Below are 144,179 nucleotides of genomic sequence, written 5' to 3' on the forward strand. Positions count from 1 at the left end.
CCAGGAGATTCCTAGAGAGGCCCCACAGAGGCTTCTTCCTGCCTTTTATGGCTGTTTCCTCCCAGGAGATGCCTAGAGAGGCCCCACGGAGGCTTCTCCCTGCCTTTTCTGGCCCTGTTTCCTCCCAGGAGATGCCTAGAGAGGCCCCACAGAGGCTTCTTCCTGCCTTTTCTGGCTGTTTCCTCCCAGGAGATGTCTAGAGAGGCCCCACGGAGGCTTCTCCCTGCCTTTTCTGGCCCTGTTTCCTCCCAGAAGATGCCTAGAGAGGCCCCACGGAGGCTTCTCCCTGCCTTTTCCGGCCCTGTTTCCTCCCAGGAGATGCCTAGAGAGGCCCCATGGAGGCTTCTCCCTGCCTTTTCTGGTTACAATTTTCAGAGGCTCGGGTGTGTAAGTGGAAAATGGTTCTTGAGAAGAGGCAAAAAAATCTTGAACACCTGGTTCTTATCTAGAAAAGTTCATAAGTAGAGGCATTCTTAAGTAGAGGTACCACTATGTAAAATAAGGTTCTTTCCTATTTATTTTGTTTGTGTGCATTCTTCTATTTTGTGTCATCATGGTACATTTATTTCAATACTCCACCATTCTTAATTGCTTTTTGGTTTAATAGACATGTTTTGCTCTTCCTTGAAACCCTCCCATAAAATCCCATAGTGGAATTCTTTCTCTGCCAAGTGATATTGTTGCATCACTTACATTTTTTTCTTATAAAGATGCTATCCTCAAAGCTGCAAGGTTGCAATTTTTTCTGCTCCAGTAATCACAGGTGACAATTTACGACTGGGGCTGTGCCAGAATGGCTGTTAATGCTAAGCCCTCATGGTTCATTGGTTAAAGTCTGAGCCTTGCACAAGAGCAAAAATAACACAAGGTGGGGTTGAGTGGCACACATCCCTAAAGGAAGGAGCCGTATTTGCTTTCAAATCAGTACTGGGACTGTTTTTTCAACCTGCTGTGTTTAAAAAAAAATCCTTTAGGCAGTGCTTGTTTTTACTGTAATTCCTGCTTACTGCATTCTTCTTTAACTACTTCAATATTTATATGCAGGGAGAATGTTTTCTCAAAACGCCTTTCAACCTTTGGTGATAAGATTGTACACTTTGACCCAATGTTGTACAGGCTGGACTCAGTCTGGCTTTGCTTCAAGATACACTCTAGTGCCAAGTGAATTGTTAACACCAGATGCAATTAGGCAAAAATGCAAAACTATAAATGCTTAAGGAAACAGTCCTTCTCCTGTAAAGTTAAGGCGTTTTCCTAGTTTATCCAAACCTGAAGGAGATGAAATAGACCTTGACACTGTCAAGAATGACATTTTTCTTTCCTAGCCTGTCTTACGTGGACAACTCTGGACTATGTACTTACCAGTTTTATTACAGCAACGTTTCCCTTAAAAAATTCAAAGAATGACAACTGGGCAGCAGTGCTGGAAATTCTGCTAGAGAGCTGTGGAACAGGAGATTTGCACAATCAACTTATTAAGTTATTAACTAACAATCACATAAAAAGGAAGTAACACCAGTGACAGGTCGATTTTTTTTTACTGTTCCTTGATAACAAATGAGTCTGCTGGGGATGGGTAGCCAGGAAACACCCAAGGTAGAGAGCAGACTTTGCTCTAATTATCCAGGTGGCAGAAGGGCAAAGGCCTCTGGGAAGGGAAGAGTTTTGAAGGCAAGCAGACTTCCTATTATTTGCAACATTTGTGGTTACATGCAGTAAGAGACAGAATTTTAGCAGGTTCAATTTGTCCTGCAGGCATGAAGGAAAGGGTTCAATTAAAAGGCTTATCTCTATCCTTTTGTTAAACCTGCAAGAACCCTGTGATTTCCTCCACAGCAGCTCACTTTCAGAGTTAATCAGCTCAAAGCAGGATTTCCCAATCTTGGCAATTTTAAGATGTCGTAGACATCAGCTCTCAGAATTCACCTTGCTGCCTGGGGAATTCTGGGAATTGAAGTCCATGTGTATTAAAATGGCCAAGATTGGGAAACCCTCTCCAAAGGATCACTTGAAACCCACCCAGAGGTATTCTCTCTCATTCCCTTGGATTTAACTTTGCACATGTCTTTACAGATTTATTTTAATTTATTTATTTATTTTGTCCAAAACATAATACACATTGAAGAGAATAGATATGTAATAATATAAATAAAGAAAAGAATAGAAGAAAAGATGTAAAAGGTGAACATATTTGAAAGGAAGAAAATATAAATGAGATAAGGAGAGACAATTGGACAGGGGATGGAAGGCACACTGGTGCACTTATGCACGCCCCTTACTGACCTCTAAGGAACCTGGAGAGGTCATTCGTGGATAGTCTAAGGGAAAAATGTTGGGGGTTAGGGGTTGACACTACTGAGTCGGGTAATGAGTTCCACGCTTCGACAACTCAGTTGCTGAAGTCATATTTTCCACAGTCAAGTTTGGAGTGGTTAATATTAAGTTTGAATCTGTTGCGTGCTCTTGTGTTGTTGCGATAGAAGCTGAAGTAGTCATTGACAGGTAGAACGTTGCAGCATATGATCTTGTGGGCAATACTTAGATCATGTTTTAGGCGACGTAGTTCTAAGCTTTCTAGACCTAGGATTGATAGTCTGCTTTCGTAGGGTATTCTGTTTCGAGTGGAGGAGTGAAGGGCTCTCTGGTGAAGTATCTTTGGATATTTTCAAGGGTGTTGATGTCCGAGATGTGGTATGGGTTCCAGACCGATGAACTGTATTCAAGGATGGGTCTGGCAAAAGTTTTGTAGTAGTGTGAGATTGCCAGAGCAGAAGCTACGTAGGATCAGGTTAACAACTCTAGAAGCCTTTTTGGCGATATTGTTGCAGTGGGCTTTGACACTTAGATCATTTGATATTAGTATTCCAAGGTCTCTTACTGAGTGGGAGTTGAAAGAGACCTTGTAGTCATTTAGTCCAACCCCCTGCCCAAGCAAGAGACCCAACAACTGCCTCTCCCTAGGATCAAACTCACAACCTCTTGATTATGAAGGAAGAGCTCCACCTCTAGACCACAGCAGCTGGGCTTCTCCTATGATGCTTCGCCTATGATGGTTCAGGCTTTCCTATAGCACAAAGAAGTAAGGCCTTCCTCCAACAAAGATTAAGATACAGTACTGTACTTTGTGGTTTTTAGATTTTGATTCAAGGACATCTTATTTTTTCAGATCACAACTGCACTTCAAATTAGTCATGTTTATCTTAAACCATAAAACAGATTGCCAAACCAAAACCAAATAAACCACATTATTATTATGACATTATGCAAACTTGGCCATTGTTGTGAGTGGTCAGCCACGGATTTTGAGGACCAAGAGGCGAATGAGTACTGGCATCGCAGGCCAGTGTTCTTGTCATCTGAGTCTGAGAGTGAGGTAGTGTTAGGGACTAATGATCAATGACAGACTGTAGAACCCTCTTATGGAACTGAGAGTCAGAGAATGATGGGGACTTTGAGGATCAGAACCCTGTTAGATGCAAGGATAAGGAGAATAAGATCTAGGCATGAATATTTCACAAGTTAAATAGATATATAGAACATTTGGCCACACCTTGGCAGTATATAAGGACAGGCTGATGGGGAATGGGATGTGGCAAATGTTTCCATCATGGAGGAAGGTGCCTCGGAGCTAAGATGACTTTTGCTTCTACAGATTTGGATTCCTGAATGTGGCATGAGCTGTATTATTCCCTGGACTGAGTGAGCATAGTTTAAAACCAGAGACATTTCATTAGTGGAGATTTGTGACTCTATCTGGCTAGCTTCCCAGATTATCGTTATCTCCTGCTAATTGGAGAAACATTGCCAGCATGCTGTCAACGCCCCAAATAGCATCTGAGAAATAAATCAGGTTCCACTCCAATTCTCTCTCTCAAGGTTCGATTTATTAGCAGAGCGATGTGGCTCATGTAACCACCATTCCAATACTAACTTCTTTCCAGAACTCCACCCAGGTTAAGGTTCATCTCAGATCCACAAGTTCATCACAAAGATCAGTCCGAGTGGAGGGATTCCACCGACTTCCTCTTTTGTTCAGTTGATGCAGAACAAAAGATGACCTTGGACTCTAAGAAAGGAATTTGTTGTGGCTAATAACTTTTCTCTCATTCAACTACCCCTCACAATTTCCCTTATACTGTGCTACTGTGGCAGGCCAAAACCTCTAACTCCACATGATGGCTTTCGGCCTGACACATGCATTCCTTGCATTAACCCTTGTATTGCAGAAATAGTGTTACCAATAGACTTTTGCCTATGAGTGCTTTTGAACTAACGTGTATGTGAGGATCTTTATTTCTGATAATTGATCCAGCCGGACAGAACAGCCATCCCATTAGTGGATGTTAGGATTTGGTTGGGTGAACACAGCCAGGGGTAACGTGTTATGTAGCTGTATCCGGCACATAAAAGGTTGAAACTCTGTCTTGAGGATTACACAACGGTCCACCTTTTTCCTAGATTTAGATTCGAGCAACCAGTTTCATGGCCAAGGCAACACATCCCAAACTGCTCTGATGGAGAATTGGCAGGCCTGCTAGAAAAAGCAAACGTTTGTCTCTTTAAAAAGCCAGCCTCAGTGAAAGAAGTAGGTTAGACAATTAGCCATAGCTTTATCTAGCTGCTCAACATGTTAAACTCTAATCATTACAACGATCATGTTGGATTATTATGTCTAATCTCTTGAAGAAGATAGTGGGAGAGAAATTAGTCCAATTTTCAAACTTTGGTCTCAATCATCCTGCCTGAAATTGAACACATTGGTACCAAAAAGATACAACCATGAGCACTGCAGTCCAAGCTGGAAAGTAAATGTTTTCCCAGGATGATATCCATGCCTCCTCCTAGTATTCAATTACTAAAGCATCACATAATAAACACTCTACTCTCCCCTGACCTCCACATAATTCAAATGTCATTGATTTTCCTGTAGGTAGTTTATTTGTTTAGCACCATTGCCTGCTGGGAGAAAGACTTCACAATTATTTTACTCATATAGACTTCCCCCCCCCCCCTGCTCACTGGACACGTGTCTGCTTATAGAAGCTCATTCATTAGACTGACTTTGTGGGAGGAGGTTTCTTCTGGCATGCTTGGCATTTCACAGGTGGAGCTTAGGCATTTAGTGAATGTGCCACTTTAAAGAAGCAAATACTTAACAGAGCAAGAGATCGGCTATCAAAAATAATAGAAACATAGAAGATTATCGGCAGAAAAAAGAACTCATGGTCCATCTAGTCTGCCCTTATACTATTTCCTGTATTTTATGTTAGGATGGATATACGTTTATCCCAGGCATGTTTAAATTCAGTTACTGTGGATTTACCAACTACATCTGCTGGAAGTTTGTTCCAAGCATCTACTACTCTTTCAGTAAAATAATATTTTCTCAGGTTGCTTCTGATCTTTCCCCCAACTAACCTCAGATTGTGCCCCCTTGTTCTTGTGTTCACTTTCCTATTAAAAACAGTTCCCTCCTGAACCTTATTTAACCCTTTAACATATTTAAATGTTTTGATCATGTTTCCTTTCTGATTGACTTTGATTTTTCCCCCACAGATAATGAGACAAACTCACGTTTTTAATGTTTTAACACCAATTCTGTTGGAAGTGCCAATAAAATAAATATATCTTTAATTTTATCGACCATTTACATTTTCATTCATATGAGTAGTTGTCATATAGGACTTATTTAACCCTTTAACATATTTAAATGTTTCCATCATGTCCCCCCTTTTTCTTCTGTCCTCCAGGCTATACAGATTGAGTTCATTAAGTCTTTCCTGATACGTTTTATGCTTAAGACCTTCCACCATTCTTGTAGCCCGTCTTTGGACCCGTTCAATTTTATCAATGTCTTTTTGTAGGTGAGGTCTCCAGAACTGAACACAGTATTCCAAATGTGGTCTCAACAGCACTCTATACAGCGGGATCACAATCTCCTTCTCCTTGCTTGTTATAACTCTAGCCATGCAGCCAAGCATTCTACTTGCTTTCCCTACCGCCTGACCGCACTGTTCACCCATTTTGAGACTGTCCAAAATCACTACCCCTAAATCCTTCTCTTCTGAAGTAATGTCATTTCTTTGAGATGAATGGTGCCCAGTATACAGACCTGCTTTCTCTACTGGGTTAATTTTCCAAGCTATGCTCACCTTGTTTGGTAGCTAAAAATCACAGAGCAAAATGTTCTATGTCCAGAATGCATGGCTAGCTTTGCAGGCAACTGCAGGCAGATCCCAGCCCAATTGAAGCGGGAGAGAATGGGAACTATAGGAATTAAAAAGAAACGCCCCATTAACAATGCTGTTGTTGTACTAGGGGCTTTAGCTGATAAGATTGAGTGTTGCATAGTGGAAATCAGATTAGAAACATAGAAACATAGAAGTCTGACGGCAGAAAAAGACCTCCTGGTCCATCTAGTCTGCCCTTATACTATTTTCTGTATTTTATCTTAGGATGGATATATGTTTATCCCAGGCATGTTTAAATTCAGTTACTGTGGATTTATCTACCACGTCTGCTGGAAGTTTGTTCCAAGGATCTACTACTCTTTCAGTGAAATAATATTTTCTCATGTTGCTTTTGATCTTTCCCCCAACTAACTTCAGGTTGTGTCCCCTTGTTCTTGTGTTCACTTTCCTATTAAAAACACTTCCCTCCTGGACCTTATTTAACCCTTTAATATATTTAAATGTTTCGATCATGTCCCCCCTTTTCCTTCTGTCCTCCAGACTATACAGATTGAGTTCATGAAGTCTTTCCTGATACGTTTTATGCTTAAGACCTTCCACCATTCTTGTAGCCCGTCTTTGGACCCGTTCAATTTTGTCAATATCTTTTTGTAGGTGAGGTCTCCAGAACTGAACACAGTATTCCAAATGTGATCTCACCAGCATTCTATATAGCGGGATCATAATCTCCCTCTTCCTGCTTGTTATACCTCTAGCTATGCAGCCAAGCATCCTACTTGCTTTCCCTACCGCCTGACTGCACTGTTCACCCATTTTGAGACTGTCAGAAATCACTACCCCTAAATCCTTTTCTTCTGAATTATTTGCTAACACAGAACTGCCATTACAATACTCAGATTGAGGATTCCTTTTCCCCAAGTGCATTATTTTACATTTGGAAACATTAAACTGCAGTTTCCATTGCTTTGACCATTTATCTAGTAAAGCTAAATCATTTACCATATTGCAGACGCCTCCAGGAATATCAACCCTATTGCACACTTTAGAGTCATCGGCAAATAGGCAAACCTTCCCTACCAAACCTTCCCCTATGTCACTCACAAACATATTAAAAAAAATAGGACCCAGAACAGACCCTTGTGGCACACCGCTTGTAACCTGACTCTGCTCAGAATACTTGCCGTTAACAATAACTCTCTGATGTCTACGCTTCAGCCAGCTGCAAATCCATTGAACTATCCAGGGATTAAGTCCAATCTTCACTAATTTATCTATCAGCTCTTTTTGTGGAACCGTATCAAAGGCTTTGCTGAAGTCCAGGTAGGCAATATCCACGGCACCACCTTCATCCAACACCTTTGTGACATAGTCAAAGAAATCAATGAGATTAGTCTGACATGATTTGCCTTCAGTAAAGCCATGCTGATTTGGGTCCAATAAGTTATTGTTTTTTAGGTGCTGATGTATCCTCTTTTTGGGTAGAGTCTCCATCATTTTAACTACCACTGATGTCAAGCTAACTGGCCTGTAGTTACCAGCTTCTTCTCTACTGCCCTTCTTGTGGATAGGCACAACACTGGCCATTCTCCAATCCTCAGGAACTTCTCCTGTTAACAAGGATTGGTTAAACAAATCAGTCAGATTGCTGATGAAATATATGCAGGTGGCCAGACATAGCCAACAACTGGGAAGCAACACCCCCCCTCCCCCCCCAAAAACACCCACCCCATTTTAAACTGCCCACTTGGAATGTTCGAACTGGTTCCTAGGTCAAACATAGTGAAATGATAATTCGTGAGTTATTTCAGTATGGAATTTCAATTTTGGCACTATCAAAATGCCATCTTACAGGATCTGTCTTTTGTATTGCTGTGGAGACAAGAAACACCCAAAGCATATTGGCTTCATTTTGGTAGCATCTGAAAGTATTGCAAGCTTCATCAGCTTCGACTCAATTAGCAGAACTGTCACTTTTAGGAACAATGAGAATGTGCTTAATTATGCTTCCCAGAATGAGGTAAAAGATTTATTCCATACACAATTATAAACAACTGTGGACTCATTGCACAGAGGTAATAAATCCTGAGCATTGGTGACTTTAATGCTCATGTGGGCAAATTTGGTATCGGAAAGATAATTGACAATGGCCTGTGCTTTTTACCATTTGTAGAAGTAAACGAGCTAATGATTGGAAACATCCAATCAGCACCAATTAAAACCTCAGTTAAAATGGCCTTCACCCAGTATAAATGATACATCAGTACTCAACTATTTCTAAATCAGCAGCCATTTCCAAACATCATTCCTGGACATCTGGTTAACAAGAGGCATTCGGTTTCTACCACCTTCCATTGTAGTCCTATTATTTTGATTAATATAAATTGCTCATGATGTAGCTACACCAACTGTTACAGAAGAGTAAAGTTACAAGAATTTACTTCCACCTAATTTTTGTCACCGTTTTTTCCATGCGGATGATGAAAATGATTGAGGCACAATTGTCAGATATAATTAACAAGCATGCCAACATTAAAATCTATCCCATTGGAAGACACTGAATCCAACCATAGTTTTTGGATGAATGAAAAACTCTGCAAGGTCAGAAGATTTAACTCTGTATTGATAACTTAATTAGCAAGTTGACACCTGTTTCAAAACAAAAGGGACTGTCTATTTGAATAGTATTGTAAATGAACTTGAAGAACATCACAACCTCTGCACTTATTATGTTGCCTCTGCAGTAAATTTCAACATGAATGATGCCAGAAAAGCAGAGATTTGTGAGCTCCAGAATTGAATGAATCATTTATACAGTACTTCCAGATCCTTTACAACTGCCCTGTTCTGAAAGACATTCCAGTAGAGCCACCAACTCTTGACAGCTCAGATGGAACAACTGAATAATGTAACTGCAGAATCTCTGAAGCTGCCATCCATCAGTTAAAGAGGGAAAGCTAGTGACACAGATAAAGTCACTGCAGAAGCAATAAACACTGCTTGTGGTACACTAATTTGTCAGCGCCATTTATTCCTCCAAATTATTTGAGAGTCTGAGAACTCTCTCTCTCTCTCTTTATTTGTGGAAACAGGCAAAATTTCCTTTTTTGAAGAAAGGCAATCAGGAGTACAAGAATTGATGTGGGATTAGCTTGTTGTCAGCATGGTCAAGGTATTTATCAAAGGCTTCAGAAAAGAGGGTAACAAATAGCCCAAGAACAGCGGACTAATTTTTGGCTTGGAAGAGGATGCCGTGACCAAATATTTGTATTATGACAACTGCTTGATGAATGCATCAACTCTGGAAAGAGGCTTCTTGCTGTTTATTGATTTTTCAGTGGTGTCTATCAGGCAGTGTATGGAAGGCTAAGGTGAATCTGCTAAAATATTACAGCAGATATATGAGGAATCATGAAGTTTTGTGTGGAGAAAACATCCAGAGTTTTCCCAGCATGTAATAGCAAAAGTACTTTACTGTCCTCTCTAAGGCGTTTACAGAGTCAGCATATTTTCCCCAAGAACCTGGGTAATTTTATGGAGGGATGGAAGGCTGAGTCAACCTTGAGCCGATGAGAATTAAACTGCTGGCAGTCAGCAGAATTAGCCTACAGTATTGCATCCTAACCATTGCACGACTCCTAACAGTATATTTCCCTTTCTTCAGTGCTGTAATTGTGGCAGTCATAAAGAGGGTATTTGCTAGCATTTTGTCATATCCAGAGGTGAATTAATCACAGATCTAATGTTTGCTAATAAGCATGTGATTTTTGTTTCTGGTGGTTTTCATTACGGCTGGGTAGGAATTTTAATTTGGACCGCATATGGGCATCCGATTCTTGTCGGGAAATCTTTAAATCCGTGTTTCTTCCTGGTGCTCATGTGCACCCCCAGGAAAAGATGTTTGATTTACTGCCAACTGGTGCAACATACTGGCTCCAAATCACCTTTTCCTCTTGGAATCCAAGTTGCAGCACAGATCTAATTTTCATATCTTTCCTATTGATAAGTGCCTATTGTAATACTTACCCTAGGACTCTTTATCTCCTTCAGTCAGCCTTACTATCTCTGTATTTTGTACTTCATCCCTGATATTTTGTGCTTCAAATAAGTAATTGGATTAAGATTTATAAGAGGAAAAAAAACCTAAATTCAAATATGCTGACATATCCATTGAGGGAGAAGTAGTGCCAGATTATAATATTGTATGGAGTCACAAAAGTAGAGAGTGACATTTCTGAAGTACAGTATTTGACACCTGGGTGATTTTTTAAAAAATATCCCCCTTCCTGTACCATATCGAGCACCAGTCAATCAGCATGCCAGCAATAGAAACTTGACTCCACAATCACCGTCAACCCTCCTTATAGCTTCTGCATCCTTAGGTCACTAGACAATGCACCCTTTGACTGCACCCAGGGCAGACAGCCCAATCAAAACATCTCCGCCAGCTCATTGAAACTATTTATCTAGTGGCTAGGATGCCCTCTTCTATCAGTGACACCACACATCAGGCGAGAACCCAATATTCAACAGAACCCTTCATTTAACAGGATGAGGATCAATGACGCGGAACACTAAAAGTGCTAATAGACATAGTGTAGAAATGTTCTTTAGTTCAACAAAGTGCACTGCAAATAGATGGTGATCTGAAGTTTATGAGTTTATTGCAGTTCAGTGGGACAGTCTCAGGCACTTTAATTTCACCAAAGGCAATCTTATTCAAATAGATAAAAGTAAAATTCTGTACAAATCACAGGGAGACTGATACCCAATTTAAGTATCTCCTTAGAGCAAGCGTTTCCTTTCCATAATTTCTTTCCCCATTTATAGGCTTTGTAACCCACAAGATCTGAAGTAAATTATGCTATATGTAGCTCCAGAAAATTATGTCTTCAGACTCATTATAAGCTTTCAAATAAAAATGAGAAAATCCATCACCAAACTTCCCTATAAATTTATACTCCAAAGGCTTTTAAAGTTGTATTTTAAGTTGTATTTCCTCTTGTGCATTAGTTAATACAACTTTAAAAGCCTACTTTTTATCCCTCAGTTCCCAATAATTAGACTTTCCTAAAATCTTACAAATAGGTTTATACATATGGTTAAAATCTATATCTCAAATTCATATAAGCCAGTCCTTTTGAAATTAAATGCAAGCAAATCATTTCTAGAATATACAGAGGTAGGAAAAATATACGCAATAACCAGTGAGAGTTTTAGGGGAGTTCCAGGGAGGGAGGAAATAAAAGAAAGCAATAAACATGAAAGCTAATGGAATCACCCTTGATACAATGACCCTTTTGGGAGAACTTCTGCACTATCCTTAGCAGCCTGGAATTTCTGCTGTGACATCAACATCCATACATTCTAAAAAGAATCCCAGCTCTATGGGAAGTCAAAACATGGCTTTGGCAATCCTGATAGAAGGCTTCGGAATTTGCATGGATATTGATTTGCATTTACAGTCATGAGATACTTTCAGGGTGCAAGATGGCCAAGGCAGAGAAACCTGAGCTTTATATAGACTTTTAAAAGCAAAAAATAAACTGTGTCAGCCAACTGATTGGTTCTTGAAAAACGAGGAGGTTGTAAAAGGGGGTTTCAATGATCGTAGGGTCACAGTCCTTAGTGGTGGCTTTATTAACAAGATTCATGGAGAACAGTTACGGCTGGAGAGTCCATTTACTGCAGATACTTTTCTTTACAGGCTAGTGAAATGTTCTTTCCGAAAGCCCTTCTGTAAAACATAAAAAAGACTGTCATAAGCACACATCAGGTCAGTGATGATCTAGCAAATGCTAACATATCTAAGCCCTATAGACCCCAAGGGTATTGTCTATGGGCTCAATACTAGAGACCTAGGTGCTATGAGCTCACTTTGGAAGAGAGAATAGAGAGAGAGAAAAAAAATACGAACCGCTTTATAGTCCCGATGAAGCTTGCTGTACTGCCACATGTTAGACAAGAGGCTGGAAGCAGCTCTGGAGGCCTTCTCATTGTCCAAGCTAGAGAAAGAAGAAAAATGTGCAACATATTACTGGTATACACTGGGACTCAAACATACCCATTCTTTCTCCATGAATTACTAATGACTGTTAAATCAAGATATTCACATTCATCTGTGGCTAGACTCTTATCCCCCCATTACCTGGATTATGTCCCTTTGTTCTCCAATATTTATTCAGCAGCGTCCCTATAGGAACAGATCTATACGCCTGCAAAGGCAAGGAAACTGCTGCTAATTTTAAGAGGATTTGAGGCTGAAGGAGGGACAGAGGCAGCCAAACATTTCTGTGTCCTTGTAATGCAATACTGTGTGGCACTAGCTGCACAGACGTCAGACATGCCAACCATTCTTCTTCTAGAATGGCCAGTCTACATAGGCACTTTGGTCCTCTGTAAGCAGCTGGGCAGCATGGAGTGGGGCGGCATACAAATCCAATAAAAAATAAAATAAAATAAAATAAAATAAAATAAAATAATAAAATAAAATAATAAAATAAAATAATAAAATAATAAAATAATAAATAAATAAAATAAATAAAATAAATAAAATAAATAAAATAAATAAAATAAATAAAATAAATAAAATAAATAAAATAAATAAAATAAATAAAATAAATAAAATAAATAAAATAAATAAAATAAATAAAATAAATAAAATAAAATAAAATAAAATAAATAAAATAAATAAAATAAATAAAATAAAATAAATAAAATAAATAAAATAAATAAAATAAATAAAATAAATAAAATAAATAAAATAAATAAAATAAATAAAATAAATAAAATAAATAAAATAAATAAAATAAATAAAATAAATAAAATAAATAAAATAAATAAAATAAATAAAATAAATAAAATAAATAAAATAAATAAAATAAATAAAATAAATAAAATAAATAAAATAAATAAAATAAATAAAATAAATAAAATAAATAAAATAAACAAGCAAGCAAGCAAGCAAGCAAGCAAACAAACAAACAAACAAACAAACAAACAAACAAACAAGAGAACTTTGGAGAGGGCTGTATGAGTGTATCAGACTTTTCATCCACCAGGCTCTTAAGGCCTGTGAGATAAATGCCATGGATCGGTCTCGATGCCAAACTAGGAAACTAAGGAGCTAACGAAATCAGATTAGGGTGGGAAAAAACACTTGAGTGTTGGAAATAGATCATTTAGAGGGAGCAATTCATAAAAGCCAAGTGAAAATCTTTGAGGTCTGACAGGCTTGCTTTTTTTGGCCATTTTCTTCCTTACTCCAGCCCTTGATATATGCACGGGAACTTGCCTTTTCTTTTTGAAAGGGACCGTACCTTTTGAGAATTGTGTGTATGTGCTTTCGAGTGAGTGTTGACACTGCACAAGTCCCTGCAGTGTTCCCCCCCCCCCCCAAGATTGCAATTTTTAGGTTTCCCATTGCCTGCTTCCTAGGGCTGAGAGAGAATGACTGGCCCAAGGTCACCAGGTTGCCTTTGTACCTAAAGAAGGACCAGAACTCTTGGTGCCTTAACTCCCATACCAAACTGCTTCTATTTCTGAATATTAGGTGAACCTAGTAAACATCGCACTCCGTGATGCTGAAACAATGGGCATAAGGAAGTTTTCTGAAGCTGGAGCAGAGTCCAGAAATTAAATAGTGTAAAATGCTGTTCTAAGGGTGAAATCCGTATGGAGTACGGATGGAAACTGGTGGCCACATACCTGTCCCTTTTCTTCTTGATGTAGAAGAGTTTGCGCAGGCCATCAAAGTAGACAATGTCTCGTGCAGCAACGGGGCTCTCCACAACCAAGTTGTTCAGCACTGCAATGATGTTGACTATTACCTCTACTGGGGGGCACTTATCTCCAGAGCTTCCAGGAAGTTTCTCAATCAAATGGCTCACCACTTTGGTTGCTGCCAACGTGAAACGAAAGTGGTTAGCAAATGGTACACGGAGAAAATGTACTTTGTCTAAAACCTCACTGTGGATGGTATAGGTGAAGCATTTGAATTGCACGAAGGGGACCCTTTTGTCAAGGCTCTGCTGCGTTTTCCTATAGGGATAACTTACACATTTCATCCTTGTTGCGTGCGTTCCGGGACAGGTTGCGAATCAATCCTGTCAGAGAGCGAAGCTGGTGATGGTCAGCTGTGCGGACTCTGTCCAGTACAGGGTTCAGGATCCTCTCTTGCTCCAAAGCCACCCTACTGAGGACACCTGCCCACTACAATGGATGGTAGAGAAGAAAGAGCAAGCAAATGATGATTCACCTGCCGAGGCAGTAACTGTTCTAGGCACACCGGAGAAATAATATTCCGATTCTTCTACTATATGCTGATATAGCAAGAATATAAAACTTTCATATACCTATACCAAAAAATATCTGATTGTTGCAACAGATGACTCAATTTACTTTTTACCTTTCCTTTACTGCCAGTGTTTTCTGACCATTGATAACTGCCTTAGTCATGTTTGGCTTTAGGCAGACAATGGAAGCCTTGTCACAGCTTTTCCTTCCTGCAATCAACTTTATTGGTTTTCCCCTTTGCTTACCCTCCATAACAAGATGGGCAAGTTTTCAATGCAATCACCTTTCTAGCTCAAGCAACCGCAAAGTAGGCAGAGCGAGCATTCTTCATAGATCTCTTCTCTATATGTTGCTTTAAAAACTCTAGAGCAGTGTCCTGACAGTTAGAACAATTAATCAGTGGAACAGCTTGCCTCCAGAAGTTGTGAATGCTCCAACACTGGATATTTTTAAGAAGATGTTGGATAACCATTTGTCTCAAGTAGTGTAGTGTCAACCCCCTAAGGAGGGGGTTGGATTAGAAGACCTCCAAGGTCCCTTCCAACTATGTTGTTGTTGTTGTTGTTGTTATTTATTATTATTATTATTATTATTATTATTATTATTATTATTATTATTATTAGTGTTGATAAGTATCATTGGCTGAACCACAGGGAAAAACTCAGAGCCCCTTCCCTTCAGGGCACAAGGAAAAAATGGGGAAAAGTTGTTGGTAGATTTGGCAACAAATGTGCTCCATTGTTTGAGCAGGCCTGCTTCATTTTGCTACACTGCTCATTGAATGTAACCATCATAAGGGAACCATCAGAGAGTTAATCTTCCATATCTAACTCAAGTTTCCTACAAAATGTCAAGTTCCCGTCTTAACTTCCTCCTCTCCTTAATATGCATTGCTTTGTTTTAAAATCTTCAGAGGACTCAGGCGGGTATTTCTGGAGTCAGCCTTACCCTCCGGTCTCCTGCTGTGATATTCTGAAGCGCTCCAGAGGCTGCCTCCGTGGTATGCTTATTCAGTTCACATCGCTGCAGCAGCCTGTTGTACACCCCTATAATCTGAGGGTTCCAGAGCCACTCCAACCCTTTAGGATCCTTAGAAACCTCTGCGAAAGTCACAATATCAGAGTTCATGTGGAGCTAAGGGGAAGAGTAAGAGAGTATTTAATGACCATTCTTTGAGGCTATACAAACTTTTGTTCTATCTACAATCTTTTTTAAAAAAATATATTTTTATTGGTTTTGCAGATAAGGTTACATAAAGCAAACATAAAACAGTGCATAGTGCATGTGCCCATCACCCAACTGACAATAACCATCACCACCACCACCAATTGCGGGGGGTTCAAATATTTACTAGTTTATATATGTGTATATATATATATATTTCCTTAGCTCTACTTTGCATTTGTTATTATTGAAAGAGTGATTGGAGTTTATTTTTCACATTTGCGTCACAGATTCTACTCAGCATATAACCTTTCACCTTATTCCATCGGGCCATCAGCTTCTCCAATTTATTTTCGTCAAAGTTGTTTAATCTTATTTCCATGATTTCAAAATGAATATGATCCACCATGTACCAGTACCAGTTCTGTAGTGTCCATTTTATAGACGCTTTCCAACCCAATACCACTACCGCTTGAGCACTTTCCAGTGCTGCAGTTTTTATTTCTTTAAAATCTCTTAGTTCTCTTTGTTTAATTAATATTGCTATTTCTTTTGTAATTATCCAATTAATATTTAGCATTTTATTTATTTCGTTCTGCACTTCCTTCCAAAATTTCTGAATTTCAACACACTCCCAGAACATATGCATGAAAATTCCTTTCTTTTGGCAACCATGCCAACAATTACCTTTCTCTTTCCCCTGGAAGTGTGCAAGTTGTGCTGGTGTGTAATACCATTTATGTAAAATTTTTCTTCTCATCTCTTTAACTCTTGTGTTCTTAATCTTATATATATTTTCTACTATTTCTTTCATTTCACTTTCATCTATTTGTAAATCATTTTGCCAGCATCTTGTCAAGCCTTTTATTACTTCCTCTTCTGGTTCTATCTACAATCTACAATCTTGTCGTCTCCTTTACAGCTTGCCCCTGTGATGGCGAAACCTATGGCACATGCGCTGGAAGTGGCCTGCCAACCGTTGCTCTTTCAGGTTCTGGTGTGAACATGTGGGCCGGCTAGCTGGTCTTTGAGTGCACATGCATGCCAGAAACCAGAAGACCAGATGATCAGTGCGCATGTGCTTGCTGGAAATTGAAAGCTCAGCTTCCCAGCACATGCATGCATACCAAGGAGCTGCTCTTCTGGTTTCTAGCACTCCCACATGTGCACACTGAGAAGCTGCTCTTCTGTTTTTTGGTATTCCCCCACATGTGCGCGCACACATTTTAGTACTCGGTGCTGAAAAGGTTCACCAGCACTGGCTTACCCAGCTCAAAAAGGCTTTATTATAGCTCAATCCATTCCCAAGGAGCCTGTCCTCCCACATCTTATTTCTAATCATGTTGACCCAGTTACTGGTCTTTGGGGATATTATTTGTCCCAGAACAACTGAATGCCTTTCTTATGCTTTAGTATTAATTCCCTCCAATTGAGGCATATTACTCAGAGGAACTGACAACCTTCTAGCTATCACAACTACCAAAGATAATTTCTATTCCAGAAGAATTTTTGGGGTTTCAGTGTCTAGAATATCCCCCCCACTCCATCGATGTCGGGGATTCACTACTGTTTAGCTAAAGAGAACATTTATTTTGCCCAGAGCAATATGAAAGTGAAGACTGTAGACATGGGACTGAGGGCATAGGGCAGTGATGTCGAACCTATGGCACGCCTGCCACAGGTAGCACCCAGAGCCATATCTAAGGGCACATGAGGTGTTGCCCTATGTCAGCTCCCGCTATTTATGGCCTTCTTTTCAGCCATTTTTGCTCTCCCCAGGCTTCAGGAAAGCCTCCTGAAGCCTGGGATGGCAAAAAATGGCCCAATGGGCCAACTGGAAATTTGGAAATGAACCTCTAGTTGGGTCATTGGGCCATTTTTTCACTGTCCCTAGGGTTCAGGAAAGCTTCCTGAAGCCTGGGGATGGTGAAAAATGGCCCAACAGGCCTGCCCGAAGCTTCAGTGAGGCCTTTGCACATGTGCGGGGGGGGGGGCTTGGGGAGGTTTGTGCGCATCATGGGAGTGATGCACATGCGCATGTGCGGGGGTATTGCACTACGGATTATAAGATAGCGTGCATGTGTGCCCTTATGGCACCCGAGCCATCACTGGCGTAGGGGCTTGGATTGAATCCTGATGTGCTCAGAGTCTAGATTTCTTACTCAAGCTTAGTCAAGCAGGGGCTTCTTTCTTTCCTTTCTTTCTCAGTTACTTTTCATCCCACGAAATCAGAGCTGCCCAGAACAGGTTCCGTTCCCTCCCATAATGTCATTTTTCACTCTCACCTCTCGGGCCCTCCTGCTTTGTGGGCTGAAGCAGCCTACTAATTCACTTGTCATGTTAGCTCCATCACTCCTCTTATATCCTTCGAGCCTCTGGAGTGAGGAAGGAGGAATTTCATCATAAAGTCGGTAGGAGAGATTGCGCAGGACACAGACCGCATTCTCAACACTCTGGGAGGAGAAAACCCAAAACAACATTTTTTATTGATTGATTGATATTTTTCTATTATTTTCTTAATTTTTAATAGTAACTGGTATAGACTAAATTGGGTTAAATTGATGTTCAGATGTTAATAGTGTGTTTTATATATTCTGATTTCTATTTGATTCTTGCTAGAGGATCCCTTAGGCAATAATATAAAAAGCAACCAAACAGAGAGGTTTTTACAATATTTTTGTATCAAACATACATATTTGTTTAATGATGCATCATTTGCCTTTCAAATGTTTGCTTGAGGCATTTATAACAAGTATCTTCATCAGCTTTTGATAGATTGAGGTTGTTTTGGTGTCAGGAGCCACCCATTTTTGCCAAGAACCTGTTAGGCTGAAGAATAAGTTCCCAGACAGCTCTATTCCAAGTGGCAATCAAGCACTGAACTTTACTCGAAGAAACAGATCTTTAGTCGATTTGACAATTCATATTACGATATATTTTAAATTATCACACTGATATCCATCTTTGCACAGGATGGAAGTATATTTCACTGGCTGTACTCATACAACATACTCAAAAAGCAGCTACACTAAGCTAAACTTGATTCACTTTAATTCTGGTTAATTCTGACTCTCTCAGAATATTGTGTGAACAAAGGCCAGCTGAGATTATCCTTTAACATACCTTGCAAACCAAGAAAATAACCAGGAACAAAGTTAATTGTGTTTTACAAACACAGCCACTGGCTCTCTTAATTCATTATTTTATTATCACAAATCGTTTTGTAAAATAGGGCAGTCAGAGAATTATTGACAGGATAAGATTACCTAGTGAATTTCATGACTGTAGATGAATTCAAACCCACATCTCCTTAGCCTTGCTATAATATTCTAACTGCTATACTTGCAGTAATATAAAGTACTTAATTTTTTTAAATTACTGTGATACCTCAATCTTACAAACGCCTCGTCATACAAACTTTTTGAGATACAAACCCGGGGTTTAAGATTTTTTTGCCTCTTCTTACAAACTATTTTCACCTTACAAACCCACTGCCACCTCTGGGATGCGCTGCTGGGATTCCTCTGAGGCTCCCCTCCATGGGAAACCCCACCTCCGGACTTCCGTTGCCAGCGAAGCACTCGTTTTTGTGATGCTGGGATTCCCCTGCACCATCGCAAAAACACAGAAGTCTGGAGGTGGGGTTTCCCATGGAGGGGAGCCTCAGGGGAATCCCAGCAGCGCAAAAACGGGCGCTTTGGCTGGCAAAAGGGGTGAATTTTGGGCTTGCACGCATTAATTGCTTTTCCATTTATTCCTATGGGAAACATTGTTTCATCTTACAAACTTTTCACCTTAAGAACCTCGTCCCGGAACCAATTAGAAACATAGAAACATAGAAGTCTGACGGCAGAAAAAGACCTCATGGTCCATCTAGTCTGCCCTTATACTATTTTCTGTATTTTATCTTAGGATGGATATATGTTTATCCCAGGCATGTTTAAATTCAGTTACTGTGGATTTATCTACCACGTCTGCTGGAAGTTTGTTCCAAGGATCTACTACTCTTTCAGTAAAATAATATTTTCTCATGTTGCTTTTGATCTTTCCCCCAACTAACTTCAGATTGTGTCCCCTTGTTCTTGTGTTCACTTTCCTATTAAAAACACCTCCCTCCTGAACCTTATTTAACCCTTTAATATATTTAAATGTTTCGATCATGTCCCCCCTTTTCCTTCTGTCCTCCAGACTATACAGATTGAGTTCATTAAGTCTTTCCTGATACGTTTTATGCTTAAGACCTTCCACCATTCTTGTGGCCCGTCTTTGGACCCGTTCAATTTTGTCAATATCTTTTTGTAGGTGAGGTCTCCAGAACTGAACATAGTATTCCAAATGTGGTCTCACCAGCATTCTATATAGCGGGATCATAATCTCCCTCTTCCTGCTTGTTATACCTCTAGCTATGCAGCCAAGCATCCTACTTGCTTTCCCTACCACCTGACTGCACTGTTCACCCATTTTGAGACTGTCAGAAATCATTACCCCTAAATCCTTTTCTTTTGAAGTATTTGCTAACACAGAACTGCCAATACAATACTCAGACTGAGGATTCCTTTTCCCCAAGTGCATTATTTTACATTTGGAAACATTAAACTGCAGTTTCCATTGCTTTGACCATTTATCTAGTAAAGCTAAATCATTTACCATATTACAGACCCCTCCAGGAATATCAACCTTATTGCACACTTTAGAGTCATCGGCAAATAGGCAAACTTTCCCTACCAAACCTTCCCCTATGTCACTCACAAGCATATTAAAAAGAATAGGACCCAGAACAGACCCTTGTGGCACACCGCTTGTAACCTGACTCTGCTCAGAATACTCGCCATTAACAATAACTCTCTGATGTCTATGCTTCAGCCAGCTGCAATTAAGTTTGTAAGACAAGGTATCACTGTATATCTAAAGAGGAAAGTGTAAATGGAAGAGTTATTTTTTACAGAGATGCATCTGGCAGGTGTCCACGTTAACCAAAATCTTTATCTTAATGTTAAATATATGAAATGTTGGTGTCATTGTGCATTATGTATAACACTTACTGTCACACCTTTGTTTTCTTTTCAATGCTTGCCTTAAAGATGTATGTCTAGAAAGTATCAGTCTTCTACAATGCCTCTTTACTGAACTAGTAGCCCATAAATAGTAAATGTTTCATTCAGCAATTTATTTCGGTAAACAATGAAATGACAGGTTAAACCTAAATAAAATATATATTGGATGGATTGTGAAGGACAATTCAATTAAATATTTACAGTAATGGAGAACTATATATGAAAGAATAATCACAAGATACTGTCAGCAAATTTTGTCTTGGAAAAAGTGCATTTCCCCACTTGACTCAAGCCAAATTTAGAATAAAACAAAAGATCTCACCTTATCCTCTGATTTTCCCACTTCCAGTGAACTATTGATGTAGCTGACCATGGAATCTACCAATCCATGGCATTCACGCATTTTTTGCCGAGTGTGCTGGCTAGCAGAGCTAAGATTCCTACAAGAGAAATAGGAAGATGTATCATTATAAGAATATTCCTTCAATGCACTCTCTTCAAACTCAAGTCTTTGCCCTCTTATTCTTAGAAAATAAATACAATATCGCAGCGAACATTTTTCAGACAATTTGCCCTCCTCCACCAAACAGTAAAATACGGATCCTGAATATTATCTGAACCAGGAATCAGCAACTTGTTACAGAATTCCCATTTTCACTGACTCTACCAAGCAATTATAGGCATTCAAACCAGCAAAAATTAGGCCATATAATTCAGCCACAATCTTGACAGCCAAATGGCGGCAAAATTTTATTTATATTTGGGGGTGGGGGAGGTTCACAGTAAGAATTGCACTTTTGTAGTATCTTGCTTTACAATCCAATAAAATGTTCCAGCAACTATATATAGATATTTATCATAAATGAATTACTCTCCACTTCAAGTACCGATTCAATTTGATCCTCTTTTGTCAGAAACATAATACGCTGATTGCGTTGCCATCATTTGGATTCTAATCTTTGCTATGTATCAAATCGGTGACACTGACTAAGATAGCATAAATGAGGAATGCCGTGGATGAATAACTCTCCCATATATATTAAGTGAAAGCATACCATACAGAGAGACAAATATTCTCAACACAGAGCATAGAGAAACTTGTGAAAGTAATGGTGTTCGCTACTTCTACATTAGATTAGATTAGATTAGATTTACTGGATTTATATGCCGCCCCTCTCCGCAGACTTAGTTGTGAACTAGTTTTGCTGAATGAAATTCAGTAATGCTTGCATTTCTCTTTTTATCCCTGCTAATCTTACTAAAAATTATAACAACAATGACTACTATTATCGATTAGGATTTCCCTACTTCTCTCAGATGCTATAATTCTCCTATTGTTAAAGTACCTGAGGAAGCCAGTGGCATTGTAGAAGATTTCTGACTCAGAGGCATTTTGCTGGATAACAGCTGCATTCCTTGAGGTGGAGAGAGGGGTCAAGATCAGGTTTGTGAGCTGCTCCAAAGTGTCCCGGGCCAGGCGGTCCTTGAGGTTATCACTTGAAGACAGATTCCAGAAAATGCCTGCAAAGCAATCAGCCAGGAGACAGAGGAATGAGACAATATCTTTGCAGAAGGCACTATTCAGCAAGATTGGAATGCCCGCCTTATATATACCAGACCTTTGGGATTTAAGTAATCAGCTTTTTATAACAATATTTATTGCTTATGATATCAAAAGGAGAAAAAAAGCTAAAACTAAAACAGATCAGAAAATAAATAGGGACGGGGAAAAAGGGAAGTTGAATTGCACCCATAGTAACGCACACATCCATAAAACTGGTAACTTTTTAAACAGCAGTTTAAACTTTGACCATACAGAAGAGGTCAGCCAGATTTTCCTCTGTGTCAATACAAAACAAAGACACAAGTAGAGAATGAACAGATTTCATCAACTTGATATTTAAAATCACATGTAACATCCCCCCCCCCATGGAAATAAACATGGTTTTTAGGCTACTGTTCATGCAAACACATCCAGAATAAGGTAAAAGTTGCAGTATATAAGGTAAAAGTTGCAGGGAAGTGTTTTTAATAGGAAAGTGAACACAAGAACAAGGGGACACAATCTGAAGTTGGTTGGGGAAAAGATCAAAAGCAACGTGAGAAAATATTATTTTACTGAAAGAGTAGTAGATCCTTGGAACAAACTTCCAGCAGACGTGGTTGGTAAATCCACAGTAACTGAATTTAAACATGCCTGGGATAAACATATATCCATCCTAAGATAAAATACAGGAAATAGTATAAGGGCAGACTAGATGGACCATGAGGTCTTTTTCTGCCGTCAGTCTTCTATGTTTCTATATTATTTTATTGATTGATTTGATTGATTTATTGATTGTATTTATATGCCGCTCATTCCAAAATGGCCTCAGAGTGGCTAACAACGGTCATAAATACAATAGTAAAAAGCATTAAAAAATACAACAATTAAATCAGCAGTACTGTATAGTAAAAACAGTGATATCGTTAAAAAAAAAACCCCATACATACTTGGAGTCAAATTCCCTGTGTTGCTATCAAGTTATAATTAACATCATCACTGTTAACTTTTAGAGAGCAGAGTGTTTCACAATCTTTATCTCATTAATCTTTACCACAACTAGATTTAGGTCCCATATTTACTTTTACAAGTAGGCAGCTAAAACTAAACTCAGAGGAAGATTTTTAACTACAAAGCAAAATTGCAGAGGGCAGACACCACTCTAATGATGCTCTGACCTGTCTTGAAGCTACTTTTGAACTATCCCAAATTCAGAAAGTGCCTTGAAACTTACATACAAAGAATTTACCAGTTGGGAAGATGTTAACCTGTCCCATTTGCTTTCCTATGTTATCTGACATAGAATGACTTTCCTAAGGCCACCTGAGTCTATTGTTGAGCAGGGCCATTGAGCACTATTACTACCCTCAGACCAATGCTGGATCCCACACCAACTCTGAATAATGCAAGACCTGTTATTTGCTGAATCCTGGAGTACAACCAAGGTTACTGATTCATTTGATTTCAGTATTAAATGTACATGCAAGCCATTTCATGTCTTCTCAAATTTTTTAAATTAACTATTGTTCCAATGAACCAGCAAGATCCCTTACTTAAACTACAGTTGAAATAAACTGGAAACTCAATGTTAAAAAAGCAGTTATCAATCAACCTGGTACAATTTTTTTCGTGGAAACTGCATTAAGCAATTTGTTTCTTTTTAAAATGGATAAATAAAATGAAGATCTAAGACTATTCTGCCCCTTTTGAAATAAATTCTAATCAGATTCAGAACTGTACCAATACTTCTGCCATTCCATAGTTAAATGGCAAATTTCTTTTAAACAAACAGAGATTCGGAAGAAATCTCAACAATTAACCTGAGGTTATAGACTACCCCAGTGATGGTGAACCTTTTATTCCTTGGGTGCCAAAAAAGCATGTGGGTGTTTTATTGTGCATGTGTGAGCACCCACGCCCATAATTCAATGTCTGGGGAGGGCGAAAACAGCTTCCCCCACCCCCCGGAGGTCCTCTGGAGGCTGGAAATGGCCCAGTAGGCTCATGTTTTATTCTCCCCAGGCTCCAAAGGCTTCCCTGGAGCTGGGGGAGGGTAAAAACACCTTCCCCCATCCCCCCAGAGGCTCTCTGGAAGCCAAAAATGCCTTCTCAGAGTCTGTGTGGGCCAAAAATCAGCTGGCCAGCACACACATGCACACTGGAGCTGGCGTGGGCAACGGCTCGTGTGCCAGCAGATATGACTCTGTGTGCCACCTGTGGCACCCGTGCCATAGATTCGCCATTACTGGCCTATCCTATGCCTTCCTTGCAATGAATCGGGCATCTAAAGATTTCATAATTCAGGCTGGGCTGGGTTAAACATCTAGATTATTTCTGACAAGAATTTGGTTTCACATAGGATGCAACAGATAAGGTGCCCATTGTGAGGAAAGAACCAACTAGGCCAACATGTATACTGCGGATCTATTGTGTAGAAAAGCCTATTGTTGCAAAAATTCTGATGGTTTTAGTGAAGCCTGGACTGCTATCTGTTAGTTATCTAATCAATTTGGGTAATGAATAGAGCCAAAACAGCAGAAACAGATCAGGTTCCTGAGAAAATTATTTTTGGACAGCAAAAATATGAAGCAGACAGGTTCTGGTTAGATGATGGCTGTGTATAAACTTGCACAAATCAAATGCTGTGATGCTTTCAACATTATTAGAATATTTCACTGCAAAGAACACAATGGCTGAATCATATCAACTTGTTGCAGCAAGACAACCTTGTAGGCCCAGCCAACCACCATGCCTTCCAGCAACCTATCTCTTTTCCCCCCCTGTATAGATCCTCACAGCTGAGATCTCCACAAGATTAGAGGACCTAATTTTGTTTAGTTTTCATATTTGTCAGGTTACTTTGCTCTTCCTTTTCAGTAAGGATAGAAAACACTGTTGTCCCAGATACTGCTTGAACATCAACCTCAACAACATAACTGACGATAAATGACAATGGGAATCTCAATTTGATCTCTACAAGGTTTACCAGTGAATGTAGATGAGCAAATGTTAGTAAACAAAAATTTAGGTTGTTCTTTTAGCAGCCAACAGTACATTTGTTTATGAAATGAAGAGGTTTGTTGCAACTCTGCATGTTTGGGCAGCTGAAGGGCAATTAAACCATACATGGAGAGAAAATACTGTGTTTCTGGAAGATCAGATTACATATATACAGAATTATTGGAATGAAAAAGACTGGGTGAGAAAATGATAAAGTGAGACTTCAAAAAGTCAGAATTCCCTTAACAGAGAAGCAACATAAAGCAAGATGAGATGGTATTTCCTCCTATGAGACTAAGATAGCGATGCAGATTTATCTGCTTGCATATTGTTAAAGAGGCATAAGAGGTTTATGAGAGAATTAACAGATGAAAATTAAAGGAGGGTCCTGGTTTGTCCAGTTTATAAAGTGGATCTTGCACAAGATTGTAATTAACCTCAGGCTACCAGGAAAAATAATACAATTATCAGTAAACATATTAATGCAATATTTATTTTGGAATGTTGGGCTTGATGATTGTATATAAAGAGCTTTAGTACACAAGAGAGCTGAGAAAACGTTCTCATAATAAACTTTTACATTTTTGCCATGTAGTTGGCAAAAGATGGCAGATTTCTCTCTCTCTGAATAAACTCATCCTTACTTGAAGGCAGCAAGTTTTTCTGTTTTTTATACATTTCCAAACTTTTTTACAAATATAATTACAGTTACAAATACAATTATAAACTTTGCCTTTACTCTCTTCTTTCTATCCTCTATCCCTGTGATGGCAAACCTATGTCACGCTGCCACAAGTGGCACATAGAGCCAAATCAGTGGGCATACAAGCTCAGGTCTGACACATGACAACTGATTTTCAGGCCTTCTGGGCCCACTGGGAGTTGGGAAACAGCCTGTTTCCAGCCTCTGAAGAGGATGGGGAAGGTCCATTTTTGCTTTCCCCAAGCTCCAGAGCCTTTCTAGGAGACTGGGGAGGGTGAAAATGGCCTTCTCCCCTTGGAAGCCCTAGCTAAGGCCAGAAAAGGCCCATTTCAAATTGGGAAATGGGCCATTTCTGGCCTCTGGAGGGTTTCCGGGGAGTGGTGGAGAAGGCCGTTTTCTCCAGGCTCCTAGAAAGGCTCTGAAGCCTGGGGAGAGCAAAAAACTGGGCCTTCCAATTTAATTAATTTAATAGTCCTCCAGACTATACAGATTGACTTAATGAATTCAATCTGTATAGTCGTGAGGACAGAAGGAAAAGGGGGGACATGATCGAAACATTTAAATATGTTAAAGGGTTAAATAAGGTCCAGGAGGGAAGTGTTTTTAATAGGAAAGTGAACACAAGAACAAGGGGACACAATCTAAAGTTAGTTGGGGGATAGATCAAAAGCAACATGAGAAAATATTATTTTACTGAAAGAGTAGTAGATCCTTGGAACAAATTTCCAGCAGACATGGTTGGTAAATCCACAGTAACTGAATTTAAACATGCCAGCGATAAACACATATCCATGCTAAGATAAAACACAGGAAATAGTATAAGGGCAGACTAGATGGACCATGAGGTCTTTTTCTGCTGTCAATCTTCGATGTTTCTAATCAGAAGTTGGCAAACAGAAGATTTCTGGCCTTTGGAGGAGAGGTGGGGAAAGCCATTTTTGCCCTCCCCAGGCTCCTAGAGTCTCTGAAGCCTGGGGAGAGCAAAAAATGGGTATGCCATTATGTTCCGGGAGCAGGGGGTGGGCGGTCATTCACACATGTGGGGCCGCATGGAATTATGGGTGTGGGCATATGCACACCTGACCCCCCCACTTCCCTTTTGGCACACAAACCAACAAAGGTTCACCATTACTGCTCTATCTTGCCAAATCACCCAAACCATAAATTCGTGATAATTCAATAAATTCATGAGAAGTGTTTTCCAGTCAGCAATAAATGTAGATATTGTCTTTCCTCTGATCAAAGAAGTAAATGTATCCATCTCAGTAAATTCCATCATCTTCACCAGCCATTCCTCTATTGTAGCTAATGCTGAATCTTTCCAACTTTGTGCACTCCAAAACAGTTTGTGTATTTGAGTCTAAAATTTTCTAGCTTTTTTACATGTCCACCAAATATGATAATATGGTCCTTCATCTTGTTCACATTTCCAACAGGTGAACATTCCAGCCAATTTCTCTGGTGACATATACAAACAGCGCATCATTTTATAAGGGATCTATCTTCTCCAACCATCAACCTCTCCCAACATAATAGCACCTTATTAAGATCATCTGGTTCCCTAGACCATGGGTCCTCAAAATATGGCCCGCAGGCTGCATGTGGCCTGTTGAAGCCATTAATCTGGCCCACATAGGACGAGGCTGCCCTGCCCACTGCTCCGCCCAAAGTACATGGCCACTTAGCCATGCCCACCATTCTGGTCTGGCACCCCAACAGTCTGAGGGACTGTGAATTGGCCCCCTGTTTAAAAAGTTTGAGGACCTCTGCCCTAGACCAGGGGTAGGCAAAGTTGGCTCTTCTATGACATGTGGACTTCAACTCTCAGAATTCCTGAGCTGGCATGATTGGCTCAGGAATTCTGGGAGTTGAAGTCCACAAGTCATAGAAGAGCCAACTTTACCTACCCCTGCCCTAGACTATGACATCAGGGGATTACTCTCCAACTTCAATTGAATTCCATTAACATTTCACAATAGTTCCAGCATGCTAGAAATATGCATGAAAGCTCAATCTGCCAAAGCTTTGGCCCTATGTTTCTTATTGGTCTTGGTATTAAACAATCAGAGCTTGTTGGACAAGAAGAACAACTTTTTTTTATAACAGAAGGTAAATATAATCTCTTCCCTCTGGCAGATCCCTTTATTTCTATTCCCAGTTCTTCCTAGGGAAGGTTATTTACCAGCAACTGCAACATATAGCCACACTGTGCTCCTTGCTCCCCCAGCCTCCTTCTCTTTATCTCTTTACCTGATGTTAAACAGAACAAACACTTAATTTATAGGAATTTTACATCCCTTTCCCCGGCCCCTCCTAATACCCTTTTCTTAGCTAGGATTTATTGAGGCACATTGAAGTTGAGCTTGTTAATGGACAGACATTCCAATCTCTACCCAAGAGGATGTTCAAGGAAGGAGAATAACCAGCAATTGCTAGTATTTCACTGATTCCGTTCATTCATTTACCCCTCCTCAATGTAGCTTTACTGTTTGTGAATTAAGAAATAAACTAGTATTTTAGGAACATTAAAGGTTGCTAATTATGAAGGGAATTTAGAACAGAAGAGAGGCAAATGCTCTGAACAAGAATGTATCTTATTGCAACAAACAAAATGTACAAATAACTTAAATATATCCCTGGTTTCATATATAAACTAAACTTAGCATTTTTAGTTTAGTGTGATGTGCAAACTCAACCTGACATTGTGTATCACTCAGTACATTATAGCTTACTCAGCAAAATCGTGGTTAAACATTTTGGTTTTCCATTAACTGTTGCAAATCCTTTGGGACTGTGATTGTCTATAAATGTGAGTACTAGTTGTATAAATGCAATTCAGCTGTACACTAGAGGCTTCTTTCCAGATGAAAATAGAAGTCAAAATTGTTTTCTTCAGAAAAAGGCAAATACAATTAATATCTTGCCTGCATTTAATCTTAGTGTTAAGGCAGGCAGCAATTTCAATTCTGGCATAAAACCTGCTGTACATTATTTCTTGCTAACCTTTCTCTCTGGGTACATTCAGGTTTTCAAATTCTATCACATTTCAATTTAATCATATTGCCACCTTATATTATCAATTTAATCATATTGCCACCCTATATAATATTTCTACAACCATAAGACTTTTTTTTATTAGTTACAGTATATGCAATTTCTGAAACTTGCTTGTAAATTATAGGAATTATTATATGGCAAAAGTTGATGGGGTGTGAAATTCCATCCTTGAGATTTATTTTATATCTTAAAATTTGTGACTGAATTACTTACTCTAGTTATTTATTTCCATTTTGGTTTAAGATTCTTCCTGGCTTAAATAATAATAAAAAGGCAATAAGATGGCCATAGTTTATTTCCTGCCCCCTGCCAATCTGGTTTCTTATTATTGTTATTATTATTATTACTCCTTCCCTACCCAAAGTAATGTTCAATTACTTTGTTTATACAGTATATAATTTCATGGACTCACATTTAATGTGAATATGCAACAGACACCTCTCCAAAGTAACAATCAAGTCCATTACATCTAAAGTAGCCTGATGAAACATTACATTTACCTTAACTTTGCAACATCTGTAATTGAGTTTTGCATGATTATGACATTAAACAAATTATGTTATGTATGCCATTTATGAAATTATGAAATTATAATAAGTACGTAAAATTGTTAAAATAATATAACAGGCCATGATGACATGCCTTCATATTTAATAGACATTTTGAAATAACTGATGTCACCTCCTCACAAAGCTTCATCAAAACTTGATTTCACTTTATAATGGAATCTTAGGCCTAGTAATACCAGTGGGAGGAAGTGTCTGATGATTCTTTCTCTATTTTTCTCTATTGTTTATATTTTATTATAATTTATCTGGTAGTTATTTGGTTGAACAGTAGAAAAAATATTAGCATTGCTTTATAAAGGCTGAATAACTTTTAGCCAGTTAATGCAGTGGTATTTTTTAATTAAAAATAATAATTTAATTTTAAAAGCCAGAACTGTTTTAATTTCCCATTAAGAACAATTTCTCTAAGATAATAATTGCTTCCCCCTCTTGTAACATTTGGCTATTAATCACAAGGAACAGTCTCATTATACTAGGATTTCTCCTCTTCGGACCCTTGTATTAAGATATAGTGGAAATTAAATGTTATAGTAGGCCAAAGGATGGGTGGTGACTTATCCTATTTCTTTTTAATTTTCCTATTTCTTGGGTGGGATACAGATCCATGCTCCCAATCCTCCACCTGCAATTTGTCTACACCAATGTTCACTCACCAGTAACATTCTTGCGTAATTCATCATCCTGCTCCCGCAAAGTGCGCATCAGCTCATAGATTCCATTTTCTTCCACCAATCCCAGCTTGTTCTCAGCGTTGTCATAAATAAGATTGCGCATGGCACCAGTGGCATGGCGCTGCACTTCTTGGTTGGAACTGTTGAAGAGCTTCACCAGCTTGGATATGGCTTGGAGACTGCGAGCCTATGAAAGGAGGGAAAGTGGCACACATCTTAAGCAAGAAGAGGGGAGATGTGAACCTATCTCATCCTGTCACATCCCACCCATGTGCACCCATCTCAAGCTGTCTCTAAACAAGCTGCCTTTTTCTCAGGCAAATAATCTTCCCTCTCAACATGCAGGAACCCCTCTTACCAGACCCATTTTAACAAAACATGACTCCTCTTAAAGGAGAGTAATCACTGAGTAAACTTGCAAACTACATTAGATAGATAGAATAGATAGAATTCTTTATCAGCCAAGTGTGATTGAACATACAAGGAATTTATCTTTGGTGCATATGCTCTCACTGTACATAAAAGAAAAGATACATTTGTCAAGAATCATGGGGTACAACACTTAATGATTGTCATAGGGTACAAATAAGCAATCAGGAAACAATATTAATATAAACTGTATGGATGCAAGCAACAAGTTACAGTCATACAGTCATAAGCAGGAGGAGATAGGTGATAGGAATATTGGGACCTTAGTCATCCCTTCAGCTATCAATTCACCCATTATAGCCTCACCTGTTTCTTGGCATCGCTATCACTGTAGCACTTATGCTGGATATAAGCAGCCCCAAGCACCTGGAGGTTGGGGTCATTGGCCATCAGATATTTCACCGCAGAGGGAAGATCGATGCCATCAAATCTGAAACCAAAGTTAAACCAGAGAGGACATGATGCAATTTCAAATCACGTGATCATCTTTTGCAAGCTTCTGACAAACAAAGCCAACGGGGATGCCAGATTCACTTAACAACCATGTTACTAATTTAACAACTGCAGCAATTCACTTAACAAATGTGGCAAGAAAAGTCATAAAAGCGGACAAGACTCACTTTTCTCGGTCAGCAATATAAAGTTTGAGCTCAATTGCGGGCATAAATCTAGGATCATCTGTAATTCACTCCAGAATTATACTCATAAATTGTTGGAGTTATTAAGCCGGTCACCACTTGACTATTCCTGATTTTTTTAGATGGTCATTAAGTAAACATACCACAGTTGTTAAGTCAATCTATTTTATCCAGTGGCCTTTTTTTGGTCATAAACTAGAAGTATATGCTGGAATCCAGCAAAAAATGTGATTATGTACTGTAGGACACTGCAAATGGTGATAAATGTGTGGCCAGTTGCCCAAAACACAATCATATGACTGCACAGGGTTGCCGCTATTGGAACTTAAAAATTGGGTTGTAAGTTAAGTGTGGAGTGGGTGTCTGTTGTAACCCTGAATGGACATTAAGTGACTAGTTGTAAGTTGAGGGCTAGCTATATTAACTAAAGAAAACTACATATACAGTATACATATAGATACATATAGTATACATATAGATACATAATTGCCCTGCTAGCTGATCTGAAACATACAAGAAATTTGAATTTCTTGCCATAACATAAAGATCTTGCTTTAAAAAGAGGATGGGGAAGAGGAGGGAAGACAACTTAATAAGGAAAGAGCCTGGTAAAATAGGGTTACAGGGCCGGGATAATCAGACCATGCTGTACATCAAGTTTCTAAATAATTACTTTGTTTTTGTAATCCAATATTCCCTTACATAAATTTTTTCAACTGTTTTATTTTTTCAAACACAAATGTAACTTCTCAGAATGCAAAACTCAGGGAAAAAATCCCAGATTTTATGTTGTGATAAAAAATTAAGATTCTGTGCCATCAGCTGCTTGCACAATGCAGTTCAAAGATGAGAGAGAGAGAGAGAGAGAGAGAGAGAGAGAGAGAGAGACGGACGGGGGGAGGAAGAGAGGGAGAGAAAGGTGAGGGGAGAGAGATAAAAATTAATCCATGCATTCCCAATGGTTTCAGTCCTAAGCTTCTTTCTTTCAGTTTTCTCAATTAACCAAAACCCATTGTCTCTCACCCTATTGCTTTAAAAAAATGAGGTATGTTTCCAAACTGGCTATTTCTAGCCTGGGAACCAATGACTCTTATCTTGTCAATCTCAGCTGTTACGCCTACAGTCAGTCAACAAGGAATACCATATACCTACGCCATGAATGTTTAAGTAGGACTGACAGGACTGATATAAATGTCAATGCCTGCCTAGGTACAGAATAACCTCATTTACAACTCCCGTACATGAAAATCAGTGAGCGCAAAGAACATAGCTTGTATTATTTTCCTGTGCTGTTTATTTTAGATGGCTTTCTGCTTTTTGTTGCCCTTTTTGTGCCACCTGAGTCCTTTAGGCGTAACAAATCAGGTACCCTAACTTCCAGATTCACCAATAGAGAGCACCTAGGCAAAGAAACAATATGTCAAAATTACATACTCCATGCCCCAGTGGCTACGTTTCTCAGTCTAGGACTATATATTTTGTGTGCCTGAACTGCAGTCATGTCATCCGCACCTTCCGCTGTCAATAGAAATTGATTTGGTAGGAATTCAGGGCAGCCAAGTTGCTGGAAGCCATCTTTTTGCTCAGCTCAGTTAGGACCAGAGAATAGAATAGAATAGAATTTTATTGGCCAAGTGTGATTGGACACACAAGGAATTTGTCTTGGTGCATATGCTCTCAGCGTACATAAAATAAAATATACATTTGTCAAGAATCATGTGGTACAACACTTAATGATTGTCATAGGGGTCAAATAAGCAATGAAGAAGCAATATTAATAAAAATCTTAGGATATAAGCAACAAGTTACAGTCATACAGTCAACATGGGAGGAAATGGGTGATAGGAATGATGAGAAAAACTAGTAGAATAGAAGTCCAGATTTAGTAGAAAGCCTGACAGTGTTGAGGGAATTATTTTTTTAGTAGAAATTCACGGCACACTTACCCGCCAGAGTTGAACTGCTGCGACATCAGTGTATTTTGACCATCAAACATGTCCATGCCACGCAGGTCTTGCAAGTGGTGGTTGGATTCAGCCAAACTGTGTACAGAAGGGGCACGGGAAGTACGCTCCACTGAAGCGTAAGTGTTCCCGGCCCCACCTTGAAAGGCCTGGGTGCCACTGAAAGAGCCCGTACTAAACCGGGAGCGGTTGTTGCCCTGGAAACGTTGCAAAGTGCGCATGGCTGGTGCACGGATGACGGGCCTGTTTTGTGGCACCACCATACCATCCATCCAATCAAGAGGCTGCTTTGCGCAAGCGTTAGAGCCAGCGCTCATCTGCCTCTCAAAGGTGTAGGATCTCCGGAAGCCACCACCGCCCTGGTTTTTATAGAGGGTTGCTTGGGTCAGTGGATCCATCTCAGACATTATACTGTAGTGGTCATCCCCAGCTGCAGGGCCACAGAGCCCATCTGTCAGGCGCAGAGAGTGCAAGGACATAGTGTCATAGTTCTGACAGTTCTGGTAGTTCTTGTCATTGAAAGACCTGGGCCGGGTGGTGGAGCTGTAATTCGTACCATACAGTGGGCTTTTGGGGCCAGTGCCATTGCTGATGGTGGCTATTCTAGCATTGGGCCTGAGATCCACTGCTGAGCGGGAGGACCAGCCAGCAGCCTTCACAGAATTATAGCCATTATTGCCAACTGAATGGTTCAACTGCAGGGGGCAGGAAAGAAGGAAACAAAAAGGAAGGGAAAGTTAATACTTATTTTCGGTATAAGATTTTATATTTTTCTCCACCATGAAATAAAACAATATATACCCTGTTTCCCCGATAGTAAGACACCCCCGATTGTAAGACGTATCGGGGGTTTCAGGGGGGTCGGCTAATATAAGCCGTACCCCGAAAGTAAGACATATGTCTTACTTTCGGGGAAACACGGGGGTATTGCCGCCTCCCTCTCATCTAGCTGCGCGCCGCCTCCTGCCCACGTCCGCACCGTCCCCCTCTCCATACATCACCGCGCCGTCCCCTGCACTTGTCACTGCCACCTCCTGCTTAAAATACGGTAATGCACACAGTATTAATCATACATCAGTAAAACATACACACTGGCATACTGGGGTATCATCTGCTGTTTTGTGGTGAATACAATACTGTTCAGGTTGTAAATGAATGTTAATTTTATGGTTAAAACAAAAAAATTGACAATTTTTTCCCCAATATAAGACATACCCCGAAAGTAAGACATAGTGGGGCTTTTGGGGATAAAAAGAAAGTAAGACACTGTCTTACTTTCGGGGAAACAATGCTTAAAATCAATCATATACAAACTTTTCTTTCCTTATTACTCGCTCAATGGAGGGTCTTATCCCTATATAAAATTTTCTGTTAATTTTATACATTATTAGCAATTCTTAAAATTCTTAATTAAAATTTTTCCCTCACCGTCTTACTACAAAAGGTGACAACAATGTAAAGAATAATAAAATCTCTTTTATCTAAATTTAATCTTATATCATATAGCTAATTAAAAATTCTCTCTATATATTTGTATCTTTAGTAAAAGAAACCATAATATGTCACCTACATCATAAAATAAAGTTCTATATGTTTAAATCTAAACAATAAGTAAATTTTTTGTTATATCATTATATAGTGCTACTAGTACACCATTTCTCATCTTAATACTTATTTTCAAATGCAGACAAATTCTGCCTCACACACACACATACATGCACATTTCCTTCATGCCAGTTATTAGATCAGCTGAGATATTTTGAAATAATGTAATCTATATACTAATGAGCACCTATTACAGGGATTCTGGGGGCTACCAGCTGCCCTCAGTAACATCTACACTGTTTCTGACTTATGAATAGGCCTTGCTTGCCCTGACACTATTACTAGGATAAACCAGAGTATAATTTGGCATCATCCCTTAAAGGCTGCAGTGCTGGAAGTCGGTGACAGGAAGGACAAATATGCATATAAGCTATCCACCCAAATCAGATTTCTTCGACACTGAAAAATAAATAACCGTGGGAATAAAGTGCAGTTAAATATTAATAGAAACAGGCAACAGAAATAGCTGTACTCACCAAACCTTTGTGATCTGTGCCATTGGCTTGGGATCTGGAACTAAACGATTGCGGTAGAGTTCTAAACTGACCATTGGAGAAGATTTCACCTGCAGTAGGATAGAGAGAGATATTACAGTATGTATAGAAAGTGGAAAAAGAAATAGAAGTAAGGCAGCAATTGATTGAAGCTGGTTACATTTTAAGGAGACATGTTATCTGCATGAGAAAAATCAGAATTTTCCCTCAAATTTAGGATAGTTCCCAACTCAGTGATGGGAACTGATCCCCTGCATACTGAATCCTATCCCTCCCAGCCAGCATTCTCAGCCAATCTGGCTGAAAATGATGGGAGATACTGTCTGGCATCCCTGGAGGAGATCATATTCTTCTTATAGCATGGATTCTGGTTTTGGTGTAGCTGGTTTTTGTGATCCTCTAATTAACAGCCAAAGTTCTGCTTTCAATTATTCCCAGCTTGTATTTTTGAAATAGCACAGGTTTATAATCTCATATTACTGAATGGCCAATCCAGTTCAATATCATGTCTTCAAGCTGGCAAGGGTCCTCTAAAATCTTGGTGACAAGATTCCTACCCGGTTTTGCCCTTCCTCCTATAATTGGTAATGACTAGCAGAGTTAAATACCTGCAATACTGTCTCTGGAGATACTACACTAGGGATGGCAGATTCTATTTCATTGGGGGCCACATCAGAGTTGTGTTTGATCTCAGAGGGCCGGGGTGGGGGCGTGGCCATGGTGGGTGTGACAGGAGACTTGTGTCAAGGGCGCTTGTGGTGGCCAAGTGTTAATGCAGGACTTTACTGAGATCCTCCCTCACTCTCATTATAATCTCCTTCCTTCCTTCCTTCCTTCCTTCCTTCCTTCCTTCCTTCCTTCCTCCCTCCCTCCCTCCCTCCCTCCCCTCCCTTCCTCCTTTCTCATTCTCCTTTCTTCTTCCTTCCCCTCTTTCCTTGGTTTTCCTTCCTTTTTTCCTTTCCTCTTTTCCTTTCTCCTTTCCTGTCCCTTCTTACAAGCTCAAATGCAAAAGGGGAAACATTTCTTCTTTATATTTTAGTTTCTTTTAATGGCCTTTTGCCAGCAAAAACAGCGCACAGCCCCCCCCCAACCCCATTTTAGCTAGCAGAGGCACTGCGGCCGGTCCTTTGCTGGTTCCAGGCTGGCCCCCTGGGCTAGATCTAAGCACCCCGTGGACCACATCCAGCCCCTGGACCTTGAGTTTGACACCTCTGTGCTAGACAGTCCAATAATTTAACATACAACTTCCTTTACTATAAAATTGAAGTCCCAGGAGGCTAGATTGGTATACAGCCATCTTGCTAGATCATATTCTATTCCTAAATGTTCACTTCTATTCTTTCTCTAATATATTTTACTCGAGTATAACCTCTGTAACCTTCATTGTGTATTGTTGTGTATTGGACAAAATAAATAAATAAAAATAAATAAATACATTATGCTATTTCTGTATGGATTGTTCACAACAGTCCAGTTGGGCAGTTAGGAAGAGTGAATAGCTTCTCCACCTGTTTTGGGAAAACTGGAGCAATTGTAAGCTGTTGGAAGACAGAATGGTGTGTACAATAACTAGATCTTCTGTTTTCTGAGCTAGCCTGCTGTCCTCAGGGGCTGTGAAAGATGTTGTCCCTGATGCTGAAATAAAATACCACTTCCAATCTACTGTTAAAAGGTGCACCATATTTGTTTCAGGCAGTAAAAATACCTTGGACCAGCGTTGGTGACCAACTAATTGCTTCATTACCTTGTCTGTCCACACATTGTCCTGCCAAATATATGTATACAGTATTTCATAATAGGGGCTTCAATTTACTCCTCACAGCTTTCTTCAGTATATATTTAGAATAGATCCCACAGCCCATGTGACAAAATGATATGTTCCACTGTTTCTAAAGCAAAATATGAGCCCATAGATATTGTCATATAATAGAAACATAGAAGACTGACAGCAGAAAAAGACCTCATGATCCATCTAGTCTGCCCTTATACTATTTTCTGTATTTTATCTTAGAATGGATATATGTTTATCCCAGGCATGTTTAAATTCAGTTACTGTGGATTTATCTACCACGTCTGCTGGAAGTTTGTTCCAAGCATCTACTACTCTTTCAGTAAAATAATATTTTCTCATGTTGCTTTTGATCTTTCCCCCAACTAACTTCAGATTGTGTCTCCTTGTTCTTGTGTTCACTTTCCTATTAAAAACACTTCCCTCCTGGACCTTATTTAGCCCTTTACCATATTTAAATGTTTCGATCATGTCCCCCCTTTTCCTTCTGTCCTCCAGACTATACAGATTGAGTTCATTAAGTCTTTCCTGATACGTTTTATGCTTAAGACCTTCCACCATTCTTGTAGCCCGTCTTTGGACTAATAAACAGATGCTAAAGAATCCAGAAAAGTGGGAGCCAGAGAATATCTACTCTACATGGGGACTGGTCTTAGAAAAGAATCCCAAAGATAAAATACCACCTAACAGCCTAACTCCTGTCATCTTTTGACACTCCAGTTGGAAAATGAACCTTTTTGCAACTGGATTGCCTAAACTTTTTCAATAACTGTCTAGAGCTGTGTCAAATATGTCACATGTACCTGTTTGTCCTCTTTTTCTGTTTTCTTAACAGTGCCCTTAATTCACCCTACCTATCTCTAATTAGAGCACTACAAATATGGAGCCACTCTATTTGTTCAAAACTGCAAAAATTGCTGAGCAATAACTCAGCCGTTCTTTTGCTTACCCTCTCCTCATTTAAACATCTTTGTTACTCATAAATGACACTGAATATGCTGTAGTGAAGTTGGGTCACATAATACACTATGTCAGAAATATACGGTTTCAGCATACACGCCAAGACTAGGTGGTGACAAGTTTCACTTGAGAGAGTATAATAAAAATTAAGCTCCGAAGTGTGTTATGTTTCTACAACCGCATTAAAAAAAAAATAAACCAAAGAAGGGATAAACATATTAATGTGGCAAAGGGAGAAAGTGGACTCCCTGCCAGCACACTTTTTGCAACTCTATATTAAAACCTTGAAGCACAAGTTGCAAACAAAATTGACTGAATTCATACAATACACTAATCCAAACCTGGAAAACTATGTTATGGTTTAACACGATATTGGCAATTTGGTAGCACTCCTAAATTATATTGTTTACCAAGCCATAAACAAACTAAAATATGTCTTACCATGATATGTAATTATTTTAGAGTTTTCAGAGATTCTGTCTGAAAATATTTCCTAGAGGTGAACCCAATCAGAAGTTAAACTTAGACCTACTGCATCCCCCGCCCTTCATTCAATCATATCCAATTCTCAGCAATATCCGATTCTCAGTTTTCTTGGCAAGATTTTTCAGCATCTGAACCTTACAGCCAATTCTTAAGTGCCGACAAGCTACTTGATTCTACACCTCTCTGAATGGTATATGTAAGGATGTAAGAGCTTGGTCAGAGTATATAGGCTGCTTGCAAGTCAGGAGTTGCTAGATATCCTTATAGGCTATTATAATGCTGCCAAAGTAACAATAAAAAGCCTGTAATTCTTTCAAACAACCTGAATAAAATAGTGTCATTCATTCATTTATTTGATTTGTATTACTCTGCCATTGCCATGGGTAGTCAGAAGTTGCACAGATTTTAGCGACCTTACGGACCAAAAAAGACCATAAAACTATATATGTTCTATAGTTCATGGGTTAATCCAAGCCAACTCTAGATAGCAGCATACCTGGAAAAAAATAACAAATCAGACTATCATTCATATAAACAATCCCAACCTTGCTTCATGTACACTGACTTTCTACATATGAACATATAGGAAATAGACATGAACATGTTGTTCTAAAGCATAGTTCTGAAATAAATACACATACAGATAGTCCTTCTCTTCTATGAGCAAGATTGGGTTTGCACTGGATTATCATTTGGCAGTCTCTACCCACAATTTATATAATTCACTCTCTCATTCATTAACTTTTATTGATTAGCCAACTGACCTTATCAAAATGAAAAACAATATCAATGTGCAAAAATATAATGCATGAAATGCAAATGTACAAAAGTTGAGTCACCTCGAGAAGGGCGCATAGAAATCTAATAAATAAATAATAAATTATCTAATAAAAATAAATAAAACAAAGCACATTATTTTATCCCAATTCATTGTATAAAATAAGTTTTCAGTCGATTGACCTTGAATATGAACTTGGCTATCCTATTGGCAACAAATGAGCTTGCATCTACAGAAAATAACAGAGTTTTGGCTTTTCAGTCAAATTCTCTACTTAGAGCATGAAAAAAGAACTTTATTTTGTCTGGATCTCCTGACCAACCCTATAGAGGACTTTACAGTTCATGCCTAGTCACTGGACTACCAATGAAGCTGCAACTTTGGTGCTTAAAATCTTTAATGCTTCACAACATTTTATCAGCAGCAACTCACACTTTGTCTACAAATGTCAATCCAAGACTATGGAAAGCTCCTGCAAAAGGTTCACTTCCCTGTTTGATTTCTTTCCTGCCAGTTATTTACTTATTTATTTATTTGTTAGATTTGTATGCCGGCCCTCTCCGCAGACTCCACAGATTCGGGGCGGCTAACACTTGCAGTGTTCCTCCTTTCCCATATATTATAAGGTTCCTCATGCAAACGTAACTACCATAAATAAAAAGGCTTCAGTCCCTTGTGTTGCCTCTTCACTAAGCTCCTTCACACCTTATTTCCCAGGCACCCTTTCCTACTGTATCAACAACGAAACACTTTTAAAATTATTTCTTAACAAAGGCCCTTTTGAGAGAGCTTTAGCTTGGCGTATTTCCTAGAGAAAAGAAAGGAGGAGACCAGCTATCAGGGTAATCCAGGTGCAGCCCAAACACTGCTAGTGATTATATTTCAGAAGCTGTAGAGTTACTGTAGAAACCTTGGCCAAACTTTCACAAATATAATACTTTGTAAGATGAGATTTAGCTATAATAATTTAATATTTCTGTCACTGATTCCACACTGTGTTCATGACTCTAGAGGGATGGAAGTACAGTGGTTTCCATATCTATTTTACAAGCCTGTAAAAGAAACTTCCATTTAAAAATAGCAGCACAGAATTCTTTACATCTTTAAATAAGTACGCAAAAAATGATTTTGACTGACGTGTCAACTAGATCGAGTGCATTTCCAGACAGGTTCTTTTATTGTACAATTGCCCTGCCTTGTTCATGAAAGGACACAGTGTATTTTCTAATCCTTTTATCTTTCCCCTTTTCCTTTTTTTCCCTTTTGGATCACAGATATTTGTTAAAGAAAGGGAAAAACAAAACCGCAAAAATGCTTTTATGTGGGTAGCCCTAGGATTCAAAACAGAAATCTTGTTCTGAATTACATGGTTATCTTACTAATATGAAGGGGCGAGTACAAGTGCACCAGAGTGCCTTCCGTCCCCTGTCCTATTGCTCTCCTATAACTACTATTCCTTTCTTCTATTCCTATATCTCTTCTTCTATTCTTTCATTGATATGTTCTATTACTATACCTTCTTTTCTATTCTTTCATAGATATATTTTACTATGAGTATCTCCTCTATAACCTTCATCATGTATTTTACTATGTGTATATAGATATATACCCAATAAAACCCTCATTGTATATTGGACAAAATAAATAAATAAATAAATAAAATAAGTGGTGGTTAAAGTTCTTGCCCTCATTGAAAAAATGGTAATTGCCCTAAATTGGGGGGGGGGGAATCTGTATTCCCAGACAATCCCTTTTTAAAAACAATCTCTATTTAAATGGTTGAGCAGTTTGAGACTCATACAAGGTTCTCTGCCTCTGTGTGCTTAACTCAGAGCTACAGTATCTTCTCTAGTTTGGTAACTTCTAGGCATGTTCAACTAACTCTGAACAACTCCAGCTAGCAAGCCGGAAAGTAATTTGAAGTTCAGCACAACTGGACTGGAACGTACCCACTTGGGAAGGCTGAGACAAACTTTCTAAGTATGTTGATACAAGATCATAAGATGTGCCTCATGTCACCAGAGAGGAATGTATTTGTGAAAAAAAATAGTAGTGATATACAGTAGTTTTATATGTTTAATAATTTCATCCAATTGTAACTATCATGTAACATTTATGAAACCAACCAGTAAACATACTATCAGAGAGAGAGAGAGAGAGAAACTTTTTCTTGTTACAGCCAAAAGCTAATATTTACATTAAGCTTTTGGTTTAACCTTTGTTCTCATCATATATTAACAGTATTACTGTCTTATTTTTATCTCTTTCTTCTACTCCTTTATTTGCTCACCATTTCAATGATAAATTCTATACATTTAAAAAAAAATTACCCCACGATGTTTTATAATATATAATTATATAGTAAGAATCTAACGCAGGCATATTTTGATTTGTTAAGCAGGAATAACTGATTTCAGACTGAAATTTTATCTGTACTGTACTTAGATTAGAAAGTGAGAAAATACCAGCATGGAGAGAGCAACCATAATCAATCGAGAAAAATGCAATGGAAAATATGAGAAAACAATTATATGAAATTTTGTTAGAATGTTTAGAATCCTATATATCCCAAACAATACTTATTCAATTCCTGACTGATTATCTTGATGAAACCAAAACAAAGCAATTATCGCAGATGTTAAAAAAGATCACGCAGAGAAAAAATAGATTGTGTAAATTAGCCTAGTAGGAGTCTATGATACATTTGGGAAACCATAATTAAAACATATAATCAATGTCAATATTAAAAGAATGAGGGAACAACTGAAAGGACTATCACAATAAAGAATTGGTGGTACCAAGTTTTTAACATAGTACAATTCTAACTGATGGTACTTCTAAATTACACCTGTATAACTTATCTTCCACTCCACTCCATCCCAATTTAAATCTGCACCAATCTAGCCACTCTGTCTGAGGAAATGAGCTATAAGTCACAGCTCATGTCCTTTGATAAAATGTGTTATTCAGAAATAATTCCACCAGATTCCTCCTGGCTTTTGCTACAATAGTTTAACATGATTCTTCATTTACAACAGTGGTGTGTAATCATGTGTTCCTAACAATTTCCATATAGTTAAGGACATCTCTCTTTGCAGCAACAATGTTAATTGTTCCACTACTATAGAAAGCAAGTAAGTGACGGTGAGGATAGGAAACGTTTTTCTTTATAACAAAAGATTAGAAAACCTGCTGTGCCTTCACAGAGCTTTCAACATATTAAGTTAAAGTTTATAGAAGTATCATAGAAGATAATGCAAATTCTTCTCATTTTAGCAGCAAGTGCAAGTGCTATTATTAAACATGACTCCAATTGAAAATAATTATCTAGATGCTATTGGTCAAACATGCCTACTTAAAAATATACTGTGGTGTATCTCCCAACAAAAGAAGAAACATAATCCTGGCTCAAAACCCTACAAGGAACTTAGCTCCTACAACAGTGATGGCAAACCTTTTTTTTCTCGGATGCCGAAAGAGAGTGCATGTACACTATCGCACATGCGTGAGTGCCCACACCCATAATTAAATGCCTGGAGAGAGGGAAAACAAATTCCCCTGGCCCCCAGAGGCCCTTTGGAGGCCGAAATTGGCCTGTTTCCCAAGTTCTGGTGGGCCCAGTAGGCTCATGTTTCACCCTCCCCATGCTCCAAAGGCTTCCCTGGAGTCGGGGGAGGGTAAAAAATGCCTTCCGCCATCTCCCCTAGAGGCTCTCTGGAAGCCAAAAAAACCCTCCAAGAGCCTCTGTGCAAGCCAAAAATCAGCTGGCCAGCACACATATGCATGTTGGAGCTGAACTAGGGCAATGGCTCGCATGCCAGCAGATATGGTTCCATGTGCCAATTATGGCACACGTACCATAGGTTCGCCATCACTGTCCTAGAGCAAGGTTGGCAAACCTTTTTCCCCTCAAGTTCTGAAAGTGCATGCAGGTATGCTATTGCATGCCCACACCCATAATTCAACCCCTCTGTGCCCCATCCCCCTGCATATGTGCATGTGACCCCCCCTCTGCATTGCCCCACCTCCATGCATATGCACACCCCCGGAGACTCTCTGAATGCCAAAAATGCCCTCCCACAGCCTCCACACAAGCTGAAAATCATCTGGCCGGTGCACACATGAACGCTGGAACTCAGCTAGGGCAATGGTTCATGTACTGGCAGATAATAATACTTGGGGCGGCTCACAGCAATAATAAAAACAATGTTATAGTGAAACAAATCTAATATTAAAAAAGAAAGCATATAAAACCCTATCATATTTTAAAAACCAAACAACACATACATACCAAACATAAAATATAAAGAGCCTGGGGGAAAGGTGTCTCAACTCCCCCATGCCTGGTGATAAAGGTGGGTCTTGAGTAGTTTGCGAAAGACAAGGAGGGTGGGAGCAGTTCTAATCTCTGGGGGGAGTTGATTCCAGAGGGTCGGGGCCACCACAGAGAAGGCTCTTTCCCTTAGGTCCCGCCAAACGACATTGTTTAGTCGATGGGACCCGGAGAAGGCCAACTCTGTGGGATCTTATTGGTCGCTGGGATTCGTGCGGTAGCAGGCAGTTCCAGAGGTACTCTGATCCAATGCCATGTAGGGCTTTAAAGGTCATAACCAACACTTTGAATTGTGACTGGAAACTGATCGGCAGCCAATGCAGGCCACGGAGTGTTGTAGAAACGTGGGCGAATCTGGGAAGCCCCACGATGGCTCTCGCAGCCGCGTTCTGCACAATCTGAAGTTTCCGAACACTTTTCAAAGCTAGCCCCATGTAGAGAGCATTGCAGTAATTGAACCTCGAGGTGATGAGGGCATGAGCAACTGTGAGCACTGACTCCCTGTCCAAATAGGGCCGCAACTGGTGCACCAGGTGAACCTGGGCAAACAGATATGGCTCTGTATGCCACCTGTGGCAAGCGTGCCAAAGATTTGCCATCACGGTCCTAGAGCTTCTCATTAATATTGACATAGAAGTGTATACATAGGTCAATAAATACAAAAATAATTAGAGAAGAACAAAAGGGGAAAATGTAAATAATATAATAAATACAAAAGTGATATAAAAACTGAATTTTTGTCTGTATGTGGATGCGTGTTCTTGTTTGTTTGTATTGTTTTGTAATTTTGAAAAATAAAATTAATAAACAAATTTAAAAATATTGACATATTAATTTCCTATCTTATACTTGGCATCTTAGTTTACAGCAGTGGCTCAGAGTTCATTTAACAGATTTGCTTTCAATTGTTCCAAAATTCAACACAAGCCTTCCCTTATTAAAAAGGAGCCAAATAATTTTGTCTGATCACAATGCTAGGGAATTCAGCCCTCAGCTGTTTGCTAACAAGGAGAAGGCAAACGCTCCATCTGATCATCTCAATCTGGTTCCAAAGTTTTAGACCACTGAGAAGAACTTTAGTCCTTGAGTTCCTCTCAGAAGAATTCCATCAGCCGAAAAAGAAAAAGAAAAAAAGAAGAAAGGACAGAGGTAGTATCCAGTTATCTCTCCCTCTGCAATTCCACCTTCTGCATCTGCCCTCTGGGTATCCCAATCATCTGCCACATTTTTTTCACAAAGTAAAAAGGAAAGCAATTAAACATTGATTTTTTTTCTGGCTCCTTAGCCATTCATTCTAATTGACATGGACATTTTAATCTATTAATTTTTCTGCGTGCAACACAGGGAACGGGGAAGCATATTTGGAAGTGTGTTGCTGCTCTAAAGCAGCTTTGCAGCAATTCAGTTGTGGCTCCAAACCTGCTTGTTCTCCCAAAGTCAGCTGTTTAGGGAAGGCGAGTCAACCGATTACTTGCTTTGCGCTATTTTATTTGAAACTGAAATAAAGCTGGTTTTCCTTTCTAACGCTACAGCTCTAAAGAGCTTCAGTGCCTGCTGTTTTTTCCATCGGGAATTCTGGCTTTGCCCTGGCTTCCAACTGCAGGGCAAGCATGATGTAACCTTTCCAATCCTTCACGGGGTCCAAGGAGATACAGCAAAGTTTTAACTCCATTAAGATTAAGAAGCTTCATGAAATGACTGAGGAGAAAATCTGCTCAGCGAAAGTAGGGCAGCCACAAGATTATTCCAAGAATTATTAATGTTTAAATGCAGTAGGAAACTCTGTGGGGGTCCAGCAGTGTTTTGTGCCTGAGGAAACCACCTGCTGATCCCAATAAGAGCATATGTGGAAAGGCTGAAGGCAGAACTTTAAAACAACTTCAATCTTTTTCACTTTTTAAGAAATTAAGTTGCAATGCACACACTTTAAACCTGGCTCAGATATACTGTAGATTGGCAGTTTATAGAAAGAGCACAATATAATTTGATAAGGCTAGAAAACATTCAATTACTCTGGACTCAAGTGTGCATTTTAAAATAAACTTGAATCCATACATATTCAGTATGCCAAGGATGGTGGCATTCCTTAATTCCTTAAGTATATCCTGGAGTACATTTTCAGTTCCGTTTATGATATGTTGAGAAAATAGTGAGTCATTCTAGATCAAATCTGATACTTCTTCTGAACTTTTATAATTCACTCAGAGACTCTGCCTTTAGATGCAGTTTTCCTATTTTATGGTTTTTCTCCTATATATTAAAAGCAGCACTTATCTATCTATCTGTCTGTCTGTCTGTCTGTCTGTCTGTCTGTATGTCTGTCTGTCTGTCTGTCTTTCTAAATGGATTTGTATGCCGCTCCTCTCCGAGGACTCGGGGCGGCTCACAGCATATACAAAAACATATAAATCCAATTAATACAGTGCTACATTAAAAACAACCATTAAATTCAATTAAAAGAAAGTAAAACCTATCAAACCAACCATTCAACTCTCATACTTAAAACATTCATTGATCAGGGGGAAGATATAAAAATCCCAAGCTTGGCGGCAAAGATGAGTTTTTAAGCTCTTTTGGAAGGCAAGGAGGGTGGGGGCAGTGCGAATCTCTGGGGGGAGCTGATTCCAGAGGGTCGGGGCTCCCACAGAAAAGGCTCTTCCCCTAGGTCCCGCCAGCTGACATTGTTGGTCGACGGGACCCTAAGGAGACCAACTCTGTGGGACCTCACCAGTCGCTGGGATTCATGCGGCAGAAGGCAGTCTCAGAGATAATCTGGTCCTATGCCATGAAGGGCTTTATAGGTCATAACCAACACTTTGACTTGTGTCCAGAAACGGACTGGTAGCCAATGCAGTCCGCAGAGTGATGGCGAGAAGTGGGCATTTCTTGGAAGGCCCAAGACTGCTTGCATGGCTGCATTTTGCACGAGTTGAAGTTTCCAAACACTCTTCAAAGATAGCCCCATGTAGAGAGCATTGCAGTAGTCGAACCTCGAGGTGATAAGGGCATGAGTGACTTGCTGCCAAAACATACATAGTTTGTAGGATTTATGCCAAAAGAAATCCAGGAGTGTCTCTTAGGGTTAAAACAAACAAACACTCCAAAATAAAGTAATGTTAGTCAGAAAGAAAACATCATTTCATTAATAAAAGTCATCAGTATACAAGGAATTTAATGGAGGAAACATGGACATCTGTTAGGCAAACCCCTGGCAATTTATTCCAATTCTACTGAATAAGAAAGACTAGGATGGTCATTTGTCACAGTAACAGAGTTGGAAGGGACCTTGGAGGTCATCTAGTCCAACCCCCTGCTTACGCAGGAGACTTGTAATAGGGATTTGAACCTTTCTGATTGACAATCTCGTGTCTTAGACACTAAGCACTAGTCAGACAGGCATAGCTTAATTTTGTATAATTTAATTGTGGTTCTGATTGCAACAGAAATTAGCCCTGCACAGTAATTTATTAGCATTTATTAGATTTTCCCAGCACTCCACTTGATTCCTTTTCCAATCTGATGGGGAATCATTGGTAAATCCTCTTTGTGTATAAATTTACCTATTTATTCACTTCATCAGGTCTATTTCAATATTATACACAAAGAAAATCAGTATTTTCTTATCGTTTTTTGATAAATCTCACGCTTCAGCCCTAACTTTTCTGGCTGGAATTGGTAAGTGAACCAACAAAACTAAACAGAAAAGTGCTTGTGATGTCACAGAAATAAAATATAATCCAATTTTCTAGAACATTCAAGTGTATGTATGTTTATACACAAACATAAGATTGAAAGCACTGCACTGAAGAATTATTGCTTAGACACATAATGCATTTTAAGCTAAGAAAAGGGAGGAACAACATTGTTGGGTGAGGCAACATTTCACATTGCACAAGTCTACATCCAAAATAAATATTTATTGTATTACTCCACCAAACACAGAATACATTATACAATTGTTGCTGAATGCTGCAGTACTTATAAAGTTACAAGACACAGGACTGCATCTTAGTTTTGAATAATCATTTTTTTATTTTACTATGTACACGAGTTTCCTTTTTCTTATTTTTTGTTCTGTCAGGTTGGAATTAAATAGTTCCTGTATTTATCCCTTGCTTGATTAAAAAAAAACAAATATAAATAATATACAATATTTTTAGGAGCATAAAATGTACCAGATTATAAGATGCACCTTACTTTTGGGGGAAGAAAATAGGGGGGGGGGGAATCTACCTACCAGATATTGATCTGTGTAGCGTCCTTATTCTGTTAAGCTTCAGCAAATTATTTTATTCCCTGGTTAGGGCTGAAAAAAACCTTTTCAGAAGGAGTGGGAATGAAAACAAGCCTTAGGGCAAGAAAAACATTCTTTGGAGTGTTCTGTCGAGCTCTCTGGTAGAATCCTCCCAAAAATGCACAGATACAATTTCAGACACACACACGTTTGAAAATTCAAAACAATGTTCTTTATAATGAAAATTCACTTAAACCAAGCCCTCTTTTGGGATAGCAAAGAGCACTTGTCTCCAAACAAACTGGTAATTTGTCCAAGTCCCTTATCAGTTCTGTGATACTTAGCTTGCAGCTGTGAGGCAATTCACAGTCCTTCTTCTTTCACAAAGTGACACACACTTTGCTCTGGTTTAGTTTCAGGGCGGGGAAAAATCAGCACACAAAAGGTCCAAGTCAGTAAAGCAGTCACGAAACACAACAATTAGATAATCCTCCACAATGGCCAAACCCACAGGCTGCTCTTTATAGCAGACTCACTAATTACCACAGCCCCACCCAACCACAGGTGGCCTCATTTTCTTTGATAATAATCTCTCAGTTGTTGTTGCCTATGCATCACTCTCCGCATGCATGGCTGTATCATTAACTCTTGTTCTGAATCCAAGGAGGAGCTAGATAATTGATCTCCTTCTGAGCTGTCTGCCACATTCTCCTCCTCCCTGTCACTCATGTCTTCTTGGTCAGAGGAGCCTTCATCAGCAGATTCCACCAGGGGGGGGCAGGAGCTGGGCCAGAGCGAACCACAACATGGAGGGAGTAGGAAGCCAGGAAGATCGCTAGCACTTAGTGAGGGCTGGGGGGAAAAGCTTCAAAAAAGCTACATTCGGAGTATAAGACACATCCAAATTTTCAGCCTCTTTTAAGGAGGAAAAAGGTTTGTTTTATACTTTGAAAAATATGGTAAATTTAAAATGTATAAAACAATTTTACCTATCGGATTTGTAATTAACACTAAATAGTTCTTGCAGCAGAAAGAAAATCTGAACTTACTTCAAAATTCTTTTTAGCATACCTTCTGCGGAAAATTAACTAGCCTCATGAAGAGCTAGCTCAACAAAAACTTTATTTTCCCATATTTATAATGGACAAAATAAGAAACTAATGAATGAAATGGGAAACTACTACAATGGACTGCTCTGATAAGAAATTAATACTAGAACAAAACTTTGCAGATTTTATATTCTCACCACCCAGATTGGTTCTAGGCAATTCCCTATTTTTATTATAGGGATATATTTTCTATGAAAGCCTGCATCATTTGAATTTGAAGTAAGCAAAGGTGCACTGGATCTTAAAACCACATATTCCTGAGCTTCCACAGCTAACTTTAGGGATATGCTGTCATGTATAGCAAGGGTATGAATCATGCTTACACTAGTGAGTATGGTTACAAAGGACTATACTATCATAACTGCATACTTCAGCAGTTTTCTCAAACAGAATCCCTCCCTAGAGATCCATCTGTCTTTCCCCCCTGCCTTGGGATAGCATCAATGATAAGCCCCTTCTAGGATTTTATGCATTTGCTGAATAGTTTTTTAAAGATGTGCAATGCTGTTTTCTCATCGGAGGGAGGGGGGGGGGAATTCCATTGCTTTCAGTGTTGCATACCACTCCAAGCTTTTAAATGCAGAGTTGCAGCTGGATGCTGAAATTCATTCTGCCATACCGATATCGCTGCACAATAGTTAAAATCAGGGTATAAAAGTAAGTAACATTCCCAAACAGTGATGGCTTCAGCAAGAGCTATGCTAGTTGGCAAAGACTATTTTTGGTTTCCAGGGAATAATCTTCAGTGAATCTCATGGTAATGGTGTCCTTCAGGAAACCCATGGACCAGCACAAATCTGACCTAGTTTTGTTTTCAGCTATCCCAAGGAAAGTTTAAAAGCTTACTTAGGTTGCAATTCCTGCTTCCTTTTGCAACTGACAGCATCTACCTTACTCTCATACATATTTAATTACTACTGGATGCAAAATGACAGATGTCAAAGAGTAACCGGCTAATAGCTGCAAAGTATTTGTTCAACTTGAGGAAACAATGATATGAAGAAAACCTTTTCCCTTGATCAATTTTAGAGTATTTTAGCAAATAAATAAGCTTGTATATTTTTGCAATTCTAACTCCAAATTCTGGCACAGTGTTTAGCCCAATCTAGTGACACAAAACAGGCCTGCCAGCTCTGCTCACATACTGATCTGATGTGGACTTTTGAACATTATTTAAATCTGCCTAAAGTCAAGGAAGTTGAAATGAACAGATCTAAAATGTGAAGTGTGAGGTAAAACATAAGCTTGAAATTAAAATAAGGTACTCATTAAACTTGAGATTTGAAAACCTATGTTTGTGTAGGGAAAATTAATTCAACAATATGGTGCTTCTGCTGTTACACAGTCCTGCAATAAACCCACACTCCAGGAATGACATAACTACTATACTAATTGCTCCAACCATATGCTGTTTCCACGGTCTGATTTCCTCACAAGTTTTAAAAAGGATCCGAGTTCCCATTGCCTGCACTGCCTCGCCACCTTCTTTCAAAATTGAGTGTGCATGTGTGTACAGCCCAGAAAAACCTGGTTCCCTTTCAGGGAATGTATGTGAAATGTAGAATTCTATATAGACAGGCAGGTGCTTGAGTGATCTCTTTTAGCCATACACCCAGATAATTCATCTGTAGCATACATCATCCATCCTCCTGTAGAGTTCTCATGGTGTAATTTGAGAAATAAACACAAACATGCTTTAATGTATTCCCTCTCCACAGGGCAAGGAAGGGAATGTGCATACAGTACAGAAAAAGCAAACCTTGACTTATTAACTGTGCTTAGAAATAATTTGTGAAGGTGGATCCAGAGAAAAGGTGAGAAGAAAAGGAAGCAGCTGAGCTAACAGGCACCCAGAGAAGCCCTTCCACATGTAGGGATAATATGATGGCAGGAGGGAGAAACTGAGTGGGGTTCCAAAGTATTTACTTGCTCCAGACAAAAAGATTGACACATAATTTCTTTACAAATATATGACATTATACATATGAATTGAATACATGTCTAGACCACCCTTTTCCAACTTACTGTGACCCAGCTATGTCATCTAGGATTCCCACTTGCTGGCTGACTGGGAATTCTGGGAAATCTAACGACAAATCCTACCAATTCACCTATATTCACTGATCACATCTGAGAGAGATCAGCAGGTGGTATTGTGAGGTAGGCAGAGGTGGGCTGCTAAGGTGGAAAGGTGATGTGTGCTCGCCCTTGTGGCTCTGAGTGCTAGCGGAATCCAGCGCAATTCTACTACTGCACCTGTGCAGGTAGCAGAATCGCGTGCAGAGACGCAGGTGCGCCTGTGTTTTAGAAGCAAAAAAATACCCCAAAACACAGGTGTAGTAGCAGAATTGCGCTGGACTCCATTAGCACTCAGAGCCATGGGGGTGAGCACATGTCACCCTTCCATCTTAGCAGCCCACCTCTGGATGTAACATAGTCAATTATTTTAATACTCACCATACAGAGAAGATCTGGATCACAATTCAAAGGTTTATTTCAAACAGAGAAATTATGAAGTCTGATGAAACAGGTACAACTTTTAGTCAGGAAAATGTTTAAGAGGAACACTTTCCAAAATGACATAATGTGCCAAAGAACAGGATTCTGAGTGTTGGAAGAAAGCTGGCTAGACCGGGGCCCAAGAACAGAAAATTGGATGACAAGGGGATTCTGGAGAATTTCAGATATGACGCCTTGAATTCAAGCTGATAGTATGCAGAAGGGATGTGCAAACTGTTTTGATTTCAAAGAGGAGTTTTTGATGCCTCCAAAACAAAATGCAGTGGGTTTTTTTAAAATTCTGAGACTAAATTTTTCCATGGGCTTTTTAATAGACATTAGACTAGTTCTTCTGAGTATGTGCCTGAGCTCTTGTTTTATGACTTATGACTGGGTTATTTTTTCCAGGCCAAACTAGCAGAGTAGCACAGACCACATTCTTTGCTGTCGTCTGGATCAGGTGAGGAGGGAATGGAGTGTTGAGAGGAAAAGGGCAATTAAGAACAAGGTCAGACAGTACTGGCAGACAGTACTTGCAGCTGCAAAACTGCTAAATTGCCTGGTAAAGTTGGTGCTGTTTAAAAGAAAGAAAAATGTGTAGGAAAATAAAGGAGTTATTGTGGGTGGGCGAATGGATTCAATGAGGAGTATGCCATATATCTTAATATGTGCAGGGATATGCACGTGCACTGATACAAGAGTTTGTTGTTAGAGACAGGTGGTACTTAATGAATAATGCTGCTGAATCTGCCCCCTGGCTTGCTTAGCCTTGTTTATGAAACTTTGTTATGCACCTTTTGTGTGTACACTTTTGCCTTGTATTAATCATATAATCAAGGAACATCGGTAGCCACCCCTATAATATGTAAGTAAAAACATCAGGAAAGAGTAATGCAAATGCATTTGTTTTTGTCTGCGCCTGGCAGACAGGCTGCAAAAAAATGCAGTGCCCTTTATTTATTTATATTTATTTACTTATATTTATATTTATTTATTTATTTATTAGATTTGTATGCTGCCCCTCTCCGTAGACTTTAGAAATTTGGTCAAGGTATTGTTTTAAATTCAAAACACGAAGAAAGACTAAGTAAAGTAGAAGTAAAATAAATCTGAAAAGACTAGTGAAAACTTTAAGAAGCTGAAAAAAACCCTATTTTTTCTCCATAGAGGGTAGAGAACAGCTATCCTGATAATAGAAAGTATTTGGAACAGATTCTCTGTTAATAGAAACAAAGCTGCCTTTCCATTATTTTATGGGAAAGTAATTAAAGTTTTCAAAAATGTTTGAAAAATCCTGCCCTTAGCCACATTTTCTAAAACTCTGGTAGTAGGCGTCATTCAGCATAGACTACTATCTACCTATTCTTGCATATTCAAGGAAGCAAAAGTGATCTCTGACTTTCCATTTTTTAATCCTGTGGTTAAAATTTTCAGAATAATACAAGTTTCATTCTGCTGGGGAAGAAAATGTTCAGGCTATTTCAATTTTTATTCTAATGGAATACAGCCGAGTAGAAACATTTGAGAGAACATTTGAGTGGGGTACTTTGTTCTAAGCTAAGAATAAAACTTACTTTCTGTTTTATGCATATTCCTATCAACCATGGAAGTATGCCGTGGGCACTGCTTATGAAATGGATAAAACGCCTTTAAATGCCTTCGGTATAACAGTGCATTCTTTCTCTACATAAAAGTATATTTATTTTTGAATAGCATCATCAAAGAACAAAGCATGATAATGTCTTGCCAATGGCAACTTTAAAATAAAACAAAACCAAACAAAAAAGAAACCAGTTTAGTACTGGACACAGAGTAGCTGATAGGGAGAGGAAGAACAGAGAACAGTCAACTTGCCATTTAGAGCAGGAGTCTCCAAGTTTGGCAACTTTAAAACTTGTGGACGTTGGAGACCCCTGATTTAGAGCTGCTGTTCAGGAGATAGAACAACTTTTTTTCCTATTCATTTAAAAAGGAAGAACTTGAATAAAGAAATATAAAAAAGTCAGATTGTGTATGAAGAAAACTTTCTACTAATAATAGTTTGACAACATAGCAGACTTCTCACAGGAGAAATTGTAGACAATCCTTCAAATGGGAATGTTAAGAAAAGACTAGAACATTATTGGTCAGAGATGCTGTTATTGTACTTTGTATTAAGCAGAAATCTCATTAGAGTAGCTCTAAGTTCTTTTCTGATTTCTATTCCTATGGGGTTTTTTTGCATTAGGCTAGCACCAATTTGATATGCAACAAGGTACAATATTTACCTTTCTTCAAAATGTCTTGCCTTCTTTGTGGTTACTAAAAATGAAAGTGTGGGATATATATTTTACAAGAAAATTATAAAAATAAATAATTTGTGTAAATTATGTCCTCCCTTAAATGTACCAGAATAAATTTGATCAAACTCTTCCCCCACCCCATTCTCACTCATTCTGTTTCTACCTTGTTCACAATCTTGGAAATTTTGGGTAGTACACAGGTATTTTTTGCTTGTGCCATTTTGGGGATAAACTAATCCCTAGTAAACTTCCAAAGATTGTATTTCTTAAAAAAACCCAATAATAAAAGTAATGTAAAATTTCATTAGTATTATTGACCTTCTGGTGCAAGAAAATAATATTTGCTGGGCATTCTTGTCTTTTACAAAGAATTGGCTATGTGTATATTTTTGTATGAGCCAATTTGGTGTATTGTTTAAAGCATATGTTAACAAACAGGGAGATGGTGAGTTCTAGTCCTGCCTTGGGCATGAAGCCAACTGGGTGACCTCTCAACCCTGTGAAGGAGGCAATGGCAAACCAGTTCTAAAAACCTCTTGCCAAGAAAACTGCAGGAACTTTGTCCAGGCAATCTCTGAGAATCAGACATGGAAAAACAAACGAACAACCAAAAAGAACATTTTTGTATACAGATTTCATTAGAAAGAAATACTTAATCTACAGATGGTAAACAAAGCAAAAACTAACTTATAAATGCCCAGTATAGCAGTATGCTCAGGCATGCACGCACATCCATTTCTATGGATGTTTTATGGCTGAATTTCATACATCTTATTCCAATTCCCTTATAATCATCTATGAATGGAGACGGACTACTTCATTTTCAGAGATGAAAACTGATGAAAATAAAAGAATGGGCAGGAGGTGCAAATGTTGCAACTGAAAGTCAAGGATGCTTTTCATAATAATTAGAGTTACAGTAACCAACAAGCTTGACTAATATATTCAACCCCTTTTCCTTCCTTCTCTAGCCACTTATCGTATTTTCCGGACCATAAAATGCACCTAGATTTCGAAGAGGAAAACAAGGGGGGGAAAAAGGTTTTGGCTCCGTGCATCCAGTTTTTGCCCTCCCCAGCCCCCAGGAGCATTCTGTAGCCCTCCCAAACTCTCTGCACCTCCCAATTTTGGCAGAAATGGGACGTGCAGGGTGGTGTGAGGTGGTTAGGGAGGCCAAAAACAGGGTCGTATTCAGTGTAAGATGCACAGACATTTCCACCCACTTTTGGAGGGTGGGAGTGCATCTTATAATACGAAAAATATAGTATCTCCTCCCCGTGTTTCATCTGTATTCATTCTCTATTTTTCTATGACTTGTGTGTGAGAGAGAATGGCTGTAGCAATGGGGGAATCAAACTATTTAACAAACAATTTACTATATTTTACTAATTTTAATGTAATTGTTTTTATTCTGATTCTATCCTTTTTGGAAGTGGGGTTTCTAGCAGTTTTATTTATTTGTTCAATCCATCCATATACATAATATATGCTCACAGAGGTGGGACATATACACACATTCATTAGGGGGGGGGATTTGAAGAGGAAATCATAAATTGATAAAGGAAGCTGGGAACAGCCCAGTGTTTTATCATTTCCCCCCCTCTTATATTTATATTCTTATATTTCTTTTAGGAAGTCATTTTATATTCAGGGCAGTCTTCTTCTGTGGTAATTACAAAAGGAGCCACATGAGCCATCAACTTTCATTCTAACCTTCTTCTTGGATCTAATTGTGACCTTGTTGTGAATCTTGTACCAATCACTTTTACTATATCAAGTTGGGGCAATCTCTTAGTGACTAAGTATCACTTCTTATATTTTGGGGCAACCAAGTGGTAACGTGGACTGGAATGGAGGAGAAGATAAAGGAAAGCTATTTTTAGACACACTTTCACATTTGCTTAAGCTTTCTGTGTGCCAAACTTGATAGAAAAATATGTTGTTATTCTTCAGTGAGAGTAGTGAAGTGTCCATGACCAGCTGTTGAACTGGAAATTACACTCGTGTTCCAAACAATTAATCTGGTATTATTCTGCAACTGGAACATTCTACCTTTCTGAAGACTCTACAAAAGCCTATGTTTAAAGCACACAACAATTTCACTATGAAAACCATTATATTATATCTTTACAGATATAAGCTTCAAACAGAGGAGGTTTTCCTCCCTGAGATCTACTGCATCAAAAGCCAAACAGCAGGAAAAAAACCAGGTACAGTACTTTTAAAAAACTAGTTTTAAAAAGAAAAAATAAAAGAAAATATGTCAGCAAAACATCAGTTGAGTCAAGGCTAATGGCTGGAGAAAGATTACAATCCATCTTCAAAGCATATAGATAAAAGGATCCCCCAGTTTAGTTTTGGCATGGCAAGAAACCAATGACAATGATACACAAGTTAGGTTATAGTTAGGTTATACTTACTGTAAGAATGTATATATGACATATACCTGTGATGGCAAACCTATGGCATGTGTGCCATAAGTGGCATGCAAAGCTATACTGAGTCATTGCTCCAGCACACATGCACACACTAGCCAGCTATTTTTTGGCCTTGGGGAAGGCCGATTCGCCCTCCGGAGGTTTCAGGGAAACTTCCCTGAAACCCCAGAATACAACCGCCCAACGGGCAAACTGGAAGTTCAGAAAAACGCACTTCCGGTTTGCCTGTTGTGCTGTTTGTTACACCCTGGGACTTCAGGAAAAACAGACTTCCGATTTGCCCATTGTGCTGTTTTTTGCACTCTGGGGCTCTAGGAAGCTTCCCTGAAGGCTCCGAAGTGCAAAAAACAGCACAACAGGCAAACCGGAAGTCCATTTTTCCAAACTTCCGGTTTGCCCATTTGGCCATTTTTTCACCATCCCAGGTTTCAGTGAGGCCTGTGAGCATGCGTGGGGAAAGTGTGCATGCACAGGGGCAGCATGGAGTGTGTGTGTGCATGCATAAAAGGGAGGGAATGGGTGTGGGCACATGCGTGCGTGTTAACATACGTGCATACACCCCAAGTCTATGGAGAGGGGCGGCATACAAATTTAATAAATAAAATAAATAAATAAATAAATACACCCTTTTGGCATGCCAACCAAAAAAGGTTCACTGAGTCACCTTGAGAAGGGTGGCATAGAAATCTAATATATACAGGTATATATATTATGGTATATATATTATAGAAGGTATATATGTGTGTCAACAACAGGCATAGGTGACTAATGTTATATCTATGTTCTGTGTTAGAAGACACCAGGGTAAGTTTACAGAATTTCTTTCTCAGGTCAAAATAACCCCTGTAAGCATATGCTGATAATTATTATTTGTTAGCAGACTGCCTATTCCTTTTTAAGGCACAATTGACCAATTGGTCATCTTCTCAATAGTGTTACTCAGAATCCGATTCCCATTTTCTTTGTGGCAGTTTCTGCCTTTCTATCCCCTTGTCCCACAGGAGAAAAGATGTATATAATATCCAGCCTCCTCTCTTTCCAGACTGTATCTTTCCAAGTGTATCATATTCAAGATGTTTCCTCTTAAAAGGGTTAAAATCAATTCTGTATGCTACCATCACAATCTTTTCAAATGTGGTTGCGGGGCAAAGAGGACAGGATAGCACAAGGAAAACACTTCCCTATTCTACATGCCATAGTTGAGGCACACACACAAATCCAGCTCTCTCTCTCCTGAAAACAGAGAACAAACAGGAAATTCTGAAGGCCTTAAATGTAAGCACTTCAAAAGCTCTTGAAAGACACTATTATCTCACCCCTGTATTTGAAGGTGAAAGACCTCTTATAAGTCACTGGAGGGCATTGATTCAGACCACAAAAGTGTTAATAATACCAAGTCCATTTATACAGATCTATTCTTACCCACATAAAGAGATTTTCATATGAGCCTGCTCAAATAATATAGTAGGAATCCATGTTTAGTTAGAGGAAGTGTTACGTATGATAATGATGAGTGAAGCCAAGGGACGTAGGCTTCACTCTGGTCTGCCTTCCAGGCATGAAATAATACTTTAAATTCATTGGGTCGCCTCTCCGGTGGGAAAATAAGTTAAATTTCATTGGTTGAGCTGTCTGACAGCTCCCTTTAAAACAGGAAGCAATTGGATAGGCAGAGGCTATGTCCCCGCCACTTCTATATAGTAAAGAGCAGTTGTTACTAAACTCTGAGTCCTGTCTCTTCAATCATCCAATTTAAGAGGAAGTATTAACTAAGGACATAACAAATGTTCTTAGAATGGACATTTCCCCCCCTTAAAATGGGATTGGAGGAGTTGCAGCATGTGGCCTGTGAGCGAAAAGCATCTCTAAGCCATTGTGACAGCATGGTCTGACAATATTGCTAGAATAGAATAGCAACGCAAATTGTCAGCTAACAGCAGCATTTTTCACTATAGAATACACTATAAAATAAATTCCCCCAAATCTGGATAGGACACCACACCACCTATCTCCTGTCTCCAACACAGTTATTTCAACAGTCCCAAAAAGGCTCCACTTCCATTTGCACTCTGATTCAGGTGACCCCAAGTGGCATCAATGATTCTCACAGAGCTAACCACCAACCAGATGACTGCAAAGAATATAAATTGATCCATTCCCCTGAACTGAAGACATTTTTTGGATGAGAACTAAAACGTTTTCAAGAAAAAAAAAACACTAAGAAAATCCAATTGAAAAGCACTTTTGGGACAACCATGATTGAGAATAGATAACTCTGCCAAAAATTCGGAGAAACAAATTAGCCCTCCTGTATCTTTATTGTGCTAGTATTCTTCTCTATGCAACATGCAATCTAGTATTTTTCAAATATGCTGGACTAAACATTCAGCAGCATGACTGAGCATGGCCAATGGTCAGAGACGATAAAAGTTTTAAGATTTCTGGAAAGAGCACTGCAGTATGACATGTTTGAGCATCAGAACCTGCTGAAACCCACCTCTGATTTAGACCTCATTGGATAGCTGTCTATCCTATACCCATTAAAAATATACATGTTTCAGAAGCCAGCCAGGGCTGAACCTGTACCAGGTCTGTACCACAATAGGAATCATATCTATGTATGCCTTGAATTTTATGAGGAAAAAGAAACATGTCTTGAAGACTGCATAATTCTGATGCATAAAGAAGTTACCGGTAAATAGGTTGTCAGTGGTAAATGTGTGGCTTTTAGAAATACAAATTCCACCTTCCTGTATTATTGACACTGCTAGCTCAAGATTGGGGCTCATCAATATCTAAAGGATGAGAGGTCCTTCATCATGGAATATTTCCTGAATAATCTGATTGGAAATAGTGACTTGCTTATTATATAACTCTGGATAATTCATATTTCAATCCAATTTACGATTCCCATATTATTTACTAATGACTTTGTGTAAATCCTATCTTTCTATGGGATATATAACTACATTATAACATGCAGGATAGACACCAGGACAGAATATGGGTTTAGTCTATTATTCGAATCAGACCGGTGTATCAAAAGATAAGCAGACATAAAAAGCAAGATTCTTTCTGGTATCTTCAAAAGTGGCTTACCCATTTCTGATTAACCAGAGTACAGTTCAAAGGAAATTTAGTTAGCATAATCCTGTGCAACGAATCTACTACCATTCGGCAATCTCTGAATGTTAAGAAGACATAAATTTAGATAGTCATCACAATGCTTTTTAATACAGAAATTCAAAAGAACTTCAGCAAACTCATGAAGTGGAAACAATGAGTTGATAAACAGTGTCAAGGAGAGTTCAAATGGGATATGTTAAGAAACCAATGCCTCAGGAACAACCCACACCAAAGTCTCAACCCGACTTCTCTAGTTACCTTCTCTGCAGTGCTAAGACTAGAGAAGAGCAAATTGCCATATTGACTTGAATCTATCAGAAAATATATCATTTCCTAATAAAGAACTATAGATTTCATCCAGACTTTCTATTGAAGTCATATGTAATAAGCTAAACAAACTAAATAATTTATGAAACTTTCTTTCCAACTTATCAATTATGTCAGAACAGTTAAGGTATTCTTTTAAAAGATTACAAGGAGAAACTTTCAAGCCAACTTGAAACTTCCTGAGCCAGAAGTGCAATATGAAGAGTCTGAATAGCTTTGGTAGCTTATTTACTTACATACATATAAAGTAAATTAATAAAATTATTATACCACATCTCCTAATTTGGGAGTTTGTCTCGAACTCCCAAAGCAAAACATGAAAAATGATGAACAGAAATGCAGCCAAAATATCTGACGCCATCTTAAAGGGAAACAAAATGGATTTCTTTTAAATGCTAGTCAGTTTTTCAGATGTAACAGAGCAAAAGCTAGTAATTAGAGGCAATATAATTGTAACAGATGCCATCTAAAAATGTGAAGTTCAAAACTATAATTCTGCTCAGTGCTTTTATTAGATCCTGGGTTGGCAGACAGCCAACTGATACAACTTTCCAGAGATTGTGTAAACGACACCAAATTGATTTTTTTTTTGCCAGTGATGCAACTATGAAAGACATAATGACTCTGACAAGAAGCTTTTCTAACAAGGCATTTGTTAATTAGTGAGAAATAAACTCCTGATTCACATTGGAAAATGCGTAGTTGAAATAAAAGGGGTAGCACAAATTCAAATCCTACTCTGTTCAGTTATTGAATTACTTACTCTGTTTTCAATAACGCACATTTACATGTAATAAATCCAGTGGGACATAATCTCCACGTAAACATGCCTGGGATCAAGCTTCCCATCTTGTTTATCTCATTATGTTCAGTCTTAAACCTTTTTACTAGAACTCAGCTGTATTTTAAAGTAATTTAATGGAACCAACTCCTAAGAAAGTATTATTCTGATAATGGTTCTATATTACGTAATATTTTGAATAACTATAATATAGTATCAATAAAATATTAACTTAACAAACTCCTTCTACTATTTTTAACCATTAGATAAGTGATGTAGATGAGATTTAAAAAGAAGAGTAGAGTACTGTATAATATTCCTGAATTGGTTTAGGAAGAATACTTATAGTTTGAGTTTCTTCAGTTTGTCACTCTTTTCTGGGAAAAAAAGAGGAATGAAGTTATCTAAGTTACAGTATCTAGTTATCTAAAACCTGAAGACTCTCCCCTACAAAACTGGAAGTCAGCAATGCAACATAGGCTGGTATAGCTATCTTGAAAAATGAATGAAAAACCAAATGAATGAAAGGCAAATTTTTTCTCCTATCTCATGCAATCCTCCTTTTGGCTGACAAATCTTTGGTCTCTGATATGAGATGAATAGAAGGCTAGAAATGAGAGACAACATGCGGATTTCCCATCACTTTCCATTAACTTAGAACTACAATTGGACAAATAAGGTTTTGGGTTTTTTAAATGAAAACACCTCTAATAACACAGCTAATCACTGTTTCATATATTTCAAAGAAGCTTCAACTGGTTACACTGCTGCAATCAAGGCCACACACCCAACCCAACATATTTCTGGAAGCAATGTTTGCATCAGCATTCTTGAACTAACTACTCCAAAGTCAGCTTCCTCCTCCCACCCACCCCCCAAGTTCAGGCCTTTTATAGATTCAACACAGGAGAAGAAACTCAGGGAGAATTTACTGAACAATCAGAACTGGGTGCGATAAAAAACGTCCTTTTTATCCCAAGCCGAGAGACTCATCAGAGTTCTCAGCCAAGAGGCATCCCAGTTCACCTCTCAACACAATTACTTGGTGGCTTTTGGCAAGACACAATGTGTTTCTATGTTTACCCTAGGAACTAGGGAGAGAGAACTTGCGGAGAGAAGAACATTGGATAACCATCTGTCTGAAGTAGTGCAGGGTTTTTTATTAATATCGATTGTTTCCTGATTGCTTAATTGACCCCTATGACAATCATTGTATTGTATCTTATGATTCTTTTCAAAGATATTTTTTCTTTTATATACACTGAGAGCATATGCACCAAAGACAAATTCCTTGTCCAATCACACTGGCCAATAAAGAATTCTGTTCTGTTCTGTTCTATTCCCTGCCTAAGCAGGGGGTTGGCTTAGAAGACCTCCAAGGTCCCATCCAACTCTGTTGTTGTTGTTAACTGTCACTCCAAAAAAACATTCGCGGGGAATGCCTGTGATTAAATGCCCTGCTCAGCCCTCTCAAGTTCCCTTATAGCCCCCTTAGAATGGACGCCCCCACCCTCTTTGCTCTGGGGAAAAGGCCCTAAGGTCATCTCCCCCCTCCCTCCCCCCGCCGTCCCTCAGCCCAGCGCCTACCTGTTAACTCACCGTGGTTCCCGAAGGTACACTTGACCATGCGCTCCGGGTTACTCTTCTGCAGCATCCGCGTCCGGACTTGCTCCTGGACCCGGGCATTCTTGAGCAGCTCGGCGTCCGGCACCTCCTTGCGCTTCCTGTCGAGCTGCTGGTCCGAGGGCAGCGCCAAGGAGCACACGCCGTTCTCCGGCTGCAGAGCCGACAAGAAGAAATTATTTTCCTGCATGGTGGCAGCAGCCGAGCGAAGGGGGACATTCAAACAGGCCCCGAATCTTTTTTATTTATTTATTTATTTTCCTGGACCCAGCGAGAAATTGCTCGGGCGGGCGAAACAAAAAAGAAAGTTCCGACAACTCTGCCGGCTGTTCTCTTGAAACCCCAGCGGGCAGTTCCGCACTCCCCACACAAGGCGCGGACTTGTCTACAGGTGGCTCCGGCAGGCCCTTCCTCTCTGCCTCGGCTGCTCCGCTCAAGAAAGTTGTTCCACTCGGGCGGGCGCACAACAAGCACGAACTCCTTCTAACCTCCTCGGTCTCGCGCCATGCCTGTTTTCCCCGCCAGCCTTGTTTTAGTCTCCCGGGACTCTCCTTGCCCAGTCCTCCCCACCTCACCCCGCCCCGCCTTTACTCATACCACACCTACGGGGTCACACCCCTTTCCCTAGCAACTGACGCCTGTAAGGAAGGCGGGCTATTAAAGGCACAGCGGGCCGGCCGGTTCCACCTTTAAAAAAAAAAAAAAGCAGGTGAGGCGTTTGGCAAGCTGCGCAGTTTCCGACCGGATCCCAAGGGGTGCCTGAGATGCAACCGCCGGCCTTGCCCCGGCCCTCGTCACAGCCTCCGCAAACCAGCAGAAGCGGTTCTGGGTGCGGCGAGGCCTCCGGGCCTTGAAGAGGGTGTGTGTGGAGTGGGGTACCATCTCCTTTCCTCCTCCTCCTCCCCTGTCAGGAACGAAATTTGCAAATCGCTCTGGTCTGACTAGGGGAAACTGCCTTGTGAAAAGGCCGGAAAGAAAGAAAGCAAGGAGGGAGGGGGAAGCCCAGGGTTGTTGTTTCTTTTTGGCTCCCCTTTGCAAACAAAACAAAACAAAACAAAATGCGTCGAGCAAAAAGAAGGCAGGTCAAAATCCCACGCTGCTTGCTTTCTCCCTTTTCCCCCACCCAGAAGCCCGGGAGACGCTAAGCCTTGCCGAGTTCAGCAATTACTAGGGACGCGTCGCTTCCGATAGCTGGACTTCAAAGAACTTTCAAGGGGAGCAAAAGCAGGGAGGGCGTGGTTTTTGTTTTGTTTTGTTTGCTTTTCATCAGCAGTCTTTTTTTCCTCCTTCCTATTTTGCAAAAGGATCTGGTGGAAGTTACAAACTGCAGAGATTAGAGTGGAGGTTTGGAAACTTCCCGCAAGGAGTAGGGGGTGTTCGCACGTGTATCGCTCGGCTGTGTTTTATTTACTTATTTGTTTCTTCAGTTTCTATGCCGCCCAATTCCGTAGGGATTCACAGCAAAAATATAAAACATCAACAATAGTACTAAAACCTCTAAAAACAGCTTAAAAAGCAATTTGCAATACAAACAGTTAAACCCCTGGCTACCATTCATGGTGGGACCTTGTTGGTTACCACCATAAGATCAACGGTCCCAAGCATGTTGGAAGAGCCAGGTCTTTACCGGAAGGCCAATAGGGTGGGGGTAGTCCGGATCTCAGGAGGTAACTGGTTCCAGAGACCGGGGCAGCCACAGAGAAGGCCCTCCCCGCTGACACTGTTTAGTTGATTGGACACAGAGAAGACCGACTGTGGGCCCTTACCAGTAGCTGGGAGCTATGTGGTAGAAGGTAGTCTCAAAATAGCCTGGGCCTAATCATGTAGGGTTTCAAAAGTAATGACCAGCAACTTGAATTATATCTGGAGACCAATCTGGAGCCAGTGCAGTTTACAGAGGATTGGTATAATGTGGGTGTGACTCACAATAATTCGTGCAGCTGCATTCTGGACCAACTGTAGTCTCCGAACTCTCTTCAGGGGTAGCCCCATATAGAGCGTGTTGCAATAATCTAACCATGAGGTGATAAGAGCATGAGTGACTGTGAGAAGAGCCTCCTGATCCAAGTAGGGTTGCAATTGATGCACTAGGTGAACCTGTGCAAAGATCCCCTTAGCTACAGCTGTCAAATGTTGGTCTAATCTAAACTGCTTCACTGAACTGACGTGGGGTCGAGATAAATAACTGGGTTTCATCAGCATATTGCTGATACCTCTCCCCCCTGTCATTGGATGATCTCACCCATTAGTTTCATGTAGATGTTAAAAAGGAGAGGAGAGAGGACCAAATCCCGCAAGAGCGGGGTCTGGGGGTCGACCTCTGTCCTACCAGCACTGATTGCAACCAGCCAGAGAGATAGGATGAGAACTATCATATCACAGTGTCTCCCCCTCCCAACTCTCTTAGTTGCTGCAGAAGGATACCATGGTCAATGGTATCAAAAAGCAGCTGAGAGGTCAAGTAGCACCAAGATAGAAGAATGACCTGCATCTCGGGCTCGCCAGAGATCATCCATCGGAGTGACCAAAGCAGGTTTGAAGAGGGTCTAAATAATCCGTATTGTCCAATGACCATAGGAGGTGGAGCGCCACCTCTTTCTCTACAATCTTTCCCATGAAGGGTAAGTTGGAGACTGGATGAAAGTTCTTTAATTCTGCTGGATCTAGGGAAGACCTCTTGAAGAGGGGCCTCACAACCTTTTCCTTTAATGTTTGCAGGAAGAAGCCCTCCGTCAAGGACGGGTTAACCAAAGCCTGGAACCAGCCTCGTATCACCTCCTTGCTGGCCATAACCAACCAGGAGGGGCACAGGTCTAACTAACACGTGAAGGAACTCGTCACTCCTATAGCCTTGTCCACATTCTCAGGAATCACAGGATCAAATTCATCTCACACAATAGGACTAAGACCTGTCCCTGTCATCTCAGTCGGAATTGTCCAATCAAAGTCCAGGTCCATCCGAATCTGGACTTTATCCAACAGAAACTGAACAAATTCCTCAGCTCTACTCTGCAAGGGCTCCTCCATCCCCTCTACATTGACAAGGGAATGAGTCACCCTAAAGAGGATGGCTAGGCACGAATCAGCAGATGCAATAAGTGCAGAGAAAATGTGAACATTTTACAACCTGTATCGCTATAAGTAAATCCTAATAAAGGCTCTTAACAGTATTTGGTCAGATTCAGAGTTACTGGTTCTTTAGCATCACTCTAGATGTCTCTTCTGGCACTTCATCTCCCAGAGATTCTTGGTAAACCATAAAGCTTTCCTGGATCCAACGCCACGGAGAGGTCGGAAAGGCGCAATCCGGTCTAGTGCCTCAGATATCGCTCACCAGGGACTCAGCCAGATTGTGGACAAGGGAGTGAGGTATTTCCTCAGGCTCCCTCTGGAACCCTGTAGAGTCCATTAGGCATCTGGGGAGGAACTATTTAATCGGCTCTGCCTCCCTACAATGGGAGAGTGGTGCCTTAAAAGTCTAACCTCAGCAAGAAATGATCTGAACATGACAAGGGAGAAACAGCTACATGCCTCAATTCTAGATCATATCTCCGCTACTCAAGAGGAACACTAGGTGAACTGTGTCCTGCCCCCCATGAGTCAGACCCTGAACTACTTGGGACAAGTCCATGGTTGTCATGGAAGCCATGTCCTGGGATTTGCCAAGCAATGGTAAGGTGAAGTCCCCCAGCACCATAAGCCTGGGGAACTCCACCACCAACCCGCCTATCGCCTCTAACAGTGCAAGCAAGGTTGCTGTAACACAGCTGGGAGGCAGGTACATCAACCTAACTGAACCCCTGGGTCCAACTTCAAGAGGAGAGACTCACACCCAAAGTGGAGCAGGGATCAGAGGACAAAAACTCTTCTGGACAATAATTGCCACTCCTCCACCCCTTCCCTGGAGTTGCAGCTGATACAATACATGAAACTCATCAGGGCACATCTCTGAGAGGGAAACACCTCCAGTCATGGCCCAGCCAGGTCTCAGTTATGCATGTCCCCTTCCAGGAGTAAATCTCAAACTAGTGGGAGGGGGGTTGTTAACAACAGACCTGACATTAAACAGCTTTTCTTTTCTTTGGAGGGTGTACAGCGATTTAAATTTTCCTGGTTTCAGAAGAAGCAGAGGGAATTTCATATATGTATGGGGACAGCCCTCGTGTTGTTACCCACCCTGCTTGCCTCACCATATACGATGATCCTGCCAGAACCTTATTCATTTTCATTCTCTCTCTCTCTCCCCCTCCCTCCTCCCCTCTCTCTCACACACACGCCTTGATTCCTAGTACCACTAACTAGTCAAGTATTTCCTTACGTGCTGTTGCTTGGACACATTTAAGTTTGCAAATTTCTTTATGCAAGTAATTTTTCCTCCACTTGGTAAGCTTTGCCTGTTACTAGACTCTGCAGCCTGTCCCTTGATTCTTTCCTCCAGTTGGTTTAACACTGAAAGCCAAGAAAAATGCATAAACAGCCCATGATTGAGTAGCATATGCTGTACAGAGTGCTTGCCCCTTCCCCACAAACAAGACTTCCCCAAGTCAAATGTGAGGGTAGGATCTTTCCTTGTCAATATGGAAGAGGATTGCCATTACTTTTTTTCTAGGATTAAAAAAAAATTCCCAGGCTGGTTTCTAGCTATTATATGGGTACCTAGAATTATTGTTCTACCACAGTGTTTCCCACCCTGGGCAACCTGAAGATATCTGGACTTCAACTCCCAGAATTCGCTGGCTGGGGACTTCTGGGAGTTGAAGTCCAGATATCTTCAAGTTGCCAAGGTTGGGAAACACTGTTCTACCATATGAATAGTATGTTCTCTATGGCAACAATTGGTCCTACACCTCACACCCACCTCTATGCCATTCCATCAACCTTGTTTTTTTATTAGGTTAGTGATGGTGAACCTTTTTTTTCTTGGGTGTCGAAAGAGCGTGAGCGCTATCCTGCATGTGCGAGTGCCCACACCTATAATTCAATGCCTGGAGAGGGCAAAAACAACTTCCCCCACCAGAGCCCCTCTGGAGGCCAGAAACAGCCTGTTTCCAAACTTCTGTTGGGCCCAGTAGGCTCATGTTTCACTCCACAGGCTTCCCTGGAGCTGGAGGAGGATAAAAACGCTCTCCCACATCCCTCCGAGGCTCTCTGGAAGCCGAAAGCGCCCTCCCAGAGCCTCTGTGCAAGTCAAAAATCAGCTGGCCGGCACACACATGCACATTGGAGCTGAGCTAGGGCAACGGCTCATGTGCCAGCAGATATGGCTCCGCGTGCCACCTGTGACACTGGTTTGCCATCACTGGATTAGGTTATATCTATCCACTGAGAGGTATTTACATATTAAGAAACAGTTAAATGATATTAAAATAGTTCAGATATTTTCAGTCTGTAAAGATATGGCTGGGAACTATGGCCCTTCAGGAGGGATGGAACCATGCAGTAAGATTTTAGGATTGATGATATTCCAAATAGTACTATGGTAATAAAATTTGACTACTGTAATACCGGTAGATATGAGCCATCCTCTCCCCTCTTGCACATTACTAATTTGGTTCATTCTTGAAACAACAATTATTTCTACAAATATGCCAGCCTGCGGCTCGCATGGAACAATAATTATTATATGTACCATGTTCATAGTATTTTTTTCCTTTGTATGGTCTCTAGCAAAATAATAATTAACTAGCATTTATGAAGTGCTGTCAGATGTCCAGACGAAAGACTCTCTGGAAGTATGTAGCCTTGATGATAGTACAGTAATAACTAGGCTCAACCCTGCTTAGCTTTAGAAATTCCACACATCACAGCACAACACTGAGTATCCAGTTATTAAATATTTCGTGATTAAAGTCTGAACCATCCTCTTGAATAAGAAAGCATTTCCAAAGGAAGATGACTTTGTTAAAAAGGAGTCAAACCTCTGTTGCGGGAAACAGACTCAAAATGTCATCAATTAAGTCAAACATTGGGACAATCTGAGCATTTCCCAGAACTACATTAAAAATGGAAATAAATTTGCATTTTGCTATGCTTACACATTAAAAGTTTATGTATAACTTGCAAACATTTCAATGTATTCTATCAAACATAACACCATAATCTTGGATACACAAAATTTTAGATTCATATTTTCCATTGCAATTTGTGGCATATCATTTGCATTCTCAGCCAACCATTTGAGACCGGCCACTTACATATAATGCACTTAGTGATGTACCATTTATGTCATTGATTCCCTGTCATTGATTCACAAGGTATTCAAATTCTCATTCTGTACATGTTTCCATCATATATATGTTACTTCGTTCAGTAACAAAAACCTCCTTCAGTTCCATATTTGCACATAACATCCTTTAATTCAAGCCTTAAATATCGGTAACTCATATAACTATTCCATAAACAAACCATAACTATATTTTAATATTTCTCCAGAAAAATGTCTATTCACGTTGCCTTACCATTTGAAAGCGTTCTCATATTTATGACTTCTTCATCAGTTTTTTTTCATATGTTTAGTATTTATACTATTTCTTTCAAACTCACCTTACTCATATCACATTTTTGCCATATAAAACTGTAATATTCTTATACCAGCATTACCACACTCCAGTTCCATCCCAAATCACATTTATTTTTAATTACATGCACTCGTTGTTTGCTATCTTCACAGACTTTCAAAGTAATATATAAATTATTTAATTATATAGTATTTTTGTTTATAGCAAAATTGTTATGCATTTTCTCCCCTTCCTTAACCATTCCTTGTCTTGATTATATTTTTGCAACCATATTTTGTCACTTTAGACATTATTTAGTATATTTTTCTCACTCTTATTTTTTGCAGCATATTTTAATTCTCACCCACAGTAGTGGCTACATCTTTCTGTCTTTATCTCTGTTGCCATTGCCATCTTCATAACTTTACTTTATCCCAAGGAATGTTGTAGGAATCATCATTTCCCCAGGCATTCTTTTTCATAGTATAACTCTACACATTTCTGTAATATAAATCTCTACTCCAAATAGCATTCATACTTCCTTTCATACATTTTCCATTCATTCTGTTGGGAAATTAAACTACTTGTTTAACAGAGGATTCTATGTTTATCTAGATCGAGGCTTCAGCACTTTATTTTCTTGCAATGTTTGTTCATGTTTGTTCTTTTCACATCTTTCTTTTCTCCTATTTATTTTTATTTTATTTTATTTTTATTTATTTTGTCCAATACACGATACATATTGAAGAGAATAGACATGAAGTATTATATATAAATAAAAGGATAGGAGAAAAGATATAAAAATAGAGGAGAAGATATATGAAAGGAAGAAAAGATATATGATATATAAGATAAGGAGAGACAATTGGACAGGGGACGAAAGGCACACTAGTGCACTTATGTACGCCCCTTACTGACCTCTTAGGAACCTGGAGAGGTCAATCGTGGATAGTTGAAGGGAGAAATGTTGGGGGTTAGGGGTTGACACTACTGAGCCCGGTACTGTGTCCCTTTCCCCAAAAATCCACTATTGACAAATAATGATATGTTCGATGCTGAAAAATTCCCATTATACTTATTATTATTATAATTATATTATAATTATATTATTATTATTATTATTATTATTATTATTATTATTATTATTATTATTATTATTATTATTATTATACAGTAGTAGTCTTTCATAACTCAAATACTTTGGCCATCTCATGACAAGGAAGGACTCACTGGGGAAGAGCCTAATGCTGGGAAAGATTGAGGGCAAAAGAAGAAGGAGACAACAGAGAATGAGGTGGCTGGATAGATTCACTGAAGCAGTAGGTGTGAGCTTAAATGGTGGATGGTAGAAGACAGGAAGGCCTGGGGGAACATTGTCCATCAGTTTGCGATGGGTCGGACATGACTTTGCAACAAGCAACAACAAAGTCTTTCATGATAAAAATGAAATTAATGATGCTTTTTAAGTAATTATTTTTTTCATTTACAGAAATAAATACAGAAACATTTGTTTAAACAACATACTGTATACATAATAAATAGATACTTTTCTAAATACCTACTCACCAAATATTCATCACATCCAGTCATTTTTTGTCTCAGAATAACTTAATCATATTCTATATATTCTTATCTTATTTTCAGACATCCATTTATGTTACTGAAAAGAATATCGCCTCCTAGCCCCTAATTTGATCACTTCTCTTGAGAACATTGTACAATTTTCCTCAAACTCATATTCAGTTCTTCCAACATTACCATCCTCTGACATGTGACACACAGAAACTAGAAGGTATAGATTCCATATTTCCTATAACAGCCTGGGTGATACCAATTCATTGAGACTTTTACAGAATATTCTTTACTATAGAGAAGGTTCATACTAGGTCATCAGCCTTGGTCATGTTCATGTCATACACAGCATGACTAATAGTGAAAAATAATCATGGTCAGTTTTGGTATATTTTGGCTGATACCCCAGAAGTGAAACCTAAATCAATCTTTATTTACATGCGATGTTTGGAAATCTTGGGACTGTTTCAACTCAACATAACATTGTCTGCGTCCCACTAATTAGGAGAAACATGAGTACACCAGTACACACTTAAAATACTAATCTTAGAAAATCTTAGGTGGTTTGTGGGGTGGCGGGGGGGGGGCAGGGCAAGAGAGCAGTCCTCAACATGACACATTGTATTCTTATCTGCAATAGCCTAAGTGCAAATAGTATTATCCCATCCTAGACATCTCTGTTGACTTGATACAGGAAAACAGTGTGAGGTTATTTTCATGATTCATCGCAGAAAACTTTGTCTTTGTGGGAAATCTGCCAAAAATGAGAAGTGGGTCAGCCTGTGTTGACCACAGCATAAAATATGCATGACATCGATGTGTTCAGCTCCAGATCTAGTTTTTAAAGATAAAATCTGTCCCAGGTGTTGTTTGTGCTGGTTCAATGTACGTACTTGCTTCCTTGTTTCTAACGTTAGGGGACTCCTGAATGTTCCAAGGAAATCCCAATTCTGCCACTCCTTAAATCGATCTTTTCTAGATCAAATGGAAATTGAGACTTTTCAGATGAGAGCGGTCTTGTCAGCCTTTCCGCCATGCTTGTTCTTTACTGCTATTTCACTAAGAATCAGGGATGCTACTTTCAGACCAACTGACCCTCATTATTTCCTTTAAAATGGTAGAAACACAACAGGCTTTTGAAAGTTTTCGATCCTGCATTTATTATTTTTATTTTATTATGTTATTTGCCCAATATAACAAGGCAGATTTTGAGAAAGCTTTCCCTCCATCTCTAATAACTATCTGTGGCCACCTTGTTTTTTATGTTTTTTATTGATTTATTTATTACATTTTTATGTAATATCCTATAAGGCAGTGAGGGCGAACCTTTTTTTCTCAAGTGCCAAAAGAGTGTGCGTATGTGCTATTGTGCAGGCACAAGTACCTACACCAATAATTCAATGTCTGGGGAAGGCAAAAACAGCTTCCCCCACCCCCCAGATGCCCTCTGAAGGCTGGAAATAGCCTGTTTCCCAACTTCTGGTGGGCACAGTAGGCTAATGTTTTGCCCTTCACAGGCTGCAAAGGCTTCCCTGGAGCCAGGGAAGAATTGAATTGAATTTATTAGATTTGTATGTCACCCCTCTCTGAAGATTTAGGGCGGCTCACAACAAAGCAGCAATACAGTACAATACAAATCTAACATTAAAATTTAAAACTAAATTAAAATACATTGTCATAAAAAACCATTAACTACACAATCATACACACTCGATCCAGCTAATCAATATAGAGGTCGGAGAAGAAGGGGGGGAGGTTAATCCCCCCATGCCTGGCGGCAGAGATGGGTCTTTAGCATTTTGCGGAAGGTGAGGAGGGTAGGGGCAGTTCGAATTTCCGGGTTTTAAGAAGTTTACGAAAGGCAAGGAGGGTGGGGGCAATTCTGATCTCTGGAGGGAGCTGGTTCCAGAGGGCCAGGGCCGCCACAGAGAAGGCTCTTCCCCTGAGTCCCACCAGATGGCATTGTTTAGTCAATGGGACCCAGAGAAGGCCAACTCTGTGGGACCTGTGGGTCTTGTAGGCATTCTGGTCCGATGCCATGTAGGGCTTTATAAGTCATTAGAGTGAAAATACCCTCCCCCATCTTCCTGGAGGCTCTCTGGAAGCCAAGAACACCCTCACAGAGCCTCTGTGCAAGCCAAAAATCAGCTGGCTGGCACACACATGCATTTTGGAGCTGAGCTAGGGCAACAGTTCATGTGCCAGCAGATAAGGCTCCGCATGCCACCTGTGGCACCCTTGCCATAGGTTCGCCATCATTGCTATAAAGTGACTCTAGGCTCTGTGATAAAATTTCCACTAAAAGCATCAGATGAAAGGAATGTACATCGTGCAATGTACTTTGTACAATGGAGCCATCAGATAAAAGTGGAATTGTGCTTTATCTTCCACCCATTCTTCAATATTCACTCCCTTTTTTAAATAATGATTTTATAAAGCATTATAGTTAAACAAACTACTGAAAATAAAAGAATAAAAAGTGCAGAAAAGGGAAAAATATTCTAAAAAGAAAGAAAACACAAGAATACAGGTAGTTCCTGACTTACAACAGTTCATGTAGTGATGGTTCAAAATTACAAGGCCACTGAAAAAGGGACATGACCATTTTTTGCCTTTAACACCATTGTAGCATTCCCATGATCAAAATTCAGATGCTTTTCAACTGGTTCATATTTATGATGGTTGAAGTGTCCTGGGATCATATGATCACTTTTTTGCGACCTTCTGACAAGCAAAGTCAACGAGGAAGCCAGATTCATTTAATATCCATTTTACTAACTTAACAATTGCAATGATTCACTTAACAACACTGGCAAGAAAAGTCATAAATGGGGCAAAACACACTTAACAAATGTTTCATTTAGCAACATAAATTTTGGGCTCAATTGTGGTCATAGGTCGAAGATAACCTGTATAGCAAAGGAAAAGAAGAAGTGATTTCCCCCATTCGTCATGTATAAACAATTTTAACAACTTATCATTTTCTTTTAAAATATAATCTCTTGATCCCATATCTTATCTCTTATGTATAAACAGATCCTTCAAATCTCATCATTAAGTCCTGGTCAGAAAAAGTCCATTGAGTACAAGCAGAAATAACCATGTATCTATTTTAACCTTAATCAGATAAATCCACTTTATACTCCTTTAGAAATAATCACTATCTTTAATCCCTTCAAGTGTACATATCACTTTTCATTTTGTCAAAAATCTCATATTGGCTGGCTATGAAGTCAAGGACATCTTTGGATATAATTTGTATCTCAGGCGCAAAAATCATAATGCGGTAGTTTGCACATTTATCTTTGCATCCTGAACTATTAAAGAAAACATACATGCTAATCTCTACATTTAGAATGAGACCATTTGAATCTTTTCTTGCCTTTTTGTTTTCATGTCACTGAAACCTGCACTGAAATCACATATTTCCAATATATTTTGGTTGCCGTTTCCTCTTTCTGGTTATTCTATCAAACTAAATTATATTAATGCAACAAAAATAGATTTATTAGATAGGCAGACATTCTCAAAACTGGTACCTACAGGTACATTGGATTTAAGCTTCTAAAATCTTCCAGCCATCTCAGTTGCTTGCATCACATAGCTAAAATATTGACATACAATGAGCCTTGCAAGTAATTTTGTATGAAATTGCCTTACTTTAAAGAAAACTCAGAAAACAAAGAAGAAAATGCATTTCTTATATATTCTTAAAAAGTACATTTACACCACTGTCTCGGAATTTAAAGAGTGCTACCTTCATCTGATCCCTTTCTAATGGTTTTTTTGTGGCTGAAAGAAAAAAAATGTCTGAAATACAGTTAGTCCTTGAGTTATGACTGCACTTGAGTCCCAAATTTTGCTGCTAAGTGAAAAATTTGTTAAGTGGGGCTTATCCCGTTTTATGGCCTTTGTCATTATAGTAATTAAGTAAATCACTGCAATTTTTAAATTAGTAACAAGATTATTAAGGGAATCTGGTTGTCCTATTGAGTTTGATTGTCAGAGGTTCACAAAAATGATCACATGATGCCAGGACACTCCAACTGTCATAAATATGAGTCAGTTGCTGCTAAGTATCAGAATTTTGGTCACATGACCACGGGGGTGTTGCAAAGGTCCGTTGTGTAAAAAATCATCATAAGTAATTTTTTTCAGTGCTGTTATAACTTTGAACGTTCACTAAACAAACTGTTGTGATAGACAATCTGGACTTTTGGGAATTGTGAAAACCTAGGAGTTTGGACAAATACATTTTTTTTCATCCATGCATAAAAATTCACACCTACTCCAGTTCCCCTTCTACAGCACCATGCATATGTGGAATTGCATCATGAGCTTTTAAATTTCCCTTTTAAGCATGCCATCTTCCTATTAACTCCTACTACAAATGATTATAAGCTTCCAGGGCAAATGGGTGCCATCTAATTTTCTGGCACACTAATGTTTCATTAGCAGATGGGGAAGCGCCAAATGATTTTGTTTTGTAGTGTATTTTTCAGCAATTCACAGGCAACTGACCAAGGATTGATTTTGATCATGTATTTATAACTGTAATCTTGATGTAGTGTAAAGCTGGGACGATAAAAAAGGACAAGAGGACAGTAGGACAGGGACGGTAGCCATAGTGGTGCACTTATGCACGCCCTTTACAGACTTCTTAGAAATGGGAGAGGTTGACTGTAGATAGTGTAAGATTAAAGTTTTGGGGGTTTGGGGAAGAAACCACAGCCTGCTATTGCATTCCAGGCATTTATCACTCTATTGCTGAAGTCTTGTATTTTTTGCAGTCACATTTTGAGCAGTTTACATTGAATTTGAATCTATTGTGTGCTCGTGTAATGTTGCGGTTGAAGCTGAAGTATTCATTGACAGGTAGGACATTGTGGCAGATGATTTTATGAACTACATTTAGCGTAGTTGTAAATTGTCTAATCCCAGTAAGTCTGGTGGAATAAAGTATTTTGTTGCAAGCGGAGGAATGAAGGACTCTTCTTGTGAAATATTTCTGGACTCTCTTGATTTTATTAATGTCTGATATGCAATGCAGGTTCCAGACAGGTGAGCTGTATTTCAGTTTTGGTCTAACAAATGTTTTGTAAACTCTGGTTAGAGGTGTAATATTGCCAGAGAAGAAGCTATGTAAGATTAGATTAACAACTCTTAGTGCCTTTTTGGCAATGTTATTACAGTGGGCTCTTGCACTTAGGTCATTGGATATGAGTACTCCAAGATTTTTGACAGAGTGGGGACCATCTACAAGTTCATTTCCTCCAAGTTTGTATTTTGTATTCTGGTTCTTTTTGCCAATGTGAAAGACAGAGCATTTGTTGGTTGAGATTTGAAGTTGCAAGTTGTTTGACCATTCTGCTACATGACCAAGGTCTTTTTGAAGGGGGCAACATTGTCGGTGGTTTTACATAGTTTAACATCATCAGCAAAGAGAACATATTTGCTTATAATATGATCACAAAGATTGTTTATGTAGAGTATGAAGAGTGCTGGTCCTAGAATACTGCCTTGAGGGACACCACTGTTGACAGGAGAAGGATTTGATGTGGCACTTCCTGTTTTAACCACTTGTTTTGACCGCCCTGAGTCTGTGGAGAGGGGCGGCATACAAATCCAATAAATAAATAAACAAACAAACATGGTTATTCAATTATGTAGGGGTCCAATGTTGCCATAGGATTTTAGTTTCAAAAGTAGTTTATCATGTACTACTGAATCAAAAGCTTTACAATAGTCTATGTAAATTGCGTCTATTGTTTTACCCTGATCAAGTTGAGTGGTCCATATGTTTTTGCAGTGTAAGAGTTGCAGAATACATTTTTTTCCTGAAACCAGATTGTTTGTTGAGGATAGGTTATTAGTTTCTAAGTGGAATGTAATGGATTGGTTTATGATTGATTCCATGACTTTGCAGGTGACGCAACCCAAAGAGATTGGTATATAATTTTCAACCTTACTTGGATCTCCTTTTTTGAAGATAGGGATGACTGTGGCTAATGGCCATAGGTTGGGTTAGGAACTAGTCCTGAAGGATTTTTTTTAAAATTATGCTTAGAGGTTCACCCATGTTTGTGGAGAGCTTTTTAAAGAAGTATGTCCAACAGACAGATGGTTTAGGTTGTGTAATGCCTTTCTAATGTTATCTTCTGTAAAATTGATTTGTGTTAGATCATTGAAGTTAATTGTGGTACAACTAGGAAATATTGAGCATGAGCCATTGCTGTTTACAAAGACTGAGCTGAAGAATGTGCTAAAGAGGTTGGTGTTAACTGTTTCATCATTATAGTCTTTAGCATTTGGATCTTTAAGGGGTGGGATGGATCTTGAGTCTTTGAGTTGATTGTTTACAAGGCATGTGTGCACTTTGTGTGTAGAAGCTTTACTTCTTGATTGATGTGATAATTGGTGCATTCAGTCTTTATTTGGTGACACAGATTTTTGTAGCAGCTTTTAAAGTTTGCAATGTACCCTGTTTTATTTTTTAACCAAAGAGATCTTTTCTTGGACTGGATTTATTTGAACAGTCTTCCTTTGTGCTGAGGTTGTTTGAATGTTTATGTACAATATCTTGATGGCTTCTTTATGCAGGTATACTTTGACATAGTTACCAGTGCATGTGTATTTCAAATTGGGTCTTGTATCTGTCATGAAGCAGCACATAATTTTTCAAGCTAACAATGGCCTTCACATTGTTATTCATATTAATACTGCATTTTGTCATCCTAATATATGCCCATCCACTGTAAATGGCTAATAATGAGAGTGGATTTTTGTCATCCTTGGATGAGTGAATGATTTTGCGAATTTCTTCTTTGCTTACAGATGGTTTTACGATATGCTTCCCTAATAGTTTTCCAGGTTGAGTAACTTTCCTACTGGTTGTAGTTTGTCCTTGGCAGTGTATTCGTTATTGTTTTTATTGTTGGGTTGCATTGTCTGCTTGATCTCCCTGACAGAATCTTTATTAACTCATAGAGTGTTTTCAAAATGGCAAGTAGGTCAAAGTAGCATGTGCAGCTGCTTATAGAAGCTACTGAGATACATAAACACTCTAACAATTTTAAAAATAAGGAGAGTAGTTTGAAGGTCAATAAAGATTGGAACACCATACCAAAATTAAACAGCCCTTAATTAATCAACATCAAAAATAATTTATAGCAGCTTCACCCGAAAGAACCAAGCAGTAGCCTAAAACAAGGCAATTTAGGAATTTCTTCAGTGTGGACCAGTTGGAACTTTATCTAGGTTAAAGAGCCATTCATCTTTCTTGGATTCCTATGACATGGAGCGATAAGAAATCAGCTCAGATGGAAATATCAGTCAGAAATCCAATTAGCCAATTACAAATACAAGAATCCGGGCAATCCTTTGCTCGTTGGTTGTCAGCTGCCAAGGGAGACACTATGAAATAGCTCATTTTGCCTCTGATGTTATCAGCTACAGATGCTGAAGAAATATTAGGACATCAGAAAATTAGACTGAAGCTTATTATCACATGCCCATAAAAAGTACTGTACACTAGCATAAATATTACTACATTTTAATATACCAAGCTAGCCTTGTACATATTAACTAAGTATCAGGAAAGACTTAACGTATCAGGAAAGACTTAATGAACTCAATCTGTATAGTCTGGAGGACAGAAGGAAAAGGGGGGACATGATTGAAACATTTAAATATATTAAAGGGTTAAATAAGGTCCAGGAGGGAAGTGTTTTTAATAGGAAAGTGAACACAAGAACAAGGGGACACAATCTGAAGTTAGTTGGGGGAAAGATCAAAGGCAACATGAGAAAATATTATTTTACTGAAAGAGTAGTAGATCCTTGGAACAAACTTCCAGCAGACGTGGTTGGTAAATCCACAGTAATTGAATTTAAGCATGCCTGGGATAAACATATATCCATCCTAAGATAAAATACAGGAAATAGTATAAGGGCAGACTAGATAGACCATGAGGTCTTTTTCTGCCGTCAGACTTCTATGTTTCTATGTTTCTAAGTACTGTATTATATGTATTGCATTATAGCTATGTACTCTATTATACTGTATGTACTATGTTATCACTAGTATATATGTAGTATATAGTACAGTATATGTGTCTATGTAGCATATATGTCTTTCATTGAAAAGCACACAAATTCTCCTTGTATATAAATTGCAAATGTAGTTATGGGAATATGCCTTGGTGTCTAACATTTCATATCTAAAACAACATCTGATACAGAATTTAACATGGAAGACATTTGAGGATTATAGATCTGCTGCCATATGTAAAATATGGGTTTCTTTTAATATAAACATTTTAATATTTAATTTTTCAATTATTTGTTAAACAAGGATATATTTTTAAAACAATGATTAGATACAAATAATTTTTGCACTCAAGTTTACCCTTTATGTTGTTTTGATTCTTGATACCCGCTATTAAATTTGACAATGATCTGCAGTTTTAAATGATTTTCAATTTGGTTAATTACAGTAATATTTCTCTGATAATGTATATTTAATTTACTTAATGTTATGTTTGTAAATCCTTTGTTTACTTTGTGCTATGCTTTTTTTATCTTTTGCTTGTTTTTTTCTTTCAAAATGTTTTACACACAGAGAGTAGCATTTATTTATTTATTATTTATTATTTAGATTTGTATCCCGCCCCTCTCCGTGAACTCGGGGCGGCTCACAACAGAAATATAAACAATCGTACAAATCCAAATAGCTTCAGTGAATTTAAATATTTAAAATAGTTTAAAAAAGAACCCCACTATATTAACAAACACACACACAAACATACCATACATAAATTGTACGTGGCCGGGGGAGGTGTTTCAGTTCCCCCATGCCTGACGACAAAGGTGGGTTTTAAGAACTTTACGGAAGGCAGGGAGAGTAGGGGCAGTTCTAATCTCCGGGGGGGGAGTTGGTTCCAGAGAGCCGGGCCGCCACAGAGAAGGCTCTTCCCCTGGGGCCCGCCAACTGACATTGTTTAGTTGACGGGACCCGGAGAAGGCCCACTCTGTGGGACCTAATCGGTCGCTGGGATTCGTGCGGCAGGAGGCGGTCTCGGAGATATTCTGGTCCGATGCCATGAAGGGCTTTAAAGGTCATAACCAACACTTTGAATTGTGACCGGAAATTGATCGGCAGCCAATGCAGACTGCGGAGTGATGGTGAAACATGGGCGTACCTAGGTAAGCCCATGACTGCTCTCGCAGCTGCATTCTGCACGATCTGAAGTTTCCGAACACTTTTCAAAGGTAGCCCCATGTAGAGAGCATTACAGTAGTCGAATCTCGAGGTGATGAGGGTGTGAGTGACTGTGAGCAATGAGTCCCGGTCCAGATAGGGCCGCAACTGGTGCACCAGGCAAACCTGGGAAAACGCCCCCCTCGCTACAGCTGAGAGATGGTTTTCTAATGTGAGCTGTGGATCGAGGAGGACGCCCAAGTTGTGGACCCTCTCTGAGGGGGTCAGTAATTCCCCCCCCCAGGGTAATGGACGGACAGATGGAATTGTCCTTGGGAGGCAAAACCCACAGCCACTCCGTCTTATCCGGGTTGAGCTTGAGTCTGTTGACACCCATCCAGGTCCCAACAGCCTCCAGGCACCGGCACATCACTTCCACCGCTTCGTTGACTGGCCATGGGGTGGAGATGTAAAGCTGGGTATCATCGGCATATTGATGATATCTCACCCCATGTCCTTGGATGACCTCACCCAGAGGTTTCATGTAGATGTTAAATAGCAAGGGGGAGAGGACCGACCCCTGAGGCACCTCACAAGGGAGAGACCTCGGAGCCGACCTCTGACCCCCCACTAACACCGACTGCGACCAGCCAGAGAGGTAGGAGGAGAACCACTGAAGAACAGTGCCTCCCACCCCCAGCCCCTCCAACCGGTGCAGAAGGATACCATGGTCGATGGTATCGAAAGCCGCTGAGAGATCGAGGAGCACCAGGACAGAGGATAAACCCCTGTCCCGGGCCCGCCAGAGATCATCCATCAACGCGACCAAAGCGGTTTCCGTGCTGTAACCAGGCCTGAAACCCGACTGCTGGGGACCTAGATAATCAGCTTCTTCCAAGGACCGTTGGAGCTGGAGCGCCACCACCTTCTCGACAACCTTCCCCATAAAGGGAAGGTTGGAGACTGGACAATAGTTGTTAAGTACGGCTGGGTCCAGGGAGGGCTTCTTGAGGAGGGGGCGCATGAGCGCTTCTTTATAGAATGATGGAAAAACTCCCCTCCCCAAGGAAGCGTTGGTAATCTCCTGGGCCCAGCTCCATGTCACCTCCCTGCTGGCCGAGACCAACCAGGAGGGACACGGATCCAGTAGACAGGTGGCGGAACTCACAGCTCCAATGGCCTTGTCCACTTCATCAGGTGTCACCAGATCAAACTCTTCCCAGACAGGTGGACAAGTACGTGCCCCAGTCACCTCGACTGACTCGTTGTCAGTCGACTCTGTTTTACAATTGGAGTCGAGGTCGACCCGGATCTGAGCGACTTTATCAGCGAAAAACGTGTTAAAATCCTCGGCAAGGGCTCCCCAACTCCCCCCTGGTTAAGAAGGGAGCGGGTCACCCTAAACAGAGTGGCCGGGCGGGATTCCGCTGATGCAATCAAGGCGGCATGGTACGCGCATCTTGCCGCCTTGAGCGCCACTTTGTAAGTCTTAATAAAAGCTCTTACAAGTGTTCGATCAGATTCAGACCTACTCTTCCTCCATCACTTCTCTAGACGTCTCTTTTGGCGTTTCAACTCCTGGAGCTCCTCGTTGAACCATGGGGCTCTACGGGGTCTAGCGCCACGGAGAGGTCGCAAAGGCGCAATCCGGTCAAGAGCCTCCGCAGCAGCCGTATTCCAGGCCTCCGCAAGAGACTCCACCGAACTGTGGATGAGTGCCTCTGGAATAACCCCAAGCGCCGTCTGAAAGCCTTCTGGGTCCATCAGGCGTCTGGGGCGGAACATCTTCATTGGTTCCGCCTCCCTGTGGGGAAGGATTGGAGCCAGGAAGTCGAGCCGTAGTAGAAAATGGTCTGACCATGACAAAGGCAATGCTTCTAAGCCCCTTAGTCTCAGACCATTTCTCAATTGCTCAGAAAGGAATACCATGTCAGGTGCGTGCCCTCCCTCATGAGTCGGACCCTGTATTACTTGAGTCAGGTCCATGGCTGTCATGGTGGCCATGAACTCCTGTGCCAACCCAGAGGTTTCGCCGAGTGACGGCAGGTTGAAGTCCCCCAGGACAATGAGTCCGGGGAACTCCACCGCCAACCCGGCTACCTCCTCGAGTAGCACTGTAGCATTGTCACCAAAGATATTTTTTTCTTATGAGACAGCCTAGTTTTGAAAAGAAAACCTTTAATGCTCTTTCCACTCTCAATTTATATATATTGCTGTGCAGTATGGCCACCAATTTTAGTTTGCTTTTAACTAGCAACTGCTTTTTATATCTTCTCTTCTATTCTTTCTTAGATATATTTTACTATGAGTATATCCCCTATAACCTTCATTATGTATTTTACTATGTGTATACCCACTAAAACCCTCATTGTGTATTGGACCAAGTAAATAAATAAATAAATAAATAAATAAATAAATAAACAAACAAACAAACAAACAAATAAATAAATAAATAAATTCACATTGGTTTTTCTCTGAACCTTACACTATGCAAGTCGTTTTAAAAAAGTTTGCATGTATGAAACCATTTGTATTTTCTTGCAAGAGATACACTTAATCAATTGGGAGAACCTTGCACATTCCTAAAAATCAAGGATGCATTGATTTAATAAAGAAACTATTCAATACTTTCCTGGAGTTGCCTAGTATAAGGAAAGATTGTGCAACATCACCTTTTTAAAAAGGAAATATTTTTTTAAAAAAATCTGAAATCCAAGAGTATTCCTGCATTGTTTAGGGCAGGAATGTCAAACTCAAGGTCGACAGACCAGATCTTGCCCATGGGGTGCTTAGATCTGGCCCTCGGGGGCAATCTGACATGTGCCAAATCTACTTCTGATGCTAGCCTGTTCTTGGCTTAAAAAACCAAAAACTTATTAAGCTTATTATTTAATCCCTCAGCCTAATAAACAGTGGAATAACCCAGGACAATGAGTTTAAAACTGGGACATTTAAACAATTGACACATAAAAATGCCCACTCAATAGCGTTTTTTTGAAAACCCACCTGCCTGCTTTTCCAGGTGGTGCCATTCAGTTTCTTCTTCAGCTCAAATTTCTCTCTCACAGCCAGTCACAAAAGCCTTCCGAGGCAGTCTTGCAGGGCAATCAATACATTTATTGTCTCCCCTGGAGTTCCGAAGCCCTTTAGCCATGAATGTGAAACACAAGACGAGGCCCTTTGAGAGTTGCATCCAGTGAAAAACTATGGGATGTCACTGGAAACTCTGACTTCATGCATGAGTACAGTAAAATCATAGCAGATGGCAATGGAAGGGGCAGATGGAGGACAGTTTGTATCAATATTATGAATACCATGAACTGCTGCTGTTTTCAATAGCACTTACAGCATGTAAAAAGGCAGTGTATTTTTAATCGAATTGATATCCACAAAGAACCGCAGCAGTGGCTGATGTGGTTTTGCTGTGCAGTTGGAACAAGATTAGATTATGGCCCCTATTGGGCATGCTCCAAATGTATAAGAATTACCACTTCCCAAATTTCCAGAGAGTAACAGTGTTGGCTGCAAAATCTGGGAATTATAATTGGGAAACAGTAAGATTGGACTGGATATTCCTGTCAACGACTACTTCAGCTTCCACTACAACAACACATGAGCACACAACAGATACAAACTTAAAGTAAACTGCTCTAAACCCGACTGCAGGAAATACGACTTTAGTAACTGAGTAGTTGATGCATGGAACTCACTACCAGACTCTATAGTATCATCACCTAACCCCAAAAACTTTACCTTTAGGCTTTAGATTATCCACTGTTTGACTTCTCCCAATTCCTATGAGGTCAGTAAGGGGCGTGCATGGTAAGTGCACCAGAGTGCCTTCCATCCCCTGTCCTAATGATTCTCTTTTACAAGTATCATGTATATAAATATTACTGTATCTTGTGTATACCACCAATACGTATGTGACAAAATAAATAAAATAAATAAAATATGAGCATCCATGGTGTCAGGCAGTGGTCCTTAAGACAGTCTTTCCAACTGGCCCTCTAGACTTCAGATCCTGTAAGACATAAGGAGCACTGCCCAATAGCAGAAGGCTAAACTGAGGTCTTCTATCATCTCAATTAGATTATTTGCGGAAGATATCCTTAAGTAGACTTTTAGTTGTGTTTTGCATTTGAAAATTTCCCCACTACAGGTAGTCCGTTTCTACTGAAGAGACTTTCAGCTGAAGATGCATTCTGTGTGTTTTTCCCACCTGGAATCACATGTAAACATATGACTCTGAATACAAGTAGCTAAAGAATATGAGTGGGGACTTTGCTGATTATGAGGAAATAGATTGCTGGGCTGGAGAGACCTTTTGTCCTTTGTTATTTTATGTCTCATTTCCTGCTTCAGCAATCTGTTTTTTTTTTAAAGTATCTTTGGAGTCTACCATTATTTCTAACTATAGACATTACATTACAGGTTACCACTCCATACAGAATTATTTCCTGTCTGTCACTTTAGGCCTTTGGTCAATTCCCCATTGGGTTTTATTCTACCTCATACCCATCTAATTTGGTGACCCTCTGCTATTGTAAAGGGCCAGACTTCCCAATTGTCACTGTTAACAATCCCCTGGTGCCTTTAAAACCTCAGATCGATGCATATCGGGCCATCAACAGGCACATAAAGATAAACCACATTTACACACCATTCGAAAGAGACAATAAATAACTAAAAAAAGGGAACAAAAGGATTAGATCACCGGTTGCCAGCAATCAATATACAGATAAGCAGGGATTAATATCAGACAAAAAAGCAGTGAACAACAACCTAATCAAACATTTAGGAGAAATACCCACACCCATACAGACACATAACAGCACTGAATGGCCAACCTGCTGCATATAAATACTCCATTCTACAACTGATGATACTACCTAGCCTGGTAATGAAATGTTTGCATGTCTACTAATGCATACTGTATTAGCGGTATGTTCTTATTAACAGCAGAGATTGTATGGCTTGCTTAAAGCCCCAATTCTTTCTGGAAGGTCTAGCTCAAGATTCTTCACTGCATAGTAATCAGAAATTACAATACAGTAGTAGCTAAAGCAACACTATCCATAAAATATTTTATGCTAATATTTTATTTTGGAAGAATGATGGGTTTATCAGAACATGCTTCCTGTTCAGTGAGTAAAGCACAAATTTAACTACTGATATGGGTTTGTAAACTATAATGTGAATAAATTAGAACACTGAAATTGGCCCACCTCTTCAACCTCCTAAAGACCAATTAGAGCACACAGAGTTGGCCTCCTCCAGGCCCCGTCAGCTAAGCAATGCAGGTTGGCGGCACCATGGGGAAGGCCTTCTCTGTAGCTGCCCTGGCTCTATGGAATCAACTCCCCCCCAATGTCCATACTGCTCCCACCCTGCTGACTTTCCGTAAGGCCACAAAGACCTGGTTATGCCGGCAGGCCTAGGGGCCCTAAATCAACAACTAGCTTGACCATGTGTATGAATCTGTATGAATGGCAAGTACGCGTGTTGTTGAGTTGTTCTATTATGAGTTTTAATTAGGGTTTTAGAGTTTTGATTGTATTTTTGACTTCTTTTTATTGTTTTTTGTAATTTATATTGTTGTAAACTGCCCTGAGTCCTTCAGGATTGGGCGGCATAGAAGTCAAATTAAATAAATAAATAAATAAAATAATATATTTTTTAAAAAAGATGGCAGCATGCACAGACCAGCACTGAGCAAACTAGATACATGACATCATGATGTCATCAACGGATTGCTACCGCTACTGCTTTGTGAGATTTTTTTTACTAACACTGTAGAAATGGGAGACTTCAACTGGGTGGATTCTCTCCATGGCTTTTTAACACCAATCATTATAGTGTTAAGAAGCCTTTTGGCTAGGCTGTGTAGTCCTTCCCACAAAGAGTTCCCAAGAAGATTTTTTGTGGACTTCCATCCTATTTTTGTCTCATGTTAGCATCTTATTTATTAATATTTTGATTTATCTATTAGCATAATTTGTCTACCAGTCTAGTTTCACAATACTGGAAGAGTGTTAGCAAGCATATCAACAGAAAACACTAAAATATCACAAATGCCATTGATAAAACATAATAAAGTACAAGTTTTTTTTAAAAAAAATTATGTTTCTCATTAAATGTGTTCAAGATATTTGCTATTTTTGCCACCCAAACCCTGTAAAAATGTTTCAGCCATCAAAGATGGAGTCAAAGCTGTTGAAAATGTATTCCAGAAGCTTGAATAGAGAGAATCAGAACATATCTAAAAAGTAGCACTGATTTTAATGTAAAAATATGTTTTGTCTCCGGGCACCACGAGTAACATGACTAAAAGACAAGGTGTCTGGCCCCATAGCATTTCATTGATTGTAAGAAACAATGAACAGATCCAATTCCATTCTTTTGTATGTGGCCATGATAGAGAATTTTGCTTTTGGGAGGGAGGAGATGAGCCAAAAGCAGCATGTGATCAGCAACTAATCTCTTTTCAAAAGGAGTAGAAAGATTCTGCATTTTGATATAGCACACTTCCTTTTTAATTTGCAATTGTTGGGAACATACAATATACTAAACCCTAGTGCAAAGTAATCAAATCTTATTAATGTTGAGTTTGTTAAGCTCACACAAGCTATGTTGTGACTTAACCACATAATAAGCTAAAGGTTGTGATCTCATACTGCACTGAGCCATAAACTAACGCCAGTGTTGGGATTAAAAAAAGTTACTACCAGTTCTGTGGCCATGGCTTGATGGGCGTGGCATGGCGTAGCAGGCCTGATAGGGAAAGGATACTGTAAAATCTCCATTCCCACCCCACTCCAGGGAAGGTTACTACAAAATCCCCATTCCCTCCCAATCCGCTGGGACTTGGGAGGCAAAGAATAGATGGGGGGCCTGTCAAAGGTGGTATTTACCTGTTCTCCGAACTACTCAAAATTTCTGCTACTGGTTCTTCTGAACTAGTCAGAACCTGCTGAAACACACCTCTGATTAACATCCAATGTTATTTAGCACTTAGACTTATATACGCTTCACAGTGCTATACAACTCACTCTAAGCAGTTTACAGAGTCAGCATATCGTCCCCAACAATCTGGGTCCTCATTTTACCCACCTGGGACGGATGGAAGGCTGAGTCAACCTTGAGCCTGGTGAGATTTGAACTGGTGAACTACAGTCAGCAGAAGCAGCTTGCAGTACTGCACTCTAACCACTGCGCCACCAAAGCCCATTTAATGTATTTTATTTATTTTATTTCTATTTATTTGTTTTGTCCAATACACAATAATAAACAATAAGGGTTATAGAGGATATAATCAGGTAGAATGTATTAAAGGGGGAATAGAGGAGAAAATAAAGGAGTAAAATATAACTATGAGAGAATAGCAGGAAAAGATATAGGTATAGAAGAGAAGATACATGAGATATATCTCATATATCATATATTTGCAGTGTTTCAAACAGATTTTTTTTAAAAAACCTCTTAGATGTGCCAAAAAAAAAGAAAGAAAAGGGTGTGTTTGCTTATTTAAGCAGAAAGAGTGCAATTTATGAAAGTCTTATCCTCCAGTCTAACTCTTATAAGACTTCCTGATGGGTGACTCTTGGCCTCTCCCTCAAGAGGATGAGTAGGCTTGGCAGAGGAAGACCATCAAGGTCAAGACATGTGCTCTTGACCTGCAGGGCAACTGCTGGAGAGATTTCAGGTCCCTTGGCTTCTTTTGGCGGCCAATGAGACTTTTCCTTAATGTAAGGGCTAAATTAGACATTGTGTACATTGACTAATTTATCTGAACCAGTTGTAATCCCTCCCTCCCTCCCTTTCTGGATATGTGTCCATTTATCGCTAAAAATAAAGTGAGGAGCGGAAAAGAAATCACCTTCTTTCCCTGCCTCTTCTTCTTTTGAAAATCAGTTTTCTACACTATGCCAGCTCATTTTTATGTCTCAAAATGCCAGATGGATAGGAATGTAAGAAATGTAATTTAAGCCAGAGAAACAATGCTGCTTACTGAGATCATCCCCCAATCTACCATTAAAATAATCCTCCCTTAAAAGCAAATTGGCAAGTGTGTCCCGAGGGAACTGCACACGCCTCAGGTGCTCAGATTCAGGTGGGAGGCAACTCCTATTTCCAGGTAGTTCTGTTTCTCCTCATGTACCACCCAATGGGCTTGTCCTTTGCCCAAGCCTTCTCTTTGCACAATGTACATGTCCAGAGTAGCATTTCCCCAAACTTGCATGAATTTTGGACAGCAACAAATCATCCCTAATAAAACAGATAAAACTTCTGAAAATTGTCAATTGTGCTCTGGGAAAGCATCCTCCAATGTGAAATGCAGCCAAATCTGGCAATCACTACAGTTAGCAATTGCTCCATGTGCAAGTAAAATCTTGTGTACAAGTCCTGTGGGTTGGTTACACCCAGCCCAAGCCTGGGAATCTCCCTACAGCCATTCCAAGATCTAAGCGAATTCCTAGCTGCAAAAGCAATTGGTTTTCTTCTCTCTTATGAAAACAGATGGGTGTTTTCCAACTGACAAGTTTTCAGTCATTCCTCTCTTATAATGGCAGTTGTTGTTTTGCACAGTTCAAGGACAATGCATTTTATTGTGTTACAAAGAACATACGGTGTCTGTATGGGATATGGATAATGTTTGTGATAGAGTTGGATGAAGGCTGTAGGCACCATTTTTTGAAATGCATAGAGGAAAAGCAAGAAACAAACGAAATAAATTAATTGCAACTCTGTTCTATCCATGTCCATATTTGTTTAATTCTATTAAAACTTTCTTTGCAAGTTTTGATAAATACATATATATTTTTCCAGTAATGCTGTTTCAAGGATGATTCATGGTGGTGACTATAAAGATCGTGTTAAATGTCTTTTTTATTAGCACAATAGAAGAATAGCAGTGATCTGTTTTGTTTTGTTTTTGAAATAGCATTATAGAATTATAGACGTACCATACTAATAATGCTAATTAGAAAACCATTTTATAATAATGTTTTTGTCATTGTTGCCATAAATCATTTTGCTAAAATGACAGGACGTGAAAAGATTTTCTCCCAGCATTAGATATATTTAATTGCAACATCATGGTTATAATTATTCTGTGTGATTACTTTGGTGCCTTACCACTCTTTCAGTTATTGGTTTTTAAAAATGATACTTATCTATTCAAAAAGTTATATTCAGGCAGAGCTTCATCTGCCTGTAAAATAATAACCTCATGTTAAAATCATATTTCTTTAAAAGTGAAGAGTAATATTACTATTATCTATAACTATGGGGATTGTATCCTCTTCTGTCCTCGAAAAATTATAGGTACAGCATCTTTACAAATAGTGATCATTTTCTGTGGAGTTTATAAAAAATGTGAATGATAAATCAGGCTGAATCCACAGTAAACCTGTTGGAAGCAATCTTCATCTTTTGGTGCTTCTCTTAGACTTAGCCTCACCATCTTTCAGCACAACCATTTGCTTTGAACCTTTCAAAAACAGTGAAAATAATAACCACCCTAATGAATAAGAAAAAGGCCAGAATGTAAATAATAGCATGTTGGGGGATGGGATTACAGATGCAGAAAGCTATACAGGGTCTGAATGCAAAGATTATTCCATTAGAAAAAGAACAACTGCTTAGCTACCAATTTTTATTATTTTTCACATTTCTGTACCACCTAACTCCCTCAAACGTTTACTCATTTAGACATGCTCAATAGATTAATGACCCTGTGTTACACATCTAGGTAATTTGGCTTGTATTATCCAAACCTTGCCATCAAAGCTGACACCAGCCAGAGCATAGAAATAGTGAAAAATAGGACAATGTGGAGAGATCTGACCTGTAGAATTGATAATATTTTCAATCCAAACCTAGCTGCACAAGGGTAAGTACACTTTTGTGCGTGTCAGATTTGCCTTCAGTTTTGGGTTTTAGCTGTGCAAGATAAGGAGGTGTGATGATGATGGTACTGGCCAAAGTCTATATCTCAGAGGACAGGTTATGTGTCAGATCACGAGGTAGAAACAAATTGGCGATCAACTTTAGGTACTGCCTACTTTGCTACAAAACTCTTCCTGAGGTCTCAGATCTTATCAATAGGCTGGTTTTAAAATCTCCCAAGCTACTGGTGCTGAAAGACCACAATCTTTATACCTAGGGAGAGAATCACAGACATCAGAGGTTCATACCACTGTGGCAACTACAGTCTAAATCCACAAAGTTGTTATATATTATATTTCATTTTCCCATCAAAGCACCTGGTGGTAATGGGAAGTTGGAGGGCTAATGATTAGTCACTTATTGTGGTCAGATCGTTTCTGGGGGGGGGGGGGGGGGTTCTTCCCTGCAGGGGGTGACACCAATTAGAATAATCTATCCCTAGTGCTTATTGATGCAGAGGGATTTCTGCAAGAATTTAGGGAATTTCCTGGCTATCTGATAGACAGTTTTACCAAGCATTTGAAGGCAATCACAACAGTTGATGAGCTTGGCCAGGGGTGCCTTCTCAATGCTCTTCAACCCAGGAGACTCTTTTGTGGAATAAAGCCAGGACTGAATTTGATGAAACACAAAAAAGAGTTTGCATTTGATCCTACGCTGTGGTGATAAGGGTGGTTCATCTCTCCAAGCTATGCTCTCCAATATCAACATAAAACCACAATGTGGTTATTATTCTCAGATTACATATCTCCACCCTAGGCTGAGTCATAGGATACTATAGAAGTACTGACTTGATGCCTGGATCATGTAAATGATTGGATGGGAAAGAACAAGCTAAAGCTGAATTACTGCAAAACAGAGGTGCTGTGTACCCGAGAGTCATTTGGTTGCTTATTTGCTTCAGTTGTTACTTTGGATGCAGCTCATCTAAAGAAGGAAATCTGACACGTGGGGACCTCCTAGAATCATGGCCACTCTTTAGATAGGCAATTAAAGCTGGTATATGGAAGCCTTTGCTCAAATTTGGAAGGGCTACCATTCTTTTATCCCTTCCTGCATAGATATCTGCAGTTTACTTTATGTGGTCTGCTTTTGCAAACTACTGTACTCAAAAAATACAACTGGTATAAAATAGAATGGCTCTGCTAGGTAAGATCTCCCCATAACTTTAGAGTTAGAGACACTCTACATCTAGTATTGGCGTTGTGGGTGCTGCAGCAGTTGCCAACAGGTTTTTGAGTCTTCTTCAAAGTGCAGGTCATCATGATGAAATGGAATGATTTTGCCCCTCGGTCTCTTCAATATACACTCTGCTACAAATTGAAATGATTTGTTCCATGTGCGCATTGCAATTAGAAATTCAAGGATCTCTCATAGAATATTGGGAATAATTATATTTCTTGGGTGTTGTTCTATGGAATGGCTCATTCCCAAAAGTTCCAGATTGGTCTTCATGAAAACAGTTAAAACAGAATTATTCCATAGTGATTCTAATGTATCATATTGCTGGAATGGGGCACCAAGGGAGGGGCAATGATTACAATCTTGAACTGAATGTTTGTTTTTATAATTCTACATATGTATGAAATCCACCAGATGTCCTCGTAGAGTTGGCAGCAGAGAAATACATACATTGCATAAACAGCCATGGAAATGAATGACTAACAATTGAATGATGAACATTTCTAGATGATCTCTGCAGGACGTTATGAGTAGGTATGATACCCCATCAGTCCCATCCACCTGCTTAGCATTCTTCTATAGCAATTGATGCTTATCAGCTGCTCTCTCTCTTCCACCTGCCATTCTCATTTTCTGAGCCCTGCTGTCTTTTCTGATTTGAGGAAGCTTCTGGCAGAATGTGCTTCTCCTGAAGCTTGCTTCTGACTTAAACATCTTCCCTCTATTAACCCTAAACCTGTTCTACCTGGTTTGATTTTGCTGACTTTACAAGCCTATCTGCCACAGAAGATGAAAAAAAAGAGTATCAAACATGTAACATCTCCATATTCTTACCCCCAAAGCTGTGCTTCCTAACATTAAATGAACAGTTCTTGTGAAGCAGTTTTGGTTGGTGGGTTGGTTGCCATGATTTCTTTCACATTTTACAATTCTGACAAAAATGCCTCAACACAATAATGTCCTTCTGTCAATCGTGACTTCTGTACGTCTTGCCCCTTTCTTGTTTGTCAGCACAAACCTGCATAAATCACTGTGGGGACACTCCAAACTATAGAATACAGCTCATCTGTTTGGAACCCATACCGCATTTCTGACATTAATACCCTCGAAAATGTCCAGAGATGCTTCACCAGAAGAGCTCTTCACTCCTCTACCCATAACAGAACACCCTACGAAACTAGACTTACAATCCTGGGTCTAGAAAGCTTAGAACTAAGACGTGTCAAACATGATCTAAGTATTGCCCACAAGATCATATGCTGCAATGTCCTGCCTGTCAAAGACTAATTCAGCTTCAACCACAACAACACAAGAGCCCACAACAGATAAAAGCTTAATATTAACCGCTCCAAACTTGACTGTAAAAATACGACTTTAGTAATCGAGTTGTCGAAGCGTGGAATTCACTACCAGACTCTGTAGTATCATCCCCTAACCCCCCACACGTTACCCTTAGACTATCCACCGTTGACCTCACCAAGTTCCTAAGAGGTCAGTAAGGGGCGTACATAAGTGCACCAGAGTGCCTACCATCCCCTGTCCTATTGTCTCTCTTATATCTCATATGTCTTCTCTTCTATCCCTATATCTTTTTCTGCTATTCTCTCATAGTTATATTTTACTCCTTTATTTTCTCCTCTATTCCCTCTTTAATACATTCTACCTGATTATATCCTCTATAACCCTCATTGTGTATTACTGTGTATTGGACAAAACAAATTTAAAAAAACCCTGTTACATACGAGGGTTATCCAGAAAGTAAGGTTACAAGGCACATAGCTCTCACAGGGGAAGTTGGTATTATTATTGTGTAGCGAGAAGCCAGTGGAAGAGAACAAGCAGTGCCAGTGGTCAGTACTGGCATTGTGGTGAAGGTTAGAGATAAGCATCCTCATTCTGTTTCCCTCCAAGTGCAAAGTGTGCACTGTAATACACTACCTGAATCCTAAGGGCACGAATGCTGCTGCGATGGGTACCCAAGATTTTTCTTGCCAATTGCTGAGTTTTGAATTTTTTGGCTGAAGGAGAATGGGTATGGCACCACTGCACTGATTGACGTTTGCTCTGTGGAGTATGGTGATGAGCCTAAGTTTCATCTCCTGTCAGTATACAGTTGAGAAAAACCTCACCTTCAATCTAGAAACGGTCAAGAAATTCTCGGACGGCACTGTCAATTTTGTGTGCTTCAGTAAGCATCTTGGGCACCCATCACAGCAGCATTCAGGTAGCATATTACAGTGCACACTTTAATACAAATACAAAGCGTGTAAGAAATCTAATATTAATTTTTTTTTAAAAAAATCTAAAATCACACTTTCTTAAGAACAATCATCCACATTCATAACATTAAATTCATCATTTATGACTTCAGCTGGAGTCATAACACTCATGGCCCCCATGCCTGCCAGCAAAGATGGGTCTTTGCAAAAGGCCAGGAATAGGGAGTGGTAAGAATCTCCGGAGGGAGTTGGTTTCCAAGGACTGGAGCTGGATCTTTTCCTAGGCCCTGCCAGACAACATTGACAAGACCTGGAGAAGATACCGCATCACATTTCACTTAGTTGGCTGAGAAAGCAAATGATTTGATTGGTAACCAATGCAATGCCCCTAAATGTTTTAAATCAGGGCTCCCCAAACTTGGCAACTTTAAAACTTGTGGACTTCAACTCCCAGAACAACTTTAGCCAACTCCATAGTTGGCTGGAGAATTCTGGGAGTTGAAGTCCCCAAGTCTTAAAGTTGCCATGTTTGAAGAGCTCTGCTTTAAATGGTTGAAGAAGGCTTGTGTTGCTTGTTAAAAGGACATAATTGTTTGTCTTCACTTGGAGGTTATGAAAACACATTTATAGGCTGTTTTAGAGGAAGCTAGAGGGATCTTTATGTCATTATCTGTTACAATAAATGAATCGGCACTGTTATTCCCTTAGCAGCCATATGCTATGAATTGTATGAATTGTATGAGGAAATGCAACAGAAGCTTTTCACAGACCAGTTAGGTTACCATCTTTTATATGGAACTGCCCTCAGTTTTGCAATTCAGCTTTAAGGCTTTTGAAGATACCAATCTGTCTTTATGGCTGATTTTGGGTGATAAATGGACTATCACTCTATTCTGTTGGACATCTGAAGAAATGCAGAACTATGGTAATATTGGCCTCAGGTCTTGTCTTAGATTAGTAATAAATGAACTGCTCAAGGCATAAACTACAGTGGTACCTCTACTTAAGAACTTAATTCATTCCGTGACCAGGTTCTTATGTAGAAAAGTTTGGAAGTAGGAGCAATTTTTCCCATAGGAATCAATGTAAAAGCAAATAATGTGTGCACACTCATTAGGAAAGAAATAAAAGCTTGGAATTTGGGTGGGAGGAGGAAGAGGAAGAAGAGGAGGAGGACAGTTGCTGCCGAAGGAAGAAGGTGAGGTGAGGGGAATCAAAAAACTCCAAAACTTTAAGGCTTAAAAAAAAAAAGAGGGACTCTGAGGTGGCGAGGAGGAGCACACACCTCCCATACACCCGGCACAAGGCTGCCTCCTATACACTGCACCAGAGAGAGAAAAACCCAGGCATGCGAGAGGGGGGAACCTCTTGCTTCTTTGACCAAAAGGTGGCTACTGCTGCTGCGCCTGCTTTCCTTCATTGTGGTGACTCCTCAGTTTGGCTGAAGCCAAGTTCAACTGGCCGGGGCAAAGCGCTCCCTTTTGCCTTTCTATGCCCAGCCACTCCAGGAGGCAACCTCGCACCAGGTGTATAGGAGGCAGAGCAAGAGAGTCACCACAGCAAAGTGATTTATTCCCTCTCCAAGCATCCAGAGAAAGGAAAATGCTCCGTTCGCTCTCGGCTGCGCAGAGCGAAGGGAGCGTTTCTTTTCTCTGGGCACTGGCAGAGGTTTATTCCCTCCCCAAGTGCCCAGAGAAAGGAAAATGCTTCATTCGCTCTGGACGAATGCATCCTTAAGCACCACCAAAAGGCTCTTCAGGCAGCCCAGAAACCCCCGAGATGGCCGGGATTAAAGGGGGAATGGCAGGAAACTGGCCAGGCCTTTGTGCTGCTCTCAAATTTCCTGGGAAATTTTTCCAGGCTTGGGTTCTTAAGTAGAAAATGGTTCTTAAGAAGAGGCAAAATAATCTTGAACATCCGTTTCTTATCTAGAAAAGTTTTTAAGTAGAGACATTCTTAGGTAGAGGCACCACTGTATAATTATATAATTATATACTATATTTTTGGGAGTATAAGACACACCTTAGTTTTTGGGGATGAAAATGGGGGGGGGATCTGCCTATCTGGTATTTATCTGGCTAGCGTCCTGGTCTGGTCGGCTTCAGCATATTATTTTATCCCCTGGTTAGGGCTTAAAAAACCCTTATTCAGAGAGAGTACCAATGAAAGAGCTTCAAAGCCAGTAAAATGGGACATCGTTAGCACCTGGTTAGGGCTGGAAAGAAATATTCAGAGCAAGTAGAACAATGAAAAAGAACCTGCAAAGACTTAGGGCTTGGAAAACATTATTTGCATAGAGTAACAATGAAAGAGCCTGCAAAGTAAGAGCTGGGAAGGTTGTTAGCACCTAGTTAGGGCTGAAAAAACCCACTTCAAAAAAAGCTACATTCAGAGTCTAAGACACACCCAAATTTTCAGCCTCTTTTAGGGAGGAAAAAGGTGCATCTTATACTCTGAAAAATACAGTATGAACTGCTGTAAATTATCACTTAACAAATATTTTCTTTATTTTATTTATGCAGTAAATTTCTAGGCTGTCCAACTCACTGCTACAGTGATTCAGTCGTTTACAATACAACAAAATATTTTTTAAAAGTATTAGAAAGCAATTAAATTAAAATTTAAAAACCCTAAAAAACAAGAGGATGGGTGGCTTGGAGGTGGGGATCTCCTCTACTCAGTCAGCCAACTCCAATGAGGTGGGCCCCTGTCGGGGTCTCAGACCTAGCAGCAGAGCCAAGCTTTTAGGTTCTTCCAGAAGGCCAGGAATGTGGAGGTGGATCTCACCTCATCTCACCTTGCTTCAATAGTTGTTGATACTTGCCCAGTGATGATTCCAAACCTGTGACTGAATCCCATGAATTCAATTAATCCCCAGGATCATTTCAGCACTGTATATATTTCCAAATTGGTGGGGAGCAGTATTATGTACCAAAATGTGACTGATTTTATCACTAGTACTAGGGGGAAATGCAGTGTAACCAGTAACCGTATCTACAGACAGATTCTGCATCATACTAAAAATGTGTCATGTGTAAAGTGAGCAGATTTTAAGATTGGGAAAGAGGGACACCATTGAGGGGGTGGGGGGAGAGCTAAAAGAAGTTTTGCCAATTTTTTTTTAGCAAAAACATTCTTTCTTTTTCTCTATTCCTTCCTCTTTTCTCTCTTTCTCTCCCTCTTTCTTTTCTCTATCTCCCTCCTTCTCTCCCACCCTCTCTCTTTCTCTCTCTCCCTTTCTCTCTTTCTGTTTCTCTCTTCTTCCCTCTTTTCTCTCTTTCTCTCCCTCCCTCCCTCTTTCTTTCTCTTTCTCTCCCTCTTTATTTTCTTTCTCTCTCTTCTTCCCCCCCCACCCTCTCTTTCTCTCTTTCTTTCTTTTTCTCTCTCTCTCCCTCCTTCCATCCCTCTCTTTCTTTCTCTCCCTTCCTTCCTCTTCTCCCCTCCCTCCCCTCCCCACGAACCCAGCCCCTTCCCCGGGGTTCAGTAGGCACTCTGGCCCAGGAGCAGCTTCATCTGGAGAGAGAGGGTGGGGCTTCCACTCCTCCTTTGAGCTCAGAGGCTGACGGGTGGGACGTCTGCAGCACAGGAGCCGCCCGGCTTCCCTGCCCAGATGGTGCCCGGGTGGAGGCAAAGGCAGGAGAGGAGGCGGGTGGGGGAAACGGGCGAGCAAAGACCCTACATAGCTGGCCGGAAGTAAGCACAGAGACCGCCGGACAAGCTGCATTGGGGTGGGGAGGGCGAGACAGCAGCGGAGGGCTTGGAATCCCCTCCCTCCAGCCTCTTCCCAAGGGGGTTGGTTGGGAGCAAAAAAAAGTGGGATATTTTTCAAAGGGAGCGGCACGCGGGACAAATAATGAAAAAGCCTGACTGTCCCGCTGAAAGCGGGACGTCTGGTCACACTGTAAGTTATGAGAAGTGGTGGAGGGCATACTCATGATGAGCCCATCTGGAAAGATCAAAGCACAAGAAAGATTGCGACATGGATTACAGAATCACAGTATTCAAATATGGATCAAAACAACAAGTAGCAAAAGCATGAATTTGATGAAAAATAAAAGAATAAAGCAGTTACGTTCTGCATCTGCTTACTAAAACCTGTATTTCAGTGGGTTCCAAACCTTTTCAGTCCTACACCCCCTTGGTGCTACAAACTCATTCTCAATACCCCACCCCCACCCCCCTCAGGTGGGCATGGCCAACTTGTAAAATGGGTCAAACTCACTTAACAAGACTTAGCTTGGCTTAGCAACCAAAATGTTAGGCTCAATTGTGGTCATCATAAGTCTTTCTTTCTTTCTTTCCTTCTTTCTTTTCTTCTTTCTTTCCTTCCTTCCTTCCTTTTTCTTCCCTCCCTCCCTTTCCTTCCCTCCCTCCTTTTTAGGGAAAAATACAGCTGGGAAAAGAATGGCAGGGAAAGAGTGGTAGGAAAAGTAGTGATTGGGCGATTGGGTGGACATGGGCGGTGGCATGGGGATAGGACCGGTTTGGGGGTGTAGTCAAATCAGCTGTCGCTGCCAGTATGGCAAACCACCTGCCACCCCTTTGGCCCCTCTTAGCATCCCCTGCCACCACCCTTGCCTCTTAGTGCCTCCTAAGTCATTCTACCACACCCCAGTGGATGGTACCACCCACTTTGGGAACCACTGCTCTATTTCTAATACATGAAGGGGTGGCAAATATGGCTCATTTACACCTTGTGAATGATTCAGGGAGTTGAAGTTCACAGGCCGTAAAGAGGCCACAGTTGCCTACTTTAATTTAAACGTAAGACAATTTATAAACAACCAGCAAAAGAATGAAATTAAAAAGAGATGACTACTTTTATTACTTATGATGAATGATTGAAATAAATAATTTCAAGGACATCAAAAGGGAAATGTCAAGTTGTGAATTTAGGACAAAATGGTAGTGTCAAGAAAGGATCTTGCATGAAATGGGCAGGAAGAAAAGAAGTAAAAGTAGAACAATCACAGGATGAAAAGTTGCATGTCCTGGATGAGTCATAGATTAATTTCCCAGTAGAATGAATAGAAGTGGACATTAAGGAAAGAAGATGTGGAAGCTACTTGGAGCAGAGGTGGTGATGTGCTGGAACTAGTTTGTACAGGCTCACATGAGCCAGTTGTTAACATTTCTGGAATTTTGTGAGCCAGTTAAAAGCAGAGTTGAGCTGCAGTGCAAACTGTACCGATCAACCCTTTGGCAGCTCATAGTGTAGTGTTGCTGATAGAAGACAGTAGAGCTATTTGTTCTATGCTTATCAGCACACCACTGAACAGAAGGATAAAAATGACGTTACTACAGAAACACGTAGAGTTACAGTAATGGGAAAAATAAAAAAAGGATGGTTGGGGGAATGAGAGTCGAATGAAATGTTGGAGGAGACATAAATCTGTAGAGAAGAAAGATTGCTGCAAAAATGTGGATGGGAAAAAGTGTTGGATAAAGCATGACGAAATAAACAGGTAGTTGCAAAGAAGTGGTGAACAAAAGGGAGGATTGCTCAATAGTAAAAGAGGAAAAGAAAAGACAGAGTGATTTTGATGGAAACCAACACAGAATAGTGGAATGCTATAGGAATATTGACAAATATTGTGGTACTATATAACTGAATATACCACAATACAAATGGAGATATATAATTCAGATATTGAAATCTGGATGTGGCTTCCATGTGACTAGGTGATTTGTTAAAAGGTATGGAGACTTAATTTGTACATGCTGTTTAAATAGGTGGTTCTCGAGTCCTCGGACGGGGCAGCATACAAATTCAATTAACAACAACAACAACAACAACAACAGTAATAGTAGTAGTAGTAGTAGTTGTTATGATGATGATGATGATGATGATGATGATGATGATGTCTAGTCACTTAGCATCTGCTCAGATTTATGACAATCCTCCAAAACTTATTACAACCTGATTTTGAATATGTGATGGCCATGTGTACACACACACACACACATAGTGGTTATCTGATTCCATGTTGGATACTTGGCAATCAGCTCACCCTTTATAGATGTTTGCAATGTCCCTCAGTCATGTGGCCATATTTTCCCCTGTTTTTTGACAGTTTCTAGTGTTTACTTCTGATTGCCAGCAAAACATATTAATCGGGTAAAACTGACTAGTTAATGAATGGGGGTTTCGCTTAATGACTGCCACATTACCTTAACAACTGTTGCTGAGCCGGGGTGGCGCAGCAGGTAGAGTGCTGTACTGCAGGCCACTGAAGCTGACTTGCAGATCTGAAGGTCAGCGGTTCAAATCTAATCACCGGCTCAAGGTTGACTCAGCCTTCCATCCTTCCGAGGTAGGTAAAATGAGGACCCGGATTGTGGGGGCAATAGCCTAGCTCTGTTAAAAAAGTGCTATTGCTAACATGTTGTAAGCCGCCCTGAGTCTAAGGAGAAGGGCGGCATAAAAATCAAATAAACAAACAAACAAACAAACAAACAAATATCATAAAATCGGTTCTGGCCATGTGTGACCTGCTTAATGACCGCAGCAACTTATAGCTATAATTCTGAGCTTAATTAAATCATAAATTGAGGAGGAGCAGGGTTTCCCAAACTGAGGTGCAGGCAAAAGCTTTTAGTTAGATTTAGATACCAAACCAGGGCAGAATGAAAAACATTACTCCTACGATAAATCCATTTCTCCCAAACTTTCATTGTATTTTTTTCATAGTTCTTTTGTGTTCATTTTGGTGTTTTTATTTTTAGGAGATGTCTTATGAAGATAACATTAAAGATCTAAAAGTTTAAGAACCCCACCGTACACAAAGGGAAAGTAGGGAGAGTGAATGCTAATCCTGTAGGATTTAGTTTGTCAATGGGGTGGAGCTTGGTAGAATTCTAATCAAAGAGTACACAAAGTGACAATGAGCAAAATGCTTACAGTGGTTAGAATGTATATATATATGTATGTATGTATGTATGTATGTATGTATGTATGTATGTGTATGTGTATATGTATGTGTATATGTATATGTATGTATATATATGTGTGTGTATATATATATATATATATATATATATATATATATATATATATTCTATATATTCTATTCCTATATATTCTATTCCTATATCTTCTTTTCTATTCTTTCTTAGATATATTTTACTATGAGTATCTCCTCTATAACCTTCATCATGTATTTTACTATGTGTACTGTATATTGATATATACTCACTAAAACCCTCATTGTGTATTGGACAAAATAAATAAATAAATAAATAAAATATGGGAAGGAAACAAGATGACAAAATTAGGTTTTGAGAAGGCAGCATTAGATAAATAGCATATACCTAAAATAAAGAATTGTATGTATAGAAATGTTTAAAAATAACAAATTTAGGAGAGACACCAACAGTTTTAAAATGTATTGGAACAAGTTATCAGTCTGTTAAACAAGAGATGAACTAGGATAAGAATCACTCCGGGAAAGGTAAAGAAGGAGAAAGAGGGAGAAGAGAAGGAATGGAGGGAAATAGGCAGGGGGAAGGAAGGAGTAAGAAGATAGAGGGAAGAGATGGAGAAAGAGGGTGGGGAGTGCAAAGAAATAAACAACAACAGACTGATGAACAGTAATATAAAATAGGTTCCAAATAGGATATTGATTTAAGAATTATTGATAAAATATATGATTATGTACATTACTGATATATTCTAAAGTATATGCATATATATATACTCTTTCTCTAATTCAGCAAACATACAATAAACTTTCCTTCTCACATTCTTTTTTATAATTTTTTTTAAAAAATTCTCCACAATTTTCATATATATATATATGAAAATTGTGGAGAATTTTTAAAAAATAAAAATAAAAAAGAACCTGAGAAGGAAGGTTTATTGTATGTTTGCTGAATTAGAGAAAGAGTGTAACAAAGAAAACTATAGACCAGTCTCTCTATGCTGCATCACATGCAAAGTCATGGAATTAATCATAAGCCAATCCATTACCACCTAGAAGCTAACAATCTACTTTCAAAAAAGCAATTTGATTTCAGGAAAAATTATCCTGCAATCTATAACTACTACACTGCAAAAACATATGGACCTCAAAACTTGACCAGGGTAAAACAATATATGCAATTTATATAGACTTCTGTAAAGCCTTCGACTCAATGGTCCATGCTAAACTACTTCTGAAACTGAAATCTTATGGCATCTTTGGACCCCTACATGACTGGATAACTGCATTCCTGTCAAACAGACAAGTAGTCAAAATAGGAAGCATCCTATCTAATCCCATTCCTGTTAATAGCAGTTTACCCCAAGGCAGCGTACTAGGACCAACACTCTTTATGCTCTACATAAATTACCTTTGCTATCAGAACACAGGTGACTGCATTCTCTTCATCAATGATGTAAAACTCTTCAACGTCACCAACAACACTGCTACCCTCCAAAAAGACCTTGACTGTGTCAGAATAGTCAAACATTTGGTAAATCCAAATCTCAACCAATAAATGCTCTGTCCTGCACATTGGCAAAAAGAATCAGAACACCAAATACAAGCTGAATAAACAAGATCTTGCAGATGACCTTCACTCTGTCAAAGATCCTGGAATACTCATATCAAATGACCTAAGTGCCAAAGCCCACTGTAAGAACATTGCCAAAAAGGCTTCAAGAGTTGTTAACCTAATCTTTCGTAGCTTCTTCTCCGGTAATATCACACTACTAACCAGAGCATACAAAACATTTGCCAGACCAATCCTTGAATAAAGTTCATCTGTCTGGACATAAATACATTAGAAAGTGTCCAGAGATATTTTACCAGAAGAGCCCTCCACTCTTCTACTCGCAACTGAATACCTTATGCAACCAGACTTGAAATACTGGGCTTAGAAAGCTTAGAACTATGTCGCCTTCTGCATGACCTAAGCATAGCTCATAAAATTGTCTGCTACAATCTGTCAATGACTACTTCAGCTTCAAACACAACAATACACGAGAACACAACAGATACAAAGTGAATCACCCCAAACTTGACTGTAGAAAATACAACTTTAGCAACAGAGTGGTTAATGCCTGGAACTCACTACCTGCCTTTATGGTTTCTGTGGAATAAGCACTTATTTCACTCTGTGGAATAAGTACTTGAAAGTGGGACAAGTTGATAAATTTGTATTTCTTGGTGGAAAATGCATGGAGGCATAAGGAAATGCATTCAAATGCTGACAGAGAGTTAACAAATATGATCAAAGGAACAAATGCTTGTTGAAAGAAGCAAACATGGTTGGGTATAAAAGCATGCTTTGGTCTACTGTCATGTGGAATGTGAGTTGAATATATCAGGAAAATCATAAAAATAAGTTGCATGCAGTGGAAAAAGAACATAATAATGTGCATGATAAAACAAGAAAAGATCAAGAGAGCAACAATGAACCATTGAGTACAAATGTATGATTTCATACAGAAAGAATGAACACAGATCAATTCTCTAAACAAATATATATGAATGGTCGAGAGGAAGAAGAGGCTGAAAGAGTCATGGCTGGATGAACTTGAATTCCTCTAAAAGAAAAGGTGGGAAGTTTAAAGAAAACAACATACATATGGACGTGATAGAATTAAGAAATGTCTTGTATGGACAGGAATAGTGTCTGATTCTCTATATATTATATTTAGTTACGTTTTCCTTTCATTGTCTAATCTCATGCCTTTTTTTGGTTTAGCTTACTGTTCTTACTCTATTTTTGCACTTTTTGTAGCATTGCTTACCCCAAAAGAGAAAGTTACGATGGTGTATACATATGTGTATATGTACATACTGTATTTTCTAGGCACACTATTTTCAGTGATGTGCAAGGAGCAACAGAATGTTAGAACAAAGTTAACAGTAGTGAACAAGACAAGATTAAAGGCAGAAGGATAATAAGCATTAGGAAGAACATATTAATATGTAAATTAAAAGTGATGAATTACCATGGGTAATGTCTACTGGGTATTTATTTTTCAAAAAATATGAAGCTTGAGAAAAGGAAATTGAAAGGGCCTGTCAAAACATCCCCAGCCTAGCGCTCTCCAGATGCCTAGAGTTGGGAATTGTGTAAGTCTAACACATCTGGACAGCAACAACATGGGATAGGCATTTCTATTCATCTTGTTCATTAGAGATTTAGTCTCATCCTTAAGATGACAGGTCATTTTTCCTTCCGAGCTGGAAGAATAAGAACACAGACGATCCCATGAACATGTTCCCACTTGAGTTTCCGCTAATATAAGGATTGAGGTATTAAGAGAAGTTCAGAATACAAGTAGTCCTTGAGTTACAACAATAATGAACCCTACCCCATTGTGGTTGTAAGTTGTAAGTGTCATGAAATGGATTGCCACGTGGCAATGTTTTTTGTGGTAGTAGTTAAGCAAATGCCGCAGTCTTAAAGTAAACCCATTGTTGATGATGACATGGTTTTGTTGCAACCCAGAATGGCTGTTCTTTATAAAAATCATCATATAACTAATCATGTGACCACAGAACCCCACAAATGGCTGTTAATAGAGCCATGTTGCTGAGCACCAAAAGTGGAGTCACGTGACCCAGGGTGGGGGGCAACCATCAGAACTTTGGATCCAGGTTGTAAACCCTCCTTTTTTCCCAGCACGTTGTAACTTCCAACTATCACTAAACAACCAGTTCCAAATCAAAGACTATCTATAGCAGTGATGTGAACCTTTTTTCCCTTGGGTGCCGAAAGAGCGTGGGCACATGCTATTGTGGGTGCTTGAGTGCCCACACCCACAATTCAATGCCTAAGGCGGTTGAAAACAGCTTTCCCCTGGCCCCCAGAGGCCCTCTGGAGGCTGGAAATGGCCTGTTTTCCAACTTCTGTGGGCCCAATAGGCTCATGTTTCTACCTCCCCAGGCTCCAAAGGCTTCCCTGGATCTGAGAGAGGATAAAAATGCCCTCCCCCACCCCCTGGAGGCTTTCTGAAAGCAAAAAACGCCCTCCCAGAGCCCCATACATGCATGTTGGAGCTAGGGCAATGGCTCGAGTGCCAGCAGATATGGCTCCACGTGCCACCTGTGGCACCCATGCCATAGGTTCGCTATCACAGATCTAGAGTGTACAAAGTGTAACACTAGATCATGACATGAAAAACCTGGGCTCTTCATAGTACCTTGACAGGCAGGCAATAGAGATCTGCCATGGCCCTCACCTTCCCTGTTGTTTGAGAGTTCCAAATTGTGGGCAGCTCAGAGAATATTTAATTTTCAGGGAAGAGGGAAAAACTCTCAAAAATATTTGGCTTTTAAGTATTTCAATTAAAAAATAATCCCCATAGGAAAGCAATGCAAACCCCTCATTTATCCCACTTCTCCTTTGCTAACTGAACAAAAGTGGAAGTTGTACATATGAGCTCATCCTACTGCTGCTAGCCCAATCTATTCTTCCCTCTTGCTCAAGATGGGGCTCAAAAGTTGCCAGGTTGGAAAGAACGTAGACGGAATGAACAAGTCCTTCAAACCCACGCCTACCCTTAAAGCCTCCAGCACTCATTTAAATTATAGCATGTGCAACCATAAGCAATTTTTCAGAAATAGCAACTCGAAAAGAAATACAGTCTCCTTCATCAACGTGTGCCAGTCTATTCTTGCAGATAAGTTGTAACTGGTACAACAAACAGGGGCGAAAGCCTCTCTCCTTTCCCTTGTTGCCCTAACTTGACAAACAAAGGGTGCACCGAGGGGCAAATCTGTTCTTCCTGTTGTGTAGCTAGAGACCCAAGCGAAGAGTCTTGTTCATTACATTTCCATGCTACGTGTTTCCAAATTCTTCTTCCCACACATATTCCATAAGGCAAAGCGCTTATTCTTCTTCACAGCAGCCAATTAAATATTTTATTAGTACCTTGGTTTTGTTGGCTGGGAAATGAGAACAAGAGAGGATTGCTTTCCAAAATCTGCAGAGTGTATTTGGAATTCAGCAGCAGTTCCCACCCAGGTCATCCTTCTCACTTCAGGTTCCCACGCCGTCGCTAACCATTCTGGCTTAGCATATATAGTCACGTTCTGTCTCTTAAAAGGAAATGCTGACTTCTTGAGAAAGATGAAACATCTTTACCTGCCCAAGTTATATATTTGTAGTAAAGGGTGTTATTCATGACAAAAATGGCTTTCCAGGCTAAGGGACTTTACAGTAATGTTCTTTACAATCAAGTGGAACATTTTTGCTATGCTTCACTGTAGCTCTGTAGATGAAGTTATTAGTCATTTGTAACTGTAAAAAGTCCATTGCTCTATTTCTCTCAAACAGACTCTCAGCATTTCCTCAGACATCATTATAAATACAATAAATTGGACTGCCAACTCTCTTTCTAATGTTCAACTGAAGAAAGACGACAAACAACTCCCCAAATAGCAAAGCTTGAAGTTGGGACGTTATTTTTTATTTATTCCTCAGCACTTCCAGGACCGTGACATTTGACCTACAAAAAGCATTAAATTGGTTTTGAAATTATAGAAGCTGAAGCCATTGCAAGGGTGAAACACTAGATTGCAATGGCTAATATTTATTTATTTATTTATTTATTGGATTTGTATGCCACCCCTCTCCAGAGACTCGGGGCGGCTAACAGCAATAATAAGACAGCGTACAATAATAATCCAATAATAAAAACGATTAAAAACCCATTAATATAAAAACCAAACATACATAGAGACATACCGTGCATAAAATTGTAAAGGCCTAGGGGGAAAGAGTATCTCAATTCCCCCATGCCTGGCTCAGAGAGACTCATCCCTTTCTACAGATTTATCTATTCCTTTGGACCCATTGAATATGGTGACCATTAAGCCACAGTTCACAACATTGAATGTCATTAGTACACTACGCATGCTTGCCATACCAAAAAATATCATTTCACTTGACCACAAAGGTGTTGCATTTTGGAAATGGAGATGGGCCTGCCCATTTATGCCTTGTGTGGGATTTCTGAATTTTACTTTCAAGTTCACAGCACCAGACCCCAGAATTTCTAAACAAGATCACCCACAATAAGGAGGAGAGTAAAATGCTTTTGAACCATCTCACGGGGTCTATCCTATGTGAGAGCTCAAGCCTTAGTTGATCAGGTCATAAGTTCCAAACTATTTAAATACCCCATTTACTTGCTTACAATTTGCCAGGCAACTAAACATTTTGTGCACACAGGATTCTTGCTCTGAAATAATTCTGGGTTGGCTCCCAATAAAGGGTATTTCAAAATGCAGTTTGTACACCTTTTCACCAGATATTTATAAGACTTGCCTGTTCCCAAGCAGACTAATACTTTCTGCACCAGGATATGCCCTCCTGCTTACAATAGCCAGAGCCAAAATACAAAGCTGTCCCGCCCATGCTTAGAACAGTTCAACACCAGCTGCCTTATATTAATCAAAATGGAAAGGCAGTAGAAGAGAGAGAAAGAGAATGAGAACGAATAAGACATACAGTGCTTGGCATCTTGGATTTCTTGTTTCCTTGCAGCATCCTCTCAGAGGTGATGGAGAGAATATCCCACGTGCCTAAGCTTGGGGCTCTCGAAGTCCCAAAGGCGACCAGATGGGCAGTTATTTCCTTCTGCAATCACCTGGAATGATTAAGCTCTACTGTTCAGTAACTGTTGGTATGAGCACAAGCAAGGCTTGGCTAGGCTAGGTTAGGGCTGGGCTGGGCTGGGCGCTAACAGTTAGTTCCACCCACTGATGTTATCCAACCGGTTACTTTCCTTATTGTTAGGTTTTCCTTTAGAAAACAAACTTTGAAAATCCACAAGACAAGTTTGAACTTTCTGTGGCAGTGATGATAGAGCTCCTTCTGCAAGTTGCCAGAGGGAGAATCCAAGCTCCTCAGTCTTTCTATCCAAAACAAACTCAACTCACATCTCAAATTTTAAGTCACTTTTAAGCAGAATGGGATATTTTTTTAAAAAAAATACTGAGTTAAAAAAGGGGCTGAATCGTGGTCATATCATTTGAACCATTTCCTCTGTTAATTTGCAACATTTTATCTATCTATCTATCTATCTATCTATCTATCTATCTATCTATCTATCTATCTATCTATCTATCTATCTATTCATTTGTCCAATACACAAATACATAGGAAGAAAAATAGACATGTGATAATATAAAAGAGGGTGAAAGTGAACTTAGAGGAGAGGATATATGAAAGGAAGAGAATATATAAGATAGGTGAAAGAAAGGAAAGACAATTGGACAGGGGATGAAAGGCACTCCAGTGCACTTATTTACGCCCCTTATTGACCTCTTAGGAACCTGGAGAGGTCAATCGTGGAGAGTCTAAGGGAGAAGTGTTGGGGGTTAGGGTTTGACACAATTGAGTCCGGTAATGAGTTCCATGCTTCGATAACTTGATTGTTGAAATCATATTTTTTACAGTCAAGTTTGGCGCAGTTCGTATTAAGTTTGAATATGTTGCGTGCTCTTGTGTTATTGCGGTTGAAGCTGAAGTAGTCATTGACTGGTAGGACGTTGCAGCATATGATCTTGTGGGTAATAATCAAATCGTGTTTTAGGCGCCGTAGTTCTAGGCTTTCAAGGCCCAGGATTGTTAGTCTATTTTCGTAGGATATTCTGTTTTGAGTGGAGGAGTGACCAGGGTCCCTTCTGTTGCTAGCTTTTTTCAACATCCTCCAGCAGTTTTGGACTACAATGTCCATCAGTCTGAGCTAGCTCAGTCAATGACTCTGGCTGTCATGAAGAAAAATGCCTTTAAATGCCCTTAAGACAGGAAAGAATGCTTTCATTTCTGTCCTTTCTCTCTTATCTTCATTTCCCAGATATTTCTTCTCTTTTGTTTCCTTACTTACTTCATTCAGTGACACCATGTCAGGTCTCAGGGGCTGAAAACAATGTGAAAAATTGCAAACTGCAATTGCAAAAACAAGAGAGCCAGTTTAGTGTAGCGGTTAAGGCACCGGAGTAGAAACTATAGGACAGGGAGTTCTAGTCCTGCCTTAGGCACAAATCCAGCTGGTTGACCTTGGGCCAGCCACTTGCTTGACCCTAGGAAAAAGAAAGCAAGGACAAACCACTTCTAAAATATTACCAAGAAAATTGCTGCCACGAGTCAAGACTAATTTGAAGGCACAAAGCAGAGTAGCTGTTTTTAAAAGCATTCATTATTTTAATTTGTTTTGCTTTTATCTCACTTCATTAGTTTATATATGTTCCTGCATAATAATAATGGTGGTGGTGGTGGTGTTCGTCCATCGTGTTGGAAGAGGATCTTGACATCTAATGGGTTGTGGACTGTACTCAATGTGTCCGCAGGTGGCTGGTAAGGCCTATAGGGGCCTGAAATGTTCTGCCACATGTTGGGCAGACATATGTGGGCACCATTGTCACAACATTTGCAGCTCTGGTTTTGTGGAATGCACGCTTCTCTTCTGCTATTAATGTTCTTCTGGCCTCAGATGTTGGGCAGCCTTGGTGGATCAACATGCACCATGTTGGTCGATCTTGTGCCAGGGTTTCCCAGGAGATGGTGTTGATATCAAGGGACTTGAAGGAGGCTTTCAACATGTCTTTGTATCACTTCCTTTATCCCCCATACGATCGCTTTCCTTTAAATAACTCACCATAGAGGAGCTGTTTAGGGATGCGATGGTCTGGCATCCTAGCAACATGACCTATATTATTATTATTATTGTTGTTGTTGTTGTTGTTATTATTATTATTATTATTATTATTATTATTATTATTATTATTATTATTATTATTATACATAGAATACCAGAGTACAGAAATGTGAGAAATTAGACCTTAAAAGAAAGCCTATGGTACTAAGTTCTGCTGGCTCCTATTGCAGGCTGAGTGAGTGAATAAAAAAAACCATTTGGGGAACAGTATTTATTTATTTATTTATTTATTTATTTATTTATTTATTTATTTATTTATTTATCCATCCATCCATCCATCCATCCATCCATCCATCCATCCATCTATTTATTTAGTTGCCCCTCTCCGCAGACTTGGGGCGGCTCACAACAATAATAACACAATGTATGACAAATGTAATATTTAAGTAACTAAAAACCCCTTATTAAAAAGCAAAACATACACACAAACATACCATGCATAAATTGTATAGACCTGGGGGGAGGGGATATCTCAATTCCCCCATGCCTGACAACAGAGGTGGGTTTTAAGAAGTTTACGAAAGGCAAGGAGGGTGGGGGCAATTCTGATCTCTGGAGGGAGCTGGTTCCAGAGGGTCGGGGCCGCCACAGAGAAGGCTCTTCCCCTGGGTCCCACAAAACGACATTGTTTAGTCAACAGGACCCAGAGAAGGCCAACTCTGTGGGACCTAACTGGTCGCTGGGATTCGTGCGGCAGAAGGTGGTCCCGGAGGTATTCTGGTCCGATGCCATAAAGGGCTTTATAGGTCATAACCAACACTTTGAATTGTGACTGGAAACTGATCGGCAACCAATGCAGACTGCTACTAATGTACTACTTGAGTCAGATCCATGGCTGTCATGGTGGCCATGAACTCCTGCGCTAGTCCAGAGGTTTTGCCGAGTGACGGCAGGTTAAAGTCCCCCAAGACAATAAGTCTGGGGAACCCCACCGCCAGCCTGGCTACCTCCTCGAGCAGCACAGGCAGGGCTGTTGACACACAGCTGTGAGGCAGGTACATGAGGAACAAGCCCACCTGAACCCCTAAATCCAACTTCACCAAGAGGGACTCACAACCCGCAATCTCTGGAGCAATGAGTCTAGGCAGGCAAAAGGCTCTCCCTGGCTATAATAGCCACTCCTCCCCACCTTCCAGTAGCTGTGGATTCTCCCTTTGCAAGAGGCAGTCTTCTAGCCAGAGGCCTACTAGAGGATCATCCAATATCTGAAGTTGTCTTGCTTTGAAGAGCTGTCTTATTAAAGGTTGCTTCCGGATCGACTTGCCACAACACAGCTAGCAATGCTTCTTTAGGATTTAATAGAACAGAAGCTGTTGACAACCTTTATTCATTAGCCAATATTTTTTTCTTTCTTTTGGTTGCTTTTGTTTGGGTTTTCTCTTAACAATGGTAATGCTTAAGAAGAAAGACCTAGAATGTAGCACTTTGATTGTGTGTGTGTGTGTTTACAAGGATCGCAATGTCTTCGATCATTTTTCTTCCTTCTGACCCCCCTTCTCTGAGTCTTCTGCTAAATTCCTGAGAAGTGTACTGGTGCACAAGGATTCCTCACACCCGTGCCTACACTATTTTAAATTTAACTTGTTATAGAAGAATTTTAAGCTTGGAGAATATCATGGTGTTGTTGGAAATTAATGTCAAGCCCCACCTCTGCATGGTTGTTTTTCACCTTTCATATTCACCGCAGAAAAATTAGTTCCCCCTGCATATCCTCAAAGGAAGGATAAGCTACAAATAAACACACATTATTTTGAAAAATGCTTCTGTATGTCTGTACGTGCACACAGAGAAACAAGTATGTAGGCATTCTTATAGGCGTGTATAGGATTATGAGTACTGGGGGGAAAGAACCAGAAATCTTATGACCAATACAGACTGAACCACTACATTTGAAGAGCAATATTTTACATAGAGAGATATTGTTTGGGTACCCAGAAAACACAAACACTTCTTCAGTTTGTAGATCAACAGGATAAGGAATAAGGTAAGTCTCATTGCTCTTCCTGTTTTTGTATGTCTGTATTTATTTAAATTATTATTATCACAAGTAATAGGATGCTGTAAGAGCATTGTTGTGATTCTAGAGTACTGTGTGAATGTCTTTAAAACGATTGAGTGCTTGGGGAGAAAGCCAGGTAGATGAATAAAACAAATACCGTAGAAATCCAAATATACCTCACTAAATATCCCAATATAAAGAGCTGCTTCAATGTGATGGCTAAGGTGCTGACATAGATATCAGAAGTTTTAGGCTTTTCTGAGATATGAAAACTGGCTAGGTAACTTTAGACCAGCCCTACTCTCTCTCAGCCCAACCCATCTCACAGTGTTATTGTGGGGAAAAGAGGAGGCAGGATATTTGGTATGATTGTCGCCATTGTTATACATAAAAGTGACAGGAAAAATATGATTATTGTTTATCTGAGCAAGATACCAAAGTCATCTTTATAATATGATGCATAACACAACGGTATAATGTAAAGTGTAGACATGTAGACGCTCTGAGTCTTTGGAGAGGGGCGGCATACAAATCTAATTAATAATAATAATAATAATAATAATAATAATAATAATAATAATGTTGGAAAAACAGATTTAATGTGAAAGAATTGAGACAGTTCAAGAATGGTGCTGTAGAGAGCAAGAACTGTTAGAAATAAAAGCCTTACCTGACAAAATTGCATTCCTGCTGCAATTAATGGTGATTGTTTCTAAATTTGTATCTACACATATGATAAATACAAAATTTTGGACAAAACCATGTCATCTTCTTCTGTTTTTATTCATTTTGCTGATTTATTAGACTCTCTCCTATAAATGTGACTTGGATGGTTTTATAGATGATGTACCTTTTCTTCTTCTTTTCTTGCTTATGTGATGCTCAAAGGCCAGGAGGCAAATTGCTAGGCTGAATCAGTTTGCAGTTCAAGAGGCTGTGGCTGGTGGAAGTGAAGACCGGTACTTCTCCTGATGTACAGTATTTTTCGGAGTATAAGACACACCTTTTTCCTACTAAAAGAGGCTGAAAATTTGGGTGCGTCTTATCCTCCGAATGTAACTTTTTCGAAGCTTTTTTTTTCAGCCCTAACAAGGTGATAATGATCTTCCTATATTACGGGATTTTTTCATTGCTACTCCAGAGTTTTTCTTCTAGCCCTACTCTCTCCGAAACAGTTTTTCCTGCCCTAAATCTTTGCAGGCTTGTTTTCTTTGCTATTCTCTCTGGAAAAAGTTTTTTTCCCAGCCATAACCAGGGGATAAAATGATGTTCTGAAGCTGACCAGACTAAGGATGCTAGCCAGATGAATACCTGGTAGGTAGATTCCCCCCCTATTTTCTTCCCTTAAAACTAAGGTGTGTTTTATACTCTGGTACATCTTATATTTCAAAAAATGTGGTAATCTAGCTGCTCCGAGTCTTTGGAGAGGGCGGCATACAAATCTAATAATAAATAATAAAATTACCTTGGAGATCACAACTGATAACATTAAACAACTAATTTGGAGGAAGAAGATTGAAAATCACTGTTGACATGAATGTCCAACCTCTTGTGGATCGAGCTGCAGTCCTATCTCGTCTAGTCCAGTGCTCCATTACACACAGGGTCTAACTGGGTGCATGTGGGATTCTCACAGATCTGGACAGGAGGACAGTAGCTCCCATCCATCTCCCTCAGTATTTTAAGGATAGTGGCTGTGATGTCGAGGGCAGGAAATCACCATTGGGATTTGATAGCTCAATACTTCATGAGCCCATCCAATTCCCTTTAAAATCACTCAGATTTATTATTGTCGCAGTTTAAATATGTGGTGTGAAAAGTATTTTCTTATCATTGTTTCTGAGGCAGAAACAATTCTTTCTGTCCGTACTATTTTATGCCATCCATCTCTATTTCACTCCCAAGTTATAAAGCCCCAATTAATTGGGTCTTTCATTTTAGGATAATTTCTCCAGCATCCCCATTATTTAGTTATTCTGTTAATGGGGTACTTTTCTTAGTTCTAATAATAATGGTAACTAATACTCTGTCTATTGATAAAAGACATTATTTTACTAGTACAGTGGTACCTCATCATACGAACTTAATTGGTTCCAGGAGGAGGTTCGTAAGGTGAAAAGTTCGTAAGATGAAACAATGTTTCCCATAGGAATCAATGCAAACCAAATAATGCATGCAAATCCTTCAGGAAAATCCCAAACTTTAGAAGGGAGGCGAACAGAGGGTAGGGAGGAGCAGCTAAAGGGAGTGGGTGGAAGAAGCAAGGCTAGGCTAAAGGGTGAGTGGGAAGGAAGAAAGGCAAGGGGGGCGCCCCTCCCTTTTCTTTCTTCAAAAGACACCCTTTCAGTGCCTTTGCAAGCATGCAAAATCTTTACTCCTCCAAGCTGCCCCTCCCTTTTCTTTCTTCAAAAGACACCGTTTCAGTGCCTTTGCAAGCATGCAAAATCTTTACTCCTCCAAGCTGCCCCTCCCTTTTCTTTCTTCAAAAAAGGGGGGGAAAAGAAACCCCTTCATCCCAGCAGCAGCTGGTTGGGTTAGTAAGGTGAAAATAGTTCGGAAGAAGAGGCAAAAAAATCTTAAACACCGGGTTCATATCTTGAAAAGTTCATTAGAAGAGGCGTTCGTAAGATGAGGTACCACTGTAGTTCTATTTTCAGTTCACATTCTAGTTTTCAAGTATATTTCCCCCCACACGCCCCCAGTAGCTTCATATTTGAATATTTTCCCCGAGCTGTCCACTATGACCCAGGATCCCCATTAGCAGCTCAGATCTCATTAATAAAGCATACAAACATGGTTAGATTATCTGGCTGGGAAGGTGCAAGCTGACAGTCTTGGCATCTTTGTGGTTCTCACCGAGGCATACAATTATCCCTTAATTGCACCCAACAAGTCATTTTCATTCATACAGTAGCTACCCAAGCAGCTCCTGTACTTACTTCACTGTTCTTGTGTAACCTTCCAATGAACCGGGATGGACTGAACAGGAGTAGTTCTTCTGCACACAGAGCAACTGTTTTAGCAGACAATTCCCATAGTCAATTACTATTCGTGTTAACTGTTCCTCTGGTTCGTAGAGCTCAGAGATGCAAACCAACATAGCTGTCAAGAGGCCCAGCTGTAGAAGGGAGAGAGACACAAAATGATGATTGGCGAGCTGTTCAGCCAGGGCTATAGAGGTGCTTGTTTCACATAGGCACTAAGCTTAGCATCTTTTGTTTGCAAGAAACATAGCAGATGATGCCCTTGGTTTTGGAGTCAGACCTGGATTTCTTTTCATATTTTTTAGCTTCTCGATAGCTTCTACTCAATCTTTTCAAGATGTTATCATTTGGCATCTGGAACTCTTTGTTCTGTGCCAGAAAATTTTAACTGCCTCCTTCTCATATCATAGTGATGGTGAACCTTTTTTTCCCTCGTGTGCCAAAAGAGCATGCGTGTGTGCTATAGTGCATGAGCAAGTGTCCACACCCATAATTCAGTAGTTGGGGAGGGCAAAAAAAAGCTTCCCCTACCTCTGGAGGCCGGAAGCAACCTGTTTCCCAACTTCTGGTGGGCCCAGTTGGCTCATGTTTCACCCTCCCCTGGCTCCAAAGACTTCCCTGAAGCCAGGGGAGGGTAAAAACTCCCTCCCCCCTCTCCTGGAGGCCAAAAACATCCTCCCAGAACCTCTGGGTCAGCCAAAGCTGGCCGGCACACATATGCACACTGGAGCTGAGCTAGAGCAATGGCTCTACGTGCCACCTGTGGCACCTGTGCTATAGGTTCACCATCACTGTCATATAATACGATACCAGAAATAATACCACAAACTGGATGAAATATTCCCAGTTTGCTCATACCTGTCAGTTGTCGGAGAGCCCAATCGTGAAGGCAGTACAAAGTTCCTCGCACCTGCCCAGACGCTTCCATTTGGCTTATTTTACTTTCTGTGCATGCAGAACCCAAATGGCGGCATTTGGGTGGGTGGGAGGGACCTCGCGCTGCCTTTGTGACCGGCTCTCCAATGACCGACAGGCACGAGCAAACTGGGAGGATTTTACCCCTATCATAATCCTCAAGATGATGATGCATGATGAAGAAGCTTTCTTCATAAGTCATTTGATTGCTGCATCTTCCCATAAGGCACCACTATCAAAACCTTGCTCAGATTTCCGGTCAGTGAGGCAGAGTAGAAGATTTTAAGCATTAATAATACAGGAAGGGATATTGTAAAGAATTGTGTGATGCAGGATACAGGTAGCCTTGATTTAGGACCACAATCGTCCCCAAAATTTATGTTGCTAAGTAAGACATTTGTTAAGAGCTTTCGGAGAGGGGCGGCATATAAATCCAATAAATAGATAGATAGATAGATAGATAGATAGATAGATAGATAGATAGATAGATGATAGATAGATAGATAGATAGATAGATAGATAGATGATAGATAGATAGATGATAGATAGATGATAGATAGATGATAGATAGATAGATAGATAGATGATAGATAGATGATAGATAGATAGATAGATAGATAGATAGATAGATAGATGATAGATAAATAGATGATAGATAGATAGATGATAGATAGATGATAGATAGATAGATAGATAGATAGATAGATGGATGGATGGATGGATGGATGGATGGATGGATGGATAGATAGATAAATAAATAAATAAATGAGTTTTGTCTCATTTTATGATCGTTCTCATTAAGTAATCCCTGCAGTTGTTAAATTAGCAATATGGTTGTTAAGTGAATTCCCCCCTTGACTTTGCTTGTCAGAAAATAACAAAAGGTAATCACATGACCCGGGGTCACTGGAACTGTCAAAAATATGAACCAGTTGCCTAACATTCAAATTTTGATCACATGACTGTGGGGATGCTGCAACGGTCATAAGTCACTTTTTTCAGTATTGTTCTAACTTTGAACGGTCACCAAATATATGGTCGTAGGTCAAGGATAACTTGTATAGGACTTTTATAGTGAAACAATGTTGGATTTTGGAAAATCAAAAAGCTAAAGCAATTTAAATTGAGCCCTTGGAGCCACCCCCATCAGACCCTCACGATGATTACTTCTTTGGTGCTGCGTGGAGTCAACCAAGAGACAATGATCACCAGGTTGGGTTGCTTAGTTGTGTCAGATGCTGACGCAAACCAAGTGGAATAAGTAGGTAAGGGGCTAGACCACTTCTTTGTCCCCTCTCTTCATTGGAAGACTAGGTTAGTCTCTTTAAAGTGTGAGAACTTTGGAAGTCCCCACCTCCTATACTTCCAAACACTGTAGCACTAGAGCATATATTGACTAGAAGTTAACCTTGGTGTGATTTCACGGCTTGGATCTCTGTAAATTAATCCGAGGCTTTCCTCTGCTGTCACACAGCACTCAAAAGCAGAAATGATGACACAGCCTTTTGAATAAAGAAATCTTTCTGGGAGTGAAACTATGCTATGCCATGCAAGGTCTTTTCAAAATGTCTTGACAAGGAGGAGCCAAGGAGTCACTATTTCTCTATCCATGGAAACAACTTGTAAGTAATAGGATTATGAACAATTGCATCAAGCCTGTGAAGCAAGATTTTCTAAACAGCTGTGGGGCAATTGCCTCACCTTCAAGAGTAACTCTTGCAGAATTCTTTGTTATTATAAAATACTATGAAAAATCTGCTGGTATGCCAGTTAGATTGACAGCCACATCACATATTGTGACCTGTTCTTATGTCTACTTCCCACTCTGTGGACTGTTTTCCAGTGCTTTTGATTAGAGTTTTTGTAGAATCACAGCTTACATAGACAATACCCCACTCATTGTTATATACTCTTATTTGTAATAAAATATTATTTGAATGGCATTTGAGCCTAGTAAAATAAACATTGACTGACTGACTGGCTGGCTCGCTGGCTGATTGGTTGCTTGGTTGATCTGGGATAAACTCTTAATGAGCACATAGATTACAGGGTCCTCAATTTGATCCTTCAGGTCTTCCAATGATTCACCCATGCCTATTGTGATTCCATATACACTTCGCTACTTGTCATCCTCTTTTCTTCCCTTCTATACTTCCCAGCATTTCATAGACTGCCCCAGGGAAAATGGTTGCCTATGTGATTCTGGTCTTTGTAGATATATTTACTGACCCCTTGCATCCTGGACACAAACTGTTTCAACTCCTACCCTCAAAACGTCGCTACAGAGCACTGCACACCAAGACAACTAGACACAAGAACAGTTTTTTCCCGAACGCCATCACTCTACTAAACAAATAATTCCTTCAACACTGTCAGACTTTCTACTAAATCTGCACTTCTATTCTACTAGTTTTTCTCATCATTCCTATCACCCATTTCCTCCCATGTTGACTGTATGACTGTAACTTGTTGCTTATATCCTAAGATTTTTATTAATATTGCTTCTTCATTGCTTGTTTGACCCCTATGACAATCATTAAGTGTCGTACCACATGATTCTTGACAAATGTATATTTTATTTTATGTACGCTGAGAGCATATGCACCAAGACAAATTCCTTGTGTGTCCAATCTCACTTGGCCAATAAAATTCTATTCTATTCTATTCTATTCTATTCTATTCTATTCTATTCTATTCTATTCTATTCTATAGACCCATCATGGCATCTGAATATATTTCCCAAGGCCTTCATTTCTCCCCTATCAAGTGCTAATGTGTGGTGGATTTCTTGACTGCTAGCTCTTTTACTGTTGATAGCTGATCCAAAAAAGCAGAAATTGTCAATTGCTTCAGTATCTTCATAGTCAAATCTAAGGCAGGTGCTTGTACCTTAATGCAGGTTATTGATGCTTTTCTTCCATTTTTAAAACTACACTCTTCTTTTAATCCAGCCTCTTTAAAATATATTAAGCATATAAACCTAAACAAATAAGGGTACAATGTACAGCCTTGTCTCATTGCTTTGCTGACCTGGAGCCAATCTGTTTTACCATATTCTATCTGATGGAGGCTTCCTCTTCTGTTTTGAATGAAGATGATACAATATGTCGGGATTCCCATTTTCCTAACAATGTTCCACAGCTTAACCCAGTTCACACAATCAAAGACCTTTTTATTTGGACTTCTTTGATGTGTTCAATTATCCAACATGCATCAGCAAGAGTTATTGTTTAGAAAACAGTTGTTGAAAGTTATTGTTTCTAAAACCATCTTGAACATCTGTCATTTTCCTTTCTATATATGAGTCTAATCTAATTGTATGTTCCAAAGCATTATTTTGCTAACATGTGAGATTAAGGGTAATGTGTGATAGTAAATACACACTGTTGAGCTTCCTTTCTTTCCTCTGTTTGTTCTACAGTTTGTTTTGGAAGGAGCACTTGTCTTGAAAGAGAAGTTTTGTGAGCCAAGAAACAAAGAAATAGTTTGACATTGTGAAGCATTGCAAGCCCCTGGTTAGAATGTCATTTTATCCTCATCTCATGCCAAAATCAAAACTACTTCTTTATCTAGCAATTCCCAAGTACAGAACCCAACCAGACTGTCTGTGGGAACCAAACTTCAACACACAAATGGAACAGCATCCACCAAGCATCTAAGATCAGCAGATTGTTTGTGAGAAACACTGAATTTCCACTCCCTGCCTCCTCTGCCCTTGCCACTTGTGATTACCTTCTCACTCTGACTTACAAGAGGGCCAATCATAGGCATATATCATGATGATGTTGGTGTTGATGATGATGGTCATCATTGTTGTTAATTATCATCATCATTATCATTGAGTTAGTTACGACTCTTGACGACTGCATAAAAACTTTCTGCAGTTTTCTTGGCAAGGTTTTTCAAAAGTGGTTCACCATTTCCTGCTTCTCAAAGCTGGGAAAGAGTGACCGGTTAGTTTTTTTGCCTAACATAGGACTAAAACTCACAGTCTTTCAGTTTGAGCCTGGTGCCAACAAATCTGAGTAAGTCTCCTTCGGCTATCCCAACTTGATTCCTTTCAGAAGTGTTGGATTCCAGGGCCCAGATGTTCATGAATTATGGAAGATTAACTCCAATGTATCTGGAGGGCATCAAGCTAAGTAAAGGCAGCCTGTTGTTAGAAGATGCTCTAATCAAGAAGTGCTGACTCCCTAGAGGATAGATATGTGTCCTTAAATGCAAAGGTTGTTTAGTAAGATATTGCAAAGCATAAAGCTCCTCTGTCCATGGGTCCCACGAGTTCCAAACTTGTACACATTTCTTTGCTGATTCCACCATGTCTTCAAACAAGGGATTAATAAAGAGTATTTTAGAGACCATTAAGTTGTACGATGTTTAAACGAGCCAGAGTCTTTTGGATGCTAAACTAAACAGCCACCTGAATTGCTTGTATTTGGTCAGCATCTTTGCTCAGCAGGCTTCTGAGGTTAACTTTAATGTTATAAGGGCATGAAACATAAAAATAAATTATAAGAGTTATGAATAGCAGTTTAACGTTGTGGGGCCTAGCCTAGAATAGTTTGGGATAATGTGTAATGAAATGAAAAAAGGAGCCTTAAACAACAGAGTAAGCGGAAGTATCTCGAGATTTCTACTGCAAGAGAAAGTTCTACAGAGGCCTCCAGCTAAGGACTCTAAAAAAAAAGATCAATGCATATACAAATATTTTGTACCAGGTGTAGCCTTTCCATGTTAGATTTGCTACCAAAAAGTCCAACTTAAACCTAGCAGGTCCTAAAGCAGATGTATTTTTCAGTTCCTGGCATCTCTTCTAAGGCTGAAGATGCTCTTAGATAAGATATAGAAGAGTGAACAATTATTTCCAAGCCTGGCATGGGAGGATATAGGGTTGGACAAATAATTGTCTCGAGACTGATGAGAAAGGACTGCTCCTAATCAGAATAAGTTATCCTTTTCACAGTTATATATGAATGACTGGAGTGAAAACCATTACATAAATTTGTCCTTTATTTCCTACACACCCCACCACTTAGTACTATCTCCGGATTTTTGTTGTACTCCAGCAGATATGCAAAATTCTCTATTTTCTCTTTTAAGGAATAGCCTCTAAAGTTCTATTCTACAAAATATTCTTTTTTTAAAAAAAGGTAGATGGGGAAAGAAAAATAAATTAAGTCACACATATAACTGCATGACATTTGTCATTCCCCGGCAGGTATAAATGCTAAATGCTGGAGCAGGGAGCTTTTCTTTGGGAAGCTAATCAAATGCTAATGTGGCAAGCCACTGAGATCTGCTCCATATCTGAAGAATTGCTTATGGCCTCAGGAACAGGATTAGCACCAATTTTGGAGATGCTTTTCAGAAGTAGAAATTCTCTAACCTATATATGATTGCATGATTCAAAGGTGGGAGAAACTCTACAAGGATTTTTCCTCCAATAAGTTACAACCAGGCAGGAAGCTTCAGCCTGTTTATTTGTTGGGGCAGCCACAATTGCCTGCAGAAATTGTGGGTGCCCCAACTTTGGAAGCTTTTAAGAAGAGACTGGACAGCCATCTATCAGAAATAATATAGGTCTCCTGCGAGGACAGGGGGTTGGACTAGATGACCTCCAAAGCACCTTCCAACAATATTACAGTTATTTATATATTATTAACTTATCTATAGAGAGTTGCATAATCATACTTTGGATGGCTCAGAAATTGCCATTATAAAATGAATAACTTTTGGGGGGGGGGGTTGAAAAAAAAACTAGTTGGAGTACAGTACATATACAGTACTTTATTAGTGGTATGTTATCTTTTATTTTAACGGTCTAAAAAAATTAAAACAACCAGTCTTTTTCTGGGTTCAAGAAATTGGTGTATTTCAGGAGTTAGATACCACAAGGAAAAAGTTGTCTCCCTAGGGACAACGAGGCTCAGGTGGTTTCATAGATTATTATTATTTATTTTACAAGGCTTATAATTGCTATGATTGAAGCCAGCTCTGAACAGTGGGAAATTTCTATTTATTGTAAATTAAAACTAAATAATAATAATACCATTCACACGTGATAAAAAAATACAACAAATTCATCTAAAAACGATGTCAAACTTGGATACAAAAATCCTGTCAAATTAAAATAACATTTTAATTTGACAGGATTTTTGTATCCAAGTTTGACATCATTTTTAGATGAATTTGTTGTATTTTTTAATACATTTTCGCCACATATTCGCCCACGTATCTACAACACTCCATGGCCTGCATTGGCTGCCGATCAATTTCCGGTCACAATTCAAAGTGTTGGTTATGACCTTTAAAGCCCTACATGGCATTGGACCAGAGTACCTCCGGAACCGCCTGCTACCGCACGAATCCCAGCAGCCGATAAGGTCCCACATAGTTGGCCTTCTCCGGGTCCCGTCGACTAAACAATGTCGTCTGGCGGGCCCCAGGGGAAGAGCCTTCTCTGTGGCAGCCCTGGCCCTCTGGAATCAACTCCCCCCGGAGATTAGAACTGCTCCCACCCTCCTTGTCTTCCCTAATTACTTAAGACTCACCTATACCGCCAGGCATGGGGGATTGAGACATCTTTCCCCCAGGCTCCTTATAATTTATGTTTGGTATATATGTGCTGTCTGTTTTTTAACTATGATAGGGATTTTAGTTATTTTTAAAATTAGATTTGTGCCATTATAATATTGTTTTTATCATTGTTGTATGCCGCCCCAAGTCTTCGGAGAGGGGCGGCATACAAATCTAATAAATTGAATTGAATTGAATTTTAAAGTTGTTAAGATTTAACAAAGATACAGCGGGAGGTAATAAATGAAATTATCTAGTGTCAAGATATTCTGGACTGTAATAGTTTAACTTCAATCTGAGCCTACAATAGACCAATAAAGCCGAAAAAGGGAAAAGTATAATGTGGTCAGAACAATTCAGCTTCTCTTCAGGCCAAGTTAGTTTATTGAAATAGTTTTAAAGGCAGCTAACGTACAACAGGATTTCCATGCTTACAAGTACAGATGTGCCATAAATGCTACAAAGCACTTGGTGGTGAATCCTCTTGATGGTAATTTTGCTTTACAGCAAATGCCTGATGGGCCTAACTTCCATCAGAGGCTGAGTTTCCCATTCTTCAGTTATTGGTGTCATATCTTGTTCTATGATGATTTTGTAGCTGTTGAGGCTTTTTTTTGGCTGTGCCTCCTATCAGTTAAGTGCTCTTTCAGTCCAAATGCAAAGAAAATGTGATTTCCTGGGATTGTAAAACAAAAAAAATACCTCAGCGGAGAGCTGAAATGGCATCTTGCTTTGTGCAGTGAAGATGTAAGCCCATAATTAGTCTCCCTGGCTTGGAGCAGGCGGTTTTGAGTGGAAATGGAGAACTCTCTTATCAAAATGAAGGGGGAGAGGGAGGCCTATGCCATCTCAGAAGGTGAAAATATAAACTTCACTCAGCTGCTGCTAAATATGGAGAAGAGAAGAATATATTGTAGTAGAACAAAAGCAAAAAGAACTTTACTTATCTGAATAGATGGGAGAACCATCTTAGATTCATGGTGAATCTAAGCAGCTCCTTGTTTTCTCTTTCATCTTCTCAGGGAGCAGTGTTTTAAATTCAATCAATTCCTCATGCTTTTGGGTAAGTACAATATTTTTGGGGGTGAGCGTAATATTTTTTGTCAAAAGAGCATATCTCTTTGCAAGACTTTTCGTGATATGGTAGTTTATTGGTTGTTTTCTTTGGCTGTATGGTGTTGCAGAAAGTTCTAATCAAATGTATTTAATAAAAAGTTCTAATGAATAAAAAGCTTATGTGATTTAGACAAGACTATTTCTTTACATATTTGGCTTAAAGTTCACCTTTCTTTTTTCTCTCCTATCTGTAACATTTACAGCTAATGCATTTAAAAAGAGCTTGAATAAGGAATCACCAAACCTCTTCTCTTCTCGCTGGTCATTTTGTGGTTTTGTGCTCAAAAGCCTTTTGTGGGTTGAATGGCATATGGAAGGCTCAGAAAAAGAGTAGAGGAAACACTATGCTTTAATTATGTTCAATTTGTAACAATGGATATTTGCTCTCCTATCTGTAACATTTACAGCTTATGCATATTATTCATAACAGTAGCAAAATTATAGTTATGAAGTAGCAATGGAAATAATTTTATGGTCGGGGTCACCACAACATGAGGAATTGTATTAAGGGGTTGCGGCATTGGAAAGGTTGAAAACCACTGTTCTACATCTTGATATTAAACCTTTCTATTCTGAAATTTTCCAGCCACAATATCTTTCATTCACTAAAATATGGATTCCTGTTAGTTAATAGGTTTCTTAATTCCACACCTATCATTGAACATTTCCTGAAAACTTACAGATTAGAAACTAAAAAAAAAAAAAGCCGTGTTGATGTTTTTCTGGATTAGCTGTTTAGCTGGAACAATGGAGTAGACTAACATCTGTACTTATATCTTAAAATAAAGGTTTTCTAGTAAACAAAACGTGTTAAACCTCCTCAATTTGCAACTTTGGGAATTCAGTCATATTTCTATAAATGTGTAATGTATTGGCTGATTCATATATCAACATATTTCTCTTACTGGTAATGAAGACATTAGGTAGTTTTTGTCACTCGAGAGCCGTTTAAAGTGGTTAATTAGAATTCACATAATTTAATTTGATTCAGGGACTAACTAGACTCAAGAATTTGAAACAGGGAGCCTGCTGGTGAAGGGTTAGTCAAATTGTTCTCACATTTTCATGTTTTAATTTGAATTATGGGACTATCAATGAAGATGTCATTATTGTTTATTACAGTTATATAAGCTAAAAGCTATACCTATTAGAATTAATGTAATAGATCTTGTTGCCTAGTTTGTGCATATTTGTTAACTGATTACTAACAGTTGTTTACACGATTATTATTAATTCAGTCCATCTCAGATTTCATTCATTCTTATCATAAAACTGCACACTGAATATACCTGCATAGAATTAATGGCAAACCTTAGTTTTTAAAATTCTTTTAATGTAATTTATAGCATCATTCTATACATTTTAACAAAAATAGTTCCACTTACTGTATCTAATTGAATGACATCTCAAAATACAGTAATCAGTTTTGATCCCATTTTATTTTTGATGGGTTGGTCCATACATATCGATCCAATTTAATTATAAATTCACTTGATTGTTGGACGAAGTACATCTGATAAATGGCTACCAACGAGTTAAGGAACTGACTAATTCCAGCATTTTTGCCCAGTTGAAATGGACGGTGTCTACTTCAAAAGGAATGGGCTACTTCTGTCAAGCGCTGTCAGGATAGGAACCTAATATCTTTTGAAGATTTTGTGAAGGAAGGACAAGGAAACTACTATATTCACATTGTTCAGGTTCTCCATTGCTGATTGCTAGTAAGAACTCAGACTTGGTGTCAGTTTGCCTGTAGATCAAGCAGCTCCTATGCCTCTGTCTTTATTCATCCCACTAATAATAGTGTTGGGTTCCCACTTAACTACCACCCAACAACACTGACAGGCTTAGCTTCAGTCAGCAGCCACTGAATCCATCAGTGAACAAAAGAATATTCTTTTAAAAAAAATTTATTCATTTGTCCAATACACAGATACATAGGAAGAAAAATAGACATGTGATAATATAAAAGAGGGTGAAAGTAAACTTAGAGGAGAGGATATATGAAAGGAAGAGAATATATAAGATAGGTGAAAGAAAGGAGAGACAATTGGACAGGGGACGAAAGACACACCAGTGCACTTATGTACGCCCCTTATTGGCCTCTTAGGAACCTGGAGAGGTCAATCGTGGAGAGTCTAAGGGAGAAGTGTTGGGGGGTAAGGGGTTGACACAATTGAGTCTGGTAATGAGTTCCACGCTTCGATAACTCGATTGTTGAAATCATATTTTTTACAGTCAAGTTTGGCGCGGTTCGTATTAAGTTTGAATCTGTTGCATGCTCTTGTGTTATTGCAGTTGATGCTGAAGTAGTAATTGACTGGTAGGACATTGCAACATATGATCTTGTGGGCAATACTCAAATCATGTTTTAGGCGCCGTAGTTCTAGGCTTTCTAGGCCCAGGATTGTTAGTCTATTTTCGTAGGATATTCTGTTTCGAGTGCAGTCTTGTAATCTGTGGTGAACACACACATGTGCATATGCACTCACACACACACAAAACCAAACAATAAAAGAAAACATGCACTTTATCATAAGGGAATTTAGCTTCTTCTTCAAAGTTTTCAATCTGGAAACCAGCACCAAGGTCAAATCTCTGATCTTCTTAAGATTTCTGCTGTTCTTACCCCCAGCATCTTTGCCTAAATGTATAAGCTTTCTCGCGCAATAATTGATGGCTTCTCTAGAATGCACATTTCTTTGCAAAAATATATAACAATAAAGGTTGTGGTGCAGCATAAATCTGAATGTGAGAAGACAGACCTCCCCTCTCTCTTTTCCTTCAGGGAAAGAAAAAAACAAATTAAAAATGTAAGAGCCAAACTATATGGCATAGTTATCCTCTTAGTAAAGCTAAGTGTCTTTTACTGCCTTGATGAATAAATTAAACATTGTTCACAACTCTCTAAGTTGTGCTATTTGACACATGCAGGAAATTTATTGAGCAATCCTACACATATTTACTTAGAAATATAAAGCTCATTCTTGGTAGCTTATTCATAGGTAAGTAGAGCTTTGAAATATAAAATAGATATTAAAAGTAAGATAATGCAATGAGATAGTAATTAAAACATAGCCAGAAAGAATAATAAATTAAAAGAGGCTATCAAAATGCTAAAGCAACCTGAAACCAAAGAAGACTTCAGCCATGCAGTTTTTAAGAAAGCATAGGTAGTCCTCGACTTATAACAATTCATTTCATGACCATTCAAAGCTACAACACCACTGAGAAAAGTGACTTATGACTGTTTTTTACACTGATGACCGACAGAGCATCCCCATGGTCATGTGGTCATAATTCAGATGTTTGACAACTGATTCATGAGACTCACAGCATCCGGAGTCCATGTGATCCTCTTTTGTGATCTTCTGACAACCAAAATCAGGCAAAAGCCAGATCACAACTGTGTTGCTGACTTAATGTCTTTTGCTTAATGATCACTCCTGGGACTAGCTGAGTGCTATGATCACTAAGTGGAAAAATCACAAATCCCACCAGTAAGCATCTGGTTTGCAATACCTCCTTACATATCTCCTTTTCTAGATGACTTCCTAAACCATCTCCCCCTTTTCGAATATGTGTGTGTGTGTGCGTGTTTGTGTGTGTGTGAATGCACTTTCAGGATGTTTCAATCTGGATTCCTATTTAAACATTATCAGGAATCAGATTTTGAAAATAAAAACTTGGTTGTGAATCAGAAAATTCCTAAGATGCATCAATACTGGGTTTTTAATTCATTCATTCATTCCACTGATAGGATAGGATAGGATAGAATTCTTTATTGGGCAAGTTTGATTGGACATACAAGGAATTGGTCACTGGTGTATATGCTCTTAGTGTACATAAAAGAAAAAAATACAGTGGTGAAGAATCATGAAGCATACCACATAATGATTGTCATAGGGTACAAATAAACAATCAGGAAACAATCAATATTAATATAAATCATAAAGGTACAAGTTTTATAAATAACTCAAGGCAGTGAACATAAGTAATACTCCTTTCTTTCCATTTTCCCCATAATGACAATCCTGTGAGCTGAGTTGGGCTGGCGGAGAATCACTACCCCTAAGTCACCCAATTGGGACTCTCTGTTATTCTCCCTCATCCCCTTGAAGTTATTTCCTTCCCTATTTCTGTAATGTCAATACAGTATAACAACAACAACAACAACAGAATTGGAAGACACCTTGGAAGTCTTCTAATCCAACCCCCTGCTTAAGCAGGAAACCCTACACCACTTCAGATAAATGGAAATCCAGCATCTTCTTTAAAACTTCCAGTGTTGGAGCATTCACAACTTCTGGAGGCAAGTTATTCCTCTAATTAATTATTCTAACTATCAGAAAATTTCTCCTTAGTTCTAGGTTGCTTCTCTCCTTGTTTAGTTTCTACCCACTGCTTCTTGTACTACCTTCAAGTGCTTTGCAGAATAGCCTGACTCCCTCTTCTTTGTGGCAACCTCTGAGATACTAGAACATTGCTGTCATGTCTCCCCTGGTCCTTCTTTTCATTAAACTAGACATACCCAGTTCCTGCAACCATTCTTCATATGTTTTAGCGACCAGTCCCCTAATCATCTTTGTTGCTCTTCTCTGCACATCTTTTAGAGTCTCCATATCCTTTTTACATCATGGCGACCAAAACTGAATGCAGTATTCCAAGTGTGGCCTTACCAAGGCATTATAAAATGGCATTAACACTTCACGTGATCTTGATTAATGCACCCTAGTAAGTATAGTAAGGAATCTTGTGGGTACCACTTTTCTTTAACTGTAACCAAACTATTGAATTAGCGTCTCTCTTGGTGGTTTATTGGAAAGGACCAAGCCAAACCTGCCTCCAAGTCTACTTCTCTTCCTTCCAAGGAACATGTCTTTCCATATATTTCTCCAAAGGGAGTTCAACTGGTAAATTAAAAAATAATAATGCTAGACAGAGGCAGTGATAAACTGCTTCCGTACTATTGCTAAGAAAGCTGTATGGATAGATCCAGCTAGGGACCAACAGTAGAGATCTCTTAATAAAGAAAAATATTTGTAGCTCAGGGTTGTAACAAGCAGTCCTTACTATTCTCTGAACTTGGTTATTTTCTTGCAGATATTTCATTACCCAAATTAGGTAACACAATCAGTGTTGGCAGTGCAATATATATCTCCCTCGCCAAATGTATATTATTAGAACAATGCATGCAAAGCCACTATTTAAAATTTCTTATTACAGCCTAAATTTCTATTGAACATGAATGATAGCTTTAGTAAACTATAAACTGTTATGTCTCATTATTTAAGGGTATTTCTTGGACTGAGTTTAAGAAAAGATAATTTTCCCAATAGCAAATATTGTTTCAGTTACATTTACTGTTGTCTGGTTGGTAGGAGCTTTTTCTGCCCTTGGAAGTCAGGGGGGGGGGGAGAGACAGGTGTAAATGAATAATCAGTAATAAAAATAAATAATAAAATATAAATTTATAAAAGCAAATAATAAAAACAAACAAATGGTGATGCACATTCATTTTGATGCATATATTGAAACAACAAGATACCTATTTCTATTTCGGAGGTGGATTTGCATTTTTTGAACAGAATAAATGAGAAATACTGTCCTTGCTTCTGATTCAGAGCTTCTCAGAAATTTCAGTAAAAACAAATAACTCATAACTTGCCTGGAATACAAAAAAATGATTCTGACAAATGAATCATGTATGTTTACTCATCAGAAAGATCACGAATATCTAGACTTGAGAACTTCCTAATATGCATTTGTGTCATTTCTTTCTTTGCATTTTTAGATTGATAGAAGGGGATACATGAACTCTTGAACCAAATAATTTCTGAATGAGTTTCAGCTTACGTCAAACTATTTCATCCCTCCCTACTGGTGAATCTTCACCCAGCTTCTATTGTCCTTATTTCTGTTAAAGTAATGACAGGACTGAGTATTATGCCATTGTTTATACATCATGCTTCAAGAGTGCTGTTTTCATGATGAAAGACTTCTGATCTCTCCCACCATGAATCATGCTGCTTCCTGAAGATGCTTTGCTTTGTGGGTGACTTAACTTCGATAGTCATCTTGTCTCCAAAACTGTAGTTATGAATTTTTAAAAATTTATTATCAAATTTATGTAGCTGCCCATCTCTCCCAAGGTGACTCTGGGAAGCACACAATAATAGATAATAATAGATAATAACAGCAGCAATGCCTAACACTCACTTTGATATCCACTTTATATTTATAAGCTCTATTCACTGTACCTATGGTTAAGCTTTACAGGAAGTGAGTCTTACTTCTGAGTAAGATTGTATAAGATTGGTCTATGAATTTCACTTATGTGTTCAATTGTGGCTCAACTTTCTCTGAAAATTTATAATGAAGAAACCAAGTTATCTGTAAATGAATTTTATATAATAACAACAGAGACAATGCAAATTTGTCTCCCCTATGATTGTTTTTACTAGTATTAGAGCCTCTGACAGGGAAGATACAATGAAATAATATAGTAGAATATAGAACAAAAAGAATTCCAAAGCATGCAGAGTCTTAACCAAATTTGAGAGGTTCACAAAATTCAGAGTAACCTGTTAGAGCTTCTGCTGTTACGGAATTATTATTATTATTATTATTATTATTATTATTATTATTATTATTATTATTATTTAGATTTGTATGCCGCCCCTCTCCGAAGACTCGGGGCGGCTCACAACAGTGATTCAGAGACTAAAGAATGTGTGCATTCTATTTTTTTTAAAAAAAAATATTGTAATTTTTAAAAAACATAACAACCAAAAAATAATAGACAAACATTTACAAAGTACAAAAACAAAACAACAACAAGAACAAAAACCAATATCATTACAAATAACAATCAATGAGATTCGACTACTGTAATGCTCTCTACATGGGGCTATCTTTGAAAAGTGTTCGGAAACTTCAGATCGTGCAGAATGCAACTGCGAGAGCAATCATGGGCTTCCCAAGGTATGCCCATTTTACACCAACACTCCGCAGTCTGCATTGGTTGCCGATCAGTTTCCAGTCACAATTCAAAATGTTGGTTATGACCTACAAAGCCCTTCATGGCATCGGACCAGAATATCTCCGGGACCGCCTTCTGCCGCACGAATCCCAGCGACCGATTAGCTCCCACAGAGTTGGCCTTCTCTGGGTCCCGTTGACTAAACAATGTTGTTTGGTGGGTCCCAGGGGAAGAGCCTTTTCTGTGGCGGCCCCGACCCTCTGGAACCAGATCCCCCCTGAGATTAGAACTTCCCCAACCCTCCTTGTCTTTCGTAAAGTCCTTAAAACCCACCTCTGCCTTCAGGCATGGGGGAATTGAGACAACTCCTCCGGGCCTATACAATTCATGTATGGTATGTTTGTGTATATGTCTACTTTAACAATGTTTTTTTTTAATGTTTTAAAATTATTAGATTTGTCTATTATTGTTGTGAGCCACACCGAGACTACAGAGAGGGGCGGCATCCAAATCTAATGAATGAATGAACGAACGAACGAACAAACAAACAAATGTATGTGTGCGTTCTAATGAGAATATAACTGAGGAGGCCAAGGCAGGGGACTTTGATGATGATATTCCCACAGTGGCATGGCCTTCAGCAAACCCTCTTTCTCAGATTTTGCTGGGACATTCAACTAGTATGGCAATCTCAGGGTCTTTACCTGGGGTACACAGGGCTTTAAAGGGATGATGATGGTGATTGGTACCCAGAAGATAGATGGCAACCAATGGTAGTGGTGTTACATGAGCAAACTGTCGTATCAGATGAAGCACCAGGAGGTCTTCAAAAGGGCTGCCTGCAGAATGCCTGTGAAGAATCCAGTAACAAAATGTCCAGGGCACAAGTGACTGTTAGCAAAGCTTCCTGATCTACAACTGAAGGACCCACCTGATCTATAATATGGTCAGTATTGGATTGCTACTGGTACGGATGGAGACGGCGCACCGGTAGCAAAAGTTGTGTTGTGCCTGCAGCTTCTATTCTCCTGGGTGCCCCCAAGTGTGTTTTTGCTCCTGCGCATGTGCAGGAAGCAAATTCCTGTGAGGGGACATGCGCTTGAGAGAGATTTCAGCCATTTTTTTGCTTCAGAGCATGTGCAGAAGCAAAAAAAGTTGCTGAAATCTCTCTCTCATGTGCCTCCTCTAGCAAGATGTTTTCTTTCTGCACATGCGCAGAAGCAAAACCACGCTGGGACATGCACATGCGCACACAGGAGAACAGAAGCTGCACACACAGCGCACCGATAGCAGCAGGAATGGGAATCCCCCCCGAATATGGTACATGTAGTCCCCAGCTTGCAACAGTTCATTTAATGACCAGTCAAAGTTACAATGACACAGAAAAAAAAGTGACTTATCACCTTTTGCAACCTTCTGATAAGCAAAATCAATGGGGAAACCAGATCGACTTAACAACTGGAGAACTAACTTAATTGCAACAATCCACTTAACAGTGGCCAGAGAAGTTGTAAAGTGGGGAGGAAAACTTAGAAAACATTTCATTCAACAACAGAAATTTTGGGCTCATTTGTGGTCGTAAGTCGAGAACTACCTGGATTGTGCAAAGGTTCTACTGGTCATAGCCTCTACCTGCTGTTCAAGTAGCAGCTGAAAATTCAAGAGTATCTCCAAATTATAGTCCAGACACATTTGGAAGAGTACATCCCTTCCTGATGGACTATCTCTAGACTGAGGTAGCCTCTGAGTCTAGAGCCCCTCTGTTTATACTGCTCAATAAAAATAAAACACTCAAAGAACACATCCTAGATCTGAATGAATGAAATATTCTCATTGGATACTTTGTTCTGTACAAAGTTGAAAGTGCTAACAACAAAATGAAATTGATTGTCAATCAGTGTTGCTTCCAAGTGGGCAGTTTGATTTCACAGACATTTGATTTCCAACTTTCCAACTCTCAGAAAACCACAAGTTGGGGTCATGTGAAGGCCTTGCTTAATGATAGAAATTAGAACTATTGGGATATCTCTTGTGATATCATAGTTCATGAGCACATTACTTAGTGATGGCAATTTTGGTCCCAATTGCTGTCACAACTGGAGAAATAACTATTTATGTGAGGAAGAAAAGTATTCGTAACATAGGCACACAACTACAGCTATTTAAAATTGCTTCACTATTCCAGATTGAGGCTAGCAACAAAAGCAGGTGATCCATGACATGCTGGCTGGAATGAAGTCCATCTAACACTTATGGGACGTTTCCATTGTTTGCATGCAAATAATTTACATTATTTACATTTACATCAACCGCACCCTCTTGTGGACAATGGGAACATTGCACCCACCTTCCTTTGAGCATGGGACTCCTTGGAAAAATTGCATGGAAGCCTCAGATGTGCAGAAGACCATAGTTTTTCTGCATGGTGAATGTTGGATTGGCACAGTGTCAAACAGAATATTTTCTGGCTTACTGTATTTGTTGCCAGGGTACTTTGGGGAGGGAGTCAACAAGGTGTTTTCCTTTAAAGTCCTAATTACTGAATGAATCCATCCTAAGCTTGGAACCCCATAGAGGGGAGCTTCCTTTACCTCTCTTTAGAGGTAATCTGATGTAGTACTGCACCCTGCATGTCAGATGGGTCACCTGCAGGCCACGTCCACCCCAGTTCCATAAATGGGAGAAACATTGAAAAACATAATGTGGCAGCAAAGTGATTTCCGCCACATTATGGTTTAACACCCATTCCTTACATAAAGGAAAATATATAAGTTCTGTTATGTAGTTATAGAATAATAGGAAAGCCTGAACATTTCCTTTACTTGGTGTTGTGATTCAGCCTGAGGCTCCTCAGGGACTGGCTGGAGCTCTGCCGGATCCATGCCCAGAGGAGGAGGACAGTGAACAGGAGGGGGAGGACCAGGCAGACGGGGGAGAGGAACGTCAGGAAGAGGAGGAGGGAGAACAGCCTGAGACCCCCAGGGGGGGCCTCTCCCCAGCTAGTAGCCTGGATTCATTGGATGAAGACGCACAGGCTATAATAGACATGAGGCAGCGACGTGCAGACCCAGACAGAACACTTGGTGGGTGACATATGTTTTGACTTTAAAACTTCACTGGAGAGTAATGTTAAAATATATATTAAAAACCACCTAGTCCAATAGAATAGAACAGAATAGAATGGAATAGAATGGAATAGAATAGAAAAGAACAGAAAAGAACAGAACAGAACAGCAAAAAATAGAATAGAATTTTATTAGCCAAATGTGACTGGACACACAAGGAATTCATCTTAGTGCACATGCTCTCAGTGTACATAAAAGAAAAGATAGGTTCGCCAAGAATCATAAGGTACAACACTTAATGACAGTCTGCGTACAAATAAAAAATCCAATCATATTAGGAACCAGTCAATATAAATTGTAAGGCTACAAGCAGCAAAGTTAATTAACTTTGTTAATTAAACAATCATACACTCATTATGGGAGGAGATGGGTGATGGAAACGATGAGAAGATTAATAGTAGTGCAGCCTTAATAAATAGTTTGACAGTGTTGAGGGAATTATTTGTTTAGTAGCATGATGGTGTTCAGGGAAAAAAACTGTTCCTGTGTCTAGTTGGTTTTTAAAAAAACGTTTTTATTAAATTGCATAGACAAACATGACATTCAGAACATGCAACACTTAATGGAGCTACAGTCACTCTGCTCAGAGTAGAAGTCATTAAACATTAAAAAAAGTGGGGAAAAACATCTTGTCGTTGTTTAACACTGTCTATAAAATACTTTAAAATATCAATTATAAAGTGGTAAATAAAACACATCTAGAATATTTAGCAACATATGTAAAAATTTTAAAATTCTAACTTAAATTGAGCTAAAATAAAGGAAAAGAAGGAAGGAAAAAAGACAAAAGAATAAAAGTAGAAGAAAAAAGGAGTTCACATTTATATTGTGAATAATCATCATCTACTACAATATAACTACTAAATACTGATATGTTTAAAATAATATAATGATAAAACTATCTCTTTTTCTTTGTATCCCACCAAATATATACCTTTTGCCAAACCTCATAAAATTCTGATTCTTCTCAGTTCTGTGTCTAGTTGTTTTGGTGTGCAGTGCTCTGTAGCATTGTTTTGAGCATAGGCGTTAAACAGTGTGAATATATATATACAGTGATCCCTCGATTAGCACGGTCTCGATTAGCGCGAAACGCTGCAACGCGGTTTTTCAAAAAATATTAATTAAAAAATAAGTCCGCGCTAGTTCTCTCTCTCTTTCTCTCCCTGTTGCCGGCGTGGTATATGAGAGAGAAAGAGAGAGGCAGAGGTCGGGCGCATTACCGGGAGGTGGAGGCGGCGTGGGGACGCTGGGTGCCGGGGACACCGAGGAGGGGGTGGACGTGGCCTCTCAGCTGCAGAGCCGAACAAGGGCAGAGGCAACGGCGGAGTCCGGCGCTGGGGCCATGCGGGGCCGCTCATCCAGGGGGCGTGGACTGGCAAGTCGCCCTCCTTTCTCTTTCTTTCTCTCTCTTATACCACACCGGTAACAGGGAGAGAAAGACAGAGAGCGGAGGGCACCTTGCCGGTCCACGCCCCCCTAGATGAGCGGCTCCGCATGGCCCCAGCGCCGCCCAGGCAAAGGGGAAACCCCAAGATCGCTTGCCGCTTGCCGTATTGCAGCGAAGGAGGCGAAGCAAGGCTCCAAGCTGCAATACGGCAAGCGGCAAGCAGCAAGCGATCTTGGGGTTTCCCCTTTGCCTGGGCGGCGGGAAGACCAAGGGAAGGTTCCTTCAGCCGCCCAACAGCTGATCCGCTCCGCAGCGCGGCAGCAGCGAGGAGCCGAAGATGGGGTTTCCCCTTTGCCTTTACCCCATCTTCGGCTCCTCGCTGCTTCCGCGCTGCGGAGCAGATCAGCTGTTGGGCGGCTGAAGGAACCTTCCCTTGGTCTTCCCTGCCGCCCACATGCAAACTCCACCATCTGCGCATGTGCGGCCATGAAAAAAATGGCGCGCATGCGTAGATGGTGTTTTTTACTTCCGCACCACTATAACGCGGAAATCGATTAGCGCGGGAGGTCTTGGAACGTAACCCCCGCGCTAATCGAGAGATCACTGTATTCAGCACCAAAATGACACAAAATGACCCTTTAACACAGTACATATTATACATATAGTTAACAATATAGTTTCTAAATGTATTTATACTCACTTAGTGTGAAACCTGGGCCTATTTCAGGATAGACATAACCAGCTGAGGCATCATCTAGTGGTGGCAACATTTACCTCCAGTCCTGACCAGGATTAGAAATCGGGACCATGGGGAGGAGCAGCAGCTTCAACTAATCACCGTGGCCACACAATGACAAGTGCATGGCAGCCCGAGCGGGGATCTTCCTGGGTGTAGATGAGAGGCAGCCTGCTATTGGTTCATCACTAGTGGTCGGGATGAATCCTAGAAGGTGATTGGTCAGTGAGCATTCCCTGTGCCTCCACTCTTCCTGTCGCTGATAGCTGGAGGGATTGTGAGGGGAAAGTTTATGTTCGGATGGAGGCGTCTGGCGGTGGCCCGGATAAATGGCCTCTGCAGGCCGTATCCGGCACGCGGGCCGTAGTTTGGGGCCTCATGTTTAATTTCCCTATGGCACACCTGACCATGTCTCAGGGCACACTAGTGTGCCATGGTACACTAGTTGAAAAACACTGCTCTAGGCGACAGTATCTAATCTCTTCAGCTTTGTACCAGGGAAGGGTTATATGTTTTTTCTGTTGAATCACCCTGGTATATTGAAGGAGCATCACAGCTTCCTTTACTATCATAATAGCAATTAAACAACAGTGTCTAATTGGGTACGGTCTGCTGCTAGGCTAATAGTAACCTACTATTTAACTTTGTATTTGTACTTCAACTGTGAATCAGCAGTGGATTGCTCCCAGTTCGGCCCGGTTTTAAGAATCTGTAGTGCTGGTGGTGGAAGGCTCCACCCACCTACTCACCCACCCACCCGAAACGCTTCTGTGCATGTGCAGAAGTGTTGTGCATGCACGTAAACGTACGCACAAACCAGTAGTAAAAGGTTTTAGAAACCACTACGGTGTGAGATATTTATGTTTCACTATCACTGCTTTAATGGAGGCTTTCCCCAACTTCGTACCTCTTAAAATTCACTGAACTCTGAAAATTCCCAATCAGCATGCCTTAAAAATAGGGATCTTAAGTTCTCTTTCTCCTGCGGCTGAGGAAGCTACTCTGTGGTGCAAGGCCAGCTGCCTATCCACATTCCGGTTGAAGGTTGTCCTTGTGTTGTTGTTAGCGAGGGTGGCAACAGGGAGCTCTCACTAGCTTGGGAAGGCGTGCTTGAGGGTGTAAGGAAGAACAAGAAAAGTGCAAGGAAGAGCAAAATGCGGCTGGTGCTGGGTGGTGCTCATTGCCTCAGGAGGGTGTTGTGGATGCTCTTATCAAGTAAAGACTTGTCTGTGTATCAGAAGGTGAACGGATAGTTATTCCCTTCCTTCCAAATTCCCCAAGCAGGCAGAGAAGTGTAACACTTTCATTGGACACAAAGACAGTCCCCCCTTTGTGTTAAAATAAAGAAACTAGTTAGTTCTTCCCTGGTGTCTTATACACTGCATTCTTCATACTTCTCTAACCTGGTTTCATTTTAGCAATTTCTTTTCTTTTTCTCCCTTGCCACCTGGCATTTTGAATGCGTGCCTCATGCTGAATTCCTATGCAACCGCCACACCTTATGCAAATGGGAGAATGTTTTGTCAAAAACCTTCAGGTAAAGTAAAATGTTACCACAAGATTCCGTGTTAGGCCTAGTACTCTTCAATATCTTCATAAATGACTTAGTTGAGGGAATAGAAGGGTACCTTGCCAAATTTGCAGAAGATACTAAGCTGGCAGGAATAGCTAACACCCTAGAACAGTGGTCCCCAAACTATGGCCCGGGGGCTGGATGCGACCCGCTGAGGCAATTTATCCAGCCCGCGGCAGCACACAAGATTTTACATGGAGACGGGCGTTGGAGTTGGGGGCGGGGAGCGACGAAAGTGCGAGGTCGGCTAAAGTTTTTCTTTTTTTGAATGGCGAAGGTTTTTCTTATTCTGAATGTTGCACGTGCACGCGCGCTCCCCATCCCCTTGTTGGCTGGCAGGGGGATGGGGGCGGACAGGCCACAACAGAGAGGGACAGAGAAAGAAAGCAAGAGAGAGAGAGAAAGAAAGAGGGAGAGATAGAGAGAGAGAGAAAGGAAGAGGGAGAGATAGAAAGAGAATGAGTGAGAGAAAGAAAGCAAGAGAGAGAAAGCGGGACAGAGAGAGAGAAAGAAAGGAATAGAGAGGGAGAGATAAAGGAAGAGGGAGAGATACTGAAATGAATGAGACTCAGACAAGGAGTACAAGATGGTTCCGTTTATTCAGCTCTCTCGAAGTGACTTCAGCGAGGAACGCATCTGAGCTGTCAGTGTCAAAACAGCCCTTTTTATACCTTTAAGGCTCGCGCCTAAAAGAAACGGCCGTGCGTCTTAGCCAATCAGACGCGGCCAAGGTTTATTCATAGTTTAAACAGTATTTACAAGATCTTTTCTTTTACAGAGTTTACATTGGTTATATACAGACTTAACACCCCTCCCTCATTAGTTGAGTCAAACTGTCAATCAGTGAGCCAAGTGACGTAGTCCTCCAATCGATTGGGCCGGCGTGACGTGCGCTCAGACCTGCGCAGATCATTACCGGCTGGTATGTCTATGGTGGAGGTTGGCTCGCTGTTGTCTCCTGTCCGCGGCTGGGCCCAAGTTGGGGCTCTGGCCTGCGGAGACAAGTATGCTGATGGCGCACCGTGCCCAGAAGAGGAGGAAGGCTCGGCGTCGCTGGAGGATGCATCTGGCCGTGGTAAGTCCTTTTGTAATTCCAAAAGTTCGAGTTGCGAATTAATGTCTGCTTGGGGGGAAGAATTTCCGTTAGCGGCCGGCTCTTCATTTGGTGTTATGCGCCCCCTTAAATGATCGATGTGCCGCCTCCATGTGCGGCCATCTTCCAATTTTACCACATAAGATTTTGGGGCTGTTTGTTGCATTATTTTTCCTTTCAGCCAACTCAACCCCCCATCAAAATTTCTAGCAAAAACAAGTTGCCCTAGGTACATATTTCTTTCAGGTGCTATACATGTTTCATCATTTACATTTTGAGTACAATAACGAGGGTGCAACCTGTCCAGGGGGGACCTTATTTTTCGACCCATTAAAATCTCTGCTGGGCTTTTGTTTGTGATGGAATTTGGGGTGATATGCTGCATTAGTAGAAATTGATCTAATTTGTGTTGTATTTCCCCTGGGCCTGCCCTGCGCAAGGCTTCTTTGGCCACACGTACATAACGTTCTGCAAGGCCATTAACCCATGGCGAGTAAGGGGATGTGAGTGCGTGTCTGACCCCTAAGTTGCTTAAAAAACACTCAAATTGTCTGGCAGTCAATTGTGGCCCGTTATCTGAAACTAGGATGTCTGGGCACCCATGTGTGGCAAACAAATGGTATAATGCCTTAATGGTGGCACAAGTAGTAATGTTTTGCATAGCAATGATTTCCACCCATCTGGAGAAAGCGTCTACCACAATTAAAAAGTTTTGAGTTCCAATAGGCCCTGCGAAGTCAATATGAATGCGGGACCATGGCCCAGTGGGTCTTTCCCATTCCAGAGGTGTTGTTTTCGGGGGATTGGGTCGTGACTCCTGGCAAGGGTCACAGTTTGCTACCCATTGCTCAATGTCCCTATCTAAACCTGGCCACCACAAGTAACCCCTGGCTAAACCCTTCATTCTAACAATGCCTGGGTGGCCTGCATGCAACATACTTAGTACCTTCTGTTTTAAGGTATTGGGGATGACCACCCTGTCACCCCATAACACGCATCCCTTCAAGTAGGATAATTCCAACCTCTTAGATTTAAATTCTGACAGCCCAGTTTCCTCAGAGTCTCCCAACCATCCTTTTTGAATACAATTGATTACTTTTAACAATAGTGAATCCTTCTTAGTGTGCTCAGCCACCTCTTTGGCAGTGGTCAGGCAGTTTTCCTCAAGGTCAATTAGTAAAACATCCTCTGTGGGGGTTGGATCTGAGACTAACTCGGGCATGGGGCATCTACTTAAGCCGTCAGCATGGTTTATTGATTTTCCCCCCTTATGTGTTAGTTGGTATTGGTATCCTGACAGGAATAGAGCCCATCTTATTAATCTAGGGGACATGAAGGGAGGAGTTGGTTTATTGGCAGCTAGAAGACCAAGCAGGGGTTTGTGATCTGTTATTAGTTCAAATTTCCTCCCACAGAGATAGTAATGGAATTTCTTAACGCTAGAGACTAGGGCCAATGCCTCTTTGTCTAATTGGCTGTAATTTCTCTCTGCCATGGACAATGTTTTAGAAAAGAAGGCGATGGGGGCCTCTGTATTGTTTGGCATTATGTGAGCTAATACCCCGCCAACCCCATACGCCGAAGCATCGCACGTGAGCCTTATGGGCAAAGTTGAGCTATATTGAACCACTACGCTTTTAGAGGTCAATAACTGTTTTATTTTATGAAAAGCTTCGCGCTCCATTGTGCCCCAGGTCCAGGGAACTCCCTTCTGCAGCAGTCGGTGTAGCGGTTCTGCTGCCGTTGCCTTCTGTTTCAGAAAGACAGAATAAAAATTAAGGAGGCCCAGAAATGCTTGGAGTTCTGTCTTATTATTTGGCTTGGGTGCTTTGGTTATGGCCTCTAATTTATCTGCTGTGGGGTGTATTCCCTCACTGTCTATTCTATAGCCCAGAAATTCTATGCTATTGGCTCCCCACACACATTTGTCTGGTTTTACTTTTAACCCCTTAGCTTGAAGTCTAGCCAACACTTCTCTGATGTGCATGTTTAATTCTGCTTGGTTTTTTCCTGATATAAATATATCGTCAAAATATGGGGAGGTTCCTTTTATACCTGCTAATAATCGTTCCATGAAACTTTGGAAAATGCCTGGGGCGGTACTGACCCCGAATTGCAGGCGGGTGCACCTGAAAGCACCCCTATGGGTCACTATGGTCTGGGCCAGGGATGTGGCCTCATCGACCGGAAGCTGTTGGTACGCTTGCGCCAGGTCGATTTTTGAAAATACTCTCCCTTCCCCCAAGGAATGTAGCAATTGTTGGACTACTGGGATCGGGTATGGATGGTGTTGAAGGGCTTTATTGATAGTGGCTTTGTAGTCTGCACAGACCCTTAAGGAGCCATCAGGTTTAACTGGGGTGACTATGGGGGTTTCCCATGGCCCTTGTTCTACAGGGACTAAGATGCCCTGGGCAATCAGTTTGTCCAATTGGATGTCTAGTTTAGGCAATAGCGGTAGGGGTACCCTGCGAGGCTTAAGTCTGACTGGGGGTACCTTGGGATCTAGAGAGAAGGAGATAGGGGCCCCATTATAGGTGCCCAAAGTAGGGCTGAAAACCTCAGGAAATTCTTGGATAAAGTTAGGAATATCAGGTTCAGCATTTACATGACAAAGACCCAGTATTTCAATACCCAAAGGAGACATCCATGTTAACCCCAGGAGGGAGTGTTTGGCTCCCTCAACCACAATCAGAGGAAGAAAATATTCACAATTTTTAAATTTTACAGGCACATCTACTTTCCCCAAAACAGGTATGACATTACCTTGAAAATCCCTTATTATTAAAGTTGAGTTAACAAAGTCAGTTTTAAGAAAATTTGGCATATACATTTTGAATTTGTCCCAAGGCATAATAGAATGCTTAGAGCCTGTGTCTAATTCTAGGTTACAGGGTTTGTTATTTAAAAGTAGCGAGATGATAATCTTGTTCCCGCCTTTAGCAGTTGCGCAATTTACGTAAGTTTGTGCTTTACCTCGTGCGTAGTCACGGTTAGCGGTAGAGTCGTTTCTGCGATTGAAGCCTCTGGAAAATTTGTTGTCTCGCGGTTGTTGTGCCTGGTTGTTGAAACGTTGTTGGCGGGGTGTAGAGAAGGACTCCTCTGGAAGGGGCGCTCTGCAAGCCTCGGCGATGTGCCCCCTTCGATTGCAGCGGCGGCAAATGGCGTCCCTGAAGGGGCAACGCTGTCGTGGGTGATTTCCTCGGCAACCGGGGCATGGGTTGGAGGGACGTTGGTATCTGGGTTGTCTGGCTTGCTCGGATGGCAGCAGGAGACAGGTGTCATCGTCCGTGGCAGCTGGGCTGAGGTCATCTGTGGTTTCGGCGCGGGAAACAGCAACGGAGATTTTGGAGACGGTCTCCTTCTTTTCGTGTTCCTTGAGTTCTTTGGCGGCCGCGTCAGCTACTTCGGCTGTTTGAGCCAGCTTGATAACTGACTGAAGCGTTGGGTCGTCCTCTGTCAGGATTTTGTTTCGGACCGTCGCATTCTTCATCCCAAAGATTAGAGCGTCTGTGAGGCGAGCTTCTGGGCTGTCAAATTTGCACTTTGACAGTACCGTGCGAAGTCTCGTGGCGAATTGATTGATTGTCTCAGACTCACGCTGGGTCATCCTGGAAAATTGATGTCTGTAGACTACGGCAGGCTTCGTTGGTTTGAAGTGGTTTGCAAGTCTTGCTTGGAGGTCGTCCCACGGAACGGATTTAGCTGGAAGCGGGTCGGTGAGCGTTTGGACGAGGTCAAAAATCTCAGTCCCGCAATAGTTCAAGAAGATCGCCCGCTTCCTGTCGTCTTCAGCTTCTCCCATTCCTGCCGCTTCTAGGAAGATTTCAAATTTCGCCATGTAGGCGTCCCAAGACGACTTCTCGGGGTTGAAGTAGTCGGGAGCCCGGCCGATCTGGAGGTGATTCATGCTTGACTCGTGGATTCTTCGTTCTCTCGTCGCCAGTGAAATGAATGAGACTCAGACAAGGAGTACAAGATGGTTCCATTTATTCAGCTCTCTCGAAGTGACTTCAGCGAGGAACGCATCTGAGCTGTCAGTGTCAAAACAGCCCTTTTTATACCTTTAAGGCTCCCGCCTAAAAGAAACGGCCGTGCGTCTTAGCCAATCAGACGCGGCCAAGGTTTATTCATAGTTTAAACAGTATTTACAAGATCTTTTCTTTTACAGAGTTTACATTGGTTATATACAGACTTAACAGATACAAAGAAAGTGAGTGAGAGAGAGAGAAAGTGAGAGAGAGAGAAAGAGAGAAAAAAAAGGAGAGGAAGGAAGAGAGCGAGAAAGAAAGAGAAAACTCTGCAAGGAGTTGGGGACTTGCTCCACTTCACCTCCTCCTCCTCCCTCAAGGCAGCGGCATTAAGAAAACCGCAGGGGTTTTTTTATAGTCCGGCCCTCCAATAGTCTGAGGGACAGTGAACTGGCCCCCTGTGTAAAAAGTTTGGGGACCCCTGCCCTAGAAGATAGGCTCAAGATCCAGATGGATCTTGACAGATTGAAGTCTTGGCCCTATCTAACAAAATGAAAATTCAATGTAGAGAAAAGTATACCTATAAATTGGGTGAAACCAGGCTTACTAGCACTGACTGTGGGAGGGATCTTGGAATCTTAGTGGACAACCAGCTAAATATGAATCAGCAGTGTGCAACGGCCGCCAAAAAACTCAATGCAATCCTAAATTTCATTAACGGAGGGATACAATCAAAATCAAGTGACTAATACCATTCTATAAAGTCTTAGTAAGACCACACCTAGAGTACTGCATCTAGTTTTGGTCACCACACTATAAAAAGATATTGAGACTCTAGAAATAGTGCAAAGGAGAGCAACCAGGATGGAGACTAACCATATGAAGAACGGATGCAGGAACTGGGCATGATTATTCTAGTGAAGAAAAGGACCAGGGGAGACATGACAGCTGTATTCCAATATTTGAGGGGCTGCCATAGAGAGGAAGGGATCAAACTATTTTCCAAAGTACCTGAAAGCCAGACAAGGAATAATGGATGGAAACTGATCAAGGAGAGATTTAACCTAGAAATAAGGAGGAATTTTCTGACAGTAAGAACAATCAACCAATGGAACAGCTTGCTTTCAGAAGTTGTGGGAGCTTTATCACTTGAGATTTTCAAGAAGAGATTAGACTGCCATTTGTCAGAAATAGTGTAGGGTCTCCTGCTTCAGCGGGGGTTTGGACTAGATCCCTTGCAATTCAGTTAATCTTTAATCTGTAAGGAGAAGATGCACACTTGGTTTGAACCATTACAGGAAGCAGAGTAAAGGGGGATGTGGATTGACATTTCTATGAACAAAAGTTTTTTAAAAGCCATCTTACTTGAATATTCCCAATGCGAGCAGCAAATGAATATTTTTTATTTTCTTCAATGAGACAGCTGAATAGAATGAGCATCAGTCCTTTTTTTGCTTACTTGAATAAAAGTTACCTCCTCCAGATGCTCAAGATGTTATTTTTCTAGTGGAATTCTCCAGTGCTTCAGGTTCTGTGTTTCTCAAACCACTTTACCTGGATTAACATTATAGTACCTATCAGAAGCAAGAAAAGCTTCTAAGCACATGCCTTTATACACTCTATTTTCAGGGGAAAAGATCTTTGAAAAACCCCATTTTCTGATGCCAATGCAATTAAATTCTACTGGGAATAAAGTTTTCTGTTCAGCTTTTAGCAAGACTTGATTGGTTTTAGCAAGAGTTGATTGTTGCTCCTATTCATCCTTCATTAGCAGTTTCACACTTCAGTTTCAGGTGCCAGATATTTCCACATACTGTATGCATTATTTCACACAAGTCTGCTTGATACATAGGTTTTAGATGTTTTATAAATTGCATTGCCCTGCATTAAACATCTAAAGGACAAGAATGACTTGTAAAATTATTGCAACACCTTCACCCGGTTCTTATTTTAAAAGGGTAGATTTGTAGTATAGAGGACAAAAATTAATTGATGGAAGAAGGGAAAGAGTTGAATAAGTGCCTTTTGAGATTTTGCAAGCCAGTAATGGTTAACACCTTGGAAACATTCTTCACTCTCTAAATTTTATTTTTGTTTGCTTGAAGATTAGACACAATTAATTGAGAAGTTGGGTATCTTTAAAAATAATGTCCTCCAAGATGTTGATACTTCTACTTGGCAGAAACTATTATGTATCCACAGATAGCAATAGCAATAGCACTTAAACTTATATACCACTTCACAGTGTTTACAGCCCTTTCTATGCAGTATATTAAAGAGTCAGCATATTACAGCATCAGCATCTTCCCCCCAACAATCTGGGCTCTCATTTTATCAACCTCAGAAAGATGGAAGGTTGAGCCAACCTTGAGCCAGTGAGAATTGAACTGCTGACAGCTGGTAGAATTAGCCTGCAATACTGCATTCTAACCACAGTGCCACCACAGTAAATTCAACACATATCACTTGTTTGGCAAGTCCCTAGGTTTTTTTTTTAAAAAAATTGACTCATTTCTCAATTTCTCACAAGTACTGTGGGTTATTGTCAATCATTGCCAACAATATGGAATGCCTATCTTAGCTAATATTGACTGAACACTCTGCCCTCTGTTCTATTTAAGTGTAAAGGTTACTCACTCTACTCTTTGTTTTGCTTAGAGAACAAGTTACTTACTCAGCTCTTCTATTGCTCTATTTAAGAGCAAAGGTTAAATTAGCATTCACACGTTCACCTATATTGACATGATCTATCTGTATGATTCAGAGGTTTCTTTAGATATTAACCTGTTAGTAGTTAGCTATCTTTGGGGTAAGTCAGTCATTGACTTGTGTGCACAAGAAGTTTTCTATAAGAATAAACATAGCTGTCTGAGCAAGGAAGCTTCTTAACTCAGAGAGACTTCCCAGAGAGAACTTCTTAACTTAGAAAAGCTTTGCTCAGAAAGCATGTGTCCATGTTCATGAGTACCTCTAAGCCTTGTAAGCTGCAGCTCACAATATGTATGCTAAACATCTCAACTTCAATTGTATAACTTTTCCTACAGTACATGGACCTTGCTAACTAAAGCAATAGTTGATGTAGTTGATGCGGCCAGATAGCTTTTTCTGTGTAATAAGTTACAGGCATGGTGACAACCTTCCTCCTGTAGTGGAGAAATTCAGGCTGTTGACAGCTATTGCTTAGTTTTCATATCCTAAGTGATAGCTAGGCACTCCCATTACCATCATCAATGGCATACTTTTTGGGAATGATGCAATTTGCAAGCCAACATATCTGGTAACAGTACTGGGGAAGGCTAA

The 144,179-nt window shown here is 39.9% G+C and overlaps 1 protein-coding gene and 1 long non-coding RNA gene across 4 annotated transcripts; one reads left to right on the top strand and one right to left on the bottom strand.

Annotated features, from left to right (window-relative positions):
• Positions 1 to 10,830: 10,830 nt before the first annotated feature.
• PKP3 (plakophilin 3) lies at positions 10,831 to 106,386 on the bottom strand. 3 transcript variants are annotated; one of them, XM_070766232.1, is made up of 14 exons: positions 106,208 to 106,386; positions 62,116 to 62,293; positions 35,357 to 35,445; positions 33,258 to 33,970; positions 30,980 to 31,103; positions 30,227 to 30,431; positions 22,048 to 22,222; positions 21,024 to 21,141; positions 17,933 to 18,100; positions 15,432 to 15,617; positions 14,246 to 14,399; positions 13,896 to 14,088; positions 12,106 to 12,193; positions 10,831 to 11,925 (listed from the first exon to the last, which is right to left on the bottom strand). In XM_070766232.1, the coding sequence occupies exons 1-14, from the start codon at positions 106,244 to 106,246 to the stop codon at positions 11,890 to 11,892; spliced, it is 2,466 nt and encodes an 821-aa protein (XP_070622333.1). In that variant the 5' UTR covers positions 106,247 to 106,386; the 3' UTR covers positions 10,831 to 11,889. The 3 variants fall into 3 exon arrangements, with proteins under 3 accessions (XP_070622333.1, XP_070622324.1, XP_070622341.1); XM_070766223.1 differs by having other exon boundaries at positions 62,104 to 62,293; XM_070766240.1 differs by lacking the exon at positions 106,208 to 106,386 and adding an exon at positions 66,330 to 66,348 and having other exon boundaries at positions 62,104 to 62,293.
• Positions 62,860 to 65,309, top strand: LOC139175248 (uncharacterized). The gene is made up of 3 exons (XR_011560495.1): positions 62,860 to 62,998; positions 64,547 to 64,760; positions 64,858 to 65,309. It is a non-coding gene; the product is annotated as an uncharacterized lncRNA (long non-coding RNA).
• Positions 106,387 to 144,179: the final 37,793 nt, after the last annotated feature.

This window comes from Erythrolamprus reginae, chromosome 1, assembly GCF_031021105.1.
Source record: "Erythrolamprus reginae isolate rEryReg1 chromosome 1, rEryReg1.hap1, whole genome shotgun sequence".
NCBI classification, from domain to species: Eukaryota; Metazoa; Chordata; class Lepidosauria; order Squamata; family Dipsadidae; genus Erythrolamprus; species Erythrolamprus reginae.

Excerpts from the sequence above, each read along its gene's own strand:
- PKP3 (XM_070766223.1), bottom strand. The coding sequence starts at position 106,246 with ATGCTGCAAGGAAACAAGAAATCCAAGATGCCAAGCACT. Across the intron at positions 31,104-33,257 it reads CAGCAGTTCAACTCTGGCGG|ATTTGATGGCATCGATCTTC; the intron begins GTAAGTGTGCCG and ends CTTTGGTTTCAG. Across the intron at positions 18,101-21,023 it reads TGGGAAAATCAGAGGATAAG|AGTGTTGAGAATGCGGTCTG; the intron begins GTGAGATCTTTT and ends TTCTCCTCCCAG.